Source organism: Rhopalosiphum padi, chromosome 4 (genome assembly GCF_020882245.1).
Source record: "Rhopalosiphum padi isolate XX-2018 chromosome 4, ASM2088224v1, whole genome shotgun sequence".
Classification (NCBI taxonomy): Eukaryota; Metazoa; Arthropoda; class Insecta; order Hemiptera; family Aphididae; genus Rhopalosiphum; species Rhopalosiphum padi.
The window spans coordinates 31584045-31697849 of NC_083600.1; the positions used below are offsets into that span (position 1 = coordinate 31584045).

Consider the following 113805-nt stretch of genomic DNA (forward strand, 5'->3'; position numbering starts at 1 on the left):
AATGTAAGAACATAATCTGTAACTTTTTAATTATTAAGCAAAATATTAGTAATTTGAATTTTTGATATTTCACATGCTAATCATCTTGCTTAAAAATTAAAATATTGATAAAAAATCATCGCTTAGCACAGATAATGTTCCCAATTTTAAGTTTAATAATCGGTATATTAACTCTAATATTCAAGCTTACAACACAACATATTTTTGGCTGAACTCAAATATAATGTTTTATGTTTAAAAGGTGACAACACATGTGTGGGTAATGTTTTCTTAAGTTCGATTAGTATATTTTAATACATAATGATTGAGCTACAAGATGTGTTGGGTAAGTTTAATACTTTGATCAGATATTAAAACACTAGCATTATTTATTTTAAAACCAAATTTTAACAAAATGAATAGTTTATAAACAAGGGAATAATATTTCACGAATACCTTAATAACTATTTAAATCACCTTAAAAATAATTTTTTTTAATAAAATAAGAGATTAAACATTTATTGTGACTAACATGTACATTGTACATCAATTAAATTAATATAATGAGGCATATTAAATTATAAGATCTAAGGACATTAAATGATTAACAATATAGTATTTAGTATTTACACATAAAATGTTTATATAATCATTAGTTTTATAAACGTTAAAAGTTTAAAACCATAGTGATAATTATGCGTTCAGTATCAAAAGTTAAATTAAAGTTAAAACAATGTGAAATTATAACTATTATAAAAATTAATTTTCATTATTTAAATTACAATGGCAACATAAAAAAATTAATGTTTCACGTGATATTAATTATTTGAATTTTAAAAGATAATTATTTTAGTAAGATATATTAAGTGAACACTTAAACTTTAAATACTGATCGCGTGTATAAGATAATATAAATATAGTAAAACAGTTATATTCTAACAAACAAAACTTTTAGGAATAAATAAATTAAGTTCCTAACCTAAGGGCAAACTTAAAATTAAATAAGATAATATAGAACTATAGAAGTAAAGTGTATAAGAATATTTTTTTAATCATTTATGGGTTATACATTTATGATTTAAAATTTTTTTACAACCAAACCATCATCGTATAAGTACCAATAAGTAATATAATTATATAAATAGATATATTCGGAATACTAATTTTGTAGAGCTTGGTCTATTAATAAATATTGAATACAATTCACTCAAAAAAAAAAAAATAATAATAAATAAGTAAGTATAACCCACATTAAAGCAATAATATCAAAATCGCAAATTGAATATTATTTAGTTGACCTTCAGAAATAGTTAACAACAACCATTGCCATTGGATCGATTATTTCCACCAGGTATACTATTATTACCAGTTGAATGTTGTGGTCCAATTTTAATACCATTAGCCTAAAAATAAATAGAATAAAGAATAATAATAAATAAAAACTAATATTTTACAATTAATAATTTCCAAATATCTCTATTCAAATAAACTGACCTCGTTATTGATATCGAATACTCCCTCTTGAATTTTTTCATATATTTCTTTAGCAGTGTTTATGAAAGCTTCTTCTACATTATCAGAAGTTTTAGCAGATGTTTCCATAAATACCAATCCATGTTCCCGGGCAAATGCTTCACCTTCTTCTTTCTTTACTTCTCGTTTTGCCTCCAAGTCACTAAGCACATTAGTCAATTAATCCAAATCGACTAAGATGTTGTGGGTTAAAATATTACCTTTTGTTGCCAATGAGCATAATAACCATGTTGGAATTGGAATGTTGTCTGGCGTCTTCTAACCACGTAGTCAAATGATTGAAAGTGTCTCGGCGAGTGATGTCATACACTAATAATGCACCAGCTGCACCACGATAATAAGATCTGGTGATTGATCGAAAAGCTTCCTGGCCAGCAGTGTCCCATATTTGCAACTTGATGGGTTTGGTCTCAATGGACACCAGACGTGCACCAAATTCGACGCCTAGAATTAGTTTGCATTAAAAAAAAACTATGATTATCATTATTATTTATAAAAATCAATATAACCGATGGTCAGGTCATGGACGGGCTGGAATCTCTTGTCAGTGAACTGCAATAGGAGACACGATTTGCCTACTCCTGTAACATATGCCAGATTGCGATTATACGTGGCTGATGGTTTAGCAGTCAGAGAATACCCACTAACCTGTGTCTCCGATAATGATGTATTTAAACAAATACGCGTAAGACATGACGGCGATTAGCGGCAATGGACTTTCAAAAAACCGTGAGCTGCTAACACTGAACGACCTGGACAGACTTGTGATGGAAACAAAAAGTAAGACAACGAAAAAACACAATAAAACAACGACGAATTACGAATCACGTAAGAAACAAGAGAATTGCTCACGCAAGTGTGTGTTTGTGTAAGATTATATTCGTAAAACGTAATTGATGTTGATCACAAAGCCATACGATTCATTTTACACTATTGTTGTTGTAAGTAAACGTAACGAACACGCATAATAATAATAATAATAATGATGATAATAATATTCACTGTGTAGGTAAAGTAGGTACCTCTTGTATCTCTCTCACTATAATCCCTCCACAGACGGGCCTCGCCAGTTGCTACACTGACCGTAACTTTTCTGTTTTTCGTAATAAATTGCGTCTTTAATGTTTATCACGACATATGATTGAGAGAACGAGTGGGCCGACAAGAAAGAGAATAATATGATTATTATTGAATAATAAATAATATATAATACATATATGTTATATCAAATATGTTTACGTCTTCGGTGATATGATAAAGGTATTGAATATTGGTCTGTGTCGGTTGGTTGGTCGGCCAGTCAGCCCTCGGCACTAATTCACTAGGGGAAGGAATCGCTCGTCGTACAAAATATACTATTCGGAAGTTGTCGTAACCCCTTTCCGCCCACTTAGCACCACGTGATACTACCGTGGTAGAAGTTGTACTTCCGACCACGGACCGAGGTGCAATTGCTTAAAGCCTGCGACTTGCTGCTCGGCGAATAGCTGCAATGCTGTCAGCTGCTGCTATTGCCGCCTGCCAGACGCCACAGTCATCGACGTCACGTCGTATCGTTTTGTCAAGCAGGTGACCGCGGATGTGTGTCAATTGTCGCACCGGTTGCGTCCTCGCGTTAGCTGCACTGGATGGTTGTAGTTGCGTAGATAATGTATACGATTATCTATGAAAATAGTAATAACTACAACAACTACTGACATGACGACGTCGACGATAATATCACAGAATAGATAAATCTATCGTAGTATTATCTATTTATTCGTGATTTTAACACACTACTAACTCATGCGGTGCCGCCCTCCCGAAAATACCAATAGCATTTTTTAAATTTTTCACGCGATAACGATAAATAACAAATTAATCTGAAATAGTGAAATCAGTGAATCACTATAATCAGTGACTCAGTCTCAGACCTCCATAGGCTTCGAGTAGGTGTCCACTGCCGTAGTTTGTAGACTACGGTGATCTGGTGACTAGTAACATCGATATCGTTGTGCGTACTGCGTTCCGATTGCCAAGGTAAGGACTAAAAAGGGCTGAGTGGCGACTGACTTGCCGATTTTTAGTTTTAATATTAATTTGATAATTTCTATTGTTTGCTGTTTATCTGTATTGTGCACTCCGAATAATGTCACACTAGTCATAAATCGATTTAATCGTTATTTTTTTTTTCTCAGTAGTTGTGTATGTTTTCGGAAAATACATATAAAATGCATACCTACGTTTAAAAACGTATTTGATGTGCATATGTATAAGGATGCTCCTCAATGTCTAAATATTATTATTATAATGTATTTATGAAAATTCAAATTGTTTCCTATATTATTATAAATGTCCACTCGTAACAAGTACATGACGAGATCTAAATTAACAAGGAATAGTGTATTTTTCGGTCAGATTTTTTTGCAGAATTTTTCTGTTCATCTTGTGGAATTGTCATAAATTGTTTTGCAAGTCCCCTAGTATTAAATGTCTCAGTTTTATTTATAAAATACGGTCGTCGGGCTAGGTGCCAAAAAAAAAAAAAAATTAAAGTGAATCTGATAAATAGAAAAAAAACCGATGATTTCTGTATAATATAATGATGATTTGTTGTATGAACAATTTTAGGCAGTCCACACTACCACAGTCATAAATATTGTAACAGTTGTAACACTAAAAACAAAAGCGTGTGCAACTATTTTTATGCCCATGTTATATTAATAATTAATACATACATAATAAGCAAAAATTAGTCCCTCTCCACCTTATCTATATAAAAATATAGTAAATACCTACTACTTTAAACTATTTTATTAATTATGGTAAACATACAAAAATATACATGAAAAATCACTTTTAAATAAAAAAAAGATTTTGAATCTAAAATTAAATTAAATTTTTGAATTTGAACTTAATAATGTGTAAGTAAACTTTATGATTATTTTTTCTGTCAATTCATTATTAAGCTTTTATTCGTTAAACCATTTTCAAATATTTATTATTATTATTTTTGAATTTAATAACTAATAAGTAGTGCAGAAAGACTTGTAGCATTTTATATTTGTACATTGTTTTGTACAATCACAAATATAGCCAAGTAGTGAGTACCTATGACACAAAAATATATAATTTTATTTTTTGTATAAATGCATATTTTAAGTTATTTTAGATTCTCAAAAACTTTTTTTATTTTAATGTTTTGTTAAATTTTTATAAATTATAAAAAAATAATAATTTTATGAATATTTTTCTAATAGTTTTTTTTTTCACCTATAAACATTTAATAACAGTCAACAACAGGTCCTAATTGGGTTGGTGAGCTACTGCGCTAAGCGCAGTCGACCATAAGATTATTATGTTACATGGGCCGGTCAGCTAAAATATCTAACTAAATTAACTGGGCCGATAAAATTATTATGCTCGATAAGTTTCTGGGTCCCAATCCGGCCCTGGTCAACAGAATTTAAAAACAGTGATACGTAATATGAAATAGATATGTTTGTGTTATATTCAGCTTAATTGTAATATTCATTTTATTTAAATTGTTTTTATGTTATATATTATAATATATCATTACCATTCTCCCAATAACTATAACACATTTATATACTGGATAGGTTACAAAGGTGCTATTTGCAATGCTTAATTAATAACCAATATATAAATGTATATAACTTAAAAACACTGTCAAGCAAACAATTTTGTTGAGCAATTGGATTTTTAAACCACAATAAAACCTCTATATGATGGAATCCTCCTTATAAAAGAAAATCTCAGTAGTCAGTTTAAATAAAGTAGTGAAATTGACCTTTCTATTACAAAAAAAAAAATGAGTTGGTCCAAAATGATTTGGTTATAGAGAAGTTTTACTGTACATGCACTCAGGAATAAATTGAAAAAAAAATAATTTATCAATAATTTGTACACAAAGTTTTAATATAATATTTATATTATAATTTATAACACATAATAATTTCACTTTTACAAGTTTCTTTTATCTATTATTATTTGCATTTCAAAAATACTCAGATAAACCTTAAGGTTTTAATGATATTGACATTGATGTGGAAGCGCTCGTAAGTGGTATAATTGTTTAGTGCCTCAATTGAGATCATGAGTCATGAATTTATGTGGTTGATGTAGAATAACCATGACAACAGTCACAACAACCATTTCAATATTTTATAAAAATAATTTCATTATAAACAGAACTTGGATTAGATTATTTAGTTTAGTTTTAGAAAGTACATACATTACTAATTAAATTTTACTAGTATAGTGTGCATATAATTACTATCTATACTAACAAAAAAATTATATTTTCCAGTTTTTATTATTAGAATATTGTAAGTGTCAAAAAATTAAAATGTATTCCAATCAAAATGCAGCACCAGCACCACCAGGTATGAAATTTTAATGTGAAAAATAAAATTATAATCTTTTTAGTAAACAATTAAATGAATAAAATTTCAGTTTATTTTAATTTAATCAAGTTATTTATATTAATTTAGTTAGGTTGGTTAGATATTATGTTTGCTTATCATTACTTTATTTTCATTGTATATTTATTTAATCAAAGAATTAATTTCATGTACTTCTTATTTTATAGGATTTTCTCAATATCCGCCACATAACCAATATCCACCACCACAAAACCAATATCCACCACCACAAAATCAATATCCACCAACTGGTAATACACATCAATATCCACCAGTTGGTAATCAAAGTCAACCTTATCAACATGACCAATATAATATGTATCAACATCAACAACAAATGCCGGCACAACAAAATCAAGGATATGCTTTAGTTCAAAATCCAAACTACCCACCTCCATATTCACAGCCGGGTTATGGACAAGTTATTCAGCATCAACCCGGTGCTTATCAACCATCTCCTCAAGTTGTAGCTGGTAAATTATTTTATAGTTTATTAACAAAAAATATGTATTTAAGATAAGTTTTAAACGGCGCTCTCCATTACCGCACAAACATGACCCAATACCGCACAAAGTATATAACCCAATACCGCACACAAAAATAGTACGGATACCGCACAGATTTATAAAAAGGTATAGCCTAATTCCGCATACAACAAATGGTACGATACCACATAAATTTATTAAATATAAAAATTTGAAAAAATGTTCATAGAATTAAATAGTTAAAAATAATTTTTAGTCATAATTTGTAGTAGTATTAGTAATAATAGTAATTCAAATGTAATAATTTAAACATAAATGTTATTGTAGATATCTATATATATTGGTTTAAAATGTAAACCAATTTGTACACTGTGAATACAATCTTTTACAGATAAAGCTTAATAATGTCGTTATAGATAATTGTCGATAAGTGACGATAATCGTCCAAAATATAAGTGTGCGGCAGTATTTTAAAATCTGTGTGCGGTTTTGTCCCATGCATATTTTGCGCGTTAGTGCGTTAATGGGCGACGCCCGTTTTAAAACAACTTATAAAGGCAGGGAATGTGTACCTAATTTTGTATCCATAAAATATTGTCTAATAAAATATATTTTTAATATCAATATAAACCAGTTTATAATACAAGAAATTTAAATCTTATAATTTAACAGATGGTTGGATGCCTATTCCTCAATCTATACCACAAAACTGTCCAAATGGACTTCAGTATCTTTCAACAATTAATCAGTTACTTGTTAAACAACAAGTGGAAGTTTTAGAAGGTAAAAAGTAAAATAAATACATTAGCACTTACTATATAAGTTAGAATTTATAATAAAACATAGAAGTTATTTGTTTTAAATAATTATATATTTATTATTTTCAATAGTTATTTTATCATTAAAAGTATCACAAATGTTTTATACACGACAATTGTGTACAAATTTATTATTTGCTTTATTGTTTTATATTAATTGTGACTTTTCATAATTTATTATTTTAGCCTTATTGGGGTTTGAGACCAATAACAAGTATACTATTAAAAATAGCGCTGGTCAAAAAGTGTTTTATGCTGTTGAAGATAATGATTGTTGTACTCGGAATTGCTGCGGGCCAATACGACCGTTTGAAATGAAAATTTTGGATAACTATAAAAATGAAATTATCCATTTATCGAGGCCTTTAGCATGCCAATCCTGCTTTTTTCCTTGTTGTTTACAGGTAAAATAATATATTATATTATATTAAAAATAATTATTGGAATTAATTAGTCTTAAAACTAGTTAATAAAGTACAATAAAAAGCTTCAATTTTAAACTTTGATTGTAGTTTCAGATCTAGTTTATATTTATAAAAGGAGAGAATATTGAAAGTAAAAAATCCTTGTAATTTTTTTACATAATTGAGAAAAAACAAATTACTAAACAACTGATACATTTACATAAAACCAGTTCTCTGTTTTTATTATTTTTGTTGATTAAATGTTGGATCTCCAGATGTTTTATAATGGCTACAATGTTTTCATGTTTTATTTATTATTTTTAATTTATTTAAAATTGTTTAACAGAGAATTGAAGTATTTTCCCCACCTGGGTGTTTGGTTGGGATCGTTGAACAAGATTGGTCAATTTTAACACCAATATTTACTATCCGTAATGCAGCTAATGAAGAAGTATTAAAAATCGAAGGACCGATATGTCGATATAGTATGTGTGGAGGAGATGTTGAATTTAAAGTAATTTTCAAATTTTTTAATCAGACTACTAACTAAATATTTTGTATATTCTCTAACACAGAGTATAAAAATTTAATATTTTAGTCACATATAATACATAATAATAATGATTTTCAGATATTATCTAAAGACAAAACCACTGTAGTTGGCCGTATATCTAAACAATGGTCTGGGCTTTTAAGAGAAGTATTTACTGATGCTGATTTCTTTGGTATAACTTTTCCTATGGATCTTGATGTCCGTATGAAAGCTGTTATGCTAGGAGCTTGTTTTTTGATAGTAAGTTAAATGTGCATTAATATCATTGAATTTTCATTAATATTATTATGTCATATTTATTTTAGGATGTTATGTTTTATGAGAAGCGAGGAAATGCAGAAAGTGATGGTATTGGGCTTTGTTAACTTTGTTATCTTCTACCGTATAATTATTATATTATGTATACATAAGTTATAACTTTATAATCAAAACAAATGTGTGCAGTTATGTGCATTTATATTTTATTTTCTTTAAGAATAACTAAATTTAAAATCTTAAACTTCAATTTTTACTTTAAAAATATATATATATATTATTTTTACATATTATATTATAGTTTTTGAAATACAATTTTTAAATATTCATAGTTCAATTCTTTAATTTCATATTTGTTTCTTGTTTCACCCCAAAATTTGAATAATACAAATATTACTCTATGCCATGTAAAAAAAATTTCAATGTTTGTCCAGTTAAATTAGAAAAAACCCCTAGATTAAAGCTGTTTTCAATGTTAATGCACTCAGTGCGTGTTAGCCATACCCATTACTTTAATTATGCGTAGAAGCTCAATTCCTTAAATTATTCCTAGTATTCTATCAATGAGAAAGAGCAGGGATGGCCAACTTTAATAGATTTGACATCGACCTCTGAGATTTTCTAAGTTGTCACAATCGACCAAAAGAAAAAAAATGTTGTCAATAAACAAAAAATATATTATATATATACATGTGTGTTTGATATTTCTGTGTATAATCTCGTTTTTCATAGTTATCTATTGATTTTTTCTAAATATAATTTACAAAAAAAAAATATTTTAATTATTTTCTGAAAAAAATTCAAAAATTCAAGAAAATGCGAAAGGTTGTCGCGATTGATTCTAATTCATCTTGTGATCGACCGGTCGATCACGATTGACTGGTTGGCCACTCCTGAGTACATACAAAGCTAGCTAATTATGAATTCAAAATTTAAAAGTAAATTTAGTAGTTTTATTTTTTTAGAATTTGACAAATACATAATTCCAGATTTATTTTCAATTTTTCTTATTATATTATTTAATTTTGATAAAAATATTAACTCTTCCGTGCGAATTCTATGGCTTTGTTTATAAACAAATGTTTAATACTTATTAATTATAACTAACGAATTTAAAACTATATACTTAACTGACTTTTAATTAAACTTAATTACCTTTTTGTAAATATTAAGAAAAGTTTATAATTTATTATTTTACTAATATTAAAAATACTATTTTATTTTTGTTATATTAAACATTTTTGAAATTTTTACAAAACAGTTGCATATTTATATTTTGTTTATTAATTTATTTTAGTATTTATAAGGTGAATGTTTTTCTTCATTATTCAAATTATAATATATAAATGTATATAGTCCATCTATGTAAGAGTACTTTTTATAGTAACATGCCCTCATCAGATTTGACCACATAACATATTATGTCCCCTTCTACTATTTTAAAACTGTCTGCTGTCATATGAATACTATCGTTTTTAACTGTAGTAAGTTATTATCTGTTATAATTACATTTCAGTATGTTTCTTTAATTAAAATATATAAACTTGTGCTCTATGGTTTTCTATTTAATGATTCAACATTGCAATAAAACATTTGAGCAACAGCAATATACCCACCAAACAACCATCTTGCATATAATGTACTGCTAAGGAGTACTCTTACGTAAATGTATTATACTACATATGTATGCTTATTTGTTATAATAACATATAACTATTTTAGCTATAACTGAGATTGATTATTTATGATATTTCAGTAAATACTAGTCAATATTGTTTATCAAAATTTAAAAAAATTCTTTTTGTCACGTTTCCCTTAAGATTTATTAATGATATTTTTTATTGCCAAATAACTTATTTTAATTATCATATTTATTTTTCGAACAAAAAATATAAATGTTTAAGTCGTTGTTATCAAATATTGTTTTATATGAATTAATATTAATTAACCATTTATTAGTTGTGTATATTATTTTATCCCATCTAACAATTTTTTTTTTTTTTTATAATAAATATTACACTCGTATGTATTTTTTTTCTCATTTGACACCTATTACTAGCTTAAAGCCTTAATGATTTTTTAAAATTTATGTAATTGAAATGCACAATTATTTTTAACTTTAACTATTTGTATTTATAGTTTTATACACTACTATTATACTATAAGATTGAATTTAAAATCTAAATTGATGTTTATTTTTGTTAACCTATATCTACCATAGGTACCACATATAATTGTATGCATTTAATGATATCTGACATGACACAACATGACAAAATGTTAATATCTAATATGGAATTTATTTTTATGCTTATGCTTATGTATTTGTTGTTGTTTGATTAAATATGTATGTTTTGCTCATCAATTAATATTGTGTCTTACATTATATATTAAAAATCATACATGTTCCCTATGTTTAAAATATTCATGTAACTAATGATCAAAATATACTTTTATAATCGGTGAAAAATATGTCTTGATAAACTTCCAACGTATAAAAGCTACAATTTTTTCAGATTTAGTACTTTAAATATGCATGAAAAATAAAAAAATGAAATTATTAAATTATTATGCATAAATTTAATAGGTAATGTTTAACAAATTTTCATTTTATTATAAACATTAATTGTTCTGTGACATAAATTATTTTTATCTAACTATTTGATCCACCTCGATTAAAGTCATATATGTATATAAAGTAGGCTTTTTATTACTTTTGCTTTCCATGATGTCTTCCAAATTGGATAATGCAGAAAAATTACCATCTTCCATACTTGCTGTAGTCTTGACAACATTTTCTATGTTTTTAGAGCATGTTTGGTTGGTTGAATTGCAAAATTTTCTGTACTTATTGTAACAAAATTAATATACTGTAGTAATGTACTCGAGATAACATAAAAAGATTAATTTTATACCGATTTATTGAGAGTAAAACACTTTTGAGTGTAATGGTAGTTCAACAAGGTGCAAAGGTTCATACTATGAGTAGAACCTCTTTTTGATTCCATACCAGTCTACTAACATAATCCAAGCCTGCCTACTACACTATCCATTTTGATACATGGATAAGTATTCACATTCATTCTGGCCTTTGATATTTTTAGTGCACTCTCATAATACTGTATTTTACCACGTTCAAAAAATACTTACAATTTGTTTCATACCTTTAAAAAATGTAAAAAAAAAAATGAACTCATAAAAATACATCAAACAATCAACGTATGAATCAAGAATTAAGGTAAGAAATTATTCTAAAAAGTTAACAATATATTAAGATAAATTAATAATCCATAGTGATAGTTAAAATTCATATAACTAAAAGGCACGCAGACCTAGGCAACCATATAATAAAGAACTTAAGTTTAAGTCTGTATTCACGATCCCGACAAATCGTAATAATATATAAGAATTAATAAACAATAAACGACTAGGCAAAGGAACATCAACACTCCTAGCCTTGTCATTTATTTTTAAAGACATAACTTGAATTGTCTCTAGTTTAATATATTATTAGAAAGTAAAGTTTCATTAATAACTACGGCCAAGCTAATTTTTGATTCATTACAATAATGAATGATGATTCATTTTTCTTACAATTCATATTGTTGACTATAAAGAAATGTCAATAGAAAATTATCAAGTTCTATTTATTCAGTATAATAATAATATTCTATATATCTTATTCTATTTTTTCAACGAATAACCCATTTGCCTTATTAGTTTCGTACTAAATGCAGATGATTGCATACTACAGAATAGACTATTCTATAATCAATGATGATACCGTTCGAAGCAACCTTTACTCTGATGTACCGAAATGGCCTATACACCACGCCGGATGACGAATCTCCATAACACAAGTGGTCGATTTATTTTTCGCTTTGTTACATTTTTTTTACATTTAACCGCTATACCTTTATTATTTCGCATTCTCATTTTAAATGTCTATATATTATTACACTTATATTTTTTGTAATAAGAATAAATCAAAAATGTTTTTAAAAATATAAAAATTAAAGGTAAAGGTTACTATAATAGTAATATACTTAGTACTTAGTAAGTATAGGTACTTAAAACGCGTGCTTATTATTAAAACGCTCGATATAGATAAAAAAAAATAATTTTTGGACATACCTGCAGGTTATCACACTCCTTCATCATAGCGTAATTATTATTATCCTGTTATAATAAAGCTTAACAGCCTTTATAGTTGAATAACCACGACAATAGTTACAACAATCATTTCAATATTTATATACAAATAATTACAGCATTATAAACAAAACTTGGTTTAGATTTTTTAGTTTAGTTTAAGAAAGTACATATTATATTACTAATTAAATTTCACTAGTCTAGTGTGCATATAATTACTATTTATAGACTATACTGAAAAAAAATTATATTTTCCAGTTTTTATTATTAGAATATTATAAGTGGCAAAAAATTAAAATGTATTCCAATCCAAATGCAGCACCAGCTGCACCACCAGATATGAAATTTTAATGTGAAAAATAATATTATAATCTTTTTGGCAAACAATTAAATTAAAACATTTTCAGTTTATTTTAATTAAATCAAGTTATTTATATTAATTAAGTTAGGTTGGTTAGATTTTAAATTTACTTATCATTACTTTATTTTTATTATAAATATATATATATATATCTATTTAATCAAGAAAAACTTATTTCAGTACTTCTCTATATATTTCATTTCATATTTTCTCAATATCATTCACCGTAAAATCAATAATATCCACCAGTTGGTAATTAAAGTCATACTTATATCAACATGACTAATATAATATGCATCAACATCAACAACAAATGTCGGCACAACAAAATCAAGGATAATATGCTTTAGTTCAAAATCCAAACTACCCATCTACTGATTCAAAGCCGGGTTATAGGAAAGTTATTCAGCATAAACCCAATACTTATCAACCATCTTCTAAAGTGGTAGCTGGTAATTTTATAGTTTATTAACAAAAAATATATTATATAATATAATAATATAATATGATAAGTTTCAATACAACTTATTAAGGTAGGGAATGAGTACTTAATTGCGTATCCATAAATTGTCTAATAAAATATATTTTTAATATCAATATAAACCAGTTGTTTATAATACAAGGAATTTAAATCTTATAATTTAACAGATGGTTGGATGCCTATTCCTCAATCTATACCACAAAACTGTCCAAATGGACTTCAGTATCTTTCAACAATTAATGTTGTTAAACAACAAGTGGAAGTCTTAGATGGTAAAAAGTAAAATAAATACATTAGCACTTAGTATATAAATCTTAGAATATAAAATATAAAATATTTTTCTTTTCTTTAAAAATTATTAAATTAAAATTTTTGCTTAAAAAAAAATATATTATTTTTACATAATATATTGTAGTTTGAATAATATGAGGTTCTGTGCTACGTAAGAATAATTTCAGGTGGTAACCAACGTTTGTTCCGTTAAATTTAATCACACTCCTAAATTAAAGCTGTATTATTGTTAATGCACTCGGTGCGTGTTAGTCATATCCATTACTTTCGTTATGTGTAGAAGCCCATCTCCTGAAATTATTATTAATATTCTTATCTATTAGATAGAGTATAAATATATACAAAGCTATAATTTTATTTTACTTTTGTTATACTAAACATTTTTGAAATTTTAGTAAAACTGTTGCATATTGATATTTTGTTTATTAATTTATTTTAGTATTACTAAGGTGAATGTTTTTCTTCATTATTCAAATTTAAATTTATAAGTATTTATATAGTCCATCTACGTAAAGATGAGTACTCTTATTATCTATACTCTATGGTTTATCGATATCGTTTGTGCGTACTGCGTTCCGATACTCAAGGCAAGAACTAAAAAGGGTTGGGTGGCGACTGACTAGTCGATTTTTAGTTTTATTATTAATTTGATTATTTCTATTGTTTGCTACTCCGGATAATGTCGTCGTACTAGTCATAAATCGATTTAATCGTCATTTTTTTCTCAGTATGTTTTCGGAAAATACATATAAAATGCATACCTACGTGTTAAAACGTATTTTATGTACATATGTATAAGTAAGCCCGTCACTGTCTAAATTGTATTAGTCAATATTAATATTATAATTTATTTATGAAATTAAAATTGTTCCCTTTTTTTATATGCCCACTCGTAAAAAGTACACGACGAGATCTAAATTATCAAGTAATAGTGTATTTTTCGGTCAGATTTTTTTTTGCAGAATTTTTCTGTTCATCTTGTGAAATTGTCATTAATTGTTTTACAAGTCCTCTGGTATTTAATGTAAAATAAAACACATTTGAATGTCCACATAGATTTCATAATAAAATTGAAGCGTTAATTTGTAACAACAATATAATAATGAATTTATTTTTCCTAAAAAGTTTAAATTATCAAATAAAATGATAAATAATAAAATTTAATAAGACAATTTTATTGAGTTCTGCAATCCGGCATTCTATTTTCGTGGCCCGTTAGTGGGCTGCGAGTTGCGATTGCGACCCACAATTTGGGAAACTTTATATACGTATTAAATTTTAATACATACACAATAAGCAATAATGACTTTCTCCTCACCTTATTTATTTAAAAATATAGTAAATACCTACTACTTTAAACTATTTTATTAATTATAGTAAACATAATTGAATATAGATATACATGAAAAATCACTTTTAAATGAAAAAAAGATTTCGAATGTAAAATTAAATTCAACTCTTGAATTTAAATTTCTGTAAGTAAACTTTATGATTATTTTTTCTCAATTCATTATTAAGCTTTTATTTGTCAAACCATTTTCAAATATTTATTATTATTTTTGGTTTAAAAACTGCAGAAAACTTATAGAATTTTAAATTTGTTTATTTGTTTTGTATAATCACAACTATAACCAAGTAGTGAGTACCTAGTGAGTACCTATGATACAAAAATATGTTATTTTTTTTTTTATATAAATGAATATTTTGAGTTATTTTTGATCATTAAATAGCTTTTTTTTTTAATGGTTTGTTACATTTTTTATAAATTATAAAAACGTAATAATTTTATGAATATTTTTCTATTTGTTTTTTGTTTCACCTATAAACATTTAATAACGGTCAACAGAATTTCAAAACAGTGGTACATAATATGATATAGTTATGTTTGTGTTGTATTTAGTTTAATTTTAATATTCATTTTATTTAAATTGTTTGTGTGTTATTTATTTTAATATGTATTTTATTTGTATTTATACAATAATGTTTCTATAATTGTATTCAAAAATAATTGTGTAAATTATAATATTAGATTTATAAATAATCTTTTATACAAATGAATTATCTTAATCAGTATTCAATTAATATTATTATATCATTACAATTTTATCAATAACTATAACACATTAACACACATTTATATACTAAATATCCTGTTACAAAGGTGCTATTTGCAATGCTTAATTAATAACCAATACAGATTTATATAACTTGAAAACACTGTCAAGCAAACAATTTTGTTGAGCCATTGGATTTTTTAAACTACAATAAAACCTCGTTATATGAAGGAATCCTTCTTATAACGGAAAATGTCAGTAGTCAGACCAAATACAGTAGTGTAATTGATCTATCTATTACATAAAACTCTTTAAAACAAAAAAAAATGTGTCTGTCCAAAATGATTCCGTTATAGAGAAGTTTTATGGTACATACTAACTCAGAAATAAAGTTAAAAAAAATAATTTATCAATAATTTGTACACAAGATTTTAATATAATATTTATATTATAGTGCATAATAATTTTACTTTTATGGATTTATTTTATCTATCTATCTATTTTATCTATTCGCATCTCAAATATGCTCAGATAAATCTTAAGGTTTTAATGATATTGACATTGATGTGGAAGCGCTCATAAGTGGTATATTTGTTTAATGCCTCAATTGAGATCATGAGTCATAAATTTATGTGGTTGAATAACTATGACAACAGTTTTAACAATAATTTCAATATGTATTTATAAATAATTACATTTTAGACAAAACTTGGTTTAGATTAAATAAATTCTTGACCCGAAATTCGACTCAACCAGTGGCGGCTCATACGTGGGTGTGCACCACAAGCCATTTTATCAAAATAAATTTTTATTTTTTTTTGAATTCTCACGTTATAAACTGTCCGTTAAGAATATCGGGGTGCTAAAAAAAAAAAACAATTATTTAAAAACATTTTTCGGTAAAGAACTACTATGTCGTGACCATATTATTGCTCCTAAATAAAAAATTTAAGCAATATACACACACCAATCGATGCGCAACACTGTGACAGCACCACATACTCGTATAAAATTCGTTTGGTTGAGGAGTGGGGGATCACGAAATACAATGCAACTTGGTGTGCGTTTCAACCTTTTATTTTAATTATAATAGAGTTATTAATGTAATAATTAAATAATAATATGGTAGTATATTAATGTAATTAAATTTTTTACATATTAATAAGATAAATTAATTTTAAACAGTAAAAACGTGTTACATCATAGATAATGCTTGATAATTATTATTTTGTGCACCACCTATTTTTAACTCCACGAGCCGCCACTGGAATATTTAGTTTAGTTTTATGCAGTTTATACATTACTATTTACATTTTACTAGAATAGTGTACATATAATTATTATCTATACTAACAAAAAATTATACTTTCCAGAGTTTTTTTGTTAGAATATTATAAGTGTCAGAAAATTAAAATGTATTCCAGTCCAAATGCAGCACCAGCACCACCAGGTATGAAATTTTAATGTGAAAAATATTTATATTTTTCTTAACAATCAATTAAATGAATACATTTTCACTTAATTTTAATTTAATTAATTTTATAATAATTAAGTTAGGTTGGTTAGATTTTTTATTTTCTTATCACTACTTTATTTTCATTTTATACTTAATTCATTCAAGAAGAAATAATTTTAAGTACATCTCAATATATTCTATTTCATATTTTCTCAATATAATCAATAGTACAACAAAATCCAAACTACCCATCTACTGGTTCAAAGCCGGGTTATAGGTAAGTTATTCAGCATAAACCTGATTACTTATCAAACATCTTCTAAAGTGGTTGCTGGTAAGTTATTTTATAGTTTATTAACAAAAAATATTTATTTAAGATAAGTTTCAAAACAACTTATTAAGGCAGGGAATGCGTATCTAATCGCGTATCCATAAATTTTCTAATAAAATATATTTTTTATTTTTTTTTTATTTTTTTTTATTAAATAATCATCATCCTAATTTATTGTTGATTATATACATTTTTTTTTTAACATTTGAACAATAGATAACAATTAGAATAATAGTAATAAGATATAGGAAAATATATTTTAAATATTATATAAACCAGTTGTTTATTATTCAAGAAATTTAAAATTTATAATTTAACAGATGGTTGGATGCCTATTCCTCAATCTATACCAAAAAACTGTCCAAATGGACTTCAGTATCTTTCAACAATTAATCAGTTACTTGTTAAACAACAAGTGGAAGTTTTAGAAGGTAAAAACTAAAATAAATGCGTATAGAAAACATATATAAATCATATAGAAACTAATAGTTATTAGCTTTAGATAATTACATATTTTTTATTTTCAATAGTTTTTTATCATTAAAAGTATCACAAATGACAAATGTTTTATATGCGACAATTGTGTACCGATTGAAAATTTAATATTTGATTTAATATTTTATATTAATTGTGATTGTTTATAATTTGTTATTTTAGCCTTATTGGGGTTTGAGACCAATAACAAGTATATAATTAAAAATAACGCAGGTCAAAAAGTGTTTTATGCTGTTGAAGATAATGATTGTTGTACTCAAAATTGTTGCGGGCCCATACGACCGTTTGAAATGAAAATTTTGGATAACTATAAAAATGAAATTATCCACTTATCAAGGCCTTTAGCATGCGAAGCCTACTGTTTTCCTTGTTGTTTACAAGTAAAATAATATATTATATTACAAAATATATATATTTAAATTATTATAATTATTGATTTAAAGCTAGTTACGCACAAAGATAAAATATTATTTCAAAATTGTACTTAATTTTCTAAAAAAATTTAAATAGTATTGGCTAGGGTAAAAAAGTTGAGTATTGTTTTAATTTTGTTTACTATTATTCTATGCGCCATAACAATGGAAATTGTAAGTAAAACATAAAACTACGATATGTTAAATGAAAAAATGACTTGCAAAAACCATTTGGCCATTAGTTGTGCTTTAGTTAATGAGATGATCTTTTAAACTCACAAAATATTTTGGATAAATAGTTAGTTTTAATCATTGCAATGAATATGTAATATTAAAAACAAAATTAAATTTTATAATAATTACAGTATTCATGCATATATTTAAAGTTATTATTTTAAGTTAATATACACTATGTTTGAATCTAGGATTATTAAACCTTTATTGAATCAAATTAGAACATATGTAACCTGAAAATAAGTTTATTAAATGTTTGTAGTTCATATCTAATAATAATAAAATATTAGACCTTTTTATAAATTAACAGCATGGTCCAATTTCAAGACTAGGCTCATTAACTATATATCATTAAATATATTATTATAATATAATAATATAAAATATTAGGCATTCAATTTGACAAAACTTTGGAAACAATAAAAACTTCAATTATAAACTTTGATTGTAGTTTCAGATTTAGTTTATATTTTAAAAAGGAGAGAATATTGAAAGTAAAAAGTCCTTGTCAATTTTATACATAATTGAGAAAAAAAAACAAAATTACTAAACATCTGAAACATTTACTTAAAACCAGTTCTCTGTTTTTATTATTAAATTTTGGATCTCTAGATGTTTTATAATGGCTATAATGTTTTTAATTACTTTTTATGTTTTATTTATATTTTTTAATTTATTTAAAATTGTATAACAGAAAATTGAAGTATTTTCACCGCCTGGGTGTTTGATTGGAACTGTTGAACAAGAATGGGCGATTTTTTCATCAAAATTTACAATACGTAATGCAGCTAATGAAGAAGTATTAAAAATCGAAGGACCGATGTGTCCATATAGTTTCTGTGGAGGAGATGTTAAATTTAAAGTACACACAAAGTATAAGAATTTATTTTTTGAGTCATATAATACATTATAATAATGGTTTTCAGGTATTATCTAAAGACAAAACCACTGTAGTTGGATGTATATCCAAACAATGGTCTGGATTTTTAAGAGAAGTATTCACTGATGCCGATTTCTTTGGTATAACTTTTCCTGTGGATCTTGATGTCCGTATGAAAGCTGTTATGCTAGGAGCTAGTTTTTTGATTGTATGTTAAATGTGCATTAATATCATTGAATTGTCATTAGTATTATTATGTCATTTTTATTTCAGGATTTTATGTTTTATGAGAAGTGATGAAATGCAGAAAGTGATGGTATTGGGCTTTGTTAACTTTGTTATCTTCTACCGTATAATAATTATATTATGTATAACTTTATAATCAAAACAGAGATATTATGCAGTAATGTGAATTTATATTTTTTTTTCTTAATGACTTAGTTTAGAATCTTAGCCTTAAATATCTACTTTAAAAAAAATATATTATATTATAGTTAGTGAAATACAGTTTTTAAACATTCATAATTAATATTTCTTTAATCATAAAAATATACAATAATCTCATGTTTGTTTGTTGTTTTCTTACCAACTTACTCTTATTAGATTTGACCACATGACCTTGCTGTCATATGTAGTGCTATTGATTTTAACTGTAGTAAGTCATTTGTTATGATTTCAGTATGTTTTTTCAATTAAAATATATAAACTCATGCTCTACGGTTGTCAATATTTAACACTGCAAAACAACTTTGGTGCGGCGCCAATATACCCACTAAACAACCATCTTGCATATAATGCACTGCTAAGGAGTACTCTTACGTAAAATGTACTGTACTACATATGTATGCTTATTAGTTATAATAACATATAACTATTATAACTATTTTAGCTATATAACTGAGATTGATTATTTATGATATTTCAGTAAATACTAGTCAATATCGTTTACCAAAATTAAAAAAAAATTGTTTTGTCATATTTCCCTTAAGATTTATTGATGATATTTTTTATTGTTAAATAACTTATTTTAATTACCATATTTATTTTTCGAACAAAAAATATAAATGTTTAAGTCGTTGTTATCAAATATTGTTTTATAATATGAATTAATATTATTTAACCATTTATTAGTTGTGTATATTATTTTAACCCATCTATAACAACTATTTTTTTTTTTTTATAATATTACACTCATTCGTATTTTTTTTCTCATTTGACACCTATTACTAGCTTAAAGCCTTAATGATTTTTTAAAATTTATGTAATTGAAATACACAATTATTTTTAACTTTAACTATTTGTATTTATAGTTTTATACACTACTATTATACTATAAGATTGAATTTAAAATCTAAATTGATGTTTATTTTTGTTAACCTATATCTACCATACCACATATAATTGTATGCATTTAATTATATCTGACATATTACGCAACATGACAAAGTGTTATATCTAATATGAAATTTATTTTTATGCTTTGCTATATGTATTTGTTGGTGTTTGATTAAATATGTATGTTTTTCTCAACAATTAATATTGTATTTTACATTATATATTAAAAATCATACATGTACCCTATGTTTAAAATATTCATGTAACTAATGATCAATATATACTTATATAATTGGTGAAAAATGTAATGTCTTGGTAAACTTCCAATGTATAAAAGCTACAATTTTTTTCAGATTTAGTAATTTAGATATGCATTAAAAGTAAAAAATTGAAATTATTAATTATTAAGTTATTATGCATAGATGTATTAGGTTATGTTTATGGAATATTCATTTTATTATAAACATTTGTTCTCTGACATAAATTATTTATTATTATTTTTATTTAACTATTTAATCCACCTCGATTAGTTATACACATATATTATATGAATGTAATTTTATTTAATTATACAAACCTTTGTACTTTGATATAGTTTTGGTACATTTTACACATTAAAATCCATCAATTTTTTTAAAGGAAAATCTGTCAATAAAGTTCGTTTTTTATTACTTCTGCTTTTCATGATGTCTTCAAAATTGGATAATGCAGAAAAATCACCATCTTGGATACCTGTAGTAGTAGTCTTGACAAAATTTCTTTATGTTTTTAGATCATGTTTAGCTGGTTGAATTGCACAATTTTCTGTTCTTACTGTAATTAAAATAATATAGTGTAATAATGTACTCAAGATAACAAAAAACGATTTATTTTATATCGAGTTATTGAGAGTAAAACGCTTTTGAGTGTACTTAATGGTAGTTCCAAGGGGATTTCAATGTTGTTCGAACTAACAAAAATCCACTGTATAACAGAAAATGTGTTCGAAAGCAACCTTTACGCCAATGTACCGAAATTGCCTATACACCACGCCGGATGACGAATGCAAGAACTACCTACTGCAATTAATTTAATCTCCATAAAACTAGTGGTCGATTTATTTTAGCTTTGTTACATTTTTAATTTAACCGTTATGCCTTTAATACTTCGATTTAAATGTATATATGACAATTAAATTTTTTATTGAAAAAATATTATATCAAAAATTATTGTAAAAATATAAACATCCTAGGTTAGGTTTACTATAGTAATAATACTTAGAGTAGGCATAGGTAGGTACTTAAAACCAGTGCTTTTAGATCTTATTATATGAACGTTACGATATATATGAAAAAAAATAGTCTACATTTTTAATTCTTTTATTCGACACACGAAAAATTAAGATACCGTAAAACAAAACATAATAGCAACAAAATGTATAGAATATTAATATTAATCATAAATATTAAATAATGGTCTAGAAAAAAAAAATAATAAGGAATGACATTTTATTCTGATTCAAAAATATATGAACGATAAAGATATATTTAGCTATATTATTTTGTAAAACGAACATCACGTAACTAGGAAAACAATGATAAGTTTATCGAAATGGTCGAAATCTCAACTTTAGTGATGAAGAGAAAAACTGAGAAAGAGATTGGTAGGTATCTAACAGGAAACGTAATTTCAAAAAACAGTACACTCTAGTGCACTTCGATTAATGTATTTTAAGCTTTAGTCGACGTGCCAGAGTGAGCCACCTTTTCAGAATGAAACAATATAATATTACCATGTATATTCTTGGATTAGTTAGATAGATGTTTTGTTGACTAATATAAATCTATTATTAAATAATATGATCACTAATGTTGGACGTGTTTTTATAAATTTAAAACAAACAATATAAACATAAATAAAAAAAAAGCTATTTTTATAATTTTATATTATTTAAAATTACAAAAACAAAAACCTTAATTTAATATACAATTACATGAGATTAATCGATTTAAAGCTAAACATTTAATGCTTTTACAGTAATTTTTTATCTTCGGTTACAAATTACACTGCAATTTTTAAAATTTCCATAATTCAATTTTTGAAGAATAATTATTTCTTTGTTTTTTTAAATAATAAGTTGAATTAAAAATAATAATTTAATATAATACTTACCTACCTTATATTACTTTTTGCGACCTTTATTAAGTATATAATTGGCGAAGATAATATTTTTATATCAACAATTTTACGAAATTTTGTGGTATAATCATTGTCACCCACTAATCAATAATTACTAATCACTATATAATAATAATTAAAGAGTTATTTATTTTAAGATACCTTTTTGATTATTAACTTCGAGCGTAGTTTTTAGTAGGAAATTGGATCTTACTTTATCTTTACTTTGGTGGATTAAAAATAGAAATTTCTCAGTGATTTTTATGATAATCGAGAAAAACAAATAAAAACACAAACAGTTACAATTTTAATATTATTATCAAGATAATTTTCTAGAAATCTGCGTTGCTATAAAACTAAACCGTCTTCGTTCAATATATCTTTTTATTGTATACAAACCTAACCTTAATGAATTGGTTAATTGAAGTACATACGATAGTGTCCACTTATATTTTACAACTAAAAGGTTGTTTTAGATTTATTATTACAAAAAACAAAAATTCTTATTGGCCGGAGCAACAACTAGTTACGTGAATTATTATTATAAGAGCTATAACTATAAAATTATTTTTAAAATATTTCCGAAAATGCTATAATGAAGTAACTACGTATTCACATTCATAATAATACTAGAAATTTTTCTTTTTACTGGCCACAATAACTATCGCGTCAGAACATAATTTGTTTGATATTATTGCTCTTATAATATTATTCCATTCAATTTTTTGTTTAGTAATAAATAATCAGGTTTAAAGAGATTATTTTAATTTTATTTATATGTATAAAATAACTTATCTAATTATTTTAAAATAGGTACCTACATATTTATTCATAAAAAATGAATATTATTATTAATAATTAACATACATACATTTGGGTACATAATAGGGTTGGTAGTATTTTCGTTATACTTATACCGGTAAGCACCGACGTTGAAAGGTAACTGTTGGTTAGGTACCAACAATATTTTTGGTATTTAAGATTACCAGGGTACTGTGATTTGGTAATACCATTACTATACCGGTAATAAATAAATACCTGATAATGTTATCAACATTTTAAATAGGTTCCGCCGGCTAGGATAATTACCAGAATTTTCGCTTACTATTGTACATAACTATGGCGGTATAGCAATTGACCAGTTATTTCCTATAAATCAAAATTATACGTTAATATTAATCGCAACAATTAAATATGTATTAATATAATTTTTATAGTTTTTTTTTAAAACTATTATCATGTATTTAGTCATGGTATACCTATATATTATACAATAGAAAATAATTTTAATTGATTTTTTTTAAAAAAAAATGTATTATTATTTTTAAAGTTTTCCTGAAAAAATGATCTAAACTTATATAATTACAATTTTTTTTCTTAAAACAGATAGCATAAGTTAATAAATTTAACAGAGTACAATAATAATTAACATAGGTTTTTTAATTGATGTTCCTGCTATCTTATTTTTAGAAAAATAATGATACGCGTGGAGGTCGTCATAACCGCACACTTACCGTTCATAACCGCTCATTTTACACCGTTCAATACCGCACACATTTATTGTATTGTTAAAAAGGGGAATTTGAAAGATCGATAGTTCAAAACTGTACACATTTAATTCACAGTAAAAAATTAAACAGCAAAATCATAAAATCCTTTTCACCTGGACAAGTAGACATAATCTCAACAAACGCCTTGTGGCAAACCAAAAAAAAGTTTTAATCAGAATTCAGATTGTAAATTTTTATTATCGTATTTTTTTTTGATATTGGAATAGAACTGATTTTTCTGTATACCTAATTTCGAAAGTTTTTTTTTATGATTTTGTGATCTTGATTAAACATGATTAACTGGTGTGCGATACTAAACGATATAATGTTATTTTATACGTTATTAATATATATTAATATGTGCGGTATTTAACGGTTTGACTTATAGAAAAAATGTGGGATCAAGGTATATAAGTGTGTGGTTTTGAACGACGATCTTTTTTTGAAATTGTGTGGTTATGATCGACGCCCGAATGATGCTATCTAAATAATATGTTTTAAACGTTGGTTAATTTAAAAATGTTCATAAAGTTTTTTGTGATTTTTAAAAAACTTAAAAATTGGACACACGTGCACTCCGCAGGTTATTGCGCCGGTTCATCAGAGCGTAATTATTATTGGTCTGTAATAAATATGACATTTTTTACCGCTTTTTATACAGGCTTACCTATATCAAATTAAAATAGTCTCTCTAATTGCCAGTTATAAATTATAACATATGGTTGATTTCCGGTTAATATTGTTGGGCATATATAATTTTATTCGCCATTAGATATACTATATACAAACGCATTATAAATTGTTATTTGTTATAGGTATTATAATACTAATGTATTTTCAATGGGAAATAAAATGTTGTGCGTGATGGTCAAAGTACATTGTCGAACACACAATCAAGGTCCTTATTATTGCACATAGTTATTAGCTCACAACAGACCAAGGAGCGGTGAAATAAACTAATAGTCGTCGAAGACTGTTCATGATAATATTATATGGCAATATGTAGGTATATGAGGTTTTGCTATACCGTTATTAAGCGTGCGTTTTTTTCCTATGGTCAAAAGTTGTTGAATTATTAATACAAGTGATTTATAACATGCAATGTCACTCTAACTAGAGAAAAGTTTTGTTGAAAAAAAATATATACACGATAATGATAAAAAGTAAATAGATGATAAAAAGAATAAATATAATTTGTTGCGTATATTAATCATCCTGTTGATGATATGTAATATAATTGTGCGTATAACATATTTTTTTTATTCATATATCGAGTAGCAATAGATAATGAATACAACTAAATTCAAAAATAAAGAAAAACTTTTTCAATTTTAAAACATGTTTTATATAAAAGTCAGACTTTTAGTGTGTTTTCGATAAACCATCAATATAATATCATTAAAACGCACTTATTTAATTATATAAGCGTATATCATTATAAATCATTCAGGGATCGAGGTAAAAAAACCACATATTTATTAAACTGGTTTGTATATTGAAGAATTAAGAAACATTTTTATTTACGTTTGTTCAAAATGATTATTTAGTACTTATTTATTTGATTAATAATAGTTGAATATAAAAAAGTAGGTAAACGAGTACCGTTGCTATACATTAGGTGTAAAGTGGGTAAGTAATATGGGTGTGTTTAATTTGAATTTAATTTTATACGAAAAACGAATGTGAACAGAAACGGTCTATCAACCTATAATCTATATCACTAAGTGATTATGTTTTTTTTTTTTGATAAATCTAATAGTCAATAATTTTATTTTTAGTACTATAGTATATTTTTCCCCAAAAATATTGTATTTATTATACTATTAATACTTAATTATTATAATATAAAATTATATCATATTATTATATCAATTTATATAAAACAGAATTTAATAACATCTTTCTGTAAACATCATAGAATAGTAAAAATAGATAGTTCTTATAAATGGTGACATGTTAAAATATTCCATGACAAAATATCCCGTGTGAATATTAATTCAAAATTTATACTTTTTTATAAAAGTTATATAGATATCATTACAATACAATTATTATTAACATTTAAAGAATACAAAAAAATTAATTAAAAAACGTTTAAAACATATTAAAACGATACGTTTTTCGTTAAAAATTATCATATTTATTATAATACTATATTATGTAATATTATTTTTAAGTATTTATTGTTACTTGTTTCATCATATCTTCTTACAAAATTTAATCGCTCATCCAAAATCTTATATTTTCATCTTTTCTTTTGTTGATATAAAATTAAACACTATACTATTATCAAAATAACGAATAACACACATTCACTTTAAAATAAATTTGGATTATTACTTATAATCGCAACTTTTACAATAAAGATTAACATTTAAAATTATTATTTACGCGGGGTATTTAGGCTTAAGGATATTATATCGTTGATTCTTTTTGCGGGATATTTTGTCGCGGAACTCCTATAAATAAATAATATTTTAAAACAAATCAAAAATAATATTACGTATAGTAAAATATATAGTAATAAAATACATAAAAGTTTAAGTCCCTATAAATAATATTTTTGAATCATAACACAATAATAATTAACATACTGTTATTTATCATTTAAATAAGTAATTTCGTGCAAATTTGAACTTAAAATGTCAAAAATAATATATATTATTTTTATTTTGAATTGTATGGTTCCAATAAACTTATGAGGAAACTTGTATTACATTTTTGAAACTTAGATATAAAAAGAAATGTTTTTATCAGCTTTTACTACTAAAAAATAGCTTGTTATTTTTTGTGGTTTTAAAAAAATTCTTATTTCAAATGCATAATTTAAAAAAATTATTGTATTTTTTATATTTCTTTTACAAATATAAGTATATCTTTTGTGGAGGCTTATATTTAATTTTTAAGCATTTCTACACAGTAAATAATTTTTAATCGACATTTATAAAAAAAATAAATAATATAAATTGAAAAATGTAACGATAATATAAACATTTAATGAAAATTTCAAGTAAAGTAAGTTAAAAATTTACTACGAAAATCCCGTTTTTCTTAATTTTTGGTTTGTTTTTCCTAATTATAAAAATAAGTAGGTACTGTGAATTTTTAAGTCTTACCTCTCTAAAGTAAAAACTAAATCCAATTTGATATCTAAACCACCCCCATTTTTGAAAAAAAAACACATTATGGTAATCGCTTTGCTTAGAATTTAAATTTATGATCGTATTAACTATTAACACATGGATAACACTCTTCAAATATTTAAAAATGCCACGTAGGTACCTACGTCTATTTTGAAAAATAAAAAAAATAAAAAAATAAAAAACATCTTAGCCTATGTTATAAAATATTGTAAAACTATTTTAAAATAATAAATATATGTGATCCCCGCAGAAAAAATTAATTTTCAATTATTACGCTAGTCGCCAATTATTGATTTGAAAAAAAAAAACAATATTAATAAACACGTTTTAGGACGAGTGGTCATGACATGGTTAGCTTTGTATTAAACTCTATCCACCTTTTTTTTTTCATATTCTAATTAATAATTTCACTTTGAAATATATACGAATCGTGATAATACGTATTTCTAGTAATTGACAACAACATTATTACAGCATCTATATTATATATATATAGAATTTGGATTCACTTCAATGTTGTTACTAAATTATATTCACGTCATACATAATGCTAATATAACAATATGCGTATATAATAATATATTTCCTTAAGATATCTACCATACTGGCATAATAATATATCGTTTAGGGGCTAAGGTCTTCGAGGTTCTGTCGAAGCGGTATGGTAGTCGGGTTGTAATATGTATATAGTGGGTGAACTTACAAAGGAACAATGAGAGCAAATGTTTGCGAAAATCGTTGCCAGTTAAGGCTGAAAATTGTGTTTACACATGCACACTAAGGAGATGATTAAATTTGCGTGGCCTGAGGCAGCGTTAGTAAACAGACACAGATGGCAGCAGCAGCAGCCGCGGTGGTTGACTTCGTTTGGTTTGGAAGCGATGTGCATATAATAATGTAGATGTATTATAACTTGTAAGTATACGTAAATATATATATATATATATGTATTATGTATGTACATTATACTATACATGGTAATACGGTATATACTATAGCCTAACCTATACCGTATAATATATTATATTCATATTATATACAAAACAATAATAACATTCTCTTTATACCAACCACCATTGCTCCACATAGGTATTACTTTACTGCAATACTGTACTATGGCGATTCTTATAAATAAATATTTTAAATAAAAAAAAACCATATTTGTTACGTACAACGTTAAGAATTGCAGCACTTAATAAACCGTTGAATAACAATATTTTGAACTTATACTATAATATAATGAAATAACAGTTAAAGTTAAAACTTTAAATTGTAATCTTAGTTTTTTTTTTTTAAATTATATTTTAATAATTATTATTTAAAACAGAGTCCTTCACAGTCTTATTAGTTATTACATTTTAACTTGCTATATATTGAAAATTGTATACAAAGTTAATTTGTTTAATTTTTTATTATGTTTCATAAATTATTAGTACAATTAATATAAATTTAAAATCTTAAATAAATATTCAATTTTACAATAGTATAATTACTCAGATAAAACAAAAAATAATTCAGCTATGACAAACGTTAACTACGCGTATCTTATTAAAGCTATTTTTGTAAAATTAAGTTTTTTAACTTTTAAAGTTATATTAAATAGATAAAAATAGATAATTGTATGAATTCATTTCATTCTAATTTTAGTAGTGACTAATATATATTCATAATTTTATTGATCATGAATGGATTATAATAATCGGTCATTGTAGATATATTATATAATATAGAAGTTATGCTCTTTATCATAAGAAAAAAATATATTCATAATTATTATTGGTGATGGAATATTTTTTTTTACTTAAGGTAAAAAGGTGCTGCTAGTATCAATTTAGATTAAATAAATAAGTAGATTTTATGGTAAGTGTGTTTGAGTATAAAATTTACAAAATATTTTCCATCACTCATCATTTAAATTCATATTATAACAACAACTATTTTTTTCAAATACATTAAATTATAATATTCATCTATATAAATTAAAAATATAAAATTACAACAATTTAAACAATAATTATAATTTTAAAGCATTAAGTCGAAAATAAAGTATAAATAAATCTTAAATATTTCGATTACAAATCATGTAAATGATTAAATTATTGAAAAATCAGTTAACTAATAAAGTATGAGATACAGCACGATATAATTTCCTTAAAAGCAATAATTGTTTAGGTTGTTAACAAAAAATTGTTCAAATGGATGAACATCAATATTATGATATAAAATATAAAGTATGCAATTATTTCCTAATGTCTATACGCATTTAGGTAGTTATATTTTTGTATTTTATGGTAAATAATCAAGTTAAAGAAATTAACATCATTCTTATCACTATCATCGTTTTTATTTGTATAAATCTTATAAGTGTTTTATAGGAATTTATCTTGTAGATATCTGTGGTTCTAATAAATTAGATTCTGGGTACCTACTAAGGGGAGCGAGTTTGGAGATTGGTTTTACAAATATTGATTTTTAGTTTTTTTAATTGTTTAGTTTGTTGTATTATTTTTTCTAAGAACAATTTGTGGGTAAAAGGTTTCAAAAATTTAATGTAGCACTTTAAAGATTGAAAATGTATGGTACCTATTTTGTTTTGAGGAAGTCGTTCTCAGATTTTCTCTGTTGTTATTTCCTTGTAAGGAAAACTTACATATAAAAGACTTGAATAAATAAATTATTTAAGCAATATGTTTGTACAAGAATGTGAGATTTATTTTACTCCGCATACAATTATTATTTTTAAATCTATATTTATAGCCAAATGTAGATATTCCCAACAGATAAAAAATTAAGACTCGATATACTTAAAAGAAAAATTGATTTGGGATTAATTTAAAAGAAAGACAACGAAAATGGTTCAGCGTACGCATATAAACTATAAAGTACCTAACTCTATTCAATTTATTTTGAAATTATCAACTTTATGATATAAAGTTTGAAAATGATTACATCACTTTAAATAAATTGTTAATTTTTTACATGTTTATTGCATATTTTAGCACATTGTAATAAAACGAAATGTTATAAAAAAATATAAATCTATAGCAGGATTATAATAATATAATTATTGTCTTAACCTTAACTATAGTAATATACAGTGTATTATGTAATTTTAAAATGTTCAACTTATGGTATAAGTATACAAATATAAGACGCGGTATATGAGCCTGCTGGTATATATATTTATACATATACATACAAGCGCATCTACATCATAGAAGTCCTCATACTGTACACCGTCTATACGATCTACACCCATGTAATGTAATATGCGTGTTTGGGCACCCGACCTATCCCGTATAATATAACCGTGTGACGTGCGGTATATATATATATATATATATATATATATATATTATTATGCGCGTTTATAAAATACCTACAATACCTATACCTTATAATAATATTACATATAGATACGCATTATTACACCTATACAAAAAGGTTACCAGCGTACGTATATGAAAAACTGGGCTCAAGACGTGTAAGTCCCCCCGCCACTCTCCTCCCCCCCCCAAAAAAAAACAACCCGACGATCGACCTCCTCATATATACCGAGTCGGAAACCGCTGTTCGCGTGATCCAATGTCTATGAATGTTTTATAGGGACCAGCGTTGCGTGCGGCGGCGTGTATACAAGTTTATTATATATGTGTGTGTGTGTGTGTAACTATATGTACAAGACGATTCCGCTCGCCGAGTCCTCTCCCACTGCTCCTTATATATATATAAGTATATAACTGCCGCACCTCCTTGCACAGTTGAAATTTTAAGTCCACGCAACCACGCACGGCCAATATTGACTGTGTATATAGCGAGTGTGTGTGTGCGTCTGGTCCTATCCCGAGCGCGTTTATTGGTCGCCGATATCAAAAGGTGATGGTTTGCTCTAGTTAATTGGATTTGCTACCGTAGCGTATTCTCTGCGGACACAATTACTATATATATATATATAAGCATACGTGATCCGGCGTCATTGAAATGCGTTTAACTCCACGTAGAATTTATATATAACGATCTATAATATATATATTTATATATATATATACCTGCAGTTATCGCCGGTTTTTGCGCGTCGCTAAACGATAAATATAAATACATATATAATATATAGTTCTATATACCTATATATTATACAGTATGTCCCAGAAGTCCCGTATGGCCGTATCCCCCTTATTATAGTATTTCTGTGGCAAATCAATATATTTAAATGCGTTTATTTTACAGCAATTAGTAAGAAAATTCTAATTGATTGGCATCAATTTCAAAACATCTTTTTTTAAATTTTCAAGATACATACAGCCATTATTTTCATCATATGTTTCAAAACAACTTTAAAAAAAATGCTTAAAATTAAATAAAAATTGATCAAGTTTAAGTAAATTAAGTTTTTGATTTCGTAAAAATAAAATAAATAGCTATGTTAATTAAATACGAATCGTTTACTTTAATCGAAATCGATTGGATCGTGGATTTTTTTTTTAAGTATAGATTCACTGGAAACAATTAATTTATCTCCAAATATTGGATATTGAAGTATTTGGAGTTTCTATGTAGTGCCCAATCATTAATTTCAAATGACTTTTTCATCACTTACATAAAAATTTTTGAACAAATTTGAGCTTTACGCACCAATAAATTATGGATAATATTTTAGAGATTCAATTACACGTCTATGAAAGTTAATGGTGTGGTCAATATTTGTTGCGTTTTTTGATCTATTTCCATCTGACCTATTTCGTTTATTGACATTACATAAGAGTTAAAATTAGGTTTTCAATAACATTTAAAAATCAATGAAATAACTCAATACTATAGGTACAACTAAATTATACGCTAACTAATATAAACGGTATCAGATCGATATTGATTTACTTTTAATATTTTGTTATAAACCGTTTAAAAAAATATAATCAAAAATGGCGATCTCGAAAATTTAAAAACTACAATGTTTTGAAATTTTCGATATTTTTTAAAAAAAACTTGAAATATTATTAAATGATTAATAAGAATTTCCTTACTAATTAATGTAAAAAAAACACATTTAAATTTATTAATTTTTTACGGAAATATTAATAGTAATACTGGACTTCTGAGGCACACTGTACATAGTACTATGTACGCTACAGTTCCACGTACTAAATATATGATCCTACGTGATGAACTTAAATTGAAAAATCGAAAACTCTGTTTTGAATTTAGTTTTAATATAAACTCAATGTGGTAGATATATATTTGGCGTGCGTTTTATTTGAGTTCATATAGATCCATCCCATAGATGGAAGGAAATAGTTTTAATGGTAAGGAAACTCAATGTGTTACAAAGACTTAAAAATAAATAAATAATAATGTATACCTACAATAATAATAATAATAATAATAATAATAATAAAAATTATATTTAACACTTCACATAATCCTGTAGTGTTAGTAACTTTTTTTTAACAGGTCTTTGCTGTCAATACTATATAATCCACTAGATCCTGTTATTTGCAAAATTTAGTGGATATAGGTCCCCATTCTACTCTGGTTTCAGATCCAGCTAGTATGTCTCTTTTTACTACATCTAACCACCAGTCAACCACGCAGCTTTTTCTTATTTATGTTGTTCACGAACACTGTTGACTTTATCTACTATATTGGATATCCAAACATGTCCTGCCCACTCCAATCTCGCACTTGTTATAAATTAAACTATATACTAATATATAATTTCTTTCTATAGCGATCTGTTTGTCTTGAATGCCAATAGTATGTATGAATTTACGTATCTAATTTTATTATTTATTTGTTCACGTGCAATTACATAATCTATTGTATTGGTGTTCGAACTTACATTTTATATATAGTTATATGGGTGTATTTTTATCGTTTAGGAATTAACACAATATATATGTGTAGTCAATATGTATTATTTAACCGTTTATACCTGGTGTGTTTCATATACGTATAAGTTGTATGCATTCTGTAGGTAGGTATATATGCGATTTCTAATATTTACATAAAATATTATGCGTCGTTATCCGCCGGATATCATGATAATAAGCCACGGGGATAAATCGAAACGAGGCGGGTGGGTACCCTTCACGAAACACGAAACGTGGTCACGACCTGCATAATAGCGTCATGAATGTACGATAATAATATGACATTATAATATAAATACGGACAGACGACGAGCAGGGCAAGAACGAGCTAAGGGTATAACCATGGTATAAGTTTACCCAGCAGTATTACAAACGCCGACGAAACTGTTTTACTCTCCGTTGCTGGGTTAAATGTATTATATTATTATAGATAGTCGCAGTTAATATTTTAGTTCGGCTCTTTATATAAACCGCAAACAGGCTGCTGAACTAAATATTTTTGCTGGCCCTATACAAAACGTCCAATAATGAAATGTATCATAAATTATTAAAACTCGGGAATTATAAGCATTTTGAGAATAATAATGACTTATTTATAACAATATTATTTAAATAATTCACTGACGTGGATTCAGACGATTAAGTGTAGAACACACAGTGTATTACACAATACTGATCAACTTTTACCTGTAGGTATATAAATATAATTATTCTAATCAAAAATAGTTACAACTCATATCAAGCGTACGCCGCGTACATCATACACAATAATATACAAGGCATTATATTAAAAAACTATATTTTAAAAATTATTTATTTAAAAAAAAATGTGTTTTCAACTTCTTTTTTCAAAGCAGAATATTTTTAAAGTGATACCATGTGTAAAAATCAAATTTTAGATGAATAAATAACGACATATAAGTAACTCGTAATAATTAAAGTATATAAATTAATTAATGGGATGAAGTGGTACGTAAAAATCCCGAAAAATATGGTTGGTCCACTTCTTTGCTCATCTAAATTTTAAAAACTATTCGTCCGGAATTTGATTTTCATAGATCGAAATACTTTGAATAGAATCCGGTTTCAAAATATGAAGTTAAGTGTGTATATTTTGTCGTTCAAACGAATAAAATCTTATAAAATATGGCGTGACAGCGATAGAAAAATAAAAAGCATCTAAAAAAAAAGAAATTGTGGTTTCTAACGAATTAAACCACATAACATAAGAGGAATGTTTTCTATAAGCCATTAATAGATTATAATAATATATAGTTGGTTTTCCGAAATAACGACGAACGTCTCACGTCAAATGGATCGCCCCGCGTTATGTGACGCCCGCGCACATTGTCGCGCGGTACCTAATGCCTAAACGTCGTGCACGTGACCGGGGGAATATAACGTCATGTTTGGCCGCACCGGAAACTCGTAGCTATACATAATATACAAAACAAACGTGAACACAGTATACATAATATTATACGAAGGAGAGCGGATCAAAGTGATTGCCACGCGGTAGGTATACCCGTGTACGACGCACTAGCTGCACGGTGATGGTGGTAGGTACCTATGTCTACGGGGTGCGATTCCATAACGTCTTGGCTGCTTATTTGCGTACGTAAAACAGACAGACATCATAGACGCATACGCGCACACGCTCCGAGGCCTTTGCACGTGTAGGCGTGAGTGCGCTTTTTGCGGCGGAACTACGCGGCGGCGGGTTGAGGGGCGGGCAGTGGGCGACTTTTGGCGGCTATATGCACGCGCCCCGGGAAACGTACTTTCCCGCGCCGCCGCCCGCCCGCCGTCACCCCGCCGCGACGGATCCGCCGCCGCATATGTCCCACGCGGGGGCAATATCGCTATCATTTTCCGCGCGTATAAGGCATTGGCAATAACACAAATACACGCACGCACACACAGTCACAAAGCCTAAGAACATCATCCCTTAGATAATCCCCGGGGACCTCGCGCAGCATCCGGCGCCGGGCTGCTGCAGTACCCCATGACCGAAACTCCCTATTCTCTCTAATACACACACCGTGCCACCGTGTACGCACGCACACGCGGGCCCGCGTTCACTTTTATGCGACGTGTATATTTTTATTGTTATCATTTATTCCCCTTATATTTATACTCATCTACTACTGTGTATGCTCACACAAACACATTCGCATAATACTATATCCGGCCGTATATACGCCATATATTGTGCGCGGGTGTGGGTGTGCAACAACGTTTTTGTTGCATATACCTATTCGAATATATATATATATATATATATATATATGTGTGTTTGTGTGTGTGTGTGTACAACTAGTGTGTATAACGCTCGCGCCATATTTTATTCTGTTTATGTGAAATTCCACACGGACGGGCGTGCCCCGTGTATTATATTATATCACATACCGCGTTCGTGTGTGTGCGTGTGATGCAGTGTATAGTATCAGAAATTAGATTCGCTCTTTTCTATCTTACGTCATTTGTTTTTTGTTTTTTGTTTTTTTGTTCTCGTGCTATTCATCCGGAATGCCGGCTATAGGGTACCTACGCACGTTTCGCCGAAAACCTGCATATTATTATACGTCTTGTACCGCTCGTCCGGATCTCTTTGTCTGTAATGCCGCGTGTGTATCGTTACAATACGACGACGTTTCCAGTGCCCAGTTGCATTATCCCCGCAAGCTAAACATTTAACGATTCAGTATGGCATGACTATAACGGCCCCTTATAAACATGATTGGTCCATTAGCACAGTCATCGTATTAGGTAATTGCAGATGATATACTTACGCGCGCAGTAATATATTAATAGCAAGGATTCAGGACTGAGATTTCGATACACTTTGCATTGTGTTCCAACAAATATGTTTCGTGTATTTGTCAACCATAATTAGAATTTTTCATTTTAATTGTTCAGCATTTTTGGACAATTTTGTAGTTGTAAGGTTATTTTTTTCATTTTCATATTCTATAGGACATTCAACAATAAAATCAGGATTTTTAATTTTATCTAAAGGTTTATACTTAAAAACGTAACTTTATAATGTATCAACAAGGTTTTTACCTCATCCAAATTTTTTTATTATGCGACGTAAAAATCGAGATAACGAGTGGTGATGGATAATTCAATGACAATAATTTTTCTTTTTTCTATTTAAAGTCTCCAGAAAAATTTGAAAATGTGCAGTTCAGCCATATTTTTAAATACATTTATAAATAACGTATTTTTAAATTATTATAAAAATAAATTGCAATTTATAGGCGTATTATTTTGAATTTTCAGCGCATAAAAATATTTTTTTGGAATTTTTCAGAGCGTTATATTTCCAGACTTTGTAATAAACAACATTTATTCTGATTTCTTATGCACACTATGCAATAAATAGAAACACACGTACAATTAAAATAAAATATACCTATTATTATTGTTTTAGTTATCCAATCACCATAATATACAATTATTTTATTTTTCTCTTATCTTATATTATTATACATAAAGTTGTATATTTTAATATCATAGCTCAACCTAATTTTATTATATGTTGATTAATAATGGTTAAAAGCCTACACTAATATTTACTTTGATTTTTAAATTATAATATTGTTTATATATTGTTACAGCATACTTGTTCCTCAATATATACATATATACAAATAGTACTTAATACAGTTATATACGTACAACAATATTCAGATATATTATTTCTCTGACACGGTTGTCAGTCGACGGAACGTAAAATTAGTTCAAAACGAGTACGGGTACGTACAAGAATAATTGTAATTTGATTGACGAGCCCGGGGGGACAGCACGTGTCCAAAAGTCCTTTTTGTGTTTTGCGAAATGCAACGATGAGCGCGGGGCACCCTACGCCACGCGACCGTTTCCGTTTCACACGAGTGGCCCGAGGACATCCGCCGCAACACACACTTGCTTAAATTGATTATGTTGGTATAGCTTTATTAGATCAAAACTATATGGTAGGTACCTACGCGTTTTATAGTTTTGTTTTTATTTTTTTTTTGTGGTTACGATATTATATGGGGAGCAAATTCGACGAAATAGCTGTTTCTTGTTTCTATTACACAGCGGGGCTACACAAAAACATCTCAATATCATATCACCCAAGTAATTGCATGTTTTTAAAATATTGTATATACGCTGATTAATTAACACATACTATTTTGTAACTATAGTTTATACCGTGACCTAGATTTTAAAATTACTTACGTGTAATATTTATTTGTATTTTTTACTAAATATTCTATAATTTATGGTAATATTAAATTTAAAAACTAAATTGAAAGTAATTAATTATAAAACAAACAAAAATTAACTTACTATAAAAGTTTAAAAAAATTAAGATTTTGGGCTAAACCATTTAGAAGAATGTGTAGGCTTTTATACATTTTAAAGTGATGAAAAATTGTTCATCGTAGAGAACGTTTAATAGTGAATAAATCACTCACTCTACGTAAACAACTTTAAAATAATATAAAAATATGTACGTAATAACTTTTTTTGTGATTTTTAAAAATTTTCTTCAAATACGTCGTTGGGTTTTAGTAAAATAAGAATATATTTTATCTATATTTTTTTTTATTTACAAGAATTAAAAGAAAACATACATATATCTTTACCATTACTATAGTTGAATTTTAATGAGAATATAATTTTGAATAATATGCAGCTATTGAATTGCAAAATAAATTAGTTCTATCAATGTTTTTTAAAAATAATATATTATATATAAAAAAAATTATGAATTAGAAATTTTAGAAATTTAAAGCAATTAAGTATAATAATATTATTAATATTAATTATACTTATGACATTTCGCTGGTTTATCGCATCAAGGAACATACAGGCAAGTATATATAATGAATAACAAATAATTGTATTGAATTTATAATTACACTAGATATTTATAAATATATTATTATATATGTAAATTATAAGTATTTAAATATAATTTAAATAAAAATTACGAGTATACTTATTGTTTCCAAACAAAATATATTTGATTAGTATAATGATTTACGTTCTACGTGTAAAATAGAACAATGTGTTAAACAGAAAATAATATACAGCACTACGTTAGGGGAAATCCTGTGGGAAATTTCTTCCCTAATCTACCCACTGGCCTAGTATTTTTCACCCAAACAATACAGTCGTCTTTAATAATTAGACAAATCAATCTTGTAAACGGTGTGGTTGATGTGTTCCCCTTTTAAAGACTATTATCACTTGCCAGTCCGGTGATTCGTTACGATGAACCCTACATACAAGCTGTTAATCATTCTTTAGTAAGACTACAATTCTAGTTTTATTTTCCAAATTTTTAACTGTAAGACAAAATCACTATACTTACACATATTACTATTATAATTTTGCATTTGTTACATTAATCATGTATAATGCATGTGAATTGTGAGTTTATCATATACATCACGATGTGTGTGATTTTTGTTACAGCTTCTTGCGTAAGTACACCGAACTTTTACGACAGATCAAGCAAATACGTTTTATACCAAAATAAAAATAGAACGTGATGGAAATATAAATTGTCATTTATACTAACACTAATCTAACCGAGAACACCATATTTTTTTGTTCTAAAAATGACGACCGAAATATATTTTGAAATATAAGTATTAGGTATAGTAGTATATATATAAAAAAAATAAAGTATAACTATCTAAAATATTGTTAAAAAGTGAATTTTAAAATAATTTAATCACTAAGAACCGCTAAAAAACTAATAATCATTAAGCAGAAAAATTAAGTCTATAGTTTGTTATAGTAGTTATTATAGTAATAATGTGTTATTAAATTAATATACCTGTTATATTATTATTTTTTTTTAATTTTTATATTATTAAGTTTTTTTGCTGACTTTATCTAACTTTTTGTAGTAACAGTATTTTTTTTTTTTTTTTTGATAAATTATAGGTAGTAGGTACATTTGATAAATTTAAATTATTTACAAAAATTTACATAGATATTTAGAATAGGATATAGTATGAAAATAATAATAATATAAAAATTTTTATAAGATTTTTTTTTTAAATTCTGAGCAAAGTGATGAATGTATTGATTTTATCATTATGTGTTTTGTTGTTTTGTTTTGTGTGTATGAGTGTGACTATACGGTAAGTTGTCAATAAAATGTTTCGATTTTCAAAAATGGGGGTGGTTTTGAATATTCAGCAGTAAAATAATTATTTCTCCTCAAACAATTAATAATATAATTATTGTATTTCAAAAGTAAATTGTAGGATCAAATTTTCAATTTATTTTAGTTTTTTTTTTTATAAAAGTTGATGAAAAATTATTTACTCAGTAGAAATGCTTGATAATTTATTACATGAATCTACAAAATATATTATTATAGCTGTATAAGATACCAACTCGACTCCTAATTTACAGATGAGCGGTACCACTCACTTACTTATTCTTTTTTTTCATAATATATATATTATATAACTACAAAATTAATTTTGATTAAGTGAGAACATTATATATATTGAAAATTACGTATCTACATTGAATTTAACTATAAAAAGTAAAACTTAAGTAATTATACAGTTTTTTAAAAAAAATTTAATAAATATAAGACTAAAAAAGTTTAAAGTTAGTTAACTATATGTTAAAGTGTATTTAAAGTTTTTTTTAGGTTGTTTGGAACTTAGATGTTTTTTTTATTAAAAAATATAAATGTACTATTATAGTTAAAAATTCAATATATGTAAGTGTACTAAAAACTTTTAATATAAATTATTGTTTTAGTTTTACAAATATTAAAATTGAACTTTTAACTGTTAAATTCATATGTCCTAAATCTATGTATTTATTTTGCATTGTAATTACATACATTTCCTTTAGTTTTTTTTTAACTTCTCTCGTATTGCAGTTATTTTGAATACATCTAAGAAAAAATGTTTTAAAGCTATACTAATGTAAATTTAGCGATTACACAACATAAATTAAATTATTTGAAGAGAATGATTACATATTTTTAAACTTTTATTTATAAAATAATTATTGGGATTATTTTAAAGTAAATAAACCTTTGATTAAATTAAGTTTTCATAATATATATTATAACGTATATATTTGTAAAAAAAAGATAAAATAATATATTGTTATTGAAAGTTAACCATGTCGATCGTCAAAATTATGAAAATTTTTGAATTATTATTTTTTTTTAAATGTAAAATAAATTTCTTTATAAGTTGCTCTTACAGTAAATTAAAATCTAAAAAATACATAAGTATTTACATTTTTTTTTTATTGACATTTTTAAATTTTGACAAAATTGAACATTTAAATTTTTAAATGATAAATGATGGTTTCAATTATTTTCTACTATTAAAAATGTTATTCTTTGAGGCATAACTTTCCTACTGAGTATATTATTAGATAATATACATAATAAAAATATGCCCATAATATTTTAATTAATCTTAAGCTATTTTTTAGTAGCTTATTTTTTAATTTATACGACGAATAATAACTTATATTTACACTATTTAATTGTACGTTAGTAGTTAGTATATATTATATGCGGTTGATTTTTGGCGAAATTTAGTTCAACTTCGACCTACTGCATATCACTAATAGAAAAATAAATGAATAATATATTTATAAATATACATTATACATAATATATTAAACTCAAATAAAATATTTTTATAAATGTAGCAATACAATATATCCTTCGTTTATTCCTAACTGGATAAAAAAATATTATATCAAAAAGGTATAATATAAGAATATACGTTTTTAAAATATATACGAATTATATTTAATTTTAAAATAATTTTGGTTTTTGTTAATTTTTAAAAAATGAATTATCATTATTTATTAGTATATTACAAGAAAATTATCTACAAAAAAGTATCTTGTAATCATTTTTTTTTTTTTTGGTTTTCAGGCGATGTAATAACTTTCATTATTTACGTATTATTTAGTTTTTACAATGATTTATTATATTAAATAGGTATTTGATTCGGCTTCATCTGATAAGTTTCCTGACTGCTTCTAATTTTATAGCTATAGTTTTCCCGAAAACTTCTCTAAAGTTTAGTTTTGTCACGTATTGACATTTGGCTGGATTTCGAGTAAGATTTGTTAAATTACTGTTATAAATAATTTTCAAAAGTTGGTCTTCCATGACCATGAGGTGTCCAATGTCCATGTGTAATTAATGTTTGTCTTCTATGAAGTCAGTTGATATTATTAATTTCTCTTTCTATCCTTTGGATTTTTAATGTTTTACCACAGTAGAGTTGTTTGATCTAATAGTTTATAAGTTAGTTTTAATAATAAATGACGCTATACAGTATAAATGAATGTATATAAATCATAAAAAAAAATAAAAAAGCTTATGTCGTACATTGGTAAGCATATTTTGTTCAATATTTCTAAAACAAAGAGTAATTTAATAAATCAGATCCGATTAGTTTATCACACAAGACATCCCCTCAAGCGAAAACTAATGGACTTTTGAGATTCTTTTTCAATGAAAACGACATAATGATTTATCCTACACTACCGTTTGGAAAGGCTATTGTTTGATTGAGCTATCGTGTTTTTTCGTTTTACTCGCCTGTTGTAGACTTAGACAAAGCCACATCCTCTCCTTGCTATACCTACCTACCAATAAGTGATTTTATCTTACTCTCGCACAGATCGGCCAATAAATCCAAATTTGCTTAGACATTTTCTACTGGAATCGATCGTCTTCTGGCAGCAACACCACCACCTCTACCATAACCTCCAGTCACCACCACTACCATCGCTGCGTTGGTTAGATAACACAACGTTTCTCTTCACTAACACACGATGGAAATACCGATGGCACAGGAGACCTGCAGGGCGAATCGATCTCTGAGGCTTTTAGCAGAGGCGGCGATAGAGTAGCACTTCCCCCGCTGTTGTATACACTCGACGTGGCTCGTTGGCCTCGCTGTCATCCGAAATCATGACAGTAACATTTTAATTTTTAACTACCCGTTGGAGATAACCCTTCACTCTTTCCTTCGTTTACCAGTAGTATGGCGGCACTGGCATATTGAATCTTTTTGGGCTATAGTTTTATTCGAAAAATCACATTTTTAATTCGACGGAACCACTGACGTATTTCAATTGGTGAGAGTAACTTTTCTCGTAATTTATGCATTATGTAATAAGTAATAACTATATTATGAATTAGCAAGAAACATATTCTGTATAATTTCTGACTAAGAAATGCCAGTAGTTTTTTGTTTGGATTTTTATATTGATATTTTAACTATAGGTAAATAAAAATACCTATAAATTATAATTTTTAATTCATAACTTATAATATGAACTATATCGGTATGATATAAAACATAAGTTGCAAATAATTAAATTCAATTTATCTACCAACTGTAAGATATTTTATAGTAAAAAATTTAATTAATGAAAACAAAATTTACTTTTGTTAATATTTCTGATAGATACATATTATATTTTAGTCAACTTTCGCTAAAGTCGGGATCTTTTGTTTTTAATAGATGGCTTTATAGAAAATTCAATTATATTATTGGTTTATAAATTATTACAATTTTTTATTTAACCAGTAATTAACACAATATAAATAGATTTTTTTTCTTTTGATATATACATATTTATGATTAATGCGGGGTTTTAAAAAATACACGTTTTCTCTATAGTTTATTTAATATTTTAAATTCACAATATTACTGGTTATGTAACATAATTCGATTGCTAGTAAAATCTAAATATAGTGGCTATACTGATTTTTGTTATATTTAAATTTATTTGTAAGAGCTAACAATAGGGCTAAAATAATTGAATCAGTATTTGAGTAAGGGGGAAGCTAAAGTGAAACAAATCACCGAGTGACTATATCCTCATCGATGGAGGGTTAAGTCTCGCCCCGGGTCTGTTTGGATGGCTGTTATTGATACATGTAGTACACTAAAAACGAGTTTACTATATTAAAAAAAATTCAATTTCCACACGATGTTTAACTGGTAATTCTATGAAAAAAAAACAAACCCAAACAATTATGTTGTAATTGCATACTTACTACCAAAATAACGACTCTGCATTTAAAAGACTTATTTAGATTATGATATATATATATACAAAGTATATCTATAGCTAAATAACATCGAAATACATAAACATGAACTATATGATTTATAAAATATACCTAACTTTTTATATTATATTTTCTATGTAAAAAAAAATAGTTTATTATTTAAACTTGAAAATATTATTAAAAGATAAATTTATTATAAATTATAAATTATAAATTGTATCATAATTTGTATATTTTAAATTTAATTAGCTATAAAAATATTTCAGATCTATAGCTAATTTCATCAAAATATTACGGATATGATTTGAATATTATAGATAATTAAATACTCTATATATTTTGATTATACAAAAAATTAAAATAAATTTGCATCAAACTTATACAAGCTATAATTAATTTCGAGACCATTTCTGCCATGACATAATTATTTTGTAATTTTTTAAGACAACTGGTAATTTTGAAATTGTATTCGAGTACGAAATAGTGTGTTTTCATTAAATCGTGTACTATGCAATTCCATGGATAATTTTAACGTAATAATTTATATAATATAACAAATAACAACATTTTACAGTGTTCTTTATTGAATCATCTTTGTTTATCATAAGGTTATGATATTTTGGTTTCAGTATGTAATTTTAACAATATATAATTGTACTCGTAAATTATATTATATTAGAACTGCGTATATAATAAATACATATTACATTAAAATTATTAATATTTTATCTAATAGTTTAATGCTTATTTATTATTAAATTACAGTGCATAATTATTAAGTTAAAAATATAAAACAATACCTAATTAAATATTAAATAAGTTTAAGCAATGTATTTTAAATAAACATTTTTAATTTAATGATCTATTCATTTTAAAATATACCTAATTCATTATTCTCTGAATACATAAAAATATATTATATGGTTATTGTTATACCAAAATAGCTGAGTACCATAAAAATATTTTTATGTTAAAATAACATTTGTTTTTATGGTTATTCATATTCTATAGACCTAGAGGATTATAAACAAAACCCTTCTACCTAATAATTAGCAATAGGATCAAAAAATTAGGGACATAAAAACATAATAATAATAATGAATATCACAACTTCCGGCCGGTAACCACTACTTCCGCTCATTACGTAAAAAGGGGTCGGGTGGCACACTTGTTCTTCCAAACAGATTGTGTTCGATTTGACAACCCTTCAGTATACACTATTATTATAACACGATAAACAAAACCACATTTGCGTGTTCTATCAAAACAGAAATGATCATATAAGCGTGACTACATAATATAATAATATGTTTTTTTTGCATGGGGTAAGGGATTTACTACTCAATATTATTTAAAATAATATTAATATTTCCATGCTTAAGATAATAATATTTATAGAGATACAAGATGTGTACCGATTAATCGTTATTGGTTTTTTTAAAATATCATGATAACATTAACATATAACATGATTATAATATTATAATGACGTATATAATTAATATTTCGTTTTTGAAATATAAATACGCTTAACACTCATATTATTGTTGTATTATTTGGTTGGTGTATAGTTGACGATGAAATAATATCAAAATATTAACTCACAATATAAAATTAGTCAAGTAATTATTGATAACTTCCTTCTGTAAGCAGACCATAAATTAAACTTAAAATTTGACTCAATGCGTTTACTTCGTAGGAAAATAAGAAGTATCATATACCTACATACTTATACAGCATATATATTTCTATGTTATATCCTTTGTACACGAAACGTCGGGGGATTTTATTGCTTTGCCCGATGTTCTACGCAAAACGGACAGCGATGCATCTTACCGACGAATTCGGCAATTTAAAAGGGCAAAAACAGAAAAGATGTTCGGGATCCAAGAGTAATTCAACGTCCTCCATCCCCGTATTCTGTTTTCCTATAGTCGGAAGAAATTTCTCCCCGTGGGGCAACAACCGACGAGACGAATGCCCCAGGTCCGTTTTTATACGATTGTGTGTAGAAAAAAAGGCAACACAGAAAAGTAAAATACGAAAAAAAGGAATATAAAAATCTACACTTTTTTTCGCTTCTTTCTTACTTTTCCTGCAATTCCGCGGGGTGGATATTAAAGCCATTTCATGCTCCCGGGCACGGCAGGTAGGTAGTATACACAATACTTCGGGTCTAATAGAATATTAATAATTGAGTCGGTTCGGTTGGCGAGCATTACAATGCCGTATTTTACTTTTTTTTCTTTTTTGCCCCCGACTTTGCTCCTCCGCAAACGTCTTGTACTCGATTGCTTCGAATTTCTTCCTTCAGGATTTTTTATAGACCAAAATTATAATACCAGACGGATATCGTAAATCTAAGAGGGCTCACGCGCGTATACGTACAGCATATAGCTGCTCCAGGGCGTCCGGGGAATCGTAAAGAACGACGGCAGTGGTCTTGAGCGTCGCGCACGATTGATGGTTTGAACACGCGTACGGTTAACTCTATTAAAAAGCAATATCCGTAGAATCGCTATAAATGGTATTGGTGTAACACTACGTATAATTTAAAATAGTATCTTCACATATCACATTCAGACGCGCAATTTAGGTATTCTAAAAAATAAAAATGTAAATGTGTTGAAAGTCAACTGATACTTTAAATAATTATAATATATTTTTTTAGTTCTTATATATAATATATAAAATACCCAAACAAATATTATTTATTACTTTAATAATTGAATATATCATTCGTTTAAATTATAAAATATATTCTAATTAACTCTTTTCAAAATATATGGATAACTTCTTGAACTATTTTTATTGATAAAGTTGTGTTTGTAATAAAAAGTTATGAACTAATCTTAATCAAGAACTTAAAACTCTATTATTTGCGTAATTTAATTATAAATCTACTTAATTAAAAACAAAATTGTTTGATTGTCTATATTGTGTCTTATATAGATAATATGACTGGTTTTAACATTCCAACTACTGTAAAGGCTCTGATGAAATGTTTACTGTTATAATACTTTAAAATAAAAGTAAAAAGTGTAAGATTTACTACTTGTAGTCAACTTTAAAATTAAAATTGTATTCAGAGAGTAATACAAATTGCAAAATATACATGATAATTCGTAACTTCCTTAGTGCTAATTTTAAATTCGGAACTAATCAAACAGACACATAGAATCACGTGGATACTTATTGCTTATATATTATCTATCAATAACCTTAACAACAAAAATAACCGTAAAAAAATAATAATAACTCTATTAAAGTTCTGCCATCTTGAAATATCTTAGTCATTGAAATGAATACCATTTAAAATATAACTCAATAAATTATCTTTTTTAGTACGTTGTAAGTAGTTATATTAATTAATAATTAGTAATTACCTGTATTGATATTAAAATAATACCACGTGTAGATAATAAAACAATACATGCTTTTTACTATATGGCCTATATGGTAAATCATAATATAATCGAAGATATTTAATATGTAAAATAATTAATTCCATATTGAAATTTTATGCGATGAAAATAAATATAATAGTACTGATAAAATTAAAAATTAAAATATTTTTGTTAAGTGATATTTATTTTTTTGTAATTCAAAATTTAAACAATATTTATGAATGATGAAAAAGTTATGGATTAATGTAAATTTAACTTTATTCAACTACTGATTCTAAATGGCACATTGGCTCTAATCTCAAAATAGTCAAATCTAACTTTAGGGGAAGTTACAAAATTTAGATACACGAAAATTATGTCATGTAATGTTAAATGGAGTTTTAGTAAGAACATTTTAAGGTCTAACAGATGATCGTTCAGTTTTGAAAATTTAATAAAACACACCATGTAATTTTTTCGTGTAATACATTTGAATAGCGTTATTAATAGTTAAAAATAATATTTTATTTATTTTAATACGTATCAAATTTTTTATTGAGTGTGTGTATATATATATATATATATATATATATATATATATATATTGGCATATATAATTTAAATGCATATTTTACAATTTTTTATTTCATTTAAATCCTAGCCCTACTTATAAGATAATATTGATGTATCATAGAGCGCGGTGTGAATTGCTTCTTTGGCATATAAATATGGTAATCAAGAAATTTTGAAAAACGAGAAAAATTTCACGCTACATGTAATTACAATGTTCTTTAAATTTTTAATAATTTCTTAAAACATTATTAATAAGAAGTTGTTAAATATAAAAGAGTTAAACGTAATTCCATATTTTCACAAGTCACAATATATATGCAATAATTAATATGAATTTTTTTCCAAAATATGTGAGAAAAAAAACCACCATTTAAGCCATTTAACTATCATTATGAGGCGAAATTATTGACAAAAATAATTATCAGAAATCGTAAAAAAATATACGGCTGCATATAAATCCTAGCCCTACAGTTATAAGTAAATAACAAAAATATATGATATAATATAATAATTTATAATTATTAAATAATATATCATGTGATGTTTTTGCGAAAATATACATAAATAATCTAGCTAAAATATTACTTATTATAATAAATATAAATTATAAAACATCTTTATAAACAGAGGCTGACATAATATCTGTTATAATGGATACAGTGAATTTGAATTAAACAAATTTGTAATAATGTAATGGATACTGTGAATTCAAATGCAATACATTCATTACAGTAGATATCTACCTGACCTGACAAGACAGGTATGCATTAAAAATCTACTATGCAACAGATTGGTTCCAACATTTTTTATTATTTACAAATCATTTAATTTACTCAATCAATTTAAAAATTTGCATAAAATATTTTACATCTCAGAATATATTATATGTATATCAACAATATTATTAGAAAATGTTAACAAAATACTAGATAAATATTTCGATGAATATGATTTTCAATACGTCAACAATACTTTATCGTATTTTAAGACATATTTTTTGTAATAATTTTTAAACAGGTGAACCTGACGGTTTATTGTATTTGATTCTCAATAGATTTATATATTATTTGAAATATGTTTTGATAAATTTGCGTGCTTGTTTTCACGTTAAATTATGGTTATCTATAGTATTATTCAGCTCCAATAGTGTTCTGAAAGACTGAAATTATATGCATTTAACCGTTAAAGTATGATATCTGTTAGTTAATAGTTCAATGAACTGCTTTAGTTAAAGTTCTTATTAAAATTTCTCAATTGAGAATAGTTAAAGTATACACTTCATTAACTAATTATTGAAGATTATATTTAAAATTGTTATTTTGATAATGAAAAATATTGATTACGTTTAGGAATAATAATATATTTTATATTTAAAATATTTTCCATATACATTTATAAAGAACAAAGTTATACTTATCTAAATTGACAATTTCAATATGAATACTTCAGTATCAAAATATAATCATATACAAAATAAAATAATTTCTATGTATAATATAATTTGTTCATAATATTTTAAATTTAAAATTATATTAATTTTTTAACTGCATACATTTGAACATAGACTATAATGGAATACTATATATTTATTAAGTATTGCAAGATTGACTTTGGTGACATTTTTAAATACACAATTCTTAAATATAATGGTAATTTTGAATAAAAGGCAAGATACATTAGTTATGTTGTACCACCTATACAGAAATGCTGAAGTACTATTTTGGCAATGTGTATCATTGTTATTAGTATTTATTATTAAATAAAATAATCATCGTACTTGTTATCGATCACGAAAACATCACCAACGCTGCAGAAATATCATTTTATTCTATAACTACTTCCAAATGTAGTTGAACAACCAAAGGAGGTGTTTTAAACTATTTAGTAAAATTAAAAATGATGTGGTTTATGTATATTTGGTTAGTGTATAAACTGCTTTGATATATCATGAAATAACACCGTTCATACATTAACACTATAGTATATAGGTACATAGCAAAAATGTAATTGACTTTTTTTAAATGATCATGAGGTTATACCATTTATTTTATGTATTTAAAATTACATCTTGCAGGTGACGTCTGTTTTTCCAGGCGGTGTTTTCTAATCGGATATGAAGTTGCACCACGCTCTTTCTAGCAAATTTTCATATATCTATTGATAGCGCACTTTGACACCTTCGAAACTTAATTTTCACTACAAATAAATTGAACAATCTCAGTAATATGTTAACAAAATTGATATTATAGATTTTCTATTCGAAATTACCTTGATCGGGCTTATACATTAATTTTCCAAAATGTATAAGCGCTTAATAGCGTATAAGTCTGCTTCCTGTATATCGTATATCGATTTTTACTTTAAACATACTGCTTGACGATAAAGATTAAGACTATACCTATATTAAGATTATAATTTATAATAATATATACTCCCGTTACACCCGCGATCTCGCACGTGTATTATTTCATCCGTCTGTTGCAGTAGGGCTTATGTTATTATTAGTATTATTATTATTATTATTATATCGTGATGCCCCGTAGGTAAAATAATATTTTCGTAATAGCTGAGCTGCGGCGGCGGTGCAGACCTCTCTCTCTCTCTCACTCTATGTCGAAATACATAATAAAACCGATAAATTATCATTAAGGCAAAATATGTAGGCGCGCGCGTATAGCCATCGCCATCGAGTTGCGGCAGATTTTGTACACGGAAGTGTAGTATATAATACCTGCAGTTACCTATATACAATATATACATATACCTATATATATACCTATTATCATGTACGCATGTTTCGTATAGGTACCTGTAACTGTATAAGCCGACGGAATAGAGTGTATAAGTACTTTTGTAATATAATTCGTCGGTAAAAGTTCGGGACGCGGCACGTACCTACCCTACCTACATAGTAATACACTGTGTGTGTGTGTGTATATATGTATAATACCTATCACGCGCAGTTAATTAGAACGCTCGCGCACGCGCGCTCCCGATGTGTATATTGTGTATATAACCATCGTCAACGGTTGGCGGGTGTGAGGGGGGCGGAGAAGAATATCGCCGCGCAGTTAAGGGACGAGCGCTGTTGTATGTATATATATATATGTATATTATAATATAAATATATATATATATATATATATTGTAGTGTAGTCGTCGACGTTTGGTTGTGGTGGCGGTGGCGGTGGAGGGATGGGGAGGGGGATGCGAAACGACGGTGGTCGGAGTGCCGCGGGAAGGGATGATCGGCGTCCGCGGGATGGGGGTAGTGGGGTAGTTAAGTTTAAAACACCCATCAGTGTGCATTATGCGCGGGCACGCCGAAATCATATTTACGTTTTGACCCCGGCTGTCGGCGAGGCGGCGGCGGCGGCGGCGTCTGGCGTGGCGGGTCGACGCGTGCGCTCTGCCGGGTCGGGGGCCAGGCGAGCGCGCGGCGCCATGGCGTCACCGCCGATACGCAGCGGCGCACGCGCGCCCGCCCCGCGACGCGACGATCCAGCCCACGGCGCGACGACGGCCGCCGACGGCGGTGCCGACCCCGCGACGACGACGCCGACGACCACCACGACCGCTGCCGCGCCGCCACCGCCGCCGCCGCGGACGACGCACATACACAGTGCCGCCGGACGCGCAGACCGTCGGGCGATACGAGCGATACACCGCGGCCGGTTATTATTGGGTTTACACGCGAACTCGCCAACACACACACGCACGACTACGCGCGAACGTATTGCACACGCTCCGCGTCGATCATCACTGCTCACCCGTCACGTGGTCGGAAAAACGACGGAGATCCACACCTATTGTACACCCACAATAATATTATACTATTATATTACCTGTATTTCCGCGATAATAAACATTAATATAAGGTAATAATATAATATTGTAATCTCCGAACAATAATAGTTTGTTTAATAATATATAATATCGGCATTGCGATGTTGCCGCTCGTCCAGAAATCTACGATGATGGGTTACGGATAACACATATAGTAACATATAGTTATATTGTTATACGGACACGACGAGTTTTGAAAAAAAAAACTGCTTATAAAGAACGACGTCTAAAAATCGCACGTGTTCCCGTCCGGATCGCGGCCTATTACACAGGTTCCTACCTGCCATTGCACGCTCTACGCTCACACCGTTAACCGTATAGAAAAACGCGTCGTCGCGTGCGACTGCATTGCCGCAAATGGTATGATGACCATGATGTATGGATCGGAGAAAATGATGGCCGGCAAACCGCCGTTGCCCATCACAGCCACCGGACCGTGTTTTCCCGGCCGTTATTCGCCGACGTACCGGAATTCTGCGGACCCGATGCGCAGATGTATGGCCAACCCGTCGGTAAGTCAAAATCGAATATTATATAAATATATTTTTTAATAATTATATTATTACCGACGTCGTCAATCCCGTGCCACTGCACGTGCCTCTTGCAGCAGTTGATTTTTCGGCATATTTCCTATTACTTATTATTGTAGACACATGTAATAATTATAATCATCGGTGCGATAACGATAATCGTGTTTAAACCTATAACTTGCACGTAGCTAAAAGTTCATTCTGTATTGATGCAAAATAGTTTGCCTATATTGATACATAAATGTAATACGAGTATAATACTCGTACATAATGTATAGATTATGACTGATACTAGAAACACATATTATATATAGGTATATGAGGTGTACATATGAATAAAACATATTAATATATTATATTATTTTAACGATTTAATATAGTAATAATGTAATAAATTTAAGGTTACTAATTTGTATAAATATCTATACTTAACGTATTAAAAACTGTACAATCAGTGAATATCATTTTATTTTTAACAATAGAGTACATAAGTAGTATAAATGATTATAACTATATAGATCATTTAATTGTTACAACTTAAAACTATGGATATAATTTAATGTGAGAAAGCGATCAGAGTTTTTATTTTATTAACTGGATTTTTAATTTAATAGCTATTAAATTGTGTCTTGTAGAGTTGTAGATACGATGGATTTTAATTAATGTATCAATAGTTTATTGATATATTAGAATTGTAGTAAATTAGGAATCGGAATATACTTCTGTATATAAATTATGATTTTATAAATAAATAAGTTATTGTAATGTATTATCAAATAATAAATTGTTAACTAAATATTATACTTAGGTATTTACTTTTATTTATATTTTATATTATAAATGCTTACAGCATTTTATTCAAAGTTTAAGAAATTAATAAAATAAGTAAAATATTAGTGAATTGATGTACAATACCTTTACCGAAGTACTTTTAATTTATTTCCCCAACTTCGTATTATATTAAATATTATTTTTTAGACAATTATTTAGTGATAAACTGATAACATATTAAATATAATTTAAAATAGAGGTATTAATAATTATTAAATTAAACTAAAATGATAAATACATAACTATTAATACGATGATTGTATATATTACTCACTTAATATGAAAAGTCAAACAATTGTTACTAAATTATTAATTTATAAGAAGAATGAAATTTATAGGTATTATACAGTGTATACCCCTATTACATCTTTACAAAGAATATCACGTTGAAAATTAAATATTAAGTTAATAGAATAGCATAAATAAATTATAATTTATAATTTTTTAAATATTTTATTTATTCTTCATATGAGCTCCCACATAGCAATTTAAACATATTCAATATTTAATACATATGTTGCTTACAATATTACTAAATTACACATTGGTGCAATATGTTTTTCACATGTATGAGCAAAATATTGTTCAAAAATATTCACATCACATTTCAAAAATATGTTTTTAGAATTATTTTGACAACATGTTGATTCAAATATTAGCATAATGTATTTTTATTGTGTAATATAAATATTTTTTATAAAAAACATAATTAAAACGTTTTGAAAATATTTCTTTAAAAGATTGTGTCAATATTATAGAGTGTTCTACGTTCCATAATTAGCTAATTATATCACTTTTAAGTATTAATCAACAACCATTTATTTTATCTAAAAAAGAATACTTTTAATCTTCCCTTCTGTAGTTCTGTGAAGTAATAGGAACTATATAGTTGATGAATAACGAATTAAAAATAAATAAACACAAATGAACTCGCTCACATCGGCGATTGTCATTTTTATATACCCATAATGATAAATTATTATATAAATTCAAAAAACAATTAGGTCAGGAGTACGAAAATTATCAATAATTTATGAAAAAATAACTTCAATTAATAGCTCTTTTCAAATGATAATTTTTAAAAATTTAAGAAAACCCTATTTTTAAAATACGATCATCCATTGATTTCTAGCAAGTGATAATTTCCCTGTGTAATATTTTAAATATAAATACATTTTTTTTTATTCAAAAAAATAAAACCGTTTATTGTGAAATAAATATAATAGCTATATATTATTATGTAGGTAAGTATATTATGAGCGCATAATTAATATTTGAAATTAACCGAAAAGTTAATTTCTTGAAGTGAAAGTACGAAGTATGAGTATCCTATATAACTAGATACCTACTATTTAATTTATTGAATAAAATATTAACTAGAATGATACTTGTTGAGTAATTTTAAGTTAAAAGCTATGGAAAAATTTAAATATATACTTTTATTTTATTTGTAATTATACATTATAGATGCGTTACTTTTTCTGGCATTAAGTCTAATTACCATATTGAATAAGTATAAATATTAGATTCATAATTATAAGTTTTCCTTCCAACAAAATAATTTTTTTCTCCATTCAACTATAATAATATTATTATAACTACAGATTTTTGCATATTTTTAAATACTATATTTTGATATTTATATGAATTTAACAAGTTTTTTTTACACGTGTTAGATACTAAATTTTTGAAAAAAAAATGTACACCTAGTATTATAACACTATATAACGCAAAAATCGAATAGCATATTTTATCACGCTATGTAGAAACTGGAAGTCAAAGATATATTATATCTTAAACTTTTAAATATTTTTATAAATGTTCATATTATTTTATTTCTATCTTAAAAAAAACATAAGTTATAACTTATAATAAATACTCTAATATAAAAATAAAAGTCTATATTTCAAGCATTTTCGTGATTATTCATATCATAACTTAAATCAATAATTACACTATTTTCTTCGGAATTCGTTTCATTTCTTTCTAATTCCTTTAATTTGTTCATCATGCTCATGTTCTCTTGTTGAAGTATGGCAATCTGTTGCATCACGTCATCATATTCTTCTTCTAACTTTGTTAACTCCACCTTTTCTGGGACAACTTCAATCATATTCATACGTATAAATCTATTTAAAATAGTGTATATATTTAGTGTCACATAGGTAGGTATTACATATTTGAAGTTGTAGCATTTTACTTAGAACTAGGTTTATAAATTATTTTTAGCTATAAATGATAAAGGCTAACATTTATTTTTAATAGAGGCATAAGAACAAAATTTGTTATTTAATAATATAAAAAAAGCTAAAATACATATTACGTATATTATATTATCACTATATAGTAAGATACATAGAGTCTTAAAGAATAACTATTGTAAATAATAATTTTGCTATTTACGTTTCATCGTAAAGTATTATTATTTTTAAAAAGTATTGAAATTAAAACCAATACATTAAATGTCCCATGGCTTATTCAAAAATCGGCAAGCTTCTATAGGTTTTATTGTTTTATTTTCAAAATCTTGACTTGGGAAATTAAAAATAATACTTCACTTAAATAACATCTATATTTTATTTTTAAAGTATTGCTTGAACATCTTAAGATTATAAAAATTCGAAAATGTGATAACCAAAAAACTCGTATTGCTCATTATATAATCTAGGTAATAGTTCTTTAATACAATCTAAAATCCTTAAATCCTTTATTTACTTGTGGTGTTTTTAAATTCAGCAGAGAGAAATTATAATATGTTATTATTATGCTCGTATAATGGTAAAACGTTTAATGAATAAAATATAACAACTATATAGTATCTATATGTGTTTATAAACTTTATTTAAATAATTCAAATATCAACACACCTAGGTAAAATATTTTATAAACTTCACTTGCCTTATTGTTTAAACGGCCAAGTTATGGCAGGTTTTACAATTTAACTTACCAAAGTTTATATAGTTCAGCAGGTAAAACAACTAATAAGTATAAAATAAGTTCTGATCAGTTTTCAAGGTTTGAAGTTTGAACCAATGTTGGATAAAAGTATAATTAATATAATTAATAAATATGTATGAATTTAATTAATTAATACCACAGACAGATAGTCTGGAATATTTACTTTCAGTTTTTAATCAATTTAACCTATCAACATTTTAATTTCCTATAGAACATTATAAATAAAATAATATCATATTTTGTGTAATTACAAAACATAATTTTGATGTTATAAACTATATTGTAATAACTAATAAACAATAAACATTAAATGTGTCATTGAGAAATTTGTTATAAATACTCGAGAGGGTCAACCGGTTTTTCGTTCATTTCGTACAACAACTTTAACACATCAGTTACTTTAGCAATAACTCCAGTTTTTTCTAAATAATTTGTAAATTCATCAGTTACTATACTGATTGGATGACAGCAAGTTTGATTCTGTTTTCTAGACTTAGGAGAAAAATTAAATTATTAGTCAATTTGTTATAAGTACTTCATATAGGTATTATATAGGCACTTAAGTATAAATCTCATTAGAAATATTTTGAAACAGAAAATATTTATTATTATTAGATGCCTATATGTTATCACAGATCATTTTTGGAATCAATAAGTAAATTCTCAAAAGTTTAAAGTTATATTTACAAAATAAATGTCAACAAATCCAGAATTTCTTAAAGTATAGGCAATACAATCGTAATAATAACAATTATTTTTTTATATTTGTAAACATACTTATTATAATAAATTAGTTTATTAACTTGTGTCTATATTTAAAAAATATGTTGGTGATATCTCATAAATATTAAAATCATTATGTTATTATGTTAAATTTGTTTTTTAAAAACATCTTACATTTATTAATAAAATGTAAGGTTAGAAAAATATGATAAATATTAATAATTCTGCAATTTTGATATATATATTTTTTTTTTTTTGAGAAATCGAAAGTATAATAAATTTATTATTAGCATATATTTTTGTACATACATGTTGCTCAGTAGAATTATTTCCAGCCATAATAAAATAAACAATTTATTGTTGATCTCTATAATAGCAAGTCCAGCTGAAGCGTTTAAAATATTTGTATACTATTATCAATAAAATTCACATAAAATAAACCACTGAATATCGAATGATGTTTATTATTTTATATGTTTTATTTATAGTACCTATATTAAATGATTCCCATGGTTATTGTTTTAAATAAAATCAAACCAGAAAATATAAAACATTCACAAAATCATAAATTGGTTGTATAGAAATAATACCGAATGTTATACGACTTTTATGAGAGTGAAGATAAGTTAAACGAGTGTTTCGGTTCAGCACGATATAGGAGAGTATAAAATATATACACGAAAAGTTTGTATTTATTTGTGAACTTTCGTTCGTATATTCGTTTATCGATTTCGACCCTACTTGTACAAAACAACACATACATCAACAATATACCATGTTACATATGTTGTTCACTATATGTATATTATTATAATGTTCGAGGGAACGTAAAGTTTTCCATTCGTTATAGGTAATATCAAATATGTATATATTTACCTAATGTATTCAAATACTGTGAATTTCAAAATTTCAAAAATATTTAATATTTTTTTTTTTGAACTTAATATAATATTAGAATATACTATGATGACATTATAACGATAAAAAGTAATAAAATATCCAAATTAATTTAAAAATTATCGTTTTTTATTGACTTCAAATTATGCCGAAAAAAAATTATTGATGTTATCTATAACTTTAATAATATAAAATATAAATGTTTTTTTTTATATATATATTGCAGGTATATCTATATACAAGAAAAAGCAAGTTTATTAACCTGATTTTAATTTTTCAACATTTAGATTAAAAATATATTTATACGATTACCTAATACAAAAATATAAAAGATGTACCTATTATAGTATGTTAATATAAATATCTATTTATGTAAGAGGTTAAGTTAGGTATAGATTAATTAGCAATACCTATAATATACAATTCTTTAAATAAATATATATAATTTATGTATTAAGTCGTGTAATTGTTATTTTTTATAGAAATGTGGACCTTCAGATAAAAAATATCAAATAAATTTAAAAAAAAAAATGATCATGCATAGTAAAATGCAAAATTCTATACGCATACTAAAAAGAAATTATGTAGAACTATAAATGAATTGTACTTACTTATCTTATATTTATTTTGATATACCTATATCTTCTAGTTTACTAAACTCTCTAAATTATTTATAATAATAATATGAGTATAGTATACCTACTGTAATTCAATATAAATTGTAATGCGCTCAGTAAGTATATAGTATAATATATGATTAATATACATTATTATCTATAAAAACATATTGATATCTATATTTATATTATTGCAGACGTTGTCTATGAATTCAAATTTATAGAATAGTAGTAAATAGCTAGTATATTAGAGGTAATTATATAATTACCTATTTATAAACTATAAGTTCCTTTAGTATTTTTGCTTATAGCCCAATATTTTATACCACGTATCCCATATATATATATATATATATATATACGCACATCCACATCCTACATACTTAAACTTACATGCATTTATAATTTAAGTAGAATTTTACAGTGTGTATATAAGTACAAGACGTAAGGAACATGCAATATTTTGATTTATATATATAAATACCTATAAATTTTATGAACAATAAACAAACCAGCGAAATCAGATTATTGATATTTTGTAAATTCAACAAAAAATCAGGTTATAGTTAAATATATACCTTGTATCTACAGTTGTAGATACCTCTAGGCTTCTAGGTATGTTAAGAAATATTCTCTAAAAAAAGAAATCATAGTTAAATAACTTTTTATAGATTTGCCACATCCTTATATATAGACAATTAATATTATATACCAGTATTTTCTCACTTGCAACATATGACGCAAATATATTTAATATAAACCTAATATAAAATCACGCAATATCATTTATATTATATATGTATTTAAGTACGTATATATTTTAAGCTGAAACGATTAATAATAATGCCACATGTTTTTATCTACATAAATTATAATAATATAGTAATTTAGTATTACAACTTTTAAATTAACTACAATCGATCAGTTTTAACAAGACGATTTCGCTCATTCAATTACATTTTATTATACTTCCCTTGTACGCGTATCTAATATGTATGGTTTTTATTTAGTTCAAACAATTAACAACGCAATAAAACTAAATTGTTAGATACGTTTGAATAATATTTATTAGTACCTATATACCTATCTACATGTACGCGTAAAAATGCATTAAAAATAAATTTATTGGTGGATAATAAACACTGCAGTGTTTGCAGGCACTATATTATATTATATTCGCATATACACCATATAAAGTCTAAATTTTAATACGCACCATTGCACCAACTTCCAGTATACTATTTCGGATTTATGATCATAAATACAAATAAAAACTTGAAGATAACTAGAAGTAATACTTTTAATTGTTATAAACTTATCAAATTTAATATATATTATAATATAGTTATTGTATGATTGTATGTATATTTTCGTTTTCAGAAAATTTCATTGAAACCGTGCATTTTTTTAATTTTATCGGAAACAATTATTTTCTTATTTTATAAATTGGATTGGATTATTCTCAAAAGGTATTTTTTTAGTATAACAGTAATTTTTAGAGAAACGGACATATAATAAAGTACAAAAATTATCACATATAAAAGCATAGGTTTATGTATCACAATATTTATGTATGGTATGTCGTATCCACCACATAGTATAGTGTGATAGAAAAATTTATTCTGAATAAACTATATTAGGTAGATACATTATTTGAAAATATATTATCTGAAAATTCAAGTTTCGGTCAGCATTCACACGCGTATTTGCGTGAATGGACAATTTGTAATTTGTATACTGCTGTTGTATAATAGTTTTGTTTAAAATAATATGAAAGACATTGTTGATTATACATTTTTTTAGTAATAACTATTGTTTTAAAGTATAATGAATTAATTTTTAATTAAAAAGTAAAATAATTTTATTGTAATGTTATTAAAAGGCAGTTGCAATTTTGTATAAGTTAGAATTGGGGCTTTGAAGCTCATTTAAAATTACTGGGGCTCAATCATGAGCCAGGTTGATACTGTAAATAAGAATATTTAAATCTAATAAATTTGTATCAAAAAATGTAAGTTTTTAAAATATTTTATTCTACGCTTATTGTTTACCTCATATTAAAAAAATTAATAGTAAAAGTATTAACTTTTATAGTGTGTTTATAAATGCACACATATTTTTAAAAATATTAGGCAAATAATAAAAAATAAGAACTTTTATAGTTCGCTTATACGTTTATATTTTTAAAGAGTCCTTAATTATAATGCATATAGCACACAATAGTATTATGTTTAACATGTAGAATGTATAGTGTTTTAATAAATTTTAAAACAACGAAATATTTCTGTGAGAATAATTGTAATTGTTTAGATTACCTAACTTTGGTACACACTATAATAATAGAAGATCTGCAAAGTAGGTTTAGGTTTCAAATTTAGACAAGAGGTGTGTATCAGCATATTTGCGTTAATATATGATCATACTACTCTCGCGTACTTACTACAAATACTACCATATTATACTATAATAATATATACAATATTATATATGCAATGTGTATAGGCAACATTATTATGTATACAAATATACTACACGTTATTGTATATAGACGACGAATGACGATGCGTGACGTACAGAGATGATACGAGATGTAATATTTATACCTTGACGCGTGGATGCACAAATGACACAGTTTTCGTGATGTAGCGACGTAGATTGTAGACTTACAATATTCGTGCAGTTTTGAATGTTTAAATTAATATACTATTTTTTATTGTATTTAATACTATTACACAGGTGTATTATAAATTATAATACAAACCTAAACAAATTGCAAAAAACATTAATTTTCTTCCTGGCTACCTATATATAATATATATATATATAGAATATAGCTGATGTTCATACAGTTAATGAAATAAAAAAATAAAATACTTTGAAATAAAAGTAGTGAGACATGCGTGTGAGAGCCATTATATACTCGTGTATCCATATACACAGAGGTGTGCTGCAGAGAAATGTAAAGATAAGTATAATATTTATATACATTATACAGGTAATCCAATGATTGACACACGACTCTCGTTATAACGATTTTGAAAATATTTCTTCAACATAATTTTAAGTTAAGAATTTGTTACTCTTTTGAATGATAACATATTATAAATTTTTAATTTTATATTCCGAAGCAGACTGTTTTTCAGTGTATTTCGATCAAATTAAATTAAATTTTAGGCAATTATAATAGCTCATTATTAGTTTAGATGAAACTAACAATAATTTGCGGTTTATCCCTGAAATTGTACTTTTATACAATGTCGAAGAACTCAAAAAAATATTCTGCTTGTATGCGAGGAATATGTAAATAAAAATGGGCATGTCGTCATTAAAAAAGACAATCAAATTAAAAAAATAGATTCCGATAAAAAATAATAAAAATACGTTATTATTTGTTTAGAGGATCGTTGTTTTTTAACCGTCAAGCGGTTATGTAATAAAAATATTTTCAAAAACGCGAATAGCTTTTGAAATAATAACGATAGTGCTCTATATATTATTATATACGACTCGACGGATCTACCGGTGTACGTCCACGGAGATTGTTGTACACATATAAACACATATATATATATATACGCGTGGTAGGACCGCGTGTACGGAGCACTTACGTTAAACCGCCGTTTGCGTACGGAACGATCAATTTGCGGCGTCCCGATAAAAACGTCGCGTCGTCGTTCGGCAGCACGATGAGTCTCCGCGGCCGGCCGGACGTACGGCGGCCGGACGGGCGGACGGGTGGGCAGCAAATGGCGCCCGAGATCGATGACGGAGAGTTGGTCTCACGCGCGCCGCTCGTCAATTGGTCCATCGGCGCTCCACCCCCACTCACCCGGCTAACCGCCGCCGCATTACTATTATTATTAATATTATACCGTTTTCGGCGTAACGGCGCGCCGCGCGTCTACGACGACGGTGGCGTTTCACGGGCGCGCGCCCTTCCTCCCGCTCCGCCCCGCCAGCCGGCTAGACCGACCGACCGAAGGTGCGCGAACGCCGCGCTGTATATATATATATATGTGTGTGTGTATTATATAACTCGCCCGCGAATTGGTTTCCGTGACCGGAATGCAAGACACTGTATAATATACTGCTGCTATATCGGTCGGCTGCTTTTAATATACGCGCGGCGACGACGTCCGAAGACGACGACGACGGTAAACGAAGACGGCACACGGTTATATATAATATATACATACATGTACCTATCCGAGTATACATTTATATATAACATGCTTACGTGCGTGTATATACTTATATATATATGTATACATAATGAAAGCGTTTGGGTAGGTATATAATATATAGACTTTTCGATGTGGAATTTATGCGGACGAGACGCGTATATATAAACGGTTTTTGGTATTCCGCACGTGTACCCCGAGTTGGGTTTCCAATTTATTAAACGAGATAAACGAACACCGCTGTGGTGGGTATACTATGTATGTATATATTATGTGCCTATATATATATATAATATAAATTCTTATACTAAACCCCTTACACGCACGTGGTGTAGATATATATAGGTGTGTGTGTGTGTGTGTGTATAAGTGTGCCCGCAGGTCCGAGATAACCACGTGCTATATTATATTATTTCTTTTATTTATACGCTCATAATTTATATAAATACGATGACTCTATAGTGCGTACAATATAATATATATTTACAGCCGTCCGTCCGGCGGAGTGTTGCTCTGCGAGTTGGTTATCCGGTGGTCGATTTTTTACTTTCCGTTCAGCGCGCGTGTAAAACGTACTTTTTATATCGGCCTGCCAGTGTTGTTATGCGCGCCCGTCCGATCTCACGGTCATAACATTTATATACAACATCTATTTATTATATATACGTTATACAGGTACACTTGCACACCAATATATATATATATATATATATATATATATATAGGAAGAAGTGTATTGTCCTACTATACTGCAATATATACTACACGCACACCTGTACATAATAATAATAGTATACATAAATATGGCCGGTGTACATGTAAAATTTACAATATTATTATATTAGATAAATATAAGATGATATACACGTGCACGTCTATATCTATCGGTAAAGGGTAAACCTCTAGTATAAGACTTTGCGCATAATAGGTATATGTACTACTGCACACGTTGATCACTGTTGCATCGAACGAAACTCAATCGTACTAAGTGACCACCGCACGTAGTATTATATATATATATATATATATATATATACATACTACACAAATACCAAAAAATTTAAATTATATGTAAGCAATTTTTACCTAAACTTATTATATTTATTGAATAAAGGTTCATGTATATATTATTGTATTACCTTCCTACTCATATGCCCTATAATTTATAGACAATATTATCGTATAATGCAAATTATAATTTTCTATAATATAGTGCTATCCTCTTAAATTTTTTTTTTTAATATTATATTATTCTCCTTAGATTCAAATCTTTTTTTAACGGTAGGTATCACATTTTTGCGTAGCATACGGCATACTTACTCTTATACACCAATAGGTGATTTCATTTTGACATTGTATGATGAGCTGTGTATACAATGATAGTGATCATAACATTAATTTATTTTATAGCATTTTATAAAAGTTTAAAAATTATTCCTTATAATAACCACCTCACCACAAAAAAAAAATGAAAAAATAGGTCACTGACTTTGATAAAAAGTATTTATAATTGATTTTTTTCATAATTATATTATCTATATACGACTATACTACAGACAATTTTTTTATATATAATTTATGATAAGTTAAAACTTACAAATTATTCAAATTAAGACCTACAGTGAAAGTTTTAATATTTAATTATTATGTATAGGACTTATCAATTTAAATGTTTATTATGTTAATCATAACATTAGTCATTAACTATACGTAGACGTAGCTATACTTTCATATAATATATTATATTATCTATATTGATATATTATTTTCTATAGTTATACGTATGTATCATACTGTATATCACCACTATACTAACCATACTTCAACTACACTATACAGTACTGCAGATACTAAAAACGTCCACAAAAAGGTTTTTTTTAAGGCTATGAGTTTTTGAAACATAACTCATGTCCTCGTGAACAAAATGAAAGCTGATCTATTTTAGGTATATATATAATATAGCATATTATATGTATACTTCACCAATCTGTTATATAATATAACAACATTGTATTATTTATACAATAATATTATATATAATATATTATATACATACAAATATACAACTTACATATTTAACTAAAAAATCTATTTTTATGTTAATATTATAATATACAAAATATTATGAATTGCATTAATTCGCATTTTATTACAATTCTTGTGACTGGCGTGCGCCTGAAGCTATTACAGAGTGCAGACTGCAGGCATTTCATTACTCAATCTTCACAAATATAAAAAATATAAAATTAATCAAATTTAGCACTATATAGCTTTTTTTATTTTTCGTTTTTTTCTCTCGAGACTTTCAGACAAAAATGAATCCGGACCGTGACACGCGTCACTCGCTGTATGTCATCTGTCGACGGTGGCTGCAAAGGAGTCATATCTGCGCATTTATATAAATAATAATCTTGTGTACAGGCGACAAGAGTATATATAAACTGTAAAGTGCCGCGGAATAATAAATAAAAAGTCGTAAGAAATAAACGGACCCGGTAAGGCCAATAACGTCAAATTACCGCCGGTGTTTCCTCTCCCCACAACAGTGGCCTTACCTCACTTCACCGCTAAAGAGTGATTGATGTCGTTGGCGGTGGCGCTTAAATAATTTATTAATCGCCCCCGTCGTATCTTTCTCTTTCGGCTATGCTGCTACGACGGAATCCGCGTCATCCATCTCCCCTTGCAAAAGCCTTGCTATATTATATATACATATATATATACCCCGAACCACCCGCCATATATACAGACCGTCTACCCGTCCGTGGAATAAATCTCCATTTAAGTAACAAACGGCTATGAGAGCGATGCTATTATAGCATCCAATTATGCGCAATTATTTGACCGTATCAAATCCGTGTTACCACCAGCAGCAAGCTGTTGTTAAACCTCACAAACACCGTTTTACGGCAAGGGAACGAATAAAACATTCTACCACCTTTTACGCAGCTATATAATTATGAGTTTCGTGGTTCTACAAAAATCATCAACGATTTAATTAAAATTGTATATTGTTAAACGCAAACTTGGCGTTATACCATAATATAATCATTCAGGTATAGGATTGGGTTTATCACATTGCTGCAGGTATAGTTGAGTGAAACTGTAAAGAACGGATCCAAGAATTTGAGACTTTTTGAAATGAGAAAGAATTTTAAAATTCACTTTCGAGAGCAATGAAGGAATATTAATTTATGAATCAATTAATATGCGCAGGAATATTAGGTTGCAGGATTTTACGCCTATTAGCTAAAGAGGTAAGATCAAGCACAAACAAAATTGCAGAAATTGTATAGTTATACAAAGGGTGGTCAATTGGAACATTTAAGCTACGGATGACTGCAAAAACCGTCCATAAAATCGCTTTAAATAGTATAAATTTGTTATTGTAAAAGATTCCCAAAGTACAGACGCATATTCTAATAGAGAGTAAATTATGCTAATAATATAAGCGCACGAGTGATGTATTTTATTGGATAATTATTATATAATATTTAAAAATATACAAAATAAATAAATGTGATATATATTTAAATTAATACCCCCTTCACTAGCCAACAGATATTCAATCTAAATTCACATTTGTATGTATATACAGTAGAGTCAATAATAATAACTAAAATACCTATGCATAATCTATTTTTTACTAGACAACTCCAATTGTTGCAGTGTCTCATAATAAAAATCTTTACCATATTATAACACATAACTATCAAAACAAACTATAATAACTAATAAGCAATCTTATAATATATGATCAAATGAAAGTATTTAAATATAATACCTATAATTTGTATATACACATATAATATAATATATGGTATTCACTTAATTAAAATAATTCGTTTTTCGCAATGCGTATGGTAAATGGTAATATTACTAATTATACGAGTATAATAAGTCATATTTTCTATTATATAGGACATTTTCGAATCAACACAATCAATTTTTATTATTATTATTTCAAATATTTGCTTAAAAATAACATTGTTTAACATATTTAGTAGGCTGACAATTGACATGAACTTAATTATATAATATACTGTTCTACGAAGATATCTAGTTTGTTACCACTTCACAAACATTTGGAAATTATTATTAGTTTATTCTAATACACAAACCAACAATCGGTACGATAATTTTGCTACCTACTTGAATATGACTGAATAAACATTAAATACTCAGAAAATAAATGTTCGATAAAACAACATAATATTATTTTATGTAGAATACTGGAGTATAATATAAATACAATACGTGACTATAAATGTGCCTATGTATATTATATAATAACTTAATTATATTACCAATAATATTGTAGTATACCTTGCCATAACATAATATGTTTTATACCTACATTATTTGTTCTTATAAAAATAATAAAATAATAATCATATTGTATTATATAAATCAAATAAATAAAACTTCCTTTGGACATAATCATGTAGTTAAGCCAAAATCATCATTAGGATGTGATAAAATAGCAACTTTTATATTATTTTGTAGGTAGTAGGTACATATAGGTAATGCATTTGTTGTAGGATATTTTCATCAGTATTTTAGTTTTAAATTCCAAAATTATAAAAAATTCAGAACACGAGACAATATGTATATGTATATATTTTTTAAATGTTTACGTCTCGATTAAACCTTTTATTTTAACTGTACGTGTCGACTGAAACATAGGTTGCGGTCATTAATTTATTATTGATCGGTTTTCTATATACCTGCAACCTACTGCCACCAACATAACTGAAATAACCCTCGTCATATTGACAAATTCGTTGTTTAGTGTTTATTACATAAGTTTTAGGGAAATGGTTTATAAGAAAATATTTAAATGTAACTTGTTTCTATTTATAGTTTTAATCTTATTAAAATAATCTTTTAGGGTGTTTTTACATTTTAAATGTTTATTCATTGCATATCAGTATTATATATTAATATAAGTATTTTCCTATAAAATATAAATTTTGTTTAATAACATTTTACCATATTATGTTTGTAAATAATGAAATGTATATTTATATCTATTATAGATATGCATACGATTATTAAGTTTTTATTTAATATTTAATAAAATTCAGTTATAATCTCAATAGAATGAGAAAAAATTTATTTTTTATGCCTTTTGAGTCTTGGCTAATAAAAAATTGAAACTTGATAATATTTTAATAAAATCACTAAGTAAACATATTAGATATTTATGGTAAAATACATGATATTTTAGAAAAAAACATTACTATGCACATTTTTCAATAACAAAATTTAATTAATGTATAATATAAATAATCTATACCTATTACATGGAATTTAAATTATATAAACATTTAAACACAAATTAAAATTTTAATTAATTTCTAAAATCCTTACAGTATATTTACGTATAATAGGTATATAATTCAATAATTGTATACTCATAATTTATGAAATATAATGTATAATAAGCTTAAAATCATAATTGTTTTCAACTTTTTATTCATTTTACGTATTGGTATATATAGCTAATAGCTAGTACTTATAGGTACTATATAATATAGTTGGGCCAGTTTTCATTTATTTCACATCATTATATTATTCCGTAATTTCTATTAAAAGTTGGTGTTTTAATGTTATAATATTATTTTTTACAAAACCACATCGTTCATATCCATAATAAATATGGATCATTTCGGTCGTCTAAAATTAGTCTAACGGCAAATATACGTTATAGTATGCTTGTACCTGAACATGTATTTTTGTAATTGAGAAACTGATGATAATTATGATGGAAAACTATAAAAACCTGATGCAGGTGCGTTTAATATTACACCAACACACACATACATTATATGCTAATTGACACAATTACATTAATTACTTAGGATTTTTAATTTTGTACATTCCCCTCCCCTCGGATATATTATAAGTGAACACAAAAGTTTTTTATTTTTATTTTACCTCGGCCAAGTATAATAATAACGTAACTGCTGTGTCAAAACAGCGCAACGCGTGTATAGTATACATACATGTATATAATATTAAACGGCCGGCGGGTTGTGGTAATTATTTTGCGTATACGACCGTCTGTCAAGTACTAACTGAATTTTGAAGCGAAGTCTCCCTCGTCCCCGGCCTCGTACACGTTACGAGTACGCGCGTAATGCAACACACGTGCGAGTGATTATCACATCACCGAAGCTCGGACGTTCCAAGTGGGAAAATGACACGTGACGCAAATCCAGCCGCCGCCACCGTATATATATATAGGTACTACCACTATATACATAACAGAAACCCCTTTTCGTGTCACTGTACGTTTGATTTATGCACAATTTAGTCAAGTAGGATATATATATATATATATATATATACACACACACACACACACACACATATAACATATATAACTTATAGATACATATATATTTAGTCGTACGGCTACACTGTTATATTTGAAATACATGAACTATAATATAATATGTGTATAAGAGTATAATTCGTATGGGGCGTCTTTTCAGAGTGTCCAAATGTGTAATACCATGATGATGTGTATATAGCATATAATAATAGGTACATAAATATATATTATTTAAGATTATACATCTATCATTAAATAGATTTAATTTAATCTGTTCCGTGATTAACTTTACATTAACTTCATTAACTTTACATTAACTTCATTAACTTTTTACCGATAGGTACCTACTATATTGCATCGAAATATAAATGATAAAATAAATAAATAAAAAAATGAAAAAACTAAAAAAAAATTGCGATCAATGTTTAATCGTCGTTTATGTATACCAATTGTAACACACGCGTATTTCTAAATAATTTGTCTTTATTTTATGCTTAAAAAACATTAAATATTTAAAATTATTAATCCAACTTGGATACGATGATTAAAGTAAACTATGTGCGATATAGATTTATATTTAAATGTCTATACACGCGTATTTCAATAACTGCAATAGGTACAAAATTATTTTATACAATATTTTCGTGCTTAGATTTCTTATTTCAATAAAATATTTAATTATCTGTTGAATGATTGATCTATGTATGTTATTAATTTTGTATGATTTATATATTTATAGAAATGAATACTATTATACTTATAGAAAAGAGAAAACTTATTTAATATATAAATTATTAAATTAATACTTATATTTACTTGCATTTCATGACTGTCATAAAATATAATCATTACTAGATTTTTTCCAAATGCTTTACTTTGATATGAAAATGACTTTTATATCTATATATTTATGTTAAATAATATGATTGATATGAAGTACCCCTGTAAATAGGTACCTACTATAAATTGTGTGGTTAATTGTTAAAAATAACAACAATATACCCGAAACGATTAATAATTCAAATACAAAATATGATAAAACATCATAACAGACTATTTGAAATACCTCATTCATTTGGTAGTGCTTTCGAATTTTCCGTATGATATGTAAAATATATTCATGCATTATATAACATCATAGAATTTACAAAGAAAAAAAAATTTAAAGATATAAAGTTTTTATAAATTTTATGGGTCTCGTCCAAGTATTTCTACAAATCTAACCACCGTTTTCGTATTTTCAGAGCCGGATTCTAGAGGATGCGTCCTCATTCATGTGCAACACCTGGTCTCCACGACACAATGTACGTTTTCTTTATAACAGCTATATTATGTATTATATCTTAAAATTGTAGAAAATATTCATTAAACCGCTTCAATAAACTTGCCAATTTTAAATATGTAGACTATTTAGATGTTATCTTTTACCTCTAACATAGTACTGCTTAAAAATTAATAGACACGTTGTTTAAAGGAACGGGTTAAGAAAAATGTATCAAATTTAACAATTAATCTTTAAATCAATTTCTCAATACAATAAATTTTATTTATTTATATTTATTGTACTTAGTAATTACAGTTTTATACCTATCTATATCAGTTTGTCAAAACTCGTTAGGTGAGGTTTATTCTTTCAGTTGTAAAGAAATGTGAATTTTGTATAATCGACTTAGCACTTGTTGAGAAACTTTTTTCCTTCTTTCTGTTAAAAGCGGTCCTAAACGTTGCAGACAGTATTGTATTAAAGTGAACATTAATAAGAACCGTATTTTTTCTTTCTTCGCTCAGTCGGGGGTGTCTTTTTTTCTTATTTTATTTTTTAACATTTTTATTTTATTTTTTTAAATTCCCTCATTCTTGCTTTAAAGAAGAAACAATTTAGCCAACACATTAAAAAAAAAGTCCCTCGAGTGAGAACAAAACTCCCGAGAGTAAAAATGAGGGAGGACGAAGACTATAAACTAAAAATCATCAACGAAATGCAAGGCTTTTTGGTTTTCGTCGTAGCAAAGTGGCTTCGGGAACAGGAATTAAAAGGACTTTATTCGGTGGACCGAGCGACGGCCGGGGTAGAAAACACACAAGCGGCCTTAAAACCGTCCCGTTCGTGGCTCCGGTAAATAATAAATGAGTCCCCGGTCGTATCCGCCCCCTCTATTCTGCACATCTACTAACTATGCCGGATACGTGAGGCAGAATTTCACCGATGCCTTAATACCAAGAGAAAACGTTTCGGAAAGCTCTTCTATATATCGAGCATACCGGAGATAATGTCTAAATAGCACTATATGTATACGATTCACATTCTCTAGTCCGATTACACAAGGACGGATTCATAAATCTCCTCTTGGGATTTCTTTGCATTGAAGCATTGAACTTATCTGAGTACTGACTATGCATCAACGACATATATGCATGTTTATAAACACCCAAAACTAATTAATCAATTTAAATTATTACAAAATATTTGTAAAACCCGTACAATCATTAAAACGTAAACGTAAAGAGCCAAAGTATTATTTTATAAAATTGTAATACAATTATATGCGTCTGAATGCTAATGCTAATGTTAAATAATAAATATTTTTTTAAATTTCATTTATTAGAATTAAACTATTTTTATATTAAAAAGTAATGAAATCTATACAGCAAAATATACCTAGTATAGGGCGAACCGTCTAGTTATTGAACACTGTCCAGTAATTGAACATCGCTTACAAATATTTTAATTTCAAGAAAATTATTTATCTAATATGAAAAATTAACAGTTAATATTGTTACTTATTATAGTTGTTAACTGTTCACACACTGGGCTTGAAGTGTTCAAACACTAACACGGTGGGTTCAATCACTGGGATTTCAATTTTTTTTAAACCATACTTATTATGTTTAAGTGTAATTTGGTTTTATATTGGTTTCTTACTAATCATTTTAAAGTATACAGGCATATCAATATTCCAGTCCAAATTGTATAAATATAAAATAAAAAGCCAGTTTATGATTACATAAGAAAAGAAAAGAAATCCTAAACTGTTCAATCACTGGTCATAAAAATGATATATAAACAAAAAAGTTCTTAAGTAAGAATCACAAAAAAAAATTATCCTAATTAAATTAAATACATTGTTATTATTATATATTAATATACTATATCTGTATATTATCAAACCGTTAAAAACCCAATACTGTTTGATATTTAATTACAAAATCAATATGCACTATTAATAATAATTGAACGTTATAAAAATAAAACTATTATTAGTATTATTATGTTAATCATATTGTTATTATTGTTAGCAAAATTCATCATAAATAAAATAAAAAACTAAATAGGTAAACTATTAAAAAGTATGCTAATTATATAGAATTAACTAATTATATAATAGTGAAGTACCTGCAGTCTATTAACGTGTATCGATTTTTTATGTATTTATTTTTATTTGATAAAATATTTTCACAAATAAATATAATATTGCAATAACACAATTACACCATGAGTTGAAACTAATATTAGGTATATATGCATGTAAAATCGAGTTAATTATGTATATAAGTTGTTTATAAAACACTTTTCTTTAAGACCGATCGTGGAGGTAAAAAAGTACGATCAAGTGAATCATAAATATTTCATGAATAACACCCATCGCCACATTTTTACCCTACAACCTTGTTTTGCCATATATCGAGAGTTCGATCGATGCCGATTGATAGTTTATACATACCTATGTTCTTGCCTTGAAAATTATTTGAAACAAAACTATTTCCATCCATTGATAACGTTAGAATTAAAATTAAAACAATGCATATCTTCAATATTTAACGAAAAATATCATAACATTGCATACCCATCAAATCCAAATCAGAAACCGCCCGTGGTATTATGAAGACATGTTACAATTAAATAATAATTTATAAAGTTAGATTATATTGTTCTGATGGTATCCAGAAGGTCGTTGTGGTTTACCTCGTATATAAGTTAAGATTTATGGTATCATGTAATTTTCTCGTTATGCGCACAGTTTGCAAGCGAACCATCTTCGCCATGTAACCGACACGGGGGTCGAAGGGGCGAATATTAATAAACACTTGACATCCCGACAGGCAACCAAAAGGGTTAATGCAAAATATTTATCGTCTCGGTCAGTATACAAGAACCTGTTCATAGCTAAAGTAAATTTTATATGTATTTCAATTTTGAGTTAATAATAACATTTTTCTCAAAAACCTATTTTTTCAAAATAAATTTTTTTTTTTTGTTATTGTTAATTTTAATGAAATTTTTGAATATATGTTATGTAGGTACTCAATTATTTCAAAATATTGAGGTATAATTAAATGTTAAAATTATTGTTTTGGTTTTATAATCGTAAAATACATTTGTGGGAAATGGAAATAGTTCTAGATCTTATAATGACCCATTCCATTATTTACAGAAATTTAGAATTATGACGACGTAATCATTTTATGAATCACCATTACGATAATATTAAAGAGTTTTTTGTTTTCGATATAAAAATTTGAGTTTTAAGACAAAATATAAACGTTTATATATCCACTTCCAAATTTATTCAAGGTTTTATCTAACAATTTTTTTTTATTGAAATGTGAGAATATATTGAACCTATTATAAACCTTTTTTGAGCTCATATTTCTCTAATAATTACACCACATTAATTTTCACTAAGAAAAGTGCACAGAATCTAGTGAATATTATAAAATATCTACTCTTAATGTTATTATATTATGCTGCACATAACGACGGCCTTACATTCCACAATTATTATGAGATTTAGTCCACTATGACTTATTTCACTAATTCATACATAAATTTTGAATTTTTCTAAAACATTATTTAATCGTACTTTTTATTTTGCATTCTTTGAAATATCATTGTCTTAAAAATAATTTCTTAATCTTTGTGTATTGTTAATAATTATTTATAAAATATAATATGTGTGTATGAAAAATATTATTTCGTAGCAATCAATATTTATCATAGACTATTTAGATTAGTTTATTGTGTTACTGATTTTAAAAAAGCAATATAAAGTAATTTAATCTATTATACTTATCATAAGAGATGTGCTTGTAGAACTCAGAAATTTAATGTAAACTTATTTATAAAGTGTACTTTTTCTTACATTTTAACATCTCATATTTTTCGGAGGTCTTATGCATTTTTACCGTTTTTATATTATGGTTGTACAAAATCTACAAACTTTATCACAATGTAGAGAGGTTTTTTGCCAAGTCAAGACCTTTTTAAAAGCTTTTTACAGCTTTGTAAACCTTCTAAATTAAACACTACTAACGTAAAATAAAAAGAAAAAAGTAGGAAAATTCGTTTATTTTTATCTGTAATCTTAAATGATAAAACGCACACATTTTATGACGGAATACGTTCTTTTATTTTTGGTATGAACAAAAATGCAAAAATAGTACCAATAGTACTTACAATAGTGAAAATCAATAGAAAAATATCCACTCCACTTAACATGTATATCATATATCTTTTAATGTCAATAAACGGTTGATTAATGATTAAATTCAAAAAAGCGTATAGACTTACAGTGACGCCAGATGTCCACAATTTCGTCTAAAAATATATAGATAAATACAACTGAATTAAAAATCATTGCGATATTATTTCATACTAACATATGAATTTATTTTTCGTAAGGTATTAAATTGATTTAATAATAATTCATATATTAACTAATTTTAAATTGAGAAATGAATAATAATTGTAAAGTATGATAAACTATTTAAATTAAATTTATGGAAAATAGTCTAAGAATAATATTATATATAACACACAGAAACACTTAATTTGAAATTTATAGCTTACATTTCTTGGGCAAATTTGAGGCATCAAAATCCATGGCAATGGACCATATCCAATTGAATAAAAAATAATATAGATAAAGATTAAATTAGGTAACCATAACGAGTCCATACTATTCATATAATACGTGCTATTAACCAAGGATAAAGTGATTACCATGCCAAGTCCTGAGATGATTAATATATATTTCTTTCCCAAAATTTTGAGACTCAGTAAACAAAACATTGATAAAATGAGCTAAAAATTAAAAAAAAAACATTTTTAATATATAATGAATAAATTTTACATTTAAAATTAAATAAGATACAAATAAAATATATATATATATATAATTATTACATATATTAGTTTAACGAAAGGATTAAATGTCCATTACATTAAAAAAAAAAATAGTAAATTTAATTTAATATTTTTAAATATTGTATTTGATTTCGTATTAAATATATATATATATTATATTATATGTTTATAAGAGAGTATATTATTATCAATATACAATAATATATTAATATGTAAATTTTTGTTATATTATTGTAATACGTTATAAAATTAAAATTGAAATACATTTTTTTCGTTATATGTGAACACTATGTCCCCCAAAAGGCTGAGTTAACTGTCGACCTTGCTGCAATCGATATAAGTGTCCTAATAACACAAAGAAGCGCCAAGGGAGCTCCTACATTGAAACTCCGTAAAACTTCTTGTATGAACTCCTAATCAGGATTAAGATGTCTTTGAAAGGTCCCGAGACTCTATAGTCTACTGTTCTATTAGTTAGGGTGGTGGCCGATCGACAAAGTCTCCAGCCGGCAATTGAACTATAAATAAAATGTCTGAAAGTTTCTACCAACCAATAGGGAAATAACTATAATATGTTTGACGTTCGGTAGTAGTACTGCGTTTATATTTATATTAATCCACAAAATATACAACATTTTGTGAACTATATTGAACAATAATATATGATAAATGATAATGAACAGTAACAAGGTGTCAATACTTGGATAACTAAGATACTAGTCATGGTCGATACCATTCCACTTAATGGAAATACTAATACTCCATATGTACATTGTAGTTTATGCATCAATGAAATGTTACCACTAAATTGTTGTATACTTATTAAACAGATGTTAACCAACAACGGACGAAAATATTGTTTTTTCGTGAAAATCGAAAACAGGTATATTATTTTGTCGATGTCTCGTTTTCTTAATATCTGAAACGATAAATATACATTTATTAATAATATACAATAGTCCACAGAGACCATAATATTTTGTTATAGCATTTTTTTTTACACTGTGACAACTATTGCTCGACAAATCAATACATTTACAATCTGATTCACTCTTTCGCAGATTTTCATAAAATATCAGCTGAAAATATGGTGGGTCTTCGATGACACATAATGCTATCAAGTTTAATATTGCCATAGCTACAGTTCCCATATTCATATATGAGTACATGTTATACTCGTCGACGATGTGTGACAAAATCATACCACATAACAAGTGTACATGATGCAAACCAATTAGCACGTCTACATAGAATAATTAACATTAATGTATAACCTACCATTTAGAAATAATTGTTAATCACACAAAAAACAAAAAATGTTAGTAACCATAATTAATTTTTTATCGTAATTAATATAAGCGAAAAATTAGTTTTTATGAAACCGATTATCCTATTAATATATTCAATAGGTTCTGTTTATTGTTATCAATGACTCAATCTGTGTATTTACATATAAAATATAATTTTACGTTCATATGTCACACTAAAATCTTAGATTTTTTTTTGATTTTTAAAGTAACTACACTTATGGTTGCAATCTTAATTTATATTCATATAATATGAATTACAAAAATTATGGGTATTCAAATATTTTAATGGCTAAGACAAAAATCGAACAAACAATAAATAATTGATTTACAATTTTAAATAGGTTTATCATTTACGCGGCAGTGTGCCCAGGTGGAAGTATTACTAAGCGTTTTTTCACATGCCCCATTGTGTCGTACAATACATGTCATAGAACACATGTCATTTAAAATGTAACGCGCGATAACATATAACGTGTAGACTCTATAAAATACATATTATTATTATTATTATTGTTATTACTATTATTAGGGCTAGGATTTACATATATGCAATATAAAATGATAAAGTATATATAGATTATTTAAAAAAAATAATTTAAATTCTATAAACATTAAATAATTTTCACATAAAAATTGATCACAAATAACACAATTAAGTAGTTTACCATCAGTTTTGCAAATTTCACTAGATAATTCTTCAACAAATTTTCATAATTCAACACCTTCACTTTGAATTTTGGTCATTCTTTGAAATCGTTTACCACTTTAAATGTTACACTAAATATCACGCAAAAATATAAAATGTTGTATCTATTACTTCATTATACCAAAGATTATTAAAACAACAATTAAATAGTTAACAAGCCTAGTACATTTAAGTGGAATCTTATCTTTTCCGTGGTATAACCAACCACGTCAGTATATAAATACCATATTTATGACATATAAAACAATAATTACAGTAATTTATTAGATAAATACGATTTAACATTCATTTTTTTTACACATTTTGATAAAAATATGAGAGAAAAAAATTGTTCTATTAAATTCTGTAGTATAAACCAAATCGTGGATATAACTGACAACCAACGTATTTGGACTAAAAACATAAAATTGATTCATAAGAAAAAATATGCTAATAATTAGAAATCCTAGCCCTAATAAAATTATTATAATTAACATTCACCTCTGTACTTCGGCTCAGTGATTTCTGCTGCGTAATTGGGCACGACGACGCACACAATCCCAGCACCCATACCGTGCAGGATTCGTCCGGCAACGAGTGTCGACAACGCGCTGATAGAACACGTCATGAGCACAATTGACCCGCAGAGCGTAAAAAATATCCCGATGATTAGCACCTCTCTGAGTTTCGTCTGCATCGATGCAACGAGCGCCGCCGGTCCAGCGCTGATGATTGCTCCTACGTAAATGAGAGTTTTTGACATATTTTCGAATGCACTCCAATTGCATTCCGTTTTCAAGTCATCATTTTGCCACGTCCACTCCAAACACATGCCGATCGTTAAAGAACACCAGGACACTTTAACATATACAATCAAAAAACCTTATAATTTTCGATTTTTATAACTTTTGTACACACGTTACCTAGAATAAGATGTAATTCGATATTAAGTACTTATTACATCAATACGAGCAACAGTTGAAAACCTCTTACAGCTATTAAATAAAAATAATTGATATTAACTGTATTAAATAAATTAATTATTTTGTTATTCTCAATAATACAAAATAGTATTTATATATACCTAGGTATCCGAATTAATTTACTAATAATTTACAAAATACTTTATTTAAAACTTTTAATACACCTACGCAAAAATAAAGTGTGTGTCAGGGACTTTTCTGTAATATAATGTATAATATTACAATAAACAAAATTGGAATGAATATTTTATACTAAAAATTCTATTAAAACAAATGTCTTAGGACTTAGACGTGTATCGGTATGTTGAGTTATATGAGCTATCAAAATTAATTATATAGAATATGACAAATATATAATTATTATATCGACTAATAAAGCTCTAAAAGGAACATGGGTTTAGAAGCAAATAACGCTTAAAATGTAATTTATAACAATAATACTTATAATTAATCCTCACCTAAAATTGTATAAGTAACCTGTCGTAATATGCCCTCTTGTATTTCAATACATTCCAACATAATTGTTTTTGTAAAAATTAATACACATACAATGAAATCAAAACTAACGCTTTAAACGAATCGATTCCATTATAATATTAAACTAAACGTAAATATAAACAATAAATTAAATATCAGTTTTTAAATTTAAATTATTATTAACTATAATTGTTATTTTTTTCAATCACAGTACATATTTATTATACTAATAAGCCAATTACTTTTTTTTTAAATAAGTAATTAAATATTTTAATTTTTTTACCTAAAATTAAATAAACATTGTTAGATACTCATAAAATAAGCTAAAAAATTGTTTATAAAATAATTTTGGTCATATAGTATTATAGTTATATATAATATATATTTTTAGCCTAGAAAAATTTTTTTAACAAATTTAAACACTATATTAAGTATTTTTTTTCATAGACACTTTTAATAAATCCATTTTTAATTTTACTCGTCTTGTATAAAATATGAATACAAATAACAAACCACATATTACACTTTACCTTGTATTAGGTCATTATAATAATAATCATAATAATATAATTATTATAATAATTTAAAAATTCCAGAAACATTGTTGGAGTCATTGACTAATGACGCAGTGTACGTATAACTACTTTCAAATTAGAAAAATAAACTAAAATTAAATATTAGTAAATTCTAACGCGAAAGAATATTCAATACTTGTTTTTTTTTAGTTATCCAGATTATTATTATTTGCCTAAATATTATCTTTATATATAATGTATATATGTTACATATTTTTATATATATTATTATAATTAAAATCCATCTACTTTTCACAGTAGTTTTTCATGTTATTTTTTATAATATTTTTTCATTTTTTCAATGACCATGTAAAAGAACGGTAGAGTAATGGGATAGCTCATAAATAATTGACGACTCGTCTCTAAAGTCCAGCAGCACTTGTCACACACCCCGAAAAAAAACCCCAGTAAGTAAACTCTATATACTCGTTGACGTCTTTAGTAAATGTCATACTTCTTATCTTGGGCGTCATAAGTCCACTGTGAATTTTATCTTGACAAAAAGCTTTTGCACGCAGCGCAGCATTTATTCCACGCATAGTGAGAAAACGTAGCCGCTTAAGACTAAGGATAGAGATTCTTCATTAATATTCAAGTATAGCAAGTTGTTGACCGTTTTCTCCGCATTTTATACGTCAAAGAAAACGTTACTCAAATAATTATTCTCTCTATTCATTAAGAACGAATTGAATCCTTAAAATTAATCAAAAATAACTATCATATCTCGTAAACTTAATTTTTAAAAACATTTTTTTCCACAGGGTGACTTATTTGGTGGTCTCAATGACGGTCTACTCAGTAGAGCTGAAGTGCTTGCCGCTGTGGATATGGGAAAACACCACCATCATCACAATCATCAATCACCGGGACCTGGCAATGGCAACGGTGGAGGCCAAGGCAATGGATCATTGGGACCTGGATCCACTGGATCACCTGGACCGCTCTCTCAGCTCAAGCACGACGTTATGTCGTCATACCACCACCATCATGGAATGTCCGGTGGACACTCAGGTAGCCAATCCAACCACCGAGGTCACCAGGTAAATACATGTATTTAAACTACCTAGTTAAAACTAAGCTTAATGAGTTATGGCGAATCCCACACTGAACAACACTAAACTTAAACATTTATTATTAAACAAGACATCAAGGCTACTTTTTAATGTAATTTTAATTTCAATATTGAAACGTATTAAATATTTTCACTGAGATACTGAAATGTATGTAATTGGTGTTTCATAAGCTTGTCAAAACTTCATCTTTTCCATATTTTAAAGTTATTTATTATCATAATATTACATTTATGATTTATCTTTTTCTTTCTTTCAAAAATAGAACGTTTTTAATTTAATATACTATTTGCTATATATCCTTCAATGTTTAAATTGATATAATTTATACTGACTTACATTAAGAATTAATAATATTTAATACTAAAATTGATAAATAGCTTTATTTTATTATTATTTTTTCTTTGATCAACTATTGTACTATCATACATTTTTCTCTTCCAAGACTGTAAAGATATTAAAAGTTACAAATTATAAAATAAAATAATTGAAGCTTATTTTAAACTTTTAATTTTTACTATAGCACACTATATTATATCAATGATTATTTAAATGATAATTATTAATACGAGTACATAGTATAAATTATAATATATGTTTAGTGATTATTTTCTTAAAAAAATTGAATTATACAACTTAATATAATGTAAATATCACTCCGTATAGCTAAATAATTTAAGTATACTCCTTTAAACAATTGTAAGCTAATACAATGTAATTGATTCTGAAACAATAAAAAAACATATATATTTTATTTGACCTTACAAATTATTTATAGGTTCTTTTTACACTTACTATACGTATTATATACCTAATATAATATATTACATTGATGTTTAACACGTATTATATATACATCGTTATATATTTAAGTATTTTTTAATAGTTAGGATAAATTGTTTTATGTTATTTTTTTCCTCTAAATAAACCCTAAACTATCCATATTATTATGCCCTATTTGATTTTATTGCCATAACTCATCTGATTTTAATGGCACGTAAATTATTTATGTACTCTATACTTTTTTATACACACTTTGAGAGTTCTATAAAAAAATATATTATTTTAACTGAAACTAGTTATTTAAAGTAATTTGAAGAAATAATTAGATTTTTAAACTCAAAATCTTTTGTCCTGCAAAATTCTTTCAACTTAGAATTATTTGTATAATATGCATTATACATTTTACATACTATTAAAAATTTTAATTAAGAACATGATCATAAATTACACATAATATTATATGCAGCTTAAAAATAAATTAAAAATAATAAAATGGCATTTCTTAAATAAAACTCAAGGTTTTTGAACGCAGGACATTAATTTCGTTTTTCTCTTGTCCGGTCAACCAACGAGTTGAACAACGTAAATCCACTTCACGTGGAAATTCATCAACATAGATACACTCACACAGTTGTAATACGCAACAGAGGTTATTTATCTTGTAATAATCATTATTATACGTTATATACTCGTATATTATGTAGGTTATAGGTATATTGTATATATTATTATATAACAGAACGAACGCAAGAGTGGGTATCAATAAAATATACATTTTCACGTGGAAGGGCAGAATATATACCGGTGAATATTATAACACAAACGGCGTTGTCGTCGTGGTTCGTCCCTCATCGCTCGAAAATATTTTTCCTCCGAAGCACTTCGTCAAAGTTGTCGATCCATTAACTTTTGCTCGTATACTTCCGCTACCGCCCTCCAAAAAACACACGGACTCGCGTTCCCAGCGGAATACTCCTCACGCAATCTACTCGCTCTCCCTATGTCTCACTGTTGCTCTCTTACTCTCGTCATTTATCTATATCTGTTTATCCCTCTCTCACTGTACAGCATCAGAAGCAGCGATACTCGTATATAGGTGTTTACGCGTGCGTGTGCCACAACAGATGAAGGGTATAGTACACTACTACGCCAGAGGGAGACGAGAGACCGAGTTAATGATGAAATATACGTCGCGCGGGGACTGCACTACTGTGACTAACCGGTCGCGTGGGGGAGGGTGCGGCGCGCGCATATATGACCGTCGCGTTTGTGTGTACGCGGCCGATTACCTCATTACAGGAACGAGCGCTGTTTGAGTGGTAATATGTGTGTGTGTGTGTGTAAATAATAATAATAATAATAATATACTCCTCGCGTCGTCGTTGTCGTCTACGTCGTGGTTGTAACCAATCGAAAGGGGTAAACGGCGACGACAAGGGCCAAAAGTAGGTTTATGTGTGTGCGTGTGTGTGCTCAACGACGGTATGTTGAGAAAGAGAACGTATGTGTACGCGTGTGTGTGTGCGTGTGTATAATAACAATCCAAATCAATTATTCATTCGATTGCGTTTGCCGTTTCATCCCTTTCGACCCCTCACCGCTGTATATATACTTCCCGTTACTCGTCCCGCCAAACTATATCTCTCGTCGTCGACCCCGACGAATACTCTAATCTATACATATACACATATATATATATATATATATATATACATGCAAGCATATACGCGTGACACACGCGACCCCACATCCTGCAGCGCGTGTATTATATGTGTAACAATTTTACATATATAATAATATATATATATATACATTATACATAGGCATATATACAATACAATAGTAGGTGTACCACGTCTGTACTACTGTATATAGGTTTACCTTCACACATACACACGTATATACATATATATATATATACTCGCCAGTGACAATTTCTCCCCGTCGGATTCACGCGTGGTGAACAACCCTCGCCACCACCAACAACATGCACTACCCCCTCGACGTGTGGAATTCCCGTGACGTACGCTCGTCGCTTTTTTTTTCTTGATATTTTCTACACACACACATATTATGCCGTTCGCATACGCGCGACCCGTATAAAATGCAAATTCCCACACTTTTACCGACCCCGTGCGCGAATGTTTGTGCCATAATATACATAATACCGCCACCGCTGCCTTTTCGTTTTATTTATTCGACAATCTCATCACGTATTTGTTGTTATTATTATTTTTTTTTTCGTTTTGCACTTTCCGTAGATACCGATACACATGTACGCCGACCGTATATACACATACCCGTATAAATAAAAAACAATGTTTGTGTATGTGATGTGTGTGTCGCGTGTGTACAACAAGCGACTCACAGCCGAGTCTATCTCGCACTCGTGGTTCTGAAATTTGGTACGTCAAAACGTAATATTGTATAGGTATTATAGTGTTGATAATATATAGGCATAATCCTATACCCAAAGTCGTGCCCCCTGAATAGAAATTTTTAAATTTTGAATTTTAATGAACCAAGAGAGGCTCACGAAAACCAAATATTTTTTTCGTCTATTAACGGTTAGGTCCAGACCAACCTGCAAACGATTTTGTTAACAACGATGTGTGTAATTTAAATTAAACGGAGTTTAAGACAAGTTAAATCCACTAAAGCGTTATTTAGTTTGTCACGGGTAACTCCGTGCACGATCATCTAGAGTATATTATAGTGCATAGAAACATATAAGTACGCATGTATACATTTATGTGTTCCCACATATTGCAATAACGCGTCCAAACTGATCGTAAAGCGGTCGCGGGGCGCCATCATTGCCAAAACGATAATCTCTCCCCTATATCATAATATTCGCGCACTGAATTCGTCGAGCCACCACGGAGGGTTTCAATCTTGATTAAAATTAGTTTCACGCACAACACGAACACAATACACACACACGCGCCGTAAATGTTCACGATAAATTTAACACCGCATACATTATCATCGGATTTTACGGGCGTGCTCTATACATACTTATAATATATATATATACATGGAAATACAGCAAATATAATTACTATTATGCGTTTATCACGATATACGTAGGTACCTATATATATGGCTATATAATAATCGGTAATATTTTATACTTAATATAGTCCTACGGCTTATTTTGGATTGAGTCTAACAACTATTTTTTGGTTATTTGAGTCGAGTGCATTTTAAAAAATTCTACCGAAAAGCAAAATCAATTTTTTATGAGCATTTCAAGGTCATATTTTTACGACATTAGATGTTACTAACCATCCACGGTTACAGTAGACACTAGAAGTTTTTAACAAATATTTGTATTATTATTTTCATTAGATAATAATATTTTCAATTTTTTAGTTGCTTAAAAAAATGTTAATAAAAAATTATTCACTTTGTCAACATTTTTTAATTATTTAATACAAGATTCCACATAAGTTGTTCTTAATCAAGAATATTAAAAATACAAAGACATCATTTTTTTATAGACATTTTAAGTTTAAATTCAGACGAAATCACTTGGTTAAACCATAAATATCGATGTTAATTATATTGTTATACTCGTAATTTAAACAAATTATTCAAGGGAACTAAAAACTTTTACGTGTATTATTATATTATTATGAATTTTACTATACACGTTGAAATTTTTGATTTCTTTTAATATATAAATATTTATTTATTTTATGAATCTACATACTTAATATTTTTACTGACTTTTAATTTAACTAATATTTCAAGATAAATTATCATTAATAAAAAAAATAACATATTTAATAGTAGGCAATAAATCTTTGAGTTAAATTTAATTAAAAAGTCATTGTTAAAATAATTTTTAATTATCAATGACTCAACATATTATGTTTTTTAATAAGAGGTTAACAAAATCTAAGATCTGAATTTTTTTAGATGTAAACACGGAAAGGTCGATTTTTGTGAAAAGTTGAACCTGTTTACAATAAAATCACTATGTGCTACTCGAGTTCATAGAAGATTAACTATAAAATGCATACTTTGCAGATTGTCTAAAAGAACAGTCTTACGTTGACTTTTCATTCATATTAGTTTAGTTGTCAGTTATGACTCAATGTGTAAGAAGTATTCAAACTGTTCAAAATCGTGATTACTGATGGTTATAGTGTCAAGTGGTCTACCTGTAATCTATAGTCAATATAATTAACTTTGTTATTTAAGTTTTAGTTACACTTTGCAAATTTTTAATCATATACAATTCTATAATAGTTATTCACATCAATTCTTATAATACAATTTTCCATTCGATATGTTTGCGTTAATGATTTTACTTTATATCAAAAATTGTTCAGTTGAATAAGTTTTTATCAAAATACTTTTGAGAAAAACCCTTAGTTAAATGAAGGCGTTTACCGAATACGAATATCATACGAAGGAAGGCCAACATTTTTGCTCGCCTTAAAAATTATTAATAGCATACGATATATCCAATGCCCGTATATATATATATATATATACAGTTGATTGATTAACTACCTGTTCATCTGTTTTTCACCTTTGAACACCTATAAAAACACACTGACCTCGTGGCATGAAATCAAAATATTTCTATGTCCTTGAAAAATAATCGTTCTTATACCTCTATTATCGTTTTTACCAACATTCGTTTTGCGATTTGTTTTCAGATGCACCCCGGTATGGAGGGCCTCGACCTCCTAGAACCCATATCGTCGTCAACCATGACCACTCTGACGCCGATGTCGGACGGGTCTGGCCACGGTCCGCTCCATCCTGGCGTCTACGGCGCGGGCATGATGACCGGCCACCATCACCACCACTCACACTCGGGCGCCGGCCCGAACGGCCACCCGCATCACCACCATCACCACCATCATCATCATGCGGCGGCGGCGGCTGCTGCGGCGGCCGCGGCGGCTGGCATGATCGGCGCCGGCGGTGGTGCGGGGCTCCAGCACCCCGACACCGACACGGATCCCCGCGAGCTAGAGGCGTTCGCCGAGCGGTTCAAGCAGCGGCGGATCAAGCTGGGCGTGACGCAGGCCGACGTCGGCAAGGCGCTGGCCAACCTCAAGCTGCCGGGCGTCGGCGCCCTGTCCCAGAGCACCATATGCCGGTTCGAGTCGCTGACGCTGTCGCACAACAACATGATAGCGCTCAAGCCCATCCTGCAGGCGTGGCTGGAGGAGGCGGAGGCGCAGGCCAAGAACAAGCGCCGCGATCCGGACGCGCCGAGCGTGCTTCCGGCCGGCGAGAAGAAGCGGAAGCGCACGTCGATCGCGGCGCCCGAGAAACGGTCGCTGGAAGCGTACTTCGCCGTGCAGCCGCGGCCGTCGGGCGAGAAGATCGCGGCCATAGCGGAAAAGCTCGACCTGAAAAAGAATGTGGTCAGAGTGTGGTTCTGCAACCAGAGGCAAAAGCAAAAGCGCATGAAGTTTGCGGCCCAACACTGATGACGGGATCCCGCGCTGCCGCTGCCATCCGTCACCACACTTGAATCCCTTCCTAAGACACGTGCTCATTTTAGTCGCATTAACCGGAAATAATCATTTCTATATAAAAAGAAAATTTATTATCGTCTATATAAAACAATAGTTGTGTATATAATTAAGATAAATATTTATGATTTCGACGACCAATTTGTCAGACATCACGGGGTGACATATCGATTTGGGCGAATCACCCAAGATTCATCCGAGTAGATCATACACATTATTTAGCGAATTTATCTTTATCTCTGTTGTACATACCTGTTCAAAGTCAAGTAGGTATTACTTTTTGAGATGAACAATATTTTGATTTGTAAATTGAGAAAATATATGATGATAATGACGTGTTCAGCTTATCTTAGATTGTTACGTTAATTCTAAAAATGGGAAAGAAAGCGTACTAGACATACTAGGTTCCATATAAATTTTGCCCAAACGATATGGAAATTTTTAGGTCATTTTCCCTAAATAAAAACCGCCCCAAACACATGCATCTCTCTGTCTCTTTCTGTCTTTCTGTAAAAGCTTCAGACGGTTTTGGTTCAACTTTTTCTCTCTCTCTCTCTCTCTCTCTCTTTATGTTGTGCGTTTTGTTTTATAAAACGCCCATGGTAGTTCCATATTAATCATATATAATTATTATGTTAGGAAATCTAATGTACAAATTTGTATCTGCTTCTCGTGTACGATATAAGTGCCACTTATTATAATATATGTTCCTAAAAACACAATAATCCATACAAGTGTGATCATGCGATTTATAGTTGATGTATGTTGGTATTTATGATAAATTTAAAACCAAAGTCTCTGTTTCGGATGCATACACGCACGTATTTTTTAATCAGCGTTATTTTCTAAAAATTTAATATTTAACGCATATATAAATAGGTACCTCTCCAGTCGAATATCTTGTTCCGTGGCAAATAATTGTATAGTTTAAATCAGATCAGTAACAAACATTTACATTTAAAGCCAATAAATATATGTAACTGCTTACTCGTATGGGCAGATACATAAACATATTATAAGTAGTAAGTACTACTACATAATAAATTTACAACACATTTTAATTACATTGATATTTTAGATCTAAAATATTACACGATACGATGTTTATTGAAACACATTCCATTATAGTTATTAAAAATAGTGTAATTTTTAAAAGAATAAAATACAAGTTAATATTGTTGAAATAAATTACCAATGGTTTAGATACTGCTATAGTATATTATAATATACATTAATTAAATTGAATTATCACCAAGCATTTCTTAAACTAATAGAATAATAAATGCATTTAAATTATGTAAATGTACAACTTTCAAATTTTAAATTTTATCTAAAATAGAAATAATGTTTTAAAGTACATATCTTAGTATATTTTCAATTGAGCTAACGGATTAATGATAAAACACAGTATGTGTGAAATGCATTTAAAGTATTTAAAATTATGTTCACTTTACAATTTTTAATTTTCGTCACAGTACGTAAAATATGATTACACATATCGTTGTAAATGTTCTATGTGAATTCCTCGTTTTGTGGCTTTATGTTTTGGATTATGACAACTTTTTAAAATAATTTTGTTGAAAAACATCCATCACGTACCTATGTAATAATATATATAAGCTTTTAAATATTTTGATTTTCGATCATTTTTTAAAAATACATTTATATCATTTAAATACAGGATTTTTAAAAAATATATATTTTTGACGCTATAGTAAAGATTCTCATCAATATTTTGTTACTCTACTTTCTTTAACTGAAATAATTTTGGTTAAAAAAAAAATAAGAAATGTCAACGAACGGAAAAAAAATAATAATGCCTTAACGTATGTTAATTAAAAATAATAGGTATTCTTTATTTTTAAAAAAAATAACAATAATATTATTATAACCCAACAACATAAAATAAATGTCTAAAAGTATGTATCAGACTTATAATTACCTATATATTATTTATACATATTATTAAAACGTAAATTATTTAATTTAAAAGGTGTAAAGTTATATTTACATTGAGATATTTAGCCACAACGCAAAATTGAATTTTACAACGAAAATATTATATCATTATATTATTTTATCTAGGTAGAAATTATATAATTTGTTTATTTTTTTATTTCCAACAGTTAATTGCACTAAAAGCTATTTGTATGAAATACTTAACATCTGTAACAATATTATTAAATGTGCTGTTAAGATAGTTATTTTATTTCCCGTATTTTAAGTGTTGTACCTATTTAATTATTTTTAAAGTACAATTATCGACAAATCATAGATACAAAATACTTTATCCGTATAAAATTCATAAATACATTTTGCGAATAATTGTAATAGTGATTATTCATTTTTGAGATAATTTAATCAAAAATAAGAAAATATTGCCAGTGTGTACTTGTCTACTCAATGGATTACAATCATCAACATTACGCGGATAGACATCGTGTATATACATATTCATTTGATTTTAATTACACATTCGTTATTAAAAAATTGTATGTATAAACGACGTTTAAATAATAAATTATTGTCTCACTGCGCTAACGTGCGAATATCATTTTGTTGTAAATACCTATTATTGAGACATTAAAACTGTACATACATTCGACCGATATAGATAGGTATCTATATTAGGTATATATGTAAATAAATTATTGAAATTCGTAATTTTCATCGAAACTGTGTTCTTCTCTGTAGTGTAATATGAGAATGGAAATGTGCAATATAATTTTTAATAACTATTCATCTATATATGATGGCGGTTTTTTTTTTTTAATTTTAACTGTATTATTTAGTATTTTTTTTTCATTTATGTACAAATATAAACAAAAAAATATATTTAAAATAAATCTGTAACTTTCAGAAAATATTATTTTACTTGTTACATTCGCTGCATTAAAAGATTGATGTCCAATTAAAATTAAATTTATTAATAGACTTTCCGTTTTCGTAACTGTCTTTCTCACCCCGTCCCTATGGAAAAACTGTTGAAATCATTTGTCAAAACAAGCACTAACATGACTCGGCAGTTTCTTTCTCCGAGAACCCTAACACTTTATCAGAAAATGTTATTAACTAGTGAAATTTTGACATTTACAATATTATTGTGTTACATATAACGTAATAAAACAACATATTTTTGTTATTATATCAATGTTGTAATCAACAACTCCCTTGTATAGATACTAACGTATTTTAATCCAAAATTGTTAATCCGGACTCGGAGATGTATTTTTTTTTCTTTATTTAGACTATTGTAATGTTAGGCAATATGTACAGTTGTAGTTTTGTAAAAATAGATATTGTAAAATAGACTAAGATGAATTGTATCCTTTTAGTTGTAGATGAAAAAAATAAAATACAAAATAAAATAAAACATTTCATGTTTATTCCAGTGTTTTTCATTAAACCTATATATTATATTTTTATTATAATTTTACTAAAATCGAATAAAATTATTTTGTCGATTATGTATGTAAGCAGCCAGCGTATTTTCAGAAAAATGGAAATTTTGTACAAGTATATAATAATTATTAATTTAATATACGTACAAATAGCCTTCACAATAGCTGCATTTATTTTTAAAATTATTATCGACACCTATATAGGAAAATAAAGTACATATTTTACTATTTAATCTGCTACTGCTATATAACACTAAATAACAATCAGACATTAGATGTTTAAAATTATGATGAGTATTTGTGTATATTAATATCCTACATACCCAATTCCTAATTCCAAAAAAGAACACGTTTTAATATAAATGTTTATACGTTGCGTAGCTTTCCGTTGTACGAATAGGGAAACTATAACTAGGTAATCAAATCAAAAAATAATATAAAAATATAAAATGCATAAGTAGTGACACTTATATAAATAACATTTCCGACATCGTTTGGAAGAAATAATAACAAACAACCAAAAATAAGAATACAATATTCTTATTCTTAAATGAATACTAATATTTTTGTTGTTGGAGCATAAAATGAAATTGTTTTTCATCGAGCAAACGATAAATATATATATATAAATAATTTTATACTTTAAATTTATACGAATACTATGAAATAAATTAGTTATAAAATCTACAATTGCAATCCTTTCAACCAAAATAAAACTAATTTTTTAGTTCGCAGTAAGTATACTTAATCCAGAGGCGTCATTTAAATATTTAATAATAATAATTAATAATACTTATTTAGAAATAACAACAATACATACGTATTTAAATAGTATCACAAAAATAGATAAGTAGTAAGTTCAATTAATAAGCAAAGAATACTTGTAACGGTTAAGCTAAATTCTTAAAAATGATATAAAAAAACAAAACTGACAAAATACTAATATTTAAATAATATCAGACAGTCGGCTGTAATTGTATACTTCCGACTATTAAGCATAGAGTCGATTATTGTTAAACAAATTTTTACATCATTATATAAAAAGTATATTCATAAAAACAAACGTTATAATTCACAACGCTGAAGACTTTGTTAGACTTATTTTTATGGAAAATTGTAACGAGAAACTTTTATGAAGTGCCTTGTAAAAAAAATATATTGAACACAGTTTATACAATTAGCAAATGTTTAAGATTAATCGTACATGGGTATGATGAACTTTCTTGAGTAATCTTATTTCTGACGATTATGCGGAGATGCACGTGTCAAGTATCGTGTTTCAAAGACTATAATTTATTTTCCTGCCATAAATTCAAAATTATTTTTAATCCAGGATTGATCATTATTATTAGCAATTTACTAAACAAGTAAGGAATAATAAACCTTGTAAACTTTTGATAATGTTTATATGTATGTATACATTATCCACATATAATATCCCGACATAAAGTAAAACCGTATCGTTTGTTCATGTTAAAATAATATTTTTAAACTATTTTACATAGGTTAGGTAACATGAACGATATACAAAACAATATTATTCCTAATGATAACTATAACTAAAATAAAATATTGTTGATTTTATTAGTTGGTACATGTAATAAATACACTCTTAAATACAATACTTTATTACTTAAAATTATTGATTAGAGAATAACTCAAAAAAATGAAACAAAAAAAACAAATATAATTCAGGTCGTGTTTTCAAATATGGCATATTATATTACGAGTATATATAGAATAAAATGAAAAATTAATATCACTGCGGCGTTATACTATAATATATATAAAGCCACTTTTTAAGAAGCCAGTTTAATGAAAAACATATAACAGATTTATTATAAATAACACAAAGTTATGTATATTATGGTTCAAGAAACAAACAATTATTTGATTGTCTGGAAAAATTATAATTATAGTATAGAAAGATAGGTGATAACACTCAGGTGGCGAGTACACAGATACGAATTAAGTTTGAATACGACACATGTGTCACACATGATTGACAAAATAAATCAACGTTTTATAGGATGGTAAATTAAATGTATAATATTAAATGTAAAACTTGTATGGAACTAAATATCAAAAGACCTAACATCATATACCATAGTAAATTGGGTAGTATATACTGTACATATTCCTATAAATGTTTGTGGTATATACCTATAGTACCAACGAATGAAATAAAACGAAAAACAAATGGAAAATATATTTAAAAAATATATATCGATTGATCTAGACATCAAACGCTGCGGTATAATAATCTACACAATCGATTTTACCGTGATCTTTGATTGACTGACCATAGGGTTGGACAACTCGTCACGCGGCTAGCCCTTCTGTCGCGTGATGTTTGTCCACGCAAATTTCAGATCGCAGGTGCTCACCTGTTCAAAAGCCACCTGCTATACAACCAGATTGAGTGGAATAAAAATGAACCCTATGTACATACGAATAAAAATAACACACATACACACACACACACACACACATATACATACAAATGTTCGCATATGGGGTTCGAATCCCCCGGTGGTTAATATAATTATAATTTATATCGAGTGTAGTAACATAGTACCTAGCCCCTCTGAAAAAAAAAGAAAAGAAAAAATACAAATACCGTGTTCGAAGGGGTCATTTCCATTTTTACACTAAAACTAACTGCAGTGCTGTCTCACCGTTTTTATTTGAGTTTTATATGGTGAAATAAAATATTACGACTAAAAGCAATACGAGCGTAAGAGGAAAAAATGTTTAAGTAATGTATAAACATAATTGATAAAAATTACAAAGCAAGCGGCAATTTGTGTGGCTGTGGAGTCGGATATAATTTGGTTTTTATTGTTTGCCTTATTATTATTATTTTTTTTTCGTAGGAGGGGTTTTCTTTATTGTGCAATAAAAAAAGCAACTTGGCTAGGAAGAAAAAATTGTTTAAGCAATATACCGGTGTTTCTTGTGTGCTTTACGATCTCTGTGAACGAGGGCGGCCTTGTCGACAATGAATGAACTTGGTACTTTTTTCTTTTCTCTTTCGTACCCCGGGGGCTAGTAAAATGTCGGAGGTCGTAAAATAAATTAATTACACATTCAGCGGCCGTCTTGATTAACCAACCCCCAATTTCGTAAAAACCGACACTTGGATACGAAACCGTTTGTTCATTTCAAACCTTTTTATGTAGAAAATTGTTTTATAAATAAATATTAAATACACGGGTATAATAATAATTACCAAATACAAATTGTTATTCATGAGTTAACGGTTGTTTGAACGTATATTTGATTCTACGTGATTAGAATGTACAGGTATACTACACCTAAGCCCTATCTCATAAATTATATGACGAAGAGAAGTGTTCAAATAATATAATATTGTAACAGGTAAGACAATATAGCAGCGTATAACATATTATTATAACTTGTAATCAAAATTATAAATTATAATTAAATTATATTAATAATTAATTTTTTATTTATTGTATACTAAAAACTGGTATAAAAAAATTATATAACAATTTAGTATATGAGTTACGTTTTTTAAAATACTCTATAATACGTCTTCTATTTCGATATTTATACTATATAATCCATGACTATATATTATTATGTTAAATAAAATACAATTTAAAAAATTTGAATCCAATGTAATATTTCCAAAAAAATTATTGTTTGTAAAGGTTGTGTTAATAGTTAAATACTTACTGTTAAGTTGATCAATATATGTTATTATACGTATACATAAATACTAAAATACATACCTAAATGTATTCCAATAACGTGTGAATACAATATGCTATGAAGCCCACAATCCCAATTTTATATTTTGACATATTATTAGACACTAAAATTATTATTTAAATAAAAAACCTACAGATAGTTCATAATATAAGATTCACTAAAATTATTAATTATATTCGCTATAAAAAAAAATTGTAATTATATTAAAACAAAATAGTGAAATAATGTTAGTAAAAATATAAAATATTTAAAAAAAATATGTTAATCATTTATCATTGTATACTATATTAATATTATTAATAACTGTTACTCCATTATCATATTATACTATTTATTTTTTAAATATTTTTTTTTTTTAACTTCATATGGTGCATGTAGTATGTTGATATTATTTTGACAACGAACAAAAGTCTCAAGAACCATACACATGTTTAAAATTGCGTATTTTTATTATGCATCAAAGTTTTAAAAGTATATTAAAAATATAGTTTTCAACAAATTAACGATAACATTTTTTACACATCGCATTATTCAGAGATAGTATACAGATACTTTGTTTTAGTCACACTTAACTCGTTATTAGAATGTGTGGAAAATCGTTAATATGTATTAAATTAAATCGGTACAGTGTTACTTCAACATTTTGATACAGAAAACCACTTTTAAATGGATCTTCTACAAACTATGTACCTATATATGGCTATATATTATATTTTCTAATATACATTTCAAATTCAATTCAATGATTTAAAAATACTATGATAAATATAACTACTATAAAAAAAAAGTGATAATAGGTTTTAGATACAGAATGTTATCATAATATTTATTAATTAAGATCTAAATAACCTACCTTTGTCTGAAGTTATTTTTATTCTATCTATGTTTTATACAATTTATAAATATAAAAACTAATACCTAATAATTAATCTCTTTTTTTGTTTATTTCCGTTTAATCATTTACGATTTAAAATTTTTAATTTTAATTTTCCAGTAAAAGATTTAAAATATAAAATTTTAATGGTCACCTATTCTTAAATCCTAATAAAACATTTTAGACCATATTATAATCAAAATATTCAAAAATCACAAATGAATAAATGTTTAGACTAGTTTTATTTTTATTTCACCATATTAAAAATCTTTTATGTTTATTAAAATGGGAGGCGTAAAAAATAATGGAGTACCAGAGAACGAATTTTCATTTTAAATTAAAACAACTTGTAATAATAATAATTACAACGGTAATAACCAGGGCAAAACGATGATAATGCAATGATATAACCCTTTGGCATAACTGTGCGTTAAAACAGCCCCGACCCGGGTTGATATTTACGGTGAGACGAAAGAGGGTGGGGTTGTTAATTATTGAGCGGATGTCCGGAATTGGCGAATAGGGATTCGGTAGTAGAACCGGAGGCCAATCCGCAGCCCGCTCTACCGGTTCAACCCTTCTTCCAAAGGGATTAAAAGGAGATGACGGGATCTGACGGTTTTTTTGTGTTACAGAATCCAACGTTAGGTACTTCGGCAATCCCGTGGGACATGAAGAAGTTTAACACTAGGAAAAACACAAAAATGCATAAATGTCTTGTTTTAATCACTACGAAAACATGTTTGAATGTATACGTATACATGTTTATACATATAATATAATATGTTATACTATCCACATGATATACAATATATACATATTACATATATGATATATATCTTCAATTTAAAAATAAATTTATTTTATTTATTCGTATATTATATAGGTACCTAATCATATTTTCCTAACGTACGTATATTATAGATTAATGGTTTTGGTATCACATTTACATTTAGGTATTTCCTATAATTTTTGTACAACATAGACATTATCAGTGTCGTAAATATAAGGTTGCCTAAGTGGCAAGAACCCTAGGGCCTCCAAGCTCAACATTTAAATCAACTAGGTTAAAACATGTACTTACCAAAAATAACAATATTTTTGTATTAATTTCTTATTTCAAATTTTTAAAATTTGTGTGCATTTTGTTTGAATTGTTTCCCTATATTGTCAAATGATTTAATAGTTGCGTCACAGGACATTATCCATGTACCTATATAGATTACTAATAAAACAATCATTGTCTACTTCGTCAATGTAAAATTGACTGGTCTATATTTACCAAATAATAAAGCAAAAGTAAAAATAACATATTATTTTAAATAATTTAAGTGGGTACTTATTATTATTTGATATTTATGCAGTATATAATATTATAATGTTATACGCATAAATGTTCTTACAATTTAAAAAAAATAGACATAATAGATTTAATACTACGCCTATATAAGTAATAGTTTAATACTTATTATTTATTTAGGAAATATTTTTGACTTGCAAATAATGTTTCGCAAATTGTTGACTAAATTATAAAGTCATTGGGCGTGTCCGGTATGACGTAGAAATACGTAGTTTTACTAAATTTTATTCTACAAATGTTTATATTATAAATTTTTGAATGGATAAACTAAGAATGTTAGTTCTACTAATGAAAAACTAAACAGTTTAGTTTATTAGGCAACATCAACTTTAATTTGTATCACTCCAATGATACACATAATGTTAACATTTTAACGTCTAGATAACAAAGTAGATAATATGTATCTCGTATGGTATATATATATTCACAACTTGGCTATGTTTATAGATCGGACGAAAAATGTTCGAGGTACAACCAGTTCAAAAACAATTCCGATCAATCCATATTGTATCGCGTATTCGCGTTAAGCACTCGTATATTATGGTGACTAAATAATTCAACCATAATATAATAATCTAACCATATTTTAATAATAAGGATAGAATTAAAACATAGTATTTTGATGTACGATTATTCATATTTTAAAGAAATATAATATATCCATTATGTTTCTTTAAAATAAAATTGAATATTTATATTTTTATATATTATGGAGCTATTGTCGATTTCCTTAAAAAAAAAAAAAAATAAATAATAAAAGAAAATAGTGTATTTTAAAGATAAAGCACGTCATTAAAACTATAGGTTCTGCTTAATGAAACACTCGAAAAAAATAGAATGTACAGTGGATATTGTCTGTTGCGCGTGACTATAAAGTCCACCATATTCGCAGTACGACACTTTTGAGTGTTCATATTGTACAGCTGTTTTTGTGTGCACAACGCTCGGCCTCGTCTATTGTTGCCATGTCAGTAGAAGTATAGACGGTTTGTTTAAGTACGGACAATGGCCAGAGAAAGGGTTTAGGTCGTCGATTTATAAAAGCGGTTTTTTTTTATAGGCTCTGCACTTTTCGATCTACGAACAATGGTTACGGACCACTCAACCCATCGACAAGAAAATAACATTTACTATCACGTTGCCAAATTATCAAATATATTTCTCAATATTAATATAATATGTACCAACGTATTCAGCTTTAAGTAAAATAAAATTAATGTAAATTTAATATAAGAATTAATATTCGTACAATCGTACAGATTATCTATTTATAATAGATATAGAAAAAAAATTAATTAACAAGTTATTATCAAACCTATTAGTCATTATTTTTTTATCAATTTAATTTCTGAAAATAACATTATAAAATGATATTTCACTGTAAAATTAAATCAAAATAACAATTATAAAATAATACAATTGACACTTTCAAATATTTTAAAACGTTCATACGCAGTTCTAAATAGCCACTAAAAACACTATTTATATTTTAAGATTGTTATTTGTAGAAAAATGTAAAGAAATAAAATCAAAATCGATTCGATTCAATTCGTTTACGTTACAACTCTAAATAATAACAATATTTTACCATAATAATGTGATAATATTTTTAAATAGTGTATTTAAATAACAAACTACGTAAAGTTTTAAATAAATGGTTAGATTTAAATTTAAATTTTTCGATTATAATAATTTCTAATAAACTCCTTTAAATAGAAAAAAAATAGTAGCACAACTATTAACAAAAATAAAAATACACACACGACATCATTCTAAATAAATAATTTAATTATAAAAATATTTAAAAAAAAAAAAAAATAAGTAGATATATACTATCCATACATATTTTATTGTACATGGATTTATTATCCAACTTCTTGAACTTAGTGCCCTGCTGAAAATGTCAACCAAGAATTTGACAGGTAAAACTTTTCAAGAATATAATTTGAATGAAGAATAAAAGGTTAAAATCTCAATTCAACTTGTTTCCGTAACAATTAAAGCTTTATCCAGTCGTTGTCTCATTAAGTATGTAATATATTAGTTGATTGGCGGCACCGGCTCATTTTTATTTGAAATCTACTGTTTTCTAGAATTACGAATTATAGTTTGTGGGTACTTGCAGGGCATTTTATTAAAAATTATGTTTTCTAAATAATCAATAAAATAAATTTAAATTTTTAAAATTGAAAATTAATGAAATTTTATGTCATAGTAATATTTTCCAATTATTATTATTTTCGGGAATTTACTGGAAATTATTAATAGGAAACATGATTATTAGGCAAATAATTTTTTTTTTTTTTTTATCAACTTTTAAATGAATTTTATAATAATTAACCGATTAATTTTAATTAATTTGATTTATTATACTATTTATATTTGTCTTTTAAAAATTTATAAAAATCATTACACCATTGGTAAATGATGCATATATCTATGACAATATGTTTTCAAGGAATAATATTGATTTTTATACTTATAGCAAAAATATTAATAAGTGAATCAATCGTTTTCAATACACAATAAAAAGTATTTTACTATTTTATTGTGTAAAATACTCATTTTACTTAAACATTATAACATTATAAGGTGACCAGTAGCATTTAGTTTTAAAACAAAAAATTGTTACGAATGAGATCAAATAATATCTTATAAATGTAAAGTTTTTATAATAATATCAATTGTATATACTATACACTATATTTTCTTAGCAAACAGGAATAAGTTACAATTTATCTTACATTTTAACTGCTATAATATTATGGATTAATACACAAAGCATCATATCGATTCATTTACTTTGTATTTTACAAAAGAAAACTATGGCTTTTACATATTACCCAAACACAGTGCATAGATATAACTCTAGTGTGTTCACAGTGTATCTCTTAAACAACTGAAGTATTAAACAAGGGTGCACGTATAAAATTACGCTTACTGATAAAATGTTTTCTAAAAAAAAACCCTCCATCGCCTGCTGAAGTTCTACTGATCTGTATCGTGCAGTCGTCGAATGTGTAAACATCGCTATGGTGCACAAAAGATGTAAAGCCATGACTCATTAAGCTAGTTTCCACTATGGACAAGGTTAATCCTAGTTGAAAAGAAGGCTGAACAACGAATGTAAATAAAATGATAAATCAAAAGTTTAAATCTTAAAAGTTTTTTTTTAATATACCTAAATAGTAAATATCGTATATAATATTATTTTAATAATATATTTTTTTTTAAGTATATATAAAAATTAATATTCACATTTTAATTAATATCTACTATCTTTAGTTGGATTAATAAATGTAGCTTAAAATTTATTTGTGTACAGTAGTGCGTTGATTATCCGCACTAATTGGGACCGAAGGGGGTGCGAATAATCGATTTTTGCGGATAATTAAACAGCCATTGAAAATTTTAAAATAAAGTTAAAAACTAAATTACTAGATATACCTAATACTAAATATAATATTCATACATAACATAAAAAATATAATGAAAATATATGTAACGTATATTACCTTTTGGAACCCATTTTAATTCATACGTGCAAACTGTGTACTCAATCGCGTTTACGAACTAACTAAATTTAAGATTATGTACAAACGTAATATCTACATTGGAGTGAGCCATAGTAGATAATAAAATAATTTCGAATTTCATAATATGTACACGATAAAAGGAAGATAACGAATGTTAAAATTAAATTAAATTAAACTAAAAATAAATTTGTACACAAAATTTTTGTAGTGCAGATAATTGACGGGTCGAATAATTGACGTGAGAATAATCTATATTTATAAAGATCTTATTTTTTATTTTTAGAATTAAACAAGTTAAGCTATTTTTCATAATTTTTTTTTACACAATAATCCTAATTATTATGTATATTCAAATTCAAACTAAAATCACGACTTACCAGTCTTTTGATCTGTTTGTTGTGTGCCTTTCAAGTGTAAAAACTCCTTATAGTCTTTATCAAAAAATTGGCCTGTTATTTTAATAAATACGAGTATAATAGCCATTTTTGTGATTACTTGAAATACATATATTTATATTTCAGTGATAAAAAAATACCTCCAATATTATAATATCAATTACGTGTGTAATATTAAAGTTTATTTACTCTTCTGATTCAGGTATAGTTAATAATATTACCTATATTTATATAGTGGTTTATAGTCTATATAATCTAGTATAGCATATTGTAAAATTTAAACGATATCAATAATATCAGTTTTAAGAGTTCTTAAGTTCTAAATGATATATTTAATGGTTTTTAAATACCCTTAATCTATATATATTCTATCAATAAAATTTTACCCTGTTTCTTTATGATCGATAGAATGTTCAATCTTATCTTGTTTTCTTAATATATAAAACTGTAATATTTTCATATTTTATTAACCAAGAAAATGTAATTTTTATATTAAAAGTTTTCCTGAATTGGTTATTTAAACTTAGTTAAAAATGTAATATTATCTATTATTTCTTTTATAATATTATTACGTATTCTGTACGTGACGAAATTCTAGAATCGGTTTAAACACATCTGTAATTATTTACAAGACTTCAATGTATTTTTTGCCCGGATGCGCAGTAATTCTCATACGTGCGTTTCTTCTTCAAACCGTTATTGGTTTTTTTTTTCAATTTCTCCCAAGTCATATCACCCAAACACAATTCAAAAACAATAATATATCAGGCCATTAATTTGTTGTAACCTACTTTCGAACACTTTCGAATGTTATGTGTGCGATAAGTTTTATAGCTGTATACGGTGTGTATTATTTTTATTTTAAACACAAAAAATAATCAAATTGTCCCCAACGGTCTCGTTCGATTCGGTAAAAAAAAAAAGTAAAACGTGCTCTAACCACCAACCACATCGCGCCGCGGACCACTCGCGGTGCAACGCGTATGCAATAGATGTATATAAACCTCCGAACGACGCAATACTATCGTCGCGACGACCGTTCACGCAATTTCTACGGTCAAATTGCGTTTTAGGAAAAAACGCCTTTTCATCTTACTGCCGCCGCCACTGCCGAGACATAATGGCCCGAGCGCGTTATTTCCCCGGGGCGCCCCGCTGAAAATACCCTCTCGATACAACGTAAACCTTCGTCGTGCCCTTGTGTGTGTGTGTATATATGAGAGTAACGGCTGGAAAGGAAATACGCACACATACACACATAAGTGTATAAACATATCTATATCTATAAACGAGACGTGTAAACTGTATTATATTATATAGGTATGGTATATATAATATCAAATAGGTACACTGCACGAAGGCGGAGAGAGAAGAGATCGTGTGTGCGTGTGCGTGTGTAATAGAGAAATGATATATAAAACGAGACGTGGGAGGTAGGATGGTGCAAAGGATCTCGTACAGTAGAATAGGTCTTGACCATTGGCCGATTTAATATTGATGGGCATACAGCATACCGGAAGCCGTTGGTCGGTGGAGGTGTGTGGCGAAGGGGTTAGATGAGGATCCCGACAACGGTTGCCTTCATCACTATATACTATTTTCGTCCACCGTGCCTCTGCTGCAGGTAGGTATATATACGCTGCTTCCACCGCCGTTCGAACCGACCGAGTGTCCGGTCTCTTGCGGTTTCCGCTCTACTCCGATTCTATTTGCATCCTTGATGACACGCCCAACCACACCAACGGGACGCGAAGGCCAATTCTACTACATATTTAATTATGGCACCTTTGCCTGGGTTACGGCCTTAAATATCCATAGTGTGCGGGCTCATTCGCCCCTTATAATGACTGTATGCCCCCCGAACCACCTCCACCACCACCGCCGACGCTTCTACTTTCTGCACCGTCCTTCTCATCAACATCCACCACCACGCGCTGCCGAAACCACCACCCGCCCACACCGTGTGTCTTTTCCCGCACCTCCGAGTCATCCCTTTGATACTCCGGTAAATTAGTTCTGAAATTGACGTGATAAAGTGGATAATGAACACACTATAGTATAGTACAGTATATAGTATAGTGAATAACTAACACAAACTTGAGCGTAGACCATTCACACCTTCTTCACGTTTTCGATATAAATTTTTTGCAGATCTTTATACGTTCGTAAAATAAACATATTTAGAACAAACCGACAATATGGTATTATTATATTAACGTTAACCGTTAATTGTATTTTATTTATTATTTTAACGTCTGGCTGCAATTTTACAAAGATTTACAAATAAATATTAGTAAATATTATTAGAGATAACATTTAAACACATAAATACATAATAACTAGTAATGATGGGTAGTATACATAATATATATAATTAATAGTAAAAACATGTACATAACAAATTAATACAAAAACATTTTGCATGGTCCAAGTCTATAATTTTTCTTACACGTCAATCATCAGGACTAATTTATCTAGGTTTAGGAATCCGGCCATTTCATAGAGTGCTGATTTCGAAAATCTGTTTTTCATGGGGCCCAATCCTATAGGTACATGAAATTAATAATAAATGATTTATTCAAATTTTAAAATATAAATAATTAGATAGAAAAATATTGGTATAGCCGGTTTTAGGTATGTACTAGGTTAAAAAATGTGTCATGTTTACTAACCCTAAAATTATAATTTAAATGAGATTTATTGTTAATAAATGGCATTGAAAAAGATCGATAGGTGGTAATATATAAAGTTTAAAACAGAATGAATAAACATGTTCCGATCATTGGTCTTTTCTGTCAAACTAAAATTAATTAATTTATTACCTACTTCCAATGACAAATTTCAAACAAAAAATGATTGTTCCTAATAATTATAGCGGTATAACCTATTGTTTTTCAACATACGAGTCGCGATTAATTTTGTATAGGCCGTCAAAAAATTAAAAAGTTGATAAAATATTTTCATTTTAAGCTGCTTGTATGAAATAGTTTAAAAAAAAATTAATGAAACATTTTTAGTATATTATTTTTCTTGACAAGCATGTATAAATTCAGCATTTTGGGATTTTAAAGATATACATATACTGTATAAATAATTTCTTTTAGTTATAGAAATTGAAACAAATTGGGGGTGCGAGGAAGCGTAGCCCCCATTGTCTACGTTGAACATTATTTTCAAAAAGGCCACACGAAAAATTGGGTAAATATCTTGGATCACCTATTCAAAATTGTCGAGAACCGCTGTTATAACCTATACAAATTCATTAATCTAATTTTCCATGTATTCAATTTAATTAAATATAAATTTATAAATATTTTCTAATAAGTATCTATGAAGTAATAAGCGAATAAGTAATAATTTACCAATATTATAGCAAATTATAAATAAATAATTTAATATTATTGTCGATACATTTGAATAGATGTATATTGGGAAATGATTATAAATTGCCGAATTCCATGATTGTTAATTATTTTATACTATAATTTCGATATACCTTATGAGTTAAAATGCTTAGTACAGTAGTACCAAATCAAACGCTTATTTTTTTATAACTCCATTTGTGATCTGTATCAGCAGCTCATATTAAACATACGATAAAATTTGTGTGATTGATACAGTCAACTTAGTTTCCCAATTCAAAAATAATATTTCCAATTTTATTTCCTTTATGGGTATAACAACAACCATACATTCGTTAAAAAGTCGTTAAATTAATAAAACTTTAAAGTTTGGTGCTGTGAAGAAATGTCAACTCATAGTTCGCAGCTATTGAAAATTACTTTATCACACTTATTTAAAAGAAAATGTCTTTTTATTTTATAAAAAAAAAAGTCCACTTTCGGAGTGCTTTTCAATTACAGTACGTCGTTGATATAAAACCTTAAAAATGAAATAAAATAAAATAAAGAGAAGGAAGAAAACAGAAAAAGAGTGAAAGACATTTGGGGCGTTGGGAATGAGCAGTCAGCCAATGCGCGGCTGTTTATCTAAATACGGTTCACTGTATATCTGGCAACACAACTTTTTTATCTGCTTTCCTTTAAACTTTTATTAGATATCCTCATTACTGGTATTTACTGATGAAATTTTGATGAATCTGAGATTTTCCGGTACCGTCGCCGCAGCCGAACTCGTGCATTATTTAGCGACCGACCGACCAACCGTCCGACCAAGAAACTTCTTTTCCTTTTCACAGGAAGGTTTTTATTTTTATTATTTTTTCCCCGTGTCTCTCGTGAGATTTAATTTTTCGCCCCGACCGGATGTATATTTGTTTTTGTTTTGGATCATTACATTTTCATATGATTTTTTTTTATATGTTTATTATACACACTGAACAAAATTACCGGGTAAAAAATAAATAATCTGTAAAAAGAAACTACATGTCTTCACCGAATTAACGAAATATAATATATCATCATAAAGCAATTCTTTTTATCACTAAGAACACTAAAATAAATTAAATACAATTTATGTCTCATAGATGAGATTTTATGTTATTTCTATTAATGAAAAATTTTCAATAGCACATTAACACTTAAACACTAATAATATTTTTGAAATTGAAAATTGAATTTATATCTTAGATGTTTAACAACAATAACTTATTGTGTTTTATTACATAGTACTCACGTGTATTGTTTATAATTCTCATTATTAAAACATATTGATGTATCATACTAAAAGAGTGCGATCATCTGATAATTTTAAAATGTTAATTATACCGGACAACCAAATAGTTTATAAAATATAAACATTAAACAAATACAGGTATACATCGCAGTTACTGAGTTAATAAATCAATCGTATTATTGTAAAGACATTGTTGTATCATAATAAGACGCATTTTTATATTCTCGAAACCAAAACCATGAACAACATAATTCTTGTGTTTCTATTGTTAATGCGTTTAAATGAATTATTGTCTAAACCGCTGAAATCGAATGAACAATTAAAACCAAGCAACATACTTGAAGACGCAGAAAATAAGTATTTATGGACTATACGCCAGCTAGAACGATGTTATGTTTTGTCGAAAACGTTATCTCACGAAAATCGATTGGACTATTTAATCACTTTACAGCGCAAAGTATACATTTCTACTTGATCGGGTCACATAGTATCTAATACAAAAATAATTTAATGATTTCAGATTTCTGATGTAATGCAACAGCGTAAAGAGTTTTACGACAATTATCAAAAGCACGATGGAAAAAAAATGTTGTTTCGCAGAACATCGAAATTACAAATAAATTTTAGAAAATGCTTCGTATTTCAAAAACCCATTTTTATCGGTTTTGTTGTTTTTATTGGATCGTTAACTATATGGAATTATCACTTTATATACATGATTTCATATTTATAACAAGTTTAACACATAATATATATATTAGAGCCTAATTAACAACAGGCAGTGTGGTAATAAATTATACGAGGCTTGTCCCAAAAGTAAGGTCTCCATTAATATAAAAAATCGAAAAAGTGCTTTATTAAAAAAATTTTTACATGGTCATATTATACTACTCATACACTATTTTTCGACATAATCACCGTTCATATCGAGACATTTTTGTAGTCGATCTGGAAGCTTTTGTATGCCAGCGTCATAGAACTCTCCGTCCACCTCTTTTTCCAAGTACTCCATCACTACAGTCTTCACTTCTTCGTCTGAATACAGCCTTTTCCCTCCCAAATGCTTCTTTAGGTTAGTGAACAAGTGATAGTCTGATGGGGCAAGGTCTGGGCTGAAGGGGGGGTGCGGGAGAATGTCCCAACCAAACTTATCCAAAAGCGCTTTTGTGTTGCGTGCCACGTGAGGTCGAGCGTTATCGTGCAAAAGACGCACTCCCTTCGTAAAAATGGGTTTTTCAAATACGAAGCATTTTCTAGAATTTATTTGTAGTTTCGATGTTCTGTGAGACAAATTTTGATTTCAACGTCTTTCTGGTAATTGTACAAATCTAGCCAGACACTTGGGAGTGAGTCATCGAAATCTTCAAAGAACATATAATTTATTACCACATTGCCTGTTTTTATGTTGTTATAATGTTATTTTTCATACCTAAACCTAAAATGTTACTACAGTTTATAGATATGATATTGAAATAAAAATTTCGAAAAAAATTAAATGTTCTATTGCGCTTTCTATATCTGTGCTATATAATACTGGCCATGCTTTATAATACATAATTATAAGTTTATAATATAATATTTATAATATAATATAATATAATAATTATAATATATATACTTGTTAAAATATTATACTTTGAGTTTGATATGTCTATTATAAAATATAATACTTAAATTAGTTAAATTTTAAAATATCTATTAACAAACTTTTGGAGAATAGATTCATTTAACTGACCACACGATTCCCGGTGAGTATATACAAACATATTAAGAGTTGCGATAAAAAAATGTATTACGTGTGAACAAGTTGATAATATAATCAAACAAAATACAAAAATATTATATATTACATTTTATTACATAAAAGTTAAGAGGACTTTCATATTTTATTATAATCATAGATCAGCCTACTTATATAACTTAAAATTTTTATATAACTATTTAAAAACAACTTGTTACTGGTTTTAAGGTTATCTAAAATAATAAAAATTATCATGAAGCTTATAATTGTTTTAGTAATTCCGAATTCGTCCGATTCACTGTTGTGTGTAAACAATATATACCTAATACAAGTTTATTGGTATTTATTATACAATATTTAGTCATTAATATTATTATAATACTATAATAGTTTAGGCAAATAGATAAAACTGCAGTAGTTGTTGAACTAAATATTTAAAAAAATATGGAATTACTTATCGAAATATATATTTTAATATATTATGAATATTATAGATATATATTATTATATATAATATTCATATAATTATCTATTTCCCTGTTACTGTATTAGAGGTACACTATACACGAGAAAAATAAAAGAGCCCTTAATACTCTATGTACTCTAATACTTTATGTGTATACCACTGCACAATAGTATATTCTAATCTAAACATCACATGACTTTGTGGAAAACATGTACGAAAAATCCTAATCCAACTTAAGCTTTCTGTAAACGATTCAATCCGGTCTATCTCTTAAAATTTCCTAGTTCTCGGTTCTCTTCCTCCTATCTACGGTAATAACCACGAATATCATCCAGCAACACACAATATTGTACACTGCAGATGTTATGGAGGCGGTGGCGTTGGCGGGACATATCAAATCAAAATTATATTCTTTCCGTCCCTCCAGATTATTTGTACATTAGGGACCCAAAATCGAAGGGTCTTACCATATATAATATACAGTACGTACTAAATGGACTACAACAAACAGGTGTCCCGCTCGTTCCCCTCATTGCCGGCCACGGTCTATCCCCACGGGGGCCTTCCGCATCCCTTACACACTACACCATCCCTAACCATCCCTGTTCGCCGCCCGTGCACTAATATTGTTAACGCCCGTAGTCGTTGTTGTTCATAACAATAAACAATATAGCGGCACTGTGTATAATGTAATATCCTCTTACAATATAGCGCCGCCGGAAAGGGATCGCGACATCATCAACGTCATATAGTAATCTGTTGATTTTTCGTTTTTATCGTTATGATTTTTCGAAACACATGTTACCCCCTTTTTTTACATAGTACAGTAGCAATTTTTAACGTCCCCTAATAGATACAGAGAGGGCTATATAATAATAACAATAATAATAATAATATAACGCGTTGCCCATAACAAGAGAAGAAGACCGTCCATATCGTTATTATAAAAACGAGCAAATTAGATTTCGGTTAAAAACAACGATCAAAAGAAACTAATTTCAAAATAAAAATTAAAGGGGTTAGTGAAAATTTGTTTTGATATTTTAAAGTGTCTGAAAAAGGACCCATCGTGTTGTATTTAATAGTTTACTTACACTGTATTATAGAAAAATAATATGTTATAATGACATTATGTATCCTATAAATCATTATTTGAGTACCATTTCTGTAATAATAATTCATATTTTTTTAAGTTTCACTAAAAATATTTAAAATCCTTAAAGTTATTTTATACATTTTTAGTCTTAGTTACATATACATACTATTTATAGTTTATTCGAAGTCGTATAAAAATATTTCTTTATCGTAACGTTTAATCAACTTAAAATTTAAAATACAATAAATTATTATTTATCATTATACTCCACACCGTATTATAAATATAAATAATTAAAGTCGACGAATTTCGATGATAATAAAAATAAATTATTATGATTTTTTGACTAAAAATACTTTGTAAACCACAATGTCTCATGGCTTTAAAATAATTTTTTTTATTTGAATAGACATTTCTGTTTACGGATCTCTCAAAAAATATAGATCAACAGAATATACACTCTAACGAAACACGGAAAAAATGTCTGGTTCTTTGTTTCATCCTCACTATAGGTACGTACTGCAGTCAGTATAATTCATTAGCAAATTTTTATGCAGGCAAAAATCCTGTCTAGAATTTATACAACTACCTGGCCAACCAATATGAAAAATGGACAAACCTCAATAATATTGGATTTGAAATACACGCACGTGCAATAAATACCTTTTGCACGATCCAAATGACGCCACTGATTGCAACTTAAAGTGCACACATTTTATTCGTCATATATAAAAATTAACATATATATATATATATATATGTATATGTATGTACTATGTATGTATGTGTTATTATGCCCATTTAAAATAACCGTTCGGTTGCGTAGCGGTACACAACTGCAATACAAATAATATGGAAACGAATAACTGAAATAGCAATGAAAACGACCGCATCGTATCGTTCTGCAATGCGAGACTCCTGCAAAATAAACGTGTTCTTAATAGTATCTCACGCGTATGTACATATACGTATATATAACAGGTACCTATATAGTGTGTATGTATAGTAATAAGAAATGACGCGTTTCTCCGGCCCCGGTTTATATAAACCCCCTTAAACTCGTTAAAAACCGTGTAAACAATATCCTCGAGGTGGGCTTTCTGTAATAAATATTAATCAGTGTTTTAACGAGTTCCGCGGGGCCGCGCCGCCACCGTGCGCGCACACACGTCACACATACACACAAACACGCATACACGAGCGCGCTCAAACTATACGGTTTTAATAGAATCCTAACCCAAATATTTAAACACAATAAAGTATCGTTATAATAACAATAAAGTATAGTGTGCGTAGGACGGGTGAGGCGGCGGGCGTTTCGAAGACGGGGCCGGGAACGATCGGAACGGGGGTGAGGAGGAGAGAGAGTCGGCTGCAGTGCCCTCAGGAATAATGCGGCGGGAACAATGGCAGCTGTTACCAATACACGCCGGTTGGGGGTGGGGTGGGTGGTGGTGGGCGATCGGAGGTCGGGTACGATATAGTCCCCCGAGGGTCAGCCACCAGAAATCGGCTGGCGGGTGAAAACGGAAAAAAAATTGACTGGTGTATAGTATATACGCTGCACATACGTCACGTATAGAGTTTATCGAGCATGAATTAAGAGGCTTTGCGCAAAAAGTCCTGTTAACTTGTGTGTGTGTGTGTGTGTGTGCGCGCGCGCCTACCTATGTATATACTTTGTGTGTGTGTGTGTGTGTGTGTGTGTGTGTGTGTGTGCTAGTGTATGTTTACGGTGGTACATGCTAAAAGCTTTACGGGGCTGTGTATAGAGAATGAACGAGGCCAAATCCGCTTTGGAAATATACAGAGCGCTCTAATGGGGTTTTGGGAAATAGAGTTGAAAAGTACATTGATGTTTTAACCGAACTCAGCATGTTTTTACGATCAAAATGTATATATCTATATATATATATATATGTGTGGGTGTGTTATATATATATATTATCGGCTCAAATTTTTCAATGCAGTAATTATATAAACACGTGATGCCACGGCAGAATATTATAGGCATAGCCAAGGGTTTGTAGGGTATGCGGTGGCACCCACTAAACAAAATAAAATTCTAAACATATGATGCTTTTAGATTCTGGTGAAGCGAACCATTGTGTATAATATAATATATTATACGTACGATACAGGTAATCTGACAGTTATTTGTAGTTTTAAGCATTTAGTTACTAAATACAAATTACAATATAAAGTTTTAGTAATAATACTTTTATAATTGAGGGGAGTTAAGATTTCCATAAATATATTTTGCACCCCTGAACATGAAGACTGGCTCCATCTAGCACGGCTGTATATCATTTATTAGGTATACATTTAGGTCGGATAAGAAGTTTGATGTGATATTTATTTATATTCGTGTATGGTAGTACTATATAATACATAAATATAGGAGGTACCTACCTAATACGTCATAGTCTGTCCGTTACTATAAAATCGGTACAATCCCATATTTTACAAATACATATTCGGTGCCCGGTGGGTACGTTTATGTATAGTAATCGGTCGATGAAATGTGACCATATTGAAAGTTAATGCGTGTACCAATACAAAAATATTTATGTATTTTATAATACATCCATTGATTAAATAATAACAATTTCAGAGTGGTAATTTATTGGAATAAGACTTTAGATCAGATGCTATAAGTACGTGCATATACCGTAATATATATATATATATATATATATACGCTTATACTATATACCAGGTGATTCTTTTGTGTTAAACAACCAACGTTTTTAAAATTATTTCCTTAATATAATTTAAATATAGATAATAAAAATATTCTAAAAAAATTATTTTTTTTTTATTTTTATCGTTATAATTTTTACTTTTTACTTTTTTATACAATAACATACATTTTTAATTTCGTACTCCGAACCAAAATATTATTTGGAGTACTTCAATATACATAAAAAATACAATTTCCGATTTCGGGTTAGTATATAGAAGTTATACAAGTATTAATTTTTAGATGAACGGAGTATAGACAGTATAGTTGACGAACATTTTTCGGGATATCCTTACTCTGCTCATCAGCTCATCAATAAATTGTACATAAATTATGTAGTAGAAATGACTATTTCATTATCATTAAATATACTATGGACCAGTGGCAGGCACGGAGTCCATAAATTAGCAATTAAATATAATAAATATTACAATAGTATTTATAGCATCTTCATAATGTTATAAATAAAATGTTTTTTCGGCTGTTTTGACTCGACAGTACCTATGTATAATATTTTACTTATATATCTTATCTAAATCGTAATCGCCGTTTCAATGCCGCCGTCCAATCGGCTGAGACATACTGAAATGTGTCTCATTATATTGGTGACGGACGTATGACGGTGTAAAAGGGGGAACATCGCGGTGTATTACCAAAAATGAATGCATAAACGTATGTTTCACTTTGATATGTTATTAACTTAATAGCAATCTGACCACGGTTCATCATCATTACTGTGTTTGCAAAAATAAGCGCCAAACTGAAAATTCCAATACGTCGGATATAATTGATATTATTTTAAATAAAAATCTTGGTCTTGATGCTTTAATTAATTTATTTATTTTAAAACATTATTCCCTTAATTGTCTACCCTAATACATTTTTTACGCGCCGCCACTGCCTATATAGTAATGTATAATATGGGCATGCTTACAACTGCAAATATTGAAGTTTAAACATTATTTTTTTTTAACAGTTACCTATGGTTTGAGCTTTGCTTTGAAATATAGAAACGATTCCGATTTCTCAATAGTGCCACTATAGCATACTACATATTAAACACAGGGATAGTACTTCTATGTATTTCATTGAAAATCGTTTACATTGTAAATGTACGATTAACTATAAATAATTAATACTGGTTAAACAAATACATAGAATCATTAGAATCTTCCTGAAAGTTCATCCAATAGGATACTATATAAAACACAATTTTACAAGTTTGGACCGAGATTCTAACTATAGTGGTAGGTATTTACCTACTTAAATAAACGTGTAACTTATGTGTCGTCGGAATAAATTTATTGTGATTTGTGGAAACCCCTTAAGAGGTGTAGGCTTGATGAGATAATACCCGTTAGAAAAATTCCCAAACGTATTGTGATCTCTCGGCTATCGTGCTATCCTATATATAGCTTATACGCTTTCTTAAAATTACACTTAATACTTTCTACAACTTTTTCTGACATTGCATCAATTTCAATGGCCAGAGAAGAAATTAACTGAACTACAACTGTCAAACTCATTCGCCTTTACTTTACTGGAACCTAATGACATTATTTTTTTTATAAAAATCAAGAAATTTCAAATTAAAATGATATATAAGTAAATAGGAAAACATTAGTACAAAATAATTCACTCTGAGCATGAACAAATATTTCCAAAAAAAAAAAAACATCTATGACATTCCATTAAACATTAAACTTTGTATTATATTTACATATTAAATATTATTATTCCAAGAATTTCCGGGATATTTCATTACACGTTGAGTTGAGTGGTTGACACCTGAAGTTTCAAATCCATTACAGTATTACTAGTATTATGGGTCAATAGTATATTCAAGTGATTTTTCTCGCGATTCTTGGAATACATTTTTTTATGAAGTGTATCTTGAAATGGTTTTTAAGACAAGTTTGTCTAATAAAGCTATTAACATTTTATTAATAGGTAAATAGTATTTTAAAATATGGTTTTTGGACTTATTACATTAATAAATCAAAATAAATTATCGAACACAAATAGCAATATTAGATTATCATAAAACGTGCCACCGATGACCATACAAAATTAATTTGAATGTAGAATAATCGTATTTTATCTTTAGTCCTGCCACTCCTGCGCAGTAGCTACAGTAATCAATATAGTATACCTACTTGTGTAAAAGATAGATGATTATATGATCGAACTAAGACTTTTATTCATTTAAAATAACGGACTATTAGTAATTGGTACATAGGTATTCAAATTTATTCTTTCAAATGTGGACTAGCCAAGGGAGTTAATGAGATATATCTCCAGAGAGCGGTGAAAAAAATATAAGATTATATGGACCGGAACCAAAGATATTGAAAGGCACAATATGAAATATAAACATTAATTTGTTATATTATACCCATTATTAAATTTGTATTTCCAAAATAAAATTATGTCTACTGTTAATTCAGTATTGGTTTGATTATCGACCAGAGAATAATAGATTAATATAATAAGAAAATTGACAATAAGAGTATAAGATAGACTATTGCTATCAATAAATATTCGGATTTGAATGCACTACCTATGAAACATTATTAACAATTTTATTTGAAATCCCTAAAATGTAAAAAAAAAATGTCCAAATCATCAAAAATGTAAAATATAAATTTCGAAATTAAACTCATATAGTTACAATTATTTAAACTTTTTGTTTAAAACTATATTTTAAAATATAAGCAATAAACTAAAAAAAAAATCAATGTATTGGTACAGGTAGGTACAACTCGCGTAAAAAATGTTAATTTTTGATTAAATAAAGAAAATGTAACAAAAAAATAAGAAATAACCCAAATAGGGAATACATGTTAAAAACGTGAATAATATAAATGTCAAAAATTGCAAAAATTAAAATAAAAGTTTCAAAGTTGGATTTTTTGTAACATCATTTAAAATATATGCTACATTTAGCAATAAAATAAGAAAAATACACTTTTCTGCAAGTGTGAAGCTTTAATATCACTTTTAACGACCAACAGATGCCCTTATCATAGAAAGATTTCAATTGTTAATTTCCGTTAATGAAAGTTAAATTTTCTGTCTACATTCTGCGGATTACTTAAAAATTTAAATTAAATATTGTCTAAAAAATATAGCCAACCAATGGTCAAGATGACGTAATATTGTGAATTCGGCATAAATTATTTTTATAAAACTTAAATTACTGAATATAAAGAAATCGTTAAATTGCCATTGATAATCTTAATACACCAAAAAATTGGTGAAAGTTGTTTGTTAAAAAAAAAAAAAATAATATATTATTGTAACTTCCAATATATACTCCCTTCAACTTGCTCCGCTTTTCCCTATATAAATAATTATTAGTTTAGTTGTCTATATATGTTATCTATATTAATTATTTAGTTATCTCTATAAGTAGGTAATCTATAGTATTATAGGTATGGAGATATTACGGATGTTTAATAGGTACATGTTATTGGTATCCTATTAGGCTAATATCTATAGACGATCTAGCAGATCGATAGAATATATTAGGTAAGAGCTAACATTCTATATATTATTACAGACACTAGTATACTACAGTGTTTATTGGGCGAAGTCGAGAGGGTTAAAACAAATCATATGTATTAATAACAATAGGTAAATAGTACCTACATTTATTT

General features: G+C 27.6%; 5 protein-coding genes across 6 annotated transcripts; 3 read left to right on the top strand and 2 right to left on the bottom strand.

Moving 5' to 3' along the window:
• Positions 1-348: 348 nt before the first annotated feature.
• Positions 349-2745, bottom strand: LOC132928314 (ras-related protein Rab-2). Its single transcript, XM_060992895.1, has 6 exons — positions 2535-2745; positions 2161-2273; positions 2022-2093; positions 1713-1956; positions 1474-1654; positions 349-1382 (listed from the first exon to the last, which is right to left on the bottom strand). Exons 2-6 carry the CDS (start codon positions 2204-2206, stop codon positions 1290-1292), a joined length of 636 nt encoding a protein of 211 aa, XP_060848878.1. The 5' UTR covers positions 2207-2273; positions 2535-2745; the 3' UTR covers positions 349-1289.
• A 291-nt stretch (positions 2746-3036) lies between these two features.
• On the top strand, positions 3037-10234 carry LOC132928312 (phospholipid scramblase 2-like). The gene is made up of 8 exons (XM_060992892.1): positions 3037-3531; positions 5822-5897; positions 6104-6409; positions 7094-7204; positions 7426-7643; positions 7990-8157; positions 8275-8436; positions 8502-10234. The coding sequence occupies exons 2-8, from the start codon at positions 5861-5863 to the stop codon at positions 8559-8561; spliced, it is 1062 nt and encodes a 353-aa protein (XP_060848875.1). The 5' UTR covers positions 3037-3531; positions 5822-5860; the 3' UTR covers positions 8562-10234.
• A 6822-nt stretch (positions 10235-17056) lies between these two features.
• On the top strand, positions 17057-21132 carry LOC132928313 (phospholipid scramblase 1-like). Its single transcript, XM_060992894.1, has 6 exons — positions 17057-17240; positions 17898-18008; positions 18235-18452; positions 19414-19581; positions 19646-19807; positions 19873-21132. Exons 1-6 carry the CDS (start codon positions 17204-17206, stop codon positions 19894-19896), a joined length of 720 nt encoding a protein of 239 aa, XP_060848877.1. The 5' UTR covers positions 17057-17203; the 3' UTR covers positions 19897-21132.
• Positions 21133-51279: 30147 nt separating this feature from the next.
• Positions 51280-89547, top strand: LOC132929936 (inhibitory POU protein). 2 transcript variants are annotated; one of them, XM_060995580.1, is made up of 4 exons: positions 51282-52064; positions 69874-69933; positions 79566-79844; positions 85331-89547. In XM_060995580.1, the coding sequence occupies exons 1-4, from the start codon at positions 51915-51917 to the stop codon at positions 86114-86116; spliced, it is 1275 nt and encodes a 424-aa protein (XP_060851563.1). In that variant the 5' UTR covers positions 51282-51914; the 3' UTR covers positions 86117-89547. The 2 variants fall into 2 exon arrangements, with proteins under 2 accessions (XP_060851564.1, XP_060851563.1); XM_060995581.1 differs by lacking the exon at positions 69874-69933 and having other exon boundaries at positions 51280-52064.
• On the bottom strand, positions 74016-77903 carry LOC132929937 (facilitated trehalose transporter Tret1-2 homolog). The gene is made up of 6 exons (XM_060995582.1): positions 77693-77903; positions 77271-77627; positions 75776-76017; positions 75475-75693; positions 74478-74711; positions 74016-74225 (listed from the first exon to the last, which is right to left on the bottom strand). The coding sequence occupies exons 2-6, from the start codon at positions 77599-77601 to the stop codon at positions 74016-74018; spliced, it is 1236 nt and encodes a 411-aa protein (XP_060851565.1). The 5' UTR covers positions 77602-77627; positions 77693-77903.
• Positions 89548-113805: the final 24258 nt, after the last annotated feature.

Excerpts from the sequence above, each read along its gene's own strand:
- LOC132928314 (XM_060992895.1), bottom strand. The coding sequence starts at position 2,206 with ATGTCTTACGCGTATTTGTTTAAATACATCATTATCGGAGACACAG. Across the intron at positions 2,094-2,160 it reads CATCATTATCGGAGACACAG|GAGTAGGCAAATCGTGTCTC; the intron begins GTTAGTGGGTAT and ends CATATGTTACAG. Across the intron at positions 1,383-1,473 it reads TATTCGATATCAATAACGAG|GCTAATGGTATTAAAATTGG; the intron begins GTCAGTTTATTT and ends ATTTATTTTTAG.
- LOC132928312 (XM_060992892.1), top strand. The coding sequence starts at position 5,861 with ATGTATTCCAATCAAAATGCAGCACCAGCACCACCAG. Across the intron at positions 7,205-7,425 it reads ACAAGTGGAAGTTTTAGAAG|CCTTATTGGGGTTTGAGACC; the intron begins GTAAAAAGTAAA and ends TTATTATTTTAG. Across the intron at positions 8,158-8,274 it reads GAGGAGATGTTGAATTTAAA|ATATTATCTAAAGACAAAAC; the intron begins GTAATTTTCAAA and ends AATGATTTTCAG.
- LOC132928313 (XM_060992894.1), top strand. The coding sequence starts at position 17,204 with ATGTATTCCAGTCCAAATGCAGCACCAGCACCACCAG. Across the intron at positions 18,009-18,234 it reads ACAAGTGGAAGTTTTAGAAG|CCTTATTGGGGTTTGAGACC; the intron begins GTAAAAACTAAA and ends TTGTTATTTTAG. Across the intron at positions 18,453-19,413 it reads GTTTTCCTTGTTGTTTACAA|AAAATTGAAGTATTTTCACC; the intron begins GTAAAATAATAT and ends ATTGTATAACAG.
- LOC132929936 (XM_060995580.1), top strand. The coding sequence starts at position 51,915 with ATGATGACCATGATGTATGGATCGGAGAAAATGATGGCCGGCAAACCG. Across the intron at positions 69,934-79,565 it reads CCTGGTCTCCACGACACAAT|GGTGACTTATTTGGTGGTCT; the intron begins GTACGTTTTCTT and ends TTTTTTCCACAG. Across the intron at positions 79,845-85,330 it reads CCAACCACCGAGGTCACCAG|ATGCACCCCGGTATGGAGGG; the intron begins GTAAATACATGT and ends ATTTGTTTTCAG.
- LOC132929937 (XM_060995582.1), bottom strand. The coding sequence starts at position 77,601 with ATGTGTTTGGAGTGGACGTGGCAAAATGATGACTTGAAAACGGAATGC. Across the intron at positions 76,018-77,270 it reads CACTGAGCCGAAGTACAGAG|ACGTGCTAATTGGTTTGCAT; the intron begins GTGAATGTTAAT and ends TATTCTATGTAG. Across the intron at positions 75,694-75,775 it reads CGAGCAATAGTTGTCACAGT|ATATTAAGAAAACGAGACAT; the intron begins GTAAAAAAAAAT and ends TTATCGTTTCAG.